Below are 111,823 nucleotides of genomic sequence, written 5' to 3' on the forward strand. Positions count from 1 at the left end.
TCCATAAATAGTTGTGCATGTGTAGGTGTGGAAACTTGCCTGTAAATCAGTAAACTTTACTGGAACCGGAGTTTTTGGATCAGAAGCTACAAACCTTAGATTCTGAAAAAAGAATGGGTTTATGAAGTCAAAGCAATTCTTACTGGACAGAATGAGTTGATCCTGTATTACCAATTAGAACAAGTCAATCAAGTTACTTAAACTCCTATGATTTCATGGAGATAATAAATTATGAAGTAATTATTATCTCCATGACAAACAACGGATTAGAAAATTGTCAACATACCAAACAAAAGGACTTAAAAATAAAACTAGTTTTAAAAAAGCTAATGATGGAAAGCCTCATTGCATTCTCATTTTGAGAATTTTGTTTGACATCCCCATAATTTTCCAAAACAACTTGAGTTAATAAGAGATGCATAAATCTGTTAAATGCAAGATGTATGCAGAAGATGAGTGGTGAATTTGTCAATGTACTAACTTACATTGTCAAATTCAACTGAGAGATGAGTAAATTCACCCATGAACCAACCTGTAAAACGTGAAAACAATCCTATCAATTTCACTTGGGCACGATGTTATCCTCTTCTTTGATCACTTCATGTTTCGTGTGTCAAAAAATGGATCAGTGTTGAGATTTTGGCAAGAATACTAAATCATGCAAGTATCAAAGTGATAAGTATTGTCACCACGAGAACTTATGCAACAATTGGGTAATTAATAATATAATTTTTAAATTATGAATATTGAGAGAATTAATGTAACTAAAATAAAAGAAACTTGCATAACAAATTAAAAAAGAAAAATAAGAGAAAATTGGTTGAGGAATTTTGTCGAACACTTGGTATATGCACAAAAATTGAAATAATTTCAATGAGAAAAATTGTCAAGGTTTAACTTCATTGGATTTCCTAACATGCAATTAGTACATATTTCTACTCAATTAAACTTATGTTATCATCCACCCAAAACTTTATCCCAATCTTAATTTCATAAGCAATAGGATCTAAATTCCTTGATTATACTATCAATCATTTGAATTAGTATAATCAAACGGTTTGTATTAAGAAAAAAGATTTATTGATGACTAATCTTCTTTACCCTACCCCTATACTTAAATAAAATTAGTTGTTTTTCTTCCGTTCACAATTCAAAAAATTTTTCCCATTATAATAGAAAGCATAAAATCTTGTAAATAAGTTGATCACACAAAAAACAAACATTAAGAGAAGAAGAACAATGATGTTTTATTAAATAGAGACAATGTACCAATTATATAAAAGTATAACCAATTACGTTAAACTCCAACAAAAGAGAAGAATTAACTACTAATCATGGAGGAAGAAACACTTGATGGAGAAATAATGGAGAATGAATCCCTCCAAAAGTGTCAAGCACGTCTTCATGTCTCTTTCTTTTTAAACGTAAAATGTTCTTTCTCTTTCCCCCAATCTATCTTTTACGTCCAATCTTTTCTGTTTTTAAAGAAGATAAGACCTACCCTAATTAAAGCTATAAGCTAGATAGAGTTTAAGATAAAACAAAACAAAAATAAAAAGGAAATTCTCTTATAGGAGTCAAATGCAGATGGTGTGAATTTTTGCATAGGGTGTGTGATTCTTGCATTTCACATTTTGGCACATTCGAACTTGCATTGGGTGTGTGATTCCTTGCATATGGTGTGCAAAGTTCTCAAGACTTCCAAAAAGCTTATTTTGTCTCTGCAAGACCTCAAAAGTTAGACTTTAATAAAGTTCCTACAATCACAAGAAAACAACTAAAGATCAAGAGTAAAAGAGTATAAACTAAAAATCCTAACTAAATAGAGCTTCTAAAAACTCAACTAAATGGATATAAACAAAGCTTAAAAACTTGAAAGGTATCTCACAATTTCTCTTGAACTACTACAAAATCTAGGATTAAAAGTTAATTATCAAGACCCCAAACTTAGAACTTTGCTTGTCCTTGAGCAACAAAACAAGAAATAAAACAATAGGTAGAACCTAATCCTAAAATAACTAAGACAGAAAATAGACCTTTAACTCAAATCCTAATGAAAATTAAACAAGACATGACTCATAGTAATCACAAACTCATAACCACTTCATGCTCCAATTTTCACAAGTTAGTTCCATCAATTCCAATTCAAAATAAGTTGTGGTGCCCACACAAAGTTTCCATGAATAGTTCATTAACAGATTAACAAGAATGACACAATTGCAATCAACAACTCAAATTCCTTGATTCTTACAAAGTATATCTTTCATGCACAAAAAGTAGGTAAGTGTATCTCTTAAATCACACAATGAAATAACACAAATTAATTTTGTTTTTCATCATTTCTCATAATTTCCACTAATAGAAAAATGACCTATGCCCACAGATACTTTTGCCTACATGCTTAACCTAGTGTAGGTAATGTTAAACAAGTGGTCTCAGTATCTTAAGAAGGGGGATTGAATTAAGATACAAAACTTTTCCCAACTAAAACTTTAACTTTCTTTTGGATTAACAATGCACCCTTAATATGAATTATTCAAAGAATAATACAAAATAAACTTCTTTAAAGTAAAAGATAAACTACAATAAATAAAATAAGTTTAAGGAAAGAGAGAATGCAAACTCAGTTTTTATATTAGTTCAGCCACGCCCTGTGCCTACGTCCAGTCCCCAAGCAACCCGCTTGAGATTTCCACTATCTTGTAAAAATCATTTTACAAAGTCTGAACCACACAGGGACACCCTTCTCTTGTGTTCATAAATCCTTACAACTTAAGAGACCCTCGGTCTCTTAAACAGATCTCTTTGAATAAGAAGAAGAAGAATTTTCTCTCTTTAAGAGAAAGATATTACAATTGAAGATCGATCAAGATTCCTTATTGAATTTGCAAATATTTTGGCCAAGGAATATTTTGAGAGTGATAAGACAATTTGGTTTTGAGAGGATAAGACAATGTTGTTCATAAAAGCTCTAAGGAATTTCGTATCCCAAGTCACCTATTTATAGACCTTTGATGGTCATTCAAAAACTTATTGAACAGTTTTGACTCTTGGAAGTTATTTTCAAAAATTCCTTACTGGTAATCAATTATATAAATGTGATAATCGATTACACAGTTAGTTTCTAAAGATTTGTGACTCTTCAAACTTGAAATTTGAATTTTTTGTGTCTGGTAATCGATTACACAAATGATGTAATCGATTTCAAGCTTTTAAAATTTAAATTCAAATTTCTAAAAGCTGTTACAAACAGTTTAAACTTTTGGTAATCGATTACATACCTTGTGTAATCGATTATAGGCTTTTAAATTCAAATTCAAAATTTTCAAATTGTTTTAGAAATCAATTTAGCCACTGGTAATCGATTACATCCTCTAGCAATCAATTTAACCAAAGAGGAAATATCATATTTTTGAAAACATAATTGTTCTTAAAAAACTTTTTGTAAAATATTTCCTTTAGCCAAATCTATGCAGCATCAATTAAGGAATTCTTTCTAAGATCCTAACTAAGCACATCATTCTTCTTGCATTTTTGAATTCTTGACTTGAATCACGCTCGTCTTTGGCATCATCAAAACTTCATATCATATATGCTTCTACAGGTAAAACTTAGGAAAAACTTTTACCAACAAATATTTATTGTAGGTAAAATCAAAGACTTGTACCTATAGTTGTTTGGTGTAGGAAAAACTCAAAAAAAAAAAATCCAACCTATACAAATAGTGAGTGTATGTAAAATCTTAAAGGCCTCACACCTAGGAAAAACCACACAAATTAATTTTGTTTTTCATCATTTCTCATAATTTTCACTTTAAGAAAAATGACATATGCCTACATGCTTAACCTAGTGTAGGTAAAACTTTGGAAAAACTTTCACCAACAAATATTTATCGTAGGCAAAATCAAAGACTTGTACCTATAGTTGTTTGGTGTAGGAAAAACTCAATAAAAAAAAATCCAACCTATACAAAGAGTGAGTGTATGTAAAATCTTAAAGGCCTCACACTTAGAGTCACTTGGTGTAGGTAAAATTCCAAAAAAAAAAAAAAAGTATACCTACAATCAATTAGTGTAAGTAAAATCATAAAGACTTCTACATACAAATGGCGAGTGTAGGTAAAATCTCAAATAGCTTATACCTACAACCACTTGGTGTAGGTAAAACTACTCTTCTTATATAAATAAAATTATTTTTTTTATAAAAATTACTTGTAAATGATTTTTAATAAAATATTATTTTTATAATAGCAAATTACTTGTAGTAATTATTCTCTAATATTCAATACTAAATATTTTAATTACTTTTTACTTTTTTATGCCAATTACTTTTTACTTTGAAGCCTCTTAAAATCAGTGAGGAAAGTGATATTTGGAAAGTTGTAGAAAGCAAGAATGAATGAATATACCTAATAAACAAAACAGAGTCTTCGGCCAAAAGCCTCTTTCCACTAACAAATAGAGTCCATCTAGTGGTAAGCAAATGACTTTTTGGTTGTCCTAGAGAGACTGAGAATGAGCAATCATAATGAGATTTTATTCAGAAATTAGAGATAAAATCTATTGGGTGTGTTTGGAATCTGAAACGTACCACGGTATATGTGGCGGAATGTCCAAACAGTGTCGTGCAAATCCCTGGCGACGAGTTCTTGAGCAGGAGGTTGCATAGAATAATCCTAGAGTAGATGGAATTAAAAGAATTAAAATAAAGAAAGAGTGAAGTGGATGGAAACATGTGACAATTGCTAAATATGAACTATTTTTGATAATAAAAATATCTTTAAAAATATTTATTTAGCAGTTATTTTTTGCTTAAATGTTAGGAATTAATATTTTTTTATTTATGGCTTGCAGATATGGAAAGGAGGGATTAGAAGTGAAAAAGATCCAGAAAACATAAAAAATATGAATAAGGAAGATTTTTGGCATCAGGCCCAAGTCCACTCCAACAACTATAAAATGAGAGTCAAGCCAAGGAGAAAATAACACCCCGAAGACTCAGAGCTATCTAATGACTACATCCTAAGCCGGAAGGGGTATCTTAATAAAATCATTCTAGACATAGAGTGATTCCATTATGCCCATACATCAAAGCAAATATCTAGAACTTCATTTATTTTATCTGTTGAGTCTTTGCAAAGGCACTTGGGAGATAGATAGATAAAATATGTTTGTTATCGTGAGACGTCAGGGGCAAGTATTCCAAATAAGGCAGACTAGGTTCCAACATTATCACATCCTGAATTTATCTTTCTTTATCTTCATCTTAATCTTTTATTTTTCTTATCTTTTACTTTTCTTATCTTATCTTTTTATCTTCTATTTTTATCTTTATCATCTTTTAATTTAAATCTTTTATCTTTTCCATCTTCTATTTTTTATCTTTAAATCTTTATCTTATCTCCTATCTTTCTTTATCTGTTATTTTAAATTCCTTATCTATTTTTTGTAGATTGGGTTTGTAGCAATCTAAGTACAAACAAAGTCTCCATGGATTCGATACTTAGACTTTCGAGTATTTTACTACTTGTGACAAATTTGGTGCACTTGCCAACGAGTTAACAACACAATGAGGGATGGAGAAACCACTGCCAGTGCTTGTATCGTTGGCGGTGAGTTGCTGGTGTTTTTATACCTTGTTGCTGGTGTTGATGATGTGTGAACGAAGATGATGTATGCCTTCAAAAATACTATTCAGTCCATTTTTAACTTCCTATAAGGTGTTTGTGAAAATGCTACAATGAGGAGGAAACTTCTAATAACTTTCTCAGTAAGACATCTTCCTTTATTTTCAACTCTATTGTTAATTACAAGTTTAATTAGTGATTATTACCGATATGTATCTTTAATCTATATCATAAAATTGAGAGAATTAGGTGTTGGTTCAACTTGGAGATATACTAAATTAAGGTTAAGATGAAATTGTTGTCTTGTCCTTGTTGCAATCATTGGATAAACAGGCAAAAACTTCTACAATTGTTATCTTGTTGGTTATGATAATGCATTCGTCTACATTGGTTCAAGTTATGGAGATTCATAGGTGGGGTAATGAATTGGAAAATTGATTTATAAATTTTCATTTTGTGAGATCATAACATGAAAGTGAATTATTTCCATATTTTTATCTCCCCAAGTTACTAGTTTTGAACTAGTATGGAGGCTTTGACTTATTTCATTATTATAATATGAAATGGAATTTGTAGCTTATGTTGGGTTGATTGCTTATTAATTGTATTGAGAACTACATATGTATTGCTAGAGGAAAATAAACCAACCAAAATAAGTTGAGAAATTTGTATTTTTTAGCATTGTTTTAGTCAAAGCTTTTGACATACTGCTTCCTTTGTCCATTTTAAAACATGTAGGGAAGAATTTTTGTTTTTGTTGTTGAAGATGGAAAACTGCAGCTAATTGCCAAAAAAGAGACAAAAGGAGTTGTTTATTGCTTGAATGCATTTAATGGTAAATTGCTTGCTGCTATTAATAAAAAATTCAGATTATGGCTATTTCGATTTTATAATTAATTAATTTACATTGATGACCATGAGTGGGGAGTTGGGATCCATGGATATGTCGTTTTGATCAAACCTACTTGAATTTTCTTCTCAACTAGCATAGGTGCCATTTGTGAAGTATAAATTGCTTTTGATAAGTTTAATAAGGAATACTTACTTGTACTATACAACATGACAACAATAAGATGTTTGGTTTGACTTCACTAGAGTATTGAGTTGCTTCCAGTGAGAGTGAATCTAAACACACTACAAGTATAATTGAACATTGCTACTATCTATTTGTAAAGGTGATGACATATGTGATGGTGACTGTAGTGGTGGCTGCATTGCAATCTGGTGTGCTTGGAAGGACAGGGCAAGCAAAATTTCAGTGGATGAAGATGTGCAACATGTATGGGAAATTTTGCAACCAAATGGGAGAAGGGATAACAAGTGATTTTGTGATTAGCCTTAGTGTTGTGGTCATCTCATTTAGAGAGAGGAGTTTAATTAGTTCATGTTTGTCAATTTTCAATGTTTACTCCAATGTTTCAAAACTACTAGAACTTTTTTTTTAAGTAAGACAATTACTTTGTTGCATAAATTAGTTCCTTGAACTTATAAAAAACTTAGACAATTAACTTAGATACAATTGATATTCATTTTATCTAGATAACAGAATAATAATATTAATAATAATTTGGAAACATGAATCATCTCAATAGATAACGAGCAATGTGAGTTTTTTATTATGTGAATTTTACCTACAATTAAAGCCTATAAGTATAAGTAAATGGTTTGTATCTACCGTCTTTCAAATGGTATGCATAGGTTAATGACTTTTACCTACAGTTGGAGGTTGTAGATATAAGTTAATGTTTTTACCTACGATTAGAGGTTGTAGATATAAGTTAATGACTTTTACCTACACACATTGTCAATTGTAGGAACCATATATAGTGACAATCAAATGTAATTATAAGTGAAAGTAAATCCGTAGGTAAAATATCAACTGATAGACTATAATTCATCATTGTACGTCCCCTCAAATGTTGACGGCCAAAATGTCCGTAGGACAAAGTTCTTATTATATTTACCTACACATTTTTACATCTAGTGATGATTTTCGTCGGTAGGCATAGGTCATTTTTGTTGTAGCATTCACAGTTAACACACATGCAAACAAGGATCATTAAGGACTTTATTGACTTGTAATGTGACTGGGCTAACAAACAACATTGATTTTTCATGAAATTCAAATTATCTAAAGAATTTGAGAGCAAAGATAGATATAAAGTCAACTTGAACTCAATAATCAATCAACAAGGTGTGTTCTAAGTTTTCGTAGCAATCCAACCACTTATTTATTTTCACCCAAGTTCTAAAATTCAAAGTAACTTTGTTTTCAAATATATTTCACAGACCCATATCATGACGACAACATTTGAAATCCAACATCTTTGTCTTCCTCGCTTGGCCAAAATAGAAGCTTTCTCTTCCTCCCTTAGCTAGAAGCTTTCACATCCTCGTATCTTCTCATTGTACTTCTATTTGGTGTATGTACAACACTCTTGCTGCATATTTTCTCGTTCTTTTATGCAGGTGTGACTGATACATCTTTTCTTTTCCTATAACTTCTTTCTATTTTTGGTTGTTTGAATAACCGGTTAAACCCGGTGAACCACCCGTCCTCATCGATTTACCCGGTTTAATTCTTGTTTTACTGGTTTTAGTCTGATTTTCTGGGAGGGTGGTTCAATGTTGCTTTTGGACTGGATGTCTGGTTCCCGATTGGACCAGTTGAACCGGTCGATCCGATCCTGTTTTGAAAACCTTGATTAAAATAGAACTAATGGGTCTGTGAAGCGTAAATATCCATATTAATGTATGATGTGTGGTGTAGGTAGGGGAAGCCAAACATGTCGTGATTCCAAGTATTAAAGATTAAATCAGTTTATTGTTTTTCAAAATTATAATAATTAGTCATGATCTATTATTAATGTCTGGATATATTTATTGCACTTTTTACATTTTCGGAAACTAAATTTTGTATTTTCATCTTTCAGGGACGCATTTGTCAGTGGAGTGGGAAGACAAAAAGTAAAAAAAATAAAATATTATATGATAAATATGTTCTTATGCTGACAATTAGAAATGGTCACATTGACAATCATTTTAATGAAAAATTCATCCTTCTGTGTCATGTAGGTTATTTTATTAAGAGTGACGGATGAAAGTTAATGGCTGGATATATTTGTTGTACTTTTTACATTTTTGGAGACTAAATTTTGTATTTTCATCTTTCAGGGATGCATTTATTAACAAATTACACATTTAAGGATAAAAGTTATTATTTATCTTTTTTTATTACTTTCTTCTTCTCTGTTTCTTTCTCTCTCCATCCGACTCACAGTCAACTACAATTCTACACCGCACCACCACCATCAAGAGCTAATGGCGGCGGTAGAACCACCGGCAACTTTGAAGGAACCCAACAATGGAGACATTGAAGGAAGTCAACGAACGTTGCTAAGACGAAACAACTTTTCAAAATTGGGAAAAATTGCAAGCTACAATCCATTTCTCAGATCTAGGAAAAAAATGCAACTATCTTAAACCACCACCAAATTTGATGCTACGATTGAAAGGAAGGAGATAGAGAACGTGAAGAAATGGGTGGCATCTTTGGTGGCAATGCGGCATGCATACGGTGGCTTGCACACACAGTGAAAGGAGCTGGTAACGATTACTTTTCTTCTCAGGGTTGTAACTTGGAGCTTGTGTTTTTATTCTCTTTTATTCTTTAGTTTATTTTTTGAAATAAAACTTCATTCTGTGATAGTTATGATGGTTCGTGGTTTGTGGGTTTGATTTATGGTGTGTGTGATGATGATGGGTTGCGCACAAAGCTTGGTGGTGTGGGTCTCTTTTGACAAAGATGAAGGTGTTAGAAGATTAAAATAAAATAAAATAAATAAATAAGAAGAAGATCTTAAATTAAATAACAAAACAACTCTAGCAAAATAACTTCAGAATATGATAGAACATGATGAATCAGTAATGCAAGTTTGTTGATGTGTTTTTGCTAGATGAAGAGAAAAATATATATAGGCATAAACCCCTTATGTAATAATAAAAAATCTTAAAATAAAATTAAGTTGAAAACCAACGTACATGACAAAACAAACATAAATTATATTGACCCATAAAAATAAAATCTTAAAAAGATATAAAATCTAATTTTAAGTAATAAATTTTAAAATAAATATTTTATTTTATAAAAATAAAATTAATATAAGTAATATATTTTTATAAATTTTAAATTATAAAACAAATATTTTCAAATTGTAGTTGGAGAAAGTGGTAGAAAAAACAGAAGTGGTACAACGTAAAAGACAAAAAAGAAGAAAAAAGAGAAAAAATCTAGTGTGGACAGTTCTACGGAAATTCCACATATATCTCAAGATCTAACGGTATAATTTCCACACTCACGATACAGTCCATTCAGAAACTGGTGTTCGCACCGTGCATACCCATTTGGGGTATCCCACGCAAGAAGCCGTCATACTCTGTGATATTGTTTTTGTTAAACATAGCACAACTGATGTTTTTGTTAGCTTTTGGGTGGGAGAATCATGTTTCCGTGAAAAGGATATATAATAATAAAAGAAATTTTAAAGCACGTGAGAGGTGTAAATGGTAAAAGGCAAGGTAAGAATAGTGTGCGCATAAACGGGTCGAGTTTCAGAGTAAACAAAAAATTAACATTCTGAAAAAGAAATGTAAAGAAGATAACTATAAAAAAAATTAACAAAAAATTTTAAGTTATGATTTTTTTTCAGTTTCTTTTTGTGAATTGTTATTTATTATATGAATTCTGAAGTTTTCATTTGGGGATTAATTGAGTATGAAATAAAAACCTCAAATACCTTATGGTTACACACACAGAAAAAAAATGAACATATCTAAAAAAAAAATTGTGATTTTTTATAAGAAATTAATTGTGATCTATCAAATAAAAAGAATGAGAAAACGAAAAAAGATTTTTTCTATTTTTTTATTTATCTTTTTACACAATGCATTAAAATTAAACTATAGTATTTCCTTTACAGGATCGCATAATTTCATGAATTAACTTATTTATACAAAAAATTAAATCATTACTCGATGCTTTTTTTTTTTTTTTTTTATCGTGGAGGCATTACTCGATGCTATTAGCTAGAAACTAATCTGTTTCATTACGTACCGAAAGGAAAATAATTTGTTTTCCCAAACTTGGAATATGCGTTCCATATCTATATATATCTCAACCTCATACTTAAAGCCATACAGAATTTGGTGCCAATTCATTTACAACAGAATATACACACATATTAAAGCATTAAAGTAAAGTTTAATTGCGGACAGACTTTAATGCATGTTTCATAACAATTGCTTTTATTCAGCAACATAAAACGCCCATTTTTTACTAGTATTTTAATGTTCTATTGGGTGCATACAGTTCATAACCATTCATAAACTGTAAAAGAATACAACTTTTAAGATTATTAGTATTTTAATGTTCTATTGCGTGTATACAGTTCATAACCATTCATAAACTGTAAAAGAATACAACTTCTTAGATTATTAGTATTTTAATTTTCTATTGCGTATACACAGTTCATAACCATTCATAAACTGTAAAAGAATACAACCTTTTAGCCTCAGCTCATATAAACTACAGAATATGAATATAGGTATTGTTTTTGGATCAATTTAAGTATCTCTTTGAGTCTAGAATCAAGCATCACGGTTTCTCTCTCTCTCTCTCTCACTGTACAAAAACTCAATACACATTAATAGAGACTTAATTAAGTACTACAAGCCAATCAGCAACAACAGCAACTCTTCAAATCTTTGCCTTCATCTTGAAGAATAATAATAAGGAGCAACAAGGCAAAGGTGCAGCCTCATATCTGAAACTCTTCAATGCTCAACTCGACCTTCTCAATTTCTTCTCTCATGGTCTAGTTTTTGGCATTGGTTTACTCATTGGTATCACACTCACTTTCTTTCTCAAGAACTTATCCTTCGTCAACTTTCAAATCCAACAATTCTCCCTCTCATCCAATAGCCTCATGAAACCACCACCTTCTTTGTCCCCCTCTCCTCCATACTCCTTCAACATCTCATTATTAACATCAAATAACCAAACAAAAAATAAATTTCAGTACTTCGAGGGATTAGTCTCTAACTCTCGGTTAAGAAACGACCAAACCAAACCTTCTTCTTCCAATTCGTCCTCGATCAACAAAAAAAGGGTTATGAACTTCACCAGAGTAGGGTTGAGGGAATTCTTGAAGCCCCCCATGGCCATGCATGATATGAGTGATGAAGAGTTGTTGTGGAGAGCCTCCATGGTTCCTATGGTTCATAAACTCCCATTCAAACAAACCCCTAAGATTGCATTTATGTTTTTGACAAAAGGTCCTGTGCTATTGGCTCCTCTATGGCAGAGATTCTTCAAAGGAAATGAAGGGCTGTATTCTATCTACGTCCATTCCTATCCTTCTTTCAATGAAACAGTGCCTGAAAGCTCTGTGTTTCATGGCCGCAATATCCCCAGCCAGGTAAGTTCACACAAACCTTTTTGTCACTTTAACAGATGAAAAACTATATTATACTTTTTTTTCACGGTCTCTTCAGATTTCCAATAAATAAAATGAAAAAGAACTGATAAAGCGGAAGATTTTATTGATGTTATGTAAATTAAGATTTAAGAGTATTTAATGTATTTTTTTAATAATTTCCGGTAACAAAAAGAGTATTTAAGAATTTTTTAGTAGTTGTATCAAATTTTAATTTATTGGGTGATTACTTTAAAAATAACCAAAGAAGATTTCTTCATCAGTGTTTAAGAATGGCATAAAATTTTATAGGGTGATTACTTTAAAAATGAGTAAAGAAGATTTTTTTCATCAATGTTTTAAGGTTGGCAAGGACTTTCCCTTTATATTTCATTTCATTATGGTATAAATCGCATTTCCAGTGTTTTCTTTTGCCAGCTATATTAGAGTTTTAAAAATAAATAATAAATTAATTTCCCCATCCTTAATTAAAGGGTTCCTAAATCACATTTACAGTCCGTGCGAGTGCGAGAACTATTAAGTCTATAACTGATTTTGCCCTCAAAGCAGAACATATATATATATATATATATATACTTTGATTGTTCCCTTTGTTAGTTAAGATGGACTTAATTACTTGCTCATTACGTAGGAACAATTCTTTAATTCTTTAGTTGACATTATTGTACTTTTTTTTAATTGCTCCGTGTTTCTTGACATTAATGGTTATCACAACGGTTTTCCTAGCTAGAGTTCATGTGTTGTTATATGAGAAGACAATGCCACTACTATCTTGGATTTAATTAGTAGTTGTAAAGACTTTTCTCATTCTATTTTAAAGTTTCAACGTCTAAAAAATAATTCAGTATCGGTATTTCTCCACATGCACAATTGTATTACTACTATCTTGGCAATATTGTTGGTAGGCAACAATATTTAAGGGTATACTTCTAGTGCACTTGTTTTCTTAAGGAATCTAAGCATATCCTGCTATAAAATATTAGCAGTACTATATTTTGCTTCGCATTCCTAATTAACACATACATATATTTTAGGAAAATTACTTGTGCAACACCTTTCTGCATGAACATTGAACCTGAACCAGTAGACACTTTGTTATGTATAATTAAGTTTCTAGCTATCATTGAAATTAAGTCGCACGCATTATTAATTATGAATTTTTTGGAATAACCTCGGTAACCTTATTCTGGGGTTATCTTCATGTCAACACATGAGGATTGCTTGTAAGAAGAGTTTTGAGGAGATCGAGGACAAATAATCAGACCCCAGCTAAAAAGGCTGCAAAAGATTACTTTCCGTACCTTTAAATAAGATCTTTTGATGTCATATATATTTTGTTCTTTTTTTAGTGAAATTATTTTTTCAAATGAACTTGCAATATTTTAGTTAATATTCTTTAACAATTCCAGTTTCTTTCTGGTTAACTGGTTATCCATTTGTCCCCTTTTTAATTTGGGCCAAATAAAAGTATTTTGTTTGTTTGTTTGTTTTTTTAATTTATTATTTTGCAGTTATATATGTATATATATATATATATACACACACACAAGTTGTAGTATTGATCAATAAACCAGAAGCTAGTAAATTTCTAAAACTGAACTATTGGGCTCACTATATCTTTTGAATGTCCATTTTTTCGGCTTCTTTTTAGATTGCTCGTGCACTTACTATTTTTTTTTATGTACCCAACAAATCTTTGTAAATTTTAAAAGTATTCCTGCTAAATATACGGATTGTAAATTCATATTTCTAATTTTTTTTAAAATAATTTTTTTTATTTTTTTTAAATAAATTTAATTATGGTTTTTTATAATTATTACATTAATAGATTTTTTATTTTGACTTTATTATAATTAATTTTGATCTGTATTTTTTTATATATATTAATTTTAAATAAAAATTATAAGTTTAGTAAAAATTTATATATGTTAAAAAATTAATTATTAGATTAAAATTAATTATCATAAAATTTACGATATAAACTTATGTACATTTAATATATATTAAAATTTTTAATTTTATATATAAAATATTAATTATTTTATAATATAATTAATAATTTAGTGGTGGTAGAATGTCGTCAATGCAAAAGATTAAAAACAAACAAAAGATTTAGTGATTTTTTTGTCTTTTTGGCCTTTCAATGCAAACTGGTCGTACTTTTCTTTGCTTCAACTCCTTTTCCACTGCCAAGAGAATTCTATTCTTCTCAATTTCCAATGCTTATGATTTTTTAACTCATCAAACTTTTCATAATTCCTTTCTTCACGTACTTTGTCCCCGGCATGCAAAAACGAATATAAAGACAAAATAAATTAATATATCTTTTGCTATTTCATTTATCTTTAGATAGCAATATATATATATATATATATATATATATATATCTGTTTGTTGATAGCAAACATATATATACTAATTTGAAAAACTTTAGAGAAATATATTTAAGTTATGCGCTATTATACTAATAAGAGTAGATATTAATTTGTTTGTTGATGTGGTATGTTTTATGTTGGGGCCAGGAGGTTCAATGGGCTTTTTAATTTTCGAACGTTTGGCTGAGATTTATGTAACGATAGCCAACTTGTTACATCTTGTGATAAGTTTGGTTTTTATATATAACATATTATTTATTTGCCTATAAAAAAAATATTAATTTGTTATTTGAATGAAACAAATGCAAAACAAATTAGCTGAGCAATAATGTCAATTAAAAAAAGTGTTCCTTCAATATTAATCAAGAGTCAAGACTCAAATTCCATACATCTCTACGAGCTTACTCATGAACCCGGCCATTCTTTATTGATGGTCCGGTACACACATCTTATGAAACATTATTTTGTCTTAGGAAAATAGAAGATAAACACGAGGATGCTTGAATCGTGAAAAAACTTTTTATTATATTTTTATTTATATCTATATAAATAGTCATTAAAATATCATCTTATTTTTTTATATTTTATTTTAATAATTATTTTTTTTATATCGGATATAATAAAAAAACAAGATTAAAATAATTATTATGATATTTATATAATTATTCATAAAAGGTATAAACAAATAATAATTTGCAAGCCAGCTTATTTTTAACACTTCCAACTAAAAAGTTGTAGATTTTACTTTTATTTATTGCTTAAAAATCCAACTAACTTTCTTGTCTCAATCTTTTTGAGATCTAAGTAGCTAAAAAATATATATTAGTAAAATTTTTTACTCCCTTTGAATTTATAATCTCTTGTGTATATACTTTTATATCTGCTTCCTAACTCATCAGGGTGTGAATAGTAGTTGGTCTCCAACAAATTTAAAATGTGTTTTAATTAAATTTCAGAGTGTCACTCACGGTCTAGTTAGAGAGTAAGGATTATTTGCTAGTAACCAGCCTTTTGATTGTATTTCTCATTGTATTTCGTTTGATACTAAGTCTGAGATGAAATGATTTTTCTCTTCTAAACAAAAAAAAAAAAAAAAAGTAAATTTCATAATCTGATTTTCTCCCTGTGACATGCATGCAGGAGGTAAGGTGGGGTGAGAATAGCATGATAGAGGCAGAGAGACGCCTACTAGCCAATGCACTTGTTGATTTCACCAACCAACGTTTTGTACTTCTCTCAGAGTCATGCATTCCTTTGTTCAATTTCTCCACCATCTACACTTATCTAATGAACTCAACCAAGACCTTTGTGGAAGCCTATGATCTGCCAGGTGAAGTGGGCCGTGGCAGGTACAGTCCCCAAATGAGGCCTCAAATTAGGCTCTCCCAATGGAGAAAAGGGTCCCAATGGTTCCAAATAGACCGTTCTCTTGCCCTTCAAATAGTCTCTGATCACCAATATTTCTCAGTGTTCAAGAAGTATTGCAAACCTAGTTGCTATAGTGATGAGCACTACTTGCCAACTTTGGTTAGTATCAAATTTTGGAAGAGAAACTCTAATAGGACCTTGACATGGGTTGATTGGTCAAGGGGTGGACCTCATCCTTCAAGGTATTTCAGAACAGATGTTACTATTGAGTTTTTTAACAAGTTGAGGTTTGGAAGGTCGTGTGAGTACAATGGACGTACCACCAATATTTGCCATTTGTTTGCAAGGAAGTTCACACCTCATGCTTTGGATAGACTGCTGCGATTTGCTCCAAAGATCATGCAATTCAATTGAATTATATATTGTTTCTGCTTATTGTCTTTAATTTTGATTGTTCATATGATCATTTTTTTATGTGCTTTATTGTTTCTTTTTGAGGTTGAACATCGATTCATATTCATTTATTTATGAATAGTAATTCAAGGGTACTAATTAGAATTTAGCCCTTTCTTTTTCTTATTGATAAAGATTATTTTGTATTTCTTTACAGGCTTGACATATTATTCTTATGGCAAAAAACTCTGTTTTGGTTACTCAATAATACAAGCAAATCTGGCCACATTTACTGTAAATTTTACTTTCACAGTACATACTTAGCTAGGTATTTATATTTAAATGAATAACTTTGGATTTTCTGATACATACCGGTCAATTAATTAACTGGACAACTAAAATGTTTGTTACTACCTAATTATACAATTCTTTATATATATTGATGATTTGACTTTTTTGCTAAGATATTATTTATATGACTAGACAAGTAGATACATCTTTCAATATAAATTTTAAGCATAATTTGCCACAATAAGAGATGAATTATTTCCTCACATTAGACTCTGCCTCTGTTAGTATTTATAATCAGGGTAATTTGACTTTGATTTTACCCCCCCCCCCCCCCCCCCCCTCCCCGTCCCCCCTTTTTTTTAATTAATTTCCTCCATAAGTTATAAACAAAATACCCATAATATAAATTGAGTTTTGGAAAGAGAGCAAAATTGAACTTTTCATATTTGAAGACTCTAGCAAGTATATATGACCTTACATCAATTAAATTAAAGTATATAATGTGTCAACACATAGACAAGCCAAAAAATTCATAAAATTAATGACTGAAGTAAATAGTTAAATGAATTGAAGTTTAAGCCTATGTAATATTTATCAAGTAGCATGAAGTATCAATTTTTTTTTTAATAAAGTCAGACAATTTTATTTCATGAAATTAAGACTCAATTAGAAAAAAAAAGATATTTTTCATGGCAATGATAATAATAAAAGTAACGTGTTATTTTTTTGGATAAATATTGTTAATTTTTGTTAAAATATTAGTGTGAATGATTCAAACTCACCATCTCTTCTCTTTTTCTTCCTATTTTTTTAACCACAAAGCCAACCTTAACTTATAACTCGTTAGTAAATGTTAATTGTAGTCTTTATTAAAATATTAGTGAGAAAAATTGAATTTATAATCTCTGTTTCTCCTCTTCTACTTTTAACCACAAAGTCAACCTTACCTTGTAATTCTATTAAGGTGTTAAATTAATAAATTATTTTTACAGAGTGTTAAATTAATTAATTGAAATATTTACATTTAGCTTTGTTATAAATTGTGCCTTGGCGAATTGACCCTTCATGATATTAATTTAGCTTTTTTATTATCAGTTTCTTTTAAAATTATCAAATTAGTGTAATGTTTGGGATAAAAACAGAAGGTAAATTATATTTAATTTATAAATATGATTTTCTAGACTTTTATTGTTTTCTTATGATAACAATTTCTAGCTACTAGTGATAAACCACCATAAACATAGAAATCGTACACTATATATATATGATTCTTAAACATATTTTTCTTTTGTAACACTTAAACATAGTTGATTTGGCATATTACTCAAATTAATTATTAATTTAATCGGTTAATCAATCAAAATGACTAGTTTGACAATACACACAATACTATAAGGTGTACTTTGAAATTCTAACTTAATTTTTTTTGAATGAATCTAACTTAATTTTTAATCACCAATACACACAATATATAAGAAAATCAATTCAATTAGCCATTAGAAACTTTTTTCTATAGACTCCTTGAAGAGGAACTAATTCCGCGTTACACATGTAGCTTTACAACATATTCAACCAGTCCAAACTCAGACACTAACACATATATTAATACATAGTTGACGGTGTTCTGTAGACCATACTAGACAACAAAAGTTTCATAACGTTACGAACAAAGTGCTTGAAAGTTTCACTTTGGCCTTTCACATCTTCAAATATTCCTTTATAGCTTTGAGCAATTTGTAATAAATCACGATCAATGCCCACCTTATTGCTCCATCTTTTCTGCGAAACCTTCTAAAGGCGCAGTTGATAGACCCAAAAGTAAAGATAACACAAGACGTGTTTAGCAACGCGTAATTACTGTTAAGTCTACGCCGTAGAATTTGGAAATTGAATTTGTTTTTTCTTTTTTTACCAGTAAAAATCAATGATAATTAATCAATAAGTGATTAGTTCAAATGATATTTAACTTGATTCCTTTATACAAGATTATGATTTTGAGATAGGTGGGAAAAACTCCACTAATAAGGTGATAAAAAATCAGACAATTGTAACTGCATAATTTGTCTCTCTTATGACAATTATAATATTTACATGTTTTAATGGCCGGCCCTAGCTTGTCGTATTCCACGTGGATTTGCTTGGGAAGTTCAAGCTAGACAGAGTGATGAAAATAGGAAGGAGCACCAAACTTCCTTTTTCAAAACTAATAATCTAATATGATCTTTTTACAATTCAATTTTGAAAAAATTACACATCTCTCTGTCGAGAAATACAAAAGTACACAATTTATTCTATTTAATTTTATACTGTTGAAATAAATTATATTTTTCTCTCCCAAGATATGTGAATATTATATTATTCTTTCCTCTCATATTAAATCATACAACTTTATTAATTAAACTTAACACTATTAAAGAATGATATTCTTTTTAAAAAATAAAATATTATTAAAATTATACATTTTTTTAATTATCAATTTACTCTTCACTCACTTCATGTCCTAACATTACTTCCTGTCTACAAATTAATTAAATTGCTTCTCTTTAAAAGAAGTTGGAGGAAAAGTAAATGCTTTGAGGATGATCCAAAATATCTAATTAGCTTGTTGATAGTGTGTTAAAAGGCTAGAAATATGATGTTAAATGGAGAAACAATGACTGAAAATATATTCTAAAAATTAAATAATTTAGTAACATATAGTTTTGCAACAAAAAAAACGCACAAACATACCAAAAGAGTGTTTTTATAGTAAAAAAAATATTCTTTAATATAAATTATTGTTATGAATATTAATAAGTGGTTGTCTATATTTATTGTAGTGCATGACTATTTATATGGTGTGTTAATGCTAACTAAATCTCACATAGAGTTTAGAAGATGTAGTTCAAGAGCATAAACTAAAATGTTAGACCCGGGCCACTTTTATTGACGGGTCTCCCCCTCTCTCTTCTACCAATCATCTCCTAATTCTTGTCTATTGACCATTAATTTCATTATTATGATTGCCTGTAAACGCTATTTTAATGATCATTAAAAGTCTCATAAAAGAGGGGGACAGGTTGTGGAAGTGATATCGGAGTTGATGATCGACCTCCGATTATTAACCATAAACTGATCATGATGAACCGGATTTGAGTTATCAAGGCTCCATTCACTGGGACGCTACAATACTATTAATCTATTTGTAATTGTTCAACTGAACAAATTTGCGTGTGATTTAGGTCTCGTATATGAAAATGGTTTATTCAGTGAGAGAAATCTGCTTTGAACCAACAATACTTATATCCACATTATGAATGAAATTAATTTTTGATTTTTGGGTTGAAGAGCATCCATAATTTCTATAGATTATAATTGTTCAGTTATATTTTGTACCTATAAATATGTTATTTCATTTTTGGAAATATCAAAATAGTTTTTTATTCTGTCTATTATCTTGTTTTTCTGTCTTCTTTCTATTTTCTTCTCTTGAGCTATTTTTGCAACGCAACACATATATTTGTCTTGTTGGCACTGTTTACCTTTGATATTGTAGAATTAATGTTGCATCAGCATCAATTTATATGTGTCCCACTGATCATATTAAATGACTCAATTTAGAAAAAAATGACTCACATTAATTCTCTAATAATAATATTTTTTTCTCTTATTTAATAATGCAGAAGGTCATGATATTAGTAATATATACATATATATATATATATATATATATATATATATATATATATATAGATAAAAATACTAAAATATAATTAACTAATACATTGTTACTTTTAGTAACCTATTAAGTTTCAAGGATATTAGTATAAATGGATACTATAATGAACTTGAAAGTTTTTGTTTTCTATTCTCTTATGTTCTTGATTTATAATTTTGAAGCGGAGGAAGTAGTGATTGAGGTGTGTTGGGCTTATAATTTTTAAAATTTTAATAAAACATGTTTAACTGCCATTATGTTTATAATTAGTTTATATGCATACTGATACATGTGAATTTTAACTGTAACTATATATGTTAAAATTAATTATTAAAAATTGAAATATTAATATTATTAATGTTAAACTGATGGAAGGATTAAAATATGTTTATTTGTAAATATAAACGATCAAATTAAGAATTTTAAAATATAAAAGGACTAAATTAAGAAAATATATATTTAACTTAAAAAGAAAGATTCATGGGAAACCGTTAATTTCATCATTAGTTATTTTTATATTAATTTCAGCATCCGTTACAAATCTTAATTATTTATGTTTTGAAAATATTTATTTTCAACTGTTTCATAATTTCACTTTTCGCTCTTTAAATTTAAGCTATATATTTTATTTACCTAAATTTTTAAAAATATTTACTCATGATACTTACTAGTTATCAAGTTAATTGACATATTAACGACCAATTGAATAGTTTCATTAATTTGTAGCAGTTTTATAAAATAATCGAGATCATTCAGTTTCAGAGATGATATATATACTAAGTAGTGACGTTTATAATTGACGTACACATATATGGGTCACCTGAATCAATCATTTTAAGTAAATGACAAGGAATTTGAATGCTAATTAAGGTCATCATCATGATTATTAATGAAGTAACAAATAATATTATCACCAATGCTTAATTTAGATGTAGATTTTTTTTTTCCACTTTTGGGGCACCAAAATCTGCATTCATTTTCCTGTTTTAAGCCTCGTATTTCTTGTTAGTTTGAGAACTAATTTGCCAACATCTCCGTTGCCCATTTCCACCAAAATATGCATTATTTCCTGCTTAATTTAAGCCTCATATTTCTTGTCAGTATGAGAACTTGCCAAGATTTCCGTTGACTGTACTTTGGATTTCAATCAGTGATAGTATGCGTATATATGGATATATACAGCATCAACTAACTAAGCAATTAATTAAACTTGGTAGAAATAAATTCATGATTGGTAATTTGAGTATCAATCATAAATTTTTTAACTTACACAAAAAAGATGTTCTAATTCTAATATTGATGCACATGTCTGCTGGCATGAATGGCTAGCAAACAAGAATGACAACGTTACATTGAATTAACAGTTCAAGCACTTCTCAAAGTTGAATAAAGATAGGACTTGAGTCTATTAAAAAGAATAGTAAAAATTTGTCTTTAAACAAACACTAAATAAGAATAATTTTTATGTTTTGCTGCGCTTGAGGTAATTACAAGTGAGTTTCTTAGTTTTCGTACATGACTTTCCACGGTGAACGCGGTACACCCCCAACACGCATTCTATCCTTCCCAGAAACATGTAGTTTGACCAAACCGGTAGTCATCAAAGTGTTCAAAATAAAAGTCAAACATAACAAGAAAGCAAACCTTATAAAATAAGATTTCAATAATTAATATATGTGATGAACAAAAAACATTCTTAATTTGAGTTTTTGTTTCAAACAGTACTTATTATATAAGTCCGAAGATCCAAGCGGTTGGAAACTGATTAAAACTTCATAATTAGTGAGATTTGAACGTTATAGCCAATAATTATTTTAAGCAATAACAAAAATCGTTATGATACAAATATATAACATTTTTTTATAGGCACCAAAGACATTTCTTAGGTGATAGTAATCGCAAATTAATTCCTTCATAGTGTAAAAATAATTAATTAGAATGAGTTCCGTCTTTTTCAATAATCTTTTACTATTTTGTTATAACTTATTATCATTACATCTAAACACACACACACACACATATATATATATATATATATATATTATTTGTAAATTTTCGTTGAAATTCTTTATATCAATATTTGTGACCCTGTCGAATATGCCATTTTTACTTTGAGCATAATAACAGGAATCTGATGGTGAGTGCTACGTGTTTAGTTTTTTTTTTTAATAATTAATACATTCACTCCATATAGAGAGGAGGTCCCATATAGCTTTTGAGAGAAGTGAAATAGATTGATTATTCACTTTTGATTGCCTTGACTCTTGACGCAAAGTGGTTACTCGTTACATCATGTGGCTACAACGTTTTGTTCTGGCCAAGTGCTACGCTATTTCCTTCGATATTCCAAGAACCTTCGGTATTGTTTTATATGATTATTATTAAAACACATAATTATATTCTACTGCCCACAATATTTTCGTGTATAAAAAGCGAAATGCTCTATTGGTTTCGCTCCTGTCCTGCTTAATTAGTGCAACCTCAAATAACACACCAAGACCAACTCGTCTAATTTCACTCTCTATCAGTTACCAGATTCTTCACCAAAAAAATGGCTGCAAAAAGGTTTTTCAATGATTCTGATCAAGACCCTGATAACCCTGGCGACAAACGGATGAGGAATACTAGACCTTCTTTTGCTTCGTATGTACTATTTATTCATTTTACATAGAGTATCTACCTAGGGTTTATTCTATTCATTCTACTTGCTCTTCGCTCTCTAATCTTTTTCTCTAGATTATTCTATTCATTTATAAAGCTTCACTATCTTACGTCTTATGCTTCAAGTTAACTTTTCACTCTTCTTATTCATCCATTTTCTTGATAGGGTTATTGGAGAAGTGGTTATGATAAAAAACATGGAAAATCTTTTCTCAGCCATGGAGCCTTTGCTGAGAAGAGTGGTAAGTCATTAACCTTCTCAATAAGATTCATATATATGTAATAATATATGTATACTTTTGGGTTGGTTTAATTAATTTGTTCTCCACATGGGCATATATATTGCTTGCCAAGCCTTAATTTGTTACTATCATTTTTGTCTTTGAACACAAATTCTTGGCATTCATTGCTTTGACGATGTAGTTTTCTAATTGAGGTTAATTTCTTTAATTCTTTTTGTTATTAGATTGGCGAAGAAGTTGACCGAGTTATGAGACAATGGCCACACTCCTTTGCTAGGTCTCCTTCATTGAGGCTCCAAGCATTGGATCAACAACAACCTTCAACTTTACAACTATGGTTCAGCAAAAGGCTTTCCCTTCCAATTTTCACAGGTAGCAGAATTCTTGAGGTTGATGGAAAACCCATCAACATAGTTCTGATGGACAAAAGCAGTGGCAAAGTGGTACCCACAAGTCTCCCACATGCCATCAAGCTAGAGATTGTGGTTCTTGATGGAGATTTTCCCCCTGATGATAATGACGAGGATTGGACTAGTGAGGAATTCAACAGGCACATAGTGAAGGAGAGAATTGGGAAGCGACCATTGCTTGCAGGAGAATTGAATGTGATCATGCGTGATGGAATTGCACCAATCGGGGACATTGAGTTCACTGATAATTCATGCTGGATTCGCTGCCGGAAGTTCCGAGTGGCGGTGAGGGTGGCACCGGGGACTAATCAAGGTGGTGTTCGGATTCGTGAAGCCATATCTGAGGCGTTTGCTGTCAAGGATCACCGTGGAGAATGTAAGTTATACGCCTATATGTGGCTTCCTTCCCCATACGCCTATATGTGTATTTTGTTTGTTGCTTTTTTGTTTTGTTGCTACTGGTTTTTTCTTCATTAGTTCCATCTCCTTCTCTTCCATTGGTCTCCCTCGTTTTGCTATTAGGGAGAGAGTAAATTTTTTTTGAACATGTAAAGATATCTTCAAGATTCTTGTACAAGAATCCATTTTTCACACTGGAGATCTCTACATCCCCTTTATTAGAAGATCTAAAAAAGATTAAATTTTGAGTTCAAGATCTAAAACTAAGATGCTCTTAGAAGATTTGATAACAAGATATTTTAGTCTTCATAGATGTGCCACCATAACTTACATTACAACATTTTAATGATAGCTTTATCAATCTATTAAGCTTAGTGCATATATGGTTGGAAATGGAAATCATATTATCAGCATATCAGAACTAGCATATCAGAACTGGTCATTAAATCACTACTCTTTGTATAAGGAATTAAGGATCATATCTAATACAATATACATGATTTTTATAAGGAACTGTAAAATTTGTAGTAACATTTACAAATATAATTATTAAAAATCTAATAAATTATTGCCGTAGAATAATGGAAACATATTGGTTGTATCTCCAACTAGAAAGGGCATATCCTTTTCATGCTTCGTGTTAGTTAGTTATGGTCAATCCAACACTTTTGTTTCTTCTGTTATGTTGGAACATTCTTTTGTGACAACTGAAAACCGACCGTTAGTCAAATACCCAAATTCTTCAAGATATGGCACCAATCCTCCTTTTCAATTCCCTATATGGCAACTCACAACCAAGGAAACAAAGAGACAAACAATAACCAAAGACAAAAAAAAATGAAATGAAAGCTAAACCAATAGAGTTTTAACAAGACAAATTTCCAAGGATTATTCAACAATTAAAGCAATGAAAAGCACAAAAAAGCAAGCTAGGACTCAAAGAGAAACCTAGAATGGCTCTAGAGTAGAGTAGAAAAACTCTAAAAAAAAAAGACTCAAGAAACCTCTAGTTTTGGCACTTGTTTTCACAATAATTTTCAATTGAAATTTCAGAACTAGGATTGGTATAAAATAGGCACCAATTATAGAACAAATTTTGAGCCAAAACAACAAGCACACTTTCCTTTCACTTTTCTTTTTTTTTTCCCTGGACACTGATTTTTTTGCCAACTTGTGAGATTTTTCTTATTTTTTCCTTTAATCCAAATCGTTTGGTTCTTTTTTTATAATTTTGTTCCAGATGTGTAGAAAATTCAGTAAAAGTTTCAGCTCAAAAAACGCAGTGACCAATTCCCAGTAATTTATACAAGTTCGTATGTTCGAGCTGCCAGCACCAGCGATTTCAACCTAGAAATCAAGAGTAGTGTTTATGTTGCTTAAGGCTTGGATAGTTACAATTTGTGTTTGCTTATGCTCAATTATCTTGAATAACACAATTAAAGAGAGCTTAAGACTTATTTTGATTCACAAATCCAGCCACAACGCAGCACCACAACTCAACTTCATCATAGGCATCATGTAGGAAACTTAGAAAGCAAAAAAAAAGTTCAAGAACAAGACTACTTCTAGGAATTGATTTAGAACATGTTATGAACTAAATAACATGCATGAATTAGACTCAAAATTCAAAAGATAGGCTAAGAATAACAAGAATACATGAACAAATGTATCTAGAATTCAATTAACAAAATAAAATTCAACACAAACTTAGAACATAATGTGACAATTACTATGACTAAACATGACTCTAAGACAACATGGATTAAGTGATTTACACTTAGATTTTTGTGTTTTTTTTTTCTAATCAATATTTTGGAACAAAATTTAGATCTAAAGGTTCAGCACAAGAATATTATGAATGAAAATTGATAGAACCTAAAATCAACACAAAAACAAGATTCAAGAGTAGATCTACAAAATTTGAACCATAGAAATGCAAGAACAAGTGTAGATCTAAGATTTAATCGGTTTATTTTTTTTTTAATCTACTCTAAACAGCACCAAACCACAAGACAATGGAGGATATACATGGAGAATAAGATGAAGAACAAGGAATTAAAGAGAATTCACCGAACAAAAAGATAGAGGAAGCAAAAGAACATCACCTAGATGAAGATGCTCTTGATACCACATGATGCAAGCTCCATTGGAGCTTGTAGGCCTAGGATCTTCTTCATCAATGGATTCCTTTGCTTCTTGGAAGATGAATGGCAGCGGAATGGAGAAAGGGAAAGAGAGAGGAGATGCCACTTCAAGGAGAAGATGAGTCTAGAAGAAGCTCACCACCATAGGAGGCCATGGATAAGAGCTTGGAGGAAGAAGGAGATGAATGAAGGGAGAGGGAGAGAAGAGCACGAAATTTTGTGCTCTAAATGAGCTTTGAAATCTGAAGTTTAATATTCAAATCATCAAAGTTGAAAAAAATGCACACACATGACCTCTATTTATAGCCTAAGTGTCACACAAAATTGGAGGGAAATTCAAATTTCACTTGAATTTGAAATTGAATTTGTGGAGCCAAACTTTGGAGCCAAAATTTCACTAATTATGATTAGTGAATTTTAGTTATGGTTCAGCCCACTAATCCAAGATCAATTCCAAGATTCTCCACTAAGTGTGCTTAGGTGTCATGAGGCATGAAAAGCATGAAGGACATGCACAAAGTGTGACTATATGATGTGGCAATGGGGTGTAGTAAGCAAATGCTCACCTCCCCCTCTAAAATTTAATTGGATTGGGCTTCTAAAGAGCCTTGTGCATCATGCAAAATAATAGCAGATAGTTGCTAAGGGTCCCACAAAAGGCAACCATGTTAGTGTGAAATCAAGAAAATTAAACCCACTTGGCTAATCCCAGCTTATATTGAGATGCCAAACTAATTCGATCTGACGTATAATATCTTTTACTTTTATTGTCTTTGTATATTATACGGACACCGATAACGATTTCTACTTTCTTTTTGGCAATTTGCTGGTTGTGGATCAATCTCAAGTCAATAGTTTAAACCTTAAAGAGAAACCAGGTCAAGCACGTGCCTAGGTGTAATTTTCATTATTAATTAGTGAGTACTTTTTTGGGGGGTCATTTTTGAGCTACTAAGAATAATCTTATATTGATATTAATTTAACTTTGAGTTCATTTTCACATATATTGTTACGTCTAACATTTTTGCCAGTTGTAAGGAATTTATTTATCATTGATATTATATACTAAATATCTACATTTTATTTCTTCCTATTTTTTTTTTATACATTTGAAGTGTACAAAAAACACTACCCTCCAATGCTTCACGACGAAGTGTGGCGCTTAGAGAAGATAGGTAAAGATGGAGCTTTCCACAGGAAATTGTCATCAGAGGGGATCAAAACAGTGCAAGACTTTCTCAAACTAGCAGTCATTGATACTCTTAAGCTAAGAAATGTATCTATCTATCTTTACATCATATTTTTTTATTGGTCACAAAAAAAGTTAAATTTTTATTTATGAAGTAAGTAGCAATATGAAATTGATAATATTTTTTGTTGAATGTTATACAACTAGATTTTAGGGATCGGGATGTCAGACAAAATGTGGGAAGTCACTATCAAGCACGCAATGACTTGTGATACTGGGAGCAAGATGCACATTTATCGTGGACCAGATTATACTATTTTTCTGGATCCAGTGTGCAAATTAATTAGAGCAGATTTTAATGGACATACATTTTCCAACAGAGATGCGATGAGCCCTTTGAATAAGGTAAAAAAATCATCTACTAATGTACTCAATATTTGTTCCCTTAATTTATATCAGTTACACCCTTATGTTAGATTTTTAATTTGTCCTCTAATTCCTTTTAGTGAATGTTATTTAATTTAATTTTCTACATTTGCAGGCCTATATAGACAAATTGGTGAAAGAAGCATATGCGAGATGGAATAACTTGGAGGAGATTGACGGAGTTCTGAATGATAACATTGCTTTGTTAACCCAAGGTATCTTCCACTAATCTACGTCTTTTGTATCTATGCCAAATTATATATAATTAGAGGAATGATAGCAACACTTTATAAGAGCATCGATCTCCAATGGAAAACTTACTCATTGATTCTTAACTTATTTTCAGTGAGCTCTAGCTACAATTAATACTATATAGAATTTAAGAACTTAAACAAATTTCCACTCTAATATAAAAACAGAATCTTTTAAGAACTTTAAATAAGTTCCATAATAAACCCTAGCTACTTTATATTTTTTTTGGATAGTTTTGACAAATAAAATAATTTTTAATGTTAAGAACTCAGTTCTTTTATAAGAACAGTTCCACACATAGTAGCGACGCCAACAAGCTCTAGTGGTAGAATTTTGTTAGAAGAAATTCTTACTGATAAGAACCCCTAGAAGAACCAGCTACTGTTGTAGATAACTTAACACACTTTTTTAAAATATATTTTAATTATCATTATCTGAAGTTTATGGGAAATAAGAAAAATAGAAGTAAATAAGTTGATTTAGTTACAAACTTAATGAATATAGTTCCATTTTATTTCATATTGTTAATACTGCAAGTTCTGTATTTCGCCAAATAACTAATTCAATTTTAAATAACACTAAAGTGATCATTATTTGGATTTAGCCACAGTAACTGATGTGTGAACATAATAACTATATATAGGTGATCAAACTGTGGAACAATTTGCAAACAATCAACCTGCAGCAGCATCAGTAGTCACATATGATCAGAATCAGTATTACAGTGACAAATCTGGCAGCTATGTAGCAAACAACAATACACAAATTGGATGCTGTGAGTGGTCACTGAATCAAGCCTATAGCCCAGCACCGTTTGCTAATGGCTTTCCTTTTAGTTTCTCAGTGACACAATCAGATGGTGAGATAACCGCTTCTGGTTCTAGCTCTGTGGATGTTGATGTGATCACAAGGCAGAATTAAGGTGTACCAAAAAATCCTATCCTGCACCATGCATGTACAGTACTATATATATGTATAATGTAGGCACGCTACTCATAAATATGTATAATTCATAAAACTTATACATGTTTGCAAGTGGTGTGCCCGTAATTGAACTAGCATAGAAGTGTAAGCAGTGTGGATGAAAGCAAGTATAGTATTTTAACTCTGCTGTATATATACTATTTAAAAGCAAGTGTAAGCAGTGTGGATGAATCAAATTTGGCTTGGCTAGCATAGAAGTGCCATGCTCATTTTAAGGATCATGAATGATGGGCATGGCTCCTGCCTCCTTGATGGGCTGTGTTGCTTTGTTACCAAAGTGTTTAGCGATCACAAAACAGTATGGTGTGTTGTAAAATAACATCTATATTAATTAATGTTATCCCCTTATCTGTTTTTAGTTTTCCACATTCTTAGTTTTCCACATCTGTTAACGGCTGTTGCAAGTGTGGTCGTAATTGGGGGATTCATGATGTGCATCGTAATTTGCTGTAGTAAATATAGGCCAACACGACAAGTAAAATTTTGGTTGACAATTAAAAGAAAGGAAGATATTGAATCAATCTTAGAAAATCATTGAGCCCTAGCTCTAAAAAGATATAAATTCTCAGATGTCAAGAAAATTACCAACTCTTTCAATATTAAATTGGGACAAGGTGATTTTGGAAGTGTATACAAAGGAAAACTACTTACTGGTTGTCCTGTGGCAGTAAAGCTACTGAATTCATCGAAAGGAAATGGGGAAGAATTTATCAATGAGGTTGTTAAAATCAGCAAAACTTCTCATGTTAATGTTGTCACTTTAATTGGATTCTGTTTTGAAGGACAGAAGAAAGGTGTCATTATGAATTTATGCCTAATGGTTCCCTTGACAAGTTTATTTACAATAAGGGACTTGAAGCCACTCCACTATTGAGTTGGGATAATTTGTGACAAATTTCCTTAGGAATAGCCCAAGGCCTAGAATACTTGCACAGAGGATGCAACACTCAAATTCTACATTTTGACATAAAGCCACATAATTAACATTTTTTTGGATGAGAAGTTCTGCCCCAAGATATGTGGTTTTGGGCTAGCAAAGCTCTATCCTAGAAATGAAAGCATTGTTTCCATGTTAGATGCCAGAGAAACAATAGGGTATATAGCTCCAGAAGTGTGGAACAAACATGTTGGTGGAATTTCACACAAATCTGATGCTTACAGCTACGAAATAATGCTGTTAGAATTGGTGGGAGTGAAGAAGCATATTAATGTGGAAGCCTGTCACAAAAGTGAGATATAATAGGCTAGAGCAAGATGGGGATTTAAGAACTAATGGGGTGACAACCATAGAAGAAAAAGAAATAGCAAGAAGAATAACTGCAGTGGGTTTATGGAATATTGAAACACTAATGCAGAAACACCATTCTACGACGATGGAAATAAGCTTTCTATGACGGTTTCCAACCGTCTTAAAGGTCACGTCGTGGAAAGTGTTGACTTTCCACGACGGTTCCCTAACAACTAACTTAGAAAAGCGTGAATTCAAAGACGAATTTTAATTAAAAACCTTAGTAGCATTCTAAGACGGTTTTTCACTAAAACCCATTGTAGAATGCTAACATTCAAAGACGATTTTTAAGGGCATTCTAAGACGGTTTTTACCTTAAAAATTGTCTTTGAATGCCAGCATTCTACGATGAGTTTTAGTTAAAAACCATCTTAGATGTTACATTTAAAGGCCAGGGCATGTTTTCACATTAGTCTCAATTTTGATCCTTATAGCTATTTATCTACCATATATGAATATAAGGGATGATTTGTAAGGATTGACCTCAAACTTAATCATTTCTTGTAACCAAGTGGAGTTAAATATTTCATATAGTCCAACTTTAGTTAAACCACAAACTCATTCGAAAATAAGAATTTTGAATTGTGGCTGAAATTAGATAAGGAAAAGGCTGAAAAAGCAATAGCTAATTCTAGCATGCATAAAAATAATAATATAAAATAGAAGTGATTAGTACAAGACAAGGACTAATACTTCCAAACATGGATTGAGATAGAAAATGTAATCTAAATGCAGTTGACATGTTATATGAACAAGACTTACAAAATAGTTGGCAGTTGCACTTAGCCATCATCAACTTGACCTAAAAAAACACAAACAAGAATGTAGGGGAGAAAGTTTAGCATATAATCCAATTCAAATGGAGAGTTGGGAATTTTGTAGTCCAAGTGGTTTAGCATCTAGACCAAAGTCACCAAGCCAATGTTTAGTACAAGCTCAAAGTAGTTTACAAGTACAAACAACGAAACAGGTCAATGAAAGACATATTGATAAGTCTCCTAGTATATATACAAACATACTTTAATTTTATGCTCATTCCCACGACTGGTGAGTGTTGAGGGACATGAGCTGAGTCAGGGGAAAAAACGAAGTTTGTGAATCACTAAGGGCACGAGGGTTAGTCATTTAATTGATAACGTATACCATGACGATGTTTCCAAAAACATCATGGATTTGTCATTTCTATGACAACCATAATAGGACCTGTCGTTGTATGATTCATTTGAAGATGAGTTTTGTTCCACTGTCATCATTTACACACATCATAATTACAAAAGTGTCACAGCCTATTCTTCTAAGACAGTTTTGAAGGACCGATGTGGAATGTGCATCGTAAAAACATGTTTTTCTAGTAGTGAAATGATTCCAAGGGATAGACCTACAATGAATAGAGTAATTGATATGCTAGAAGGAAACATGAATGTGAGACCACTGAACTTGTAAAGCTGATTTTGTGGCATGTAAGTCAAAAAAGAAGGCTGAAAAATGTTACCTCTACATGCATAGGACTGTAAAAATTGGATGGAGGAGCAGAAATTGTTGCATGGCATTTAATGCATCCGTCATAATCTTGGCCTATAAATAACAAGCAATTTTGCTCATTTGACTATCCCATCTCAATTGTAGTATTCCATTCTTAGAAAGAGTTCTTTGTGTGAAAGTTGTATTCTCCTATTATAAGAGAGTGTGTAATAGTTCTCTCCATATATTTAGAAAGGTTGTAATTTTCTTCCATTTAGTAAAACTATTTCTCTAGTCTTGCTCGTGGTTTTTCCCTTATTTGTTGAAGGTTTTTCACGTTAAAATATTTTGTTCATTCCTATTTTTTTCATCTTTTATTTTTGGTGAGTTATTATTTTGTTACTTTGGTATCCAACAATGATATTAGAGCTAATAGGTTGCTGACATTATTCCGGTACGACAAACACTGATACATTGGTATATTGTCGGAGAAAATACTTAGTATGCTCTATGGTTGTGGTTAGTCTGATCTTCCACATCAACAAAGAAATATTCTTGTTACTAGATATATAGTGAGGTAGTGTGAAAGTGCATGTCTAGGAAAGTTCTGACTAAGGAGAGACTTAGTATTTAAGTGTGTCCATTGGTGACCCACCTCTCTTTCCTGGGAACTTACCCGGTGCACTAGTTCATGATCTACACTCATTCTTTCAGTAGGCGGTACTGTACATTGTGGAAGTTGTGTGAAATAATGGTAGCAAAGTGCAAGATAGAGAAGTTCAATGGGAGTAAATACTCCATTTGGAAATTGACGATAAAAGAAATTTTGAGGAATGACAATTGCCAAGATGCAATTGAAGGCAAACCAACAAATGTCATAAATGAAAGGTGGACGAAGATGGGTGAAAATGTAGTTATCAATTTGCACATAGCAATGGCAAACTTAGTTTTGTCCAGTGTTGCGAAGAAGAAGACCGCAAAGGAAATTTGGGATACTTTCCACAAATTGTACGAGGTTGAGTCACTTCAAACCAGAATATTCTTGAAAAGGAAACTCTACACTCTTCGAATGAGTGAGTCGACTTTGGTGATATACCACATCAACAATTTGAATACTTTATTAGTCAAGTTTTCTGCATTAGATTTCAACACAGAAGAAAATGAGCATGCATAGCTTCTACTTTAGAGTCTACTAGATTCATATAGTTAACTCATCATCAACATAACGAATCATAATATTGTCGATCATCTAACCTTTGATGATGTTGTTGGAGCTATTCTTGAAGAAGAATCTAGGTGAAAGAATAAGGAAGATAGGCTGGAAAATCCCAAGCAAGCAAAGGCTTTAATAAAGATGAGTGTAACACCCTCTACCTCACACATATATGTACTAATAGTAAAAGGAATAAGAAAGCAAAATTAATTAAATTTTTTTAAAACACATTTAAATAAAAGCATTTCAAAAGAATAAAAGGCTCATATTCACTTTACTATTACCAAATAAAACTTGTTAGAAACATTTTTGGCTCACAACATCATGTAATTAAACAAAACTCATGCCCCAATGTCACATCCTATTAGAGCATTGTGTCCCAACATCCTTCAACACAATGGTTATTAAAGCAATTCATCTAGTCATTTGCTACCACGCATGCAAAGTTCGAGATCATCACGGGATCCAAACATAAACAACGCACGGGGATTGAGTTATCACATTCCTAACTAATAGACAGAAACAAGACAACATGTAGATATACATATCATATAAACAAAATACAACTTACTTAAACATAGCTCACGTCATTCTACTACTTTTTTGTGTAACATCACATCACAACACAACACACCACATTTCATTCATCTTTCATCATTCAAGTACTAAAGGATCAAAACACAATATGACTAAATCAATCAATATCGATCATTACACAAGCGTTATGCAACAGATATATTAAGACTCAATCCTATTTGCAATGTGGTACCATGCCAGTGAAAAACCTCATCGGGCGCCTAGGAGTAGAGACAAGACAAACCACACACCAGTAAGTCAGGTCACTCTCACTAAGTAAAATCATAGGGACACTAGTTAGAGTCACGCTATTTTGCGAGAATGCTCCAACCATGTGGGATCGACACATACTTAAAGTAGCACTCAAATCGGGTGTATTTACCCCCAAGGCCTACACTCCGAAGAATCCGTTAGAGTCTTTCCCTCCTGATTCAGGTCCAACCTAGAAAACATTTTAGCACACAGACTCTATCTTTGAATTGTACAAAACACATGACTCCTCAATTGTTCTCAAAATAATTTTATCTCGTCACGCTTGTGATTAAACTCGTCGGGTCCCCACAGTGATTCCCATCATAATACTTGTCGCGCATTAACTCGTCACCCTTAAAGGATTTTATAGCCGTGGATTGTATAATTCATAGCTCACAACTCAATACATACAACATCTCAATACACATGTATCTCACCATTCATCACAGGTTCAATCTGTCACTTACTCACAATTTGATTCACCATTTCATAATCTCAATATAACAATTTATACAAAATGCTTTTCACAACATGGGGAGTAAAATCTCTCAAACAATTCCACACAATCATATTAAAATCAATGAATCAAAACCATAGGTCAAAAACATGAAAACACCAAGAACACTCAAGTTTATCAACCAATTCGCATCAGGACATTAATTGGTCCGTTAAACACAACAATATCATATTTATAATTTTAATGGAAAATTATAATTCAATAAACATCCCAAAATAAATCCCAATTTAATCTTCTAAGGATCCTTACACATGTTCATTCTAACCCCAATTGCGATAAACTCATCCCTTACCTTTAAGCGGGCTCACATGTGTATTCTGGTAGCGATAGTGGTATCTCTAGTGGTTTCCTTAAACTTCTCGAGCTTTTCCTCTGGTTGCTCTGCTTTCCAAGCGTTAGAGAGAAGGAGAAGGGATTGAAGCCTTCACTCCACTGTCTGCGTGCGATGAGTATTTATCCCTCCACAGATATTAATTTCGAAATCCCAAAGGTGGAGATGTGTGGAAATGCATTTCTAACCTGGTGTCCAAATTTCAAGACGATCCAACGGCTAACAAGTTCAGGATCATGGTTTTACTAGAATAGGTTTGGCTGTATGCGGGAAAAGAGAAAGCTCAGTGTGAGGGATATTTCTTCCACTACAAACACTATCTTGAAAGTCCCAACGGTTAGTATGTGTGGAAATAGGTTTCAAACCTTGTGTTAAACTTTCACGATGATCCAACGGTTGAAAAATTTGGGATTATCATTTTACTAAGATAGGTTTGAGTGTATACGGGAAAAGAAAGGGTTATGGGAGGGGAGGAGAGAAAATTAATTTGAGAGGAAGAGAAAGCGTCAGAAAACTTACCTAATATGTCTTTATTTATAGGTAGGGTACTCTCAGCCTATTATTTACTCTATTTATTTATTTATTTGCTTTATAAAAAAAGAACTCTATTTTATTTTCTATCAAATGAATAAATAAAATATTTTTTTTTTCTTTCAAACCATTATTTAATCAATAAAGTTATTTCTCCTTATTTATTTAATTATAAAAATCTCATCATTTTTCTAAAACTCTATTTATTTTTAAATAAAAAACCCTTTTAATTTATTTTACGTAAAATGAGGTGTTACAATGAGAGATAGATCAACAAAACGTGGTTCTAGTGGGAGTCAAAATCTTGAAGAAGGAAGAACCTCAAATGCTATAATTGTGGCATGAAAAGGCACTTGAAGAAGGATATTTGGCATAAGAATGGTGAAGGAGAGAACTTTGGAGCATCAACCTCTCAAGGTTGCATTGCTAGTACCTCAAATAATGTGGATGTCTAGTGCAGTGAATCAACAATTAGTTCTAGAGGTAAAAGACAACTCCATGATTATTGGATATTGGATTTAGGTGAAACTTGGCACATGACTCCACATTGAGATTGGTTTTGCACCTATGAACCTATCTCAGAAGGATCTATGTTCATGGGGAATGATCATGTCTTGGAAATTGCTGGGGTCGGTACTGTCAAATTAAAAATATATGATGGTACTATACGTACAGTTTGAAGGGTATGGCATGTGAAGGGTTTGAAGAAGAATCTATTGTCCATTGGGCGATTGGATGACCTCGAGTGCAAGATCCATACTGAAGGTGGGATCTTGAAGGTAGTGAAGGGAAATCTTGTATTGATGAAAGCTAAGAAACTCACAGCTAATTTATACATGCTTTTGGGAGATATGTTGCAAGAACCAAATGCATCAATTGTAGCAATTAGTCAAGAAGAAGCAATGATGATATGGCATCATAGACTGGGTCACATATCATAGCGAGGCCTGAAAATTCTTGTGGAATGTAATCTTTTACATGGGCTTAAAATAGTCAATTTACCACTTTGTCAGCATTGTGTGATAAGTAAACAACATAGATTGAAGTTTGCCATAGCGATTACCAAAAACAAACACATACTAGACTTGATCCATTATGATGTGTGGGAACTGCCAGAAATATCCCTAAAAGGAGCAAAGTATTTTGTATCATTCATTGATCGTTACTTTAGGAGATTGTGGGTGTACTCCATCAAGAAGAAGTAAGATGTGTTTCCAGCATTCAAGGAACTCAAAACACAAATAAAGCTTGAAACTAGTTAAAGAATCAAGTTCTTAAGGACAAATAATGGAGGAAAATATGTAAATGGCGATTTTTTGGCATTCTTCAAGCAAGATGGTATTATGTAACAATTCTCAGTTTCACATACACCTCAATAGAATAGTGTGGTAGAGCGGATGAACAAGACTCTCCTTGATAGAACAAGAGCCATGCTAAGAACAATGAGATTGGCAAAATCTTTTTGGGCAGAAGCAGTTAAGACCACCTGTTACTTGATATATCATTCGCCATCAACAATGATTGGTTTAAAGACACCGATGGAGATGTGAAAAGACAAACCAACTGATTATTCTTCCTTACATGTGTTTGGATGTCTTGTGTACGTGATGTACAACTCCCAAGAAAGAACGACATTGGATCCAAAATTCAGAAAATGTATATTCTTGGGGTATGCTGACAATGTTAAGGGGTATCACCTGTGGGTTCCCATTGCCACAAGGTTGTTGTTAGCAGGATTGTAGTTTTTTTTTTGTGTGGAGAAAATGAATTGGAAAGTGAGCAGAAAAATGACAACATTTCCAAAGATACTACTACAAAGAAGATAGGGAAGAAATCGGGAGAAAAATACTCTTATGAAGCAGAGCAGGATCACGAAGAACAAGAACCAAGTGAGGCGAATGATGGACAAGTACTTTGACAATCAAAACGGTCGACATCTGTACCAGCTCGATACTTAGATTGTGTCATGGTAATCCATGATGCATATTGTCTCTTAATTGAAGAAGATGATCCATTAACCTTTCAAGAGGCAATGAATAGTTCAGATGCTTCTTTGTGGATGACATCAATGCATGAAGAAATGGAAACCTTGCATAGGAACAAGACTTGGGAAATTGTTAAACTTCTAGAAGGTTGGAAAGCCATAGGGTGCAAATGGGTCTATAATATCAAGTGCGACAACAATGATTAAGTAGAAAGATTTTGTGCTAGATTGGTGGTCAAGAGTTATACACAGAAAGAATGTATCAAATTCAATGAGATATTCTCTTCAGTTATTAGTTGACCACAATTAGAGTTGTTCTGGCTATGTGTGCTGCATTTGATATACATCTTGAGAAACTTGATGTAAATACTTATTTTCTCCATGGAAAATTAGAATAGGAGATATATATGCAATTTATGATGCAATTTCTTAACCTAAATTATACTTGCAGAATTTGATAGTTAGGATTAAGTTCTATATTATATATAGCAAAAATTCACTCGTCTCTTTGTTATGAATGTTAAATAGTGGAATCTGTACAAATGACTCAACACCATCATCATCGTCATCATTATCACTATCACCAAAGCCAACACCAACACAAGCATTGTAATCGCCTAGTCCTTCTTTGACAAATGTCTCATATCAATCTCATCATGCTACTAGTATGTAATCTTCCTTCTTGTGATTTAGTTTAAATTCTCTCCTTGTGTTATTGATGTCATCAAATTCACTTTGAGAAGCAATGAAAATTTTCAATGTTGATAATTAAAAAGTGATCCCAAAATATGAACCATTTAGGCTTCCATTTTATGTCTAATTGTTTAAATTATTGAGTGAAACCCAATAATGTCTCAAAACAATTCAAATTTGACAATATATAGAATGTACTAAATATATATAAAACATTAAAAAAAGTTTAATAGATATGTACTATTAGTACTAAATACTGTGAACTAGTTATTAATATAACTTTTAAGATAATTGCTATAAAAGTCAATAAATTATGGACCATGCATGAGTTTATGATTATATGTCAATATAAAACTTTTTTTTCTTTGAAAAACTAACTTTTGGCTACCATGTGTATTGGTGTAAAATATTTTTAGTTTTTTCGGTAACTAATCTTTGTCAAAAAATCTGATTGACCATCTTTAGTAAAAATTTTCCTTCTAATCCTATTTTTTTTCATCCATTAAACTTGAACCCAAAATCTTATTTGAGAAATTCAAGCCTAATTCTAATTAGATCAATGGAGTAGGTTTGAACAATTTAACTAATCCAAAATGATCTAACTATTCAACTTATGCAATGTTATCAAACTCGAGAGTTTATGTAGACTTGTGAGAGTTTCATAGACTCGACTCGTGGACTCAACTCATAGACTCGTAAGAGTCTACTTCATATAAAAATAGTAATAAAATATCTATAAATAACATACCAATTAAACATTTCAACAATATAATAAAGCAAAATAGTAAATCATAAATTTCACAATATTTAAATAAATAAATCTAGTAATGCATCAATACTAGATAATAACTTGTAGATGTTATAATAGTGACAGATCATTCCCATCGAAGATTTGATATTATTAGAGAATAAGAGTTTGATGTTATTAAAGATGAGATTTTTTGTATTTGAAAATAACACACTAAATGAAGGTATGTTGAAAACTAAATAGACAAATTTTGGTCTAATTTTTTTAACTTACTGATTCGTTGACTCGGTGGTAAACTCGAGAGTTTACCTGAGTTTACTTAGAGTTTATAGAGTTTATTCAAAGTCTACTAAAAAAAGAGTTTACTTAAGAGTCAACTCGGAGAGGATAACTAAACTCATAAACTCGTAAGAGTTAGTGAGTTAACTCGAGAGTTTGATAAACATGAGTTTATGGTTAAGTGTTACATGCTAGTCCAATATGTTGTTGTCAATATATTATTAAAGTGTTTGGATATATCTCAAAGCAATTGGATCCACGTATAAACTAACACTCTTCTTTGTAGCTTCTGTGTCCTAATTCAAATTGGACATATAAATATGTAAATACATGCGTTTTTAATGCATAAGCAAACACACTATGGGTGGGCGCTTAGAGAATTGATTTTGCATGAAATTGATTTTGGTTAAAATTGATTTTGAAGTAATATGATTTATGTTTGGATGTTTTATTAAAAAACAAGTTACGAGTAAAATTAAATAGAAAATTTTGAATACAATAAAGAATCTACTCAAAGTTGCTTCAATCCAGAATTAATTATGAATTCTTCTCCGATATGAAATCAAACATGTGAAAATGCATCCAAAATCAATTCTGAACTCGAAATCAATTCCTCAACGTCAAGCCAAACACCCACTATATTGCCTTATTCACTTTGAAAAGAAAACAAGAAACTCAATTTCTTAGTCATTGTTTGATTTTTCTATAAGAAAAATTAAAGACTTCATTTTGATTTAGTTATTGAATAAATAACATAGGTACACTACTACAATAAAGCCTTTTAACGACGGTTAAAAAATCTTTTAATGACGATTAAAAAGGAATTTTAATGACGGTTTTTGATCGTCTTTACAGCCAATGTCGTTAAAAATGAAGCATCAATGATGACGATTTTAAAAATACTGTCGTAAAAAATACAACCTTTCTATGACGGTTATTATGTAACAATTGTCTTAAAAAGCATACATTTTAAGACGATTCTAATGTAATAACCGTCTTAGAATGTCTGTTTTCTAAGATGATTTTACATAAAACCATCTTAGAAAATAGACATTCTAAGACGATTATTACATCAGAACCGTCTTAAAAAGTCTTAAAAGACAAACTTTCTAGAAAGGTTTTACGATATAACGGTCTTAGAAAGTGGAAATTATACTGAATAATTTATATATATATATATATATATATATATATATATATATATATATATATATATATATATATATATAAAGATTGAAGATTATACTAAATAAAACTATATTAAAATTAAATAATATTTTTTAATGGAAAATTTTTGTTGTTTTAAAAAATATTAAGTCTATAAAAAAAATAAAATTTATTGTTGATCAAACTTAAGATAATGATGCAATACATGTATAAATTTAAAACAAATGTAATATGTATACAAATATAATTGATCCAATACATCAACTATTTTCACTTGTTGCTGTAATTTTAATCTACATGATAATATATGAACAAGTCCATGGACAAATTAAAGTTCCACTCCAGTCATTCATATCCACAGGTTTTTCCAATTCATCTCTAGGTCCAACAATAATAGCCTGCAAATAAACTATGATTTTAATAATTTAATTTAAAATGAAAAATAATGCAGTACCATGACAACTAATACAAATTAACGCTGAGCACGTCCAAGTTAACTATATACCAGTGACTTAGTAATTGAATACTCAAGAGACTTAATAATTGCATGATATATTCATTATATACACACACGAGACTTTTCTCTTATTGACATGGTCAAGGGGTTATGGTTGACTATTGCAATATTAAATGAGGAATTAATGCATGTATTTTGAAAGAATTGATATTTATGCTAAGCTTGAAATTTGGAGTGACAGTAGTCATTGCATTGATCGAGGCTACTATCAAGCAAATAGACTTTTTGGCTTTTCGATTCTCCATGTCCTTGGTTATTAAGTGGCGGCCATGATAATGGCAAGTGGGTTAAGCCATAAATAAAAAATAAGTACATGGTATTAGAGTTTTTAGCGATTTTTTTTTTGAAAAAGTAAGTGATGAACTGATTATTCTCACATATTTAATTCTTGAAAAAAATTTATAAAATCCTCAAACTTAAAAATAGTACAAGATATTTTTGAAAACTAATTTTGCAATTAATCTTTGAATATAAAAAGATAAGTCATAAATCATAAACATATAATCAATTTAAGTAAGTCATCAATTTAAGTAATTCATTCATAACAATAAAATATAAAATTCATAATTCATTTAACAACTCACAATATTAATAAAATATAATATTATTATTTTCCAACTTAAAATACTAAAGTAAATAATAATCATTACTAGTTATAAAAATAAAGAAGGCTTAAACAATATAATGAAGAAAAGATGAATATAATTAGTATAAGTGCTTATGGTTTTTTTTTTTTTATATTAGTATGCACTCTTAATATAATTAGTATAAGCTACAACTACTATTATTCACCAAACGCGCGTAAAGCACAAAGTTTACAAAAATCAAAATCATGGCTGCTCATTCATAGCTTTAATATCATATCATGAATTAATGATCCAGAAAATTATTGCATGAAAAATTAATAAGAAATGCTTTACCTTAAGTTCTTTTACATTTAAAGCAGCAACCAATGCTACGTGTTCCAGGATATGTCTTTGCAAGGCCACGTATCTGAACAACAACATTTGCATCAACAAGACCCCACCCTCTATGAAAGGAAGACAAGGAGATGGGGAAGAAGAGTTAAGCCACAAAGAGCATGAAAGAAGAAATACAAAACACAACTTAAACCACAAAATTAATCACCTTTCACTTTTTGACCTCCTTTTCCCATCCAATAACTAGGAATTAGAAAGTACAATATTGATTTCCTCACACCTGATGCATTTGGGATTATATTGTCATAGTAAATGGCCAGAACAAACCAGAGAAAGAATGTAGCCGCAACCAAAAGGCTTCTTAAAATGAAGTGGTTTATGAAGTAGACAAATCCATGAATATTCTCACCATATTAAGTTCAAATAGGAAGAACAGAATGAACAGAACCAGTAAGCAAAGTCGTAAAGCTCCCACACTTATTAAAAGAATACATGAAAAAATTATTTTGGCAAATAATATAAAAACCAGCCCACAAAAATTCTGTATCTATACCAGGTATAAAGGGTATAGATTTAATACTTTCATGGTGTAGCAAATGCAGAGTTGCAATGGGCTCTCTCCAAGCATTTCTGGCTGATGAAAAAATTAGCATCCAAATCAAGTGCAAGGGGTAGCGATGAAGAAGTTGAGTCGCCATGCGTGAGCTCCTTCAGCACCGCGAGAGAAGAAGTCGAGGCAGCGAAGAAGCAGGAACGATAGAATGAGAGAGAGGGTCACTACACTACCCGATAAAAGAGAAGAGAGAGAAAGTGAGAGAATAAAAACAACAAAGCGGTTTTATGAAAACGTCTTTGTTTTCAAGTATTCAAACACGGTTCCATGATGATCGTCTTTAAAATATTCATCATATTTACAAAAATGTCATTAATATACAATCAAAGTCGGTTCTTTAACGACCGTCCAAGATAATGTGTCGTAGCAAATAATTTTTTTAGTAGTGGTACTATATTGTAATGATTTTGATTCTATTATCTAATAACAAACTTATAATGTATAATAAGTTTATCGACTGTAATAATAAGGTTTAATTACTGATTTGGTCCCTAAAGTTTCATCATTTGTATCTTTTAGTTCTTATAGTTTTAAAGTGATTTTTTTTAGTTTCTATACTTTACATTTTAATTCTCTTATTGTCTCGATGTAGTTTGAAAGTAGTTTTTTTTTATTCCTTATAATTTACATTTTAATTTTCTTTTAATTCCTATAGTTTGAAAGTAGTCTTTTTAGTCCCTATACTTGATATTTTAATTTTTTTCTAGTCATTAACATCAAAATATGAGTAATATATATTAATTATAATTAATGAAAAAAATATTAACAACTAATTCGTAACTAATTTATCCCAAGATAATTTATTTTTAAAAAAATAATTGATATTTATAACTAATTTATAACTAATTATTTATATATTTTTTTAATAAGAACTAAAAAATAATTAAAATATAAATGATAGAGATTAAAAAGATAACTTAACTATAAAAACTAAAAAAAATTAAAATACAAACTATAATAACCAAAAATATTACTACTCTTTAACTATAAAAACTAAAAATTACATAATGAATAATAACGTGTAGACAGACAACATAAGATCTGTCAAAAGTCTGAACATAAAAAAATTACAGAATGAAATGGAACACACTGTACAAAAATGATTGCATCCTACTTTACGAGAACTGCTGCGCACCCTATAACCACTAAAATATCCCATTTGATTCCCAACTGTTTGGAATGATAAGCGGTTTACTTATACAAACTTATAGTATATTACTTAATTTCACCGAAATTCTTTTTATTTTTCTGGACAGTAAAAAGAAAAATAGACTCCCTCCATCTCATTTTGTGTATTACTTTTAGAATGTTTCTTTATCTCAAATTATTTATCATTTTAAAACATTAAGAATCTTTTTATTACTCAGCTGGTCAGTACCAAATTTTCAATTCCATTTAATTTAATGGTGAGGGGAAATGCCCCGAGGCATAGGGAGAAAGAGGAAAGAGAGTGGTAGATTCGTGGGTGGACTCTTGCTTTAATCTATTCATATTGTGGTGAGAATCGTCCCTATCAATTTCCAAGAACCACTTTTGAAACTTCCCTTTTATGTTAATGGTTAGTTGGTTAGTTTTTATTAATAGGAACCATCCAACCCGTAATTTTTCTCTTCTTTCTTTCTTAATTACTCAACCACTCTTATATCTCAAATTTCCATTATGTTTGAGATGAGGGGAAAATTAAGACCTGATATAATCATATTCATTATAAGTGAGGCTTATAGTAAGAATGGATGAGCATAATCACATCCATATGCATATTCCCATGCTTCTTACATCCATAGTTATATTGTTAACCACTTTGCCACAGTCCTACTGTGATTTCGATTATTCTGTTTGTAAGGAGAGGCCATACAACTGCGGGAACCTGTCCGACATCTTCTATCCTTTCTGGGGACAGAACCGACCTCTTCAATGTGGCGGCGGTGGCCAAACATTCGAACTCAAATGCCATGATGACGATAATACTACAATTCTAATTGGCTCACAAAATTTCACAGTGAAGGAGATTAACACCAACGCTCAAACCATGAGAGTGGTACAAACAGACCTTGTCCTCAATTTTTGTTCTCCGCAATTTGAGGACACTTACGTAAACTCCACTCAGTTCCGGTACTCCCCTTCAGTGTACAACATCACCATATTCTACGATTGTCTGCGCATGACAGATTTCCCTCATGGTTTTGGACAGAACTTTACGTGCGGGGATGTTTTGTCTTATTTTGTAGTGGAATATGATGAGGTGCTGTCAAATGAATTTCCGCGTTGCAAGCGACGTTCACACGTGCCGGCTGAGGCTCCTCTGGATTATACTGCTCCTGGTGCCGGATATAATAATTTGATACAAGTTATTGATAGAGGGTTTGAGTTCAGGTATGATGTTTCTCAAGATTGCACAAGATGCCTGGGAAGTGAAGGAGAATGCTGGAGCGATTGTAATGATATTGATCAAAATGTACTTTCATGTTATTATTGTCCAGATGGATCTCATGCCCTGCACTGTTCTCCTTCCAAAAGTATGCCTTCTATCCTCCTCTCTTCTTTTTCACTTTGTTAGGTTTTCTTCGTCCAGCAATTCATTTCTCTTTTTTACCTTTTAAGGTTTTTCAAATGTGTGGCTTAATATTACATATTACACATCACCTATATGGATTTTTTTATTATAAATTAAACTACTTTTTTTATTTTATTTTGATATTTACTAAATAATCTCTTAGAGGTTTCCAGTAACGCGTTTTTGCTGACCTCACTTTGACAAATTAAAGCTAGGGTGGTTAACTGCACATTTTTCCAAGTCGATCTTGCTGTGTCCTTCTCTAGTGGTCCCCTACATGTATTATAGGTGGTTCCTTCTTTCCAGCTTCACTTCAATTAGACCCAATGTATGCCTTGATTTGAATGTGTCAATAAGCACGTTGATTATGGATAATGATATATGAACACTCATATTATAAACACTTGTTAGACTCTTATTCCTTTTTTGTCCCTATCTTCCTATCAAATCATATCATCTATTATACTTACACTTCTCTCTCTCAAGTTGTCAAATAATATTGAGTGTCCATGCACCTCTATCCATCAATTATCAGTTTCCCTGACTTTTCTCCAGCTAACTGTGTGATTTGGCTTTATTACCCTTCATATGAAGTATTGTTATATGAATGAGTGTTTCTTTTGCTTAACTATATTAGTTAATTATGCCCAATTCTGTTTCTAACCATAATTCTTTTTATCATGTTCATGGGTTTTCAATAGCTATAAGTTATAATTTTTATGTTCAATTGGTATAATGTATGCATTTTCATAATTTAACCCCTTTCAGTGTCATGTGATTACTTCGGGTAGAATATTCTCAGCTCTTTGAATCTAAATGATCTTCCAAAAAGACTCAAGTTACAATACTCTTACGATTCCTCTTTGCTCCCACTGCTTATTGTTGCAGGTGAACATAATATATCAAGGAAAATCATCATCTTATTAGGTAATAAATCAAATTTCCTTTTGTATCTCGTGTTTCATCATTAACTTGTTTCGTGTATACTTGTTTGACAAATCTTTTATTTATCCAAAATGAAAGATCAATCAGATAGGTGTCTGGATTAATTAATTTAATGTGTGTTAAAAAAGAACTTTCTATAAAAAATTTAAGAAAGCTTTTGAAAAGAATATTCTAATTTCAATTTTTTGAAAAAACAATTACACCCAACATAATATTTTTTTCTTCTGATGAAGAATCAAGACATCCATTTTCATTTCTTCAATAACACTTTTTTTTGGAAATAACCTGATATCCGTTGAAAAAAAGCTACTCTTTAAAATCAACAACAAAAATATTGACTACTGTGCTCTTATATTTAGCATATCAATAGTTCAATTTTCAAGTCTGGTAATTAAGCATTACGTAGAGTTTGAAAAGGGACACTTGATCATTAAAAAGCCTAAAATTAACTTTCGCACGAAAGTTTACAATAAGGCTTTTATTTATGTTTGTTTCTCGTGCGCATTTTATACTAATAAATATTAGTTTCTAGAAATTAAAAGGAATTCAAATGTTTAATAACCCCTAATTCTCTTAATATATCTGTTAACAGGTGTTGCAAGTGTGGTAATTGGGGGCTTCATGATATGCATCATTATTTGCTGTAGTAAATATTGGCCAACAGATCAAGTAAAATTTTGGTTGACGATAAAAAGAAATCGGGATATTGAATCATTCTTAGAAAACCATGGAGCCTTAACTCTAAAAAGATATAAATTCTCAGATGTTAAGAAAATGACTAACTCTTTCAATATTAAATTGGGACAAGGTGGCTTTGGTAGTGTGTACAAAGGAGAACTTACTGGTTGTCCAGTGGCAGTGAAGTTATTGAATTCATCCAAAGGACATGGAGAAGAATTTATCAATGAGGTTGCTAGCATCAGCAAAACTTCTCATGTTAATGTTGTTACACTTCTTGGATTCTGTTTGGAAGGCAGCAAGAAAGCTCTCATCTATGAATTTATGCATAATGGTTCCCTTGACAAGTTTATTTACAGCAAGGGACTTGAAGCCACTCCATCGTTGAGTTGGGATAATTTGTGGCAAATTGTCTTAGGGATAGCCAGAGGACTAGAGTACTTGCATAGGGGTTGCAACACTCGAATTTTACATTTTGACATAAAACCACATAACATTCTATTGGATGAGAATCTATGTCCCAAGATATCAGATTTTGGGTTTGCAAAGCTTTGTCCCAGGAAAAAGAGCACTATTTCCATGTCAGATGCTAGAGGAACAATTGGGTATGTAGCTCCTGAAGTGTGGAATAGACATTTTGGTGGAATTTCACACAAATCTGATGTTTATAGTTATGGAATGATGTTGCTAGAAATGGTAGGAGGGAGGAAAAATATTAATGCTGAAGCAAGTCACACAAGTGAGATATTCTTCCCACACTGGGTATATAACAGGCTAGAGCATGACAGTGACTTGAGGCCTGATGGGGTGATGGCCATAGAAGAAAATGAGGTAGCAAGGAGAATGACTCTAGTCGGTTTATGGTGCGTTCAAACGATTCCAAAAGATAGACCTACAATGAGCAAAGTAATAGATATGCTAGAAGGCAACATAAATTCCCTTGAAATGCCCCCAAAGCCTATGCTTTCTTCTCCCACTAGATCAGTGCCAAAATCTCCCATTAGTTAAAGTTATTTTCTTTGCAATTTATATAGATCTTGCAAGTTATTTTGTACTTTTCATCCATTTTGAAACTAAGTAAATCTCATGTGACTGCTAACAAATAGAATGCAAATGCCAGACCAAACTGTACTATGCATGTTGCAAAGTGTTCCCAAAAAAATCATAACTCTCTTTCAATCACAAAACTGGTTTCTCTCTAGATACAATTGCGATGCCCTCTCTCGTATTTATTTCTTTCTTTCTCTTCACCTCTCTGCCAGCCAACATGGGGTTCGAAGCTCTTTTCTTTCTCTCAAAATGATCTTTCTCCCTGCAACATCTCCCCAGGTGCAGATTGAGTGCTTTGCCATACAATGGTGTAAATTGAGTCCTCTGCCTCTTCGCCGGTGCAGATCGAGTCCCCTCTGCATCTTTCTCACAAAATGATCTCTCTTTGCCCCAATGGTAGCCCACTAGATGTTTTTTTCTTCCTATTTTGTTGTGGTCTTGTGTTAAAGTCATTTTTCGATTTTTAAATTATTTTCCTTTTTTTGTTGTGCGGAATGGTTTCTTCAAGTGCTTTTGATTCTGCGAAGTGTGAACAATGTTTTTATGCTTTATTCACAAAGGTGAATCTCATTAAGTAACTCATTTAAGAAACAATGTTGGAGGTGTTGTAATAATAGAAATTTATTATAAATTATTATACATTGTATTATACCATTGGCCATTAAAGAAAAAACAAAAAAAAGTAATAAAGACTTTGGATTATCTGGAAAAATTTATTTATTATTTGGACTTTATATTTCACTAAAAATTAATTTAATTCTTATTTTATATTTTAAAATCTTTATTATTATTATTATTATTATTATATACTATTTAAATTAATCGTAGTTTATAACATTATATAAACTATTTTAAGAAATACAAGTAAATTAAATATTAAGAAAATTGAGATAGATTCTCCACAAATTCCTCCAAATCAGACAAAACTCGAGTGAAGATGAGTTTAAATTTTTTTAAATCCACCTTATCTAAATTCTCCATAAATTTACCGGTACAATTATCATGCCTATTTGTCTTCAACCGTAGGAAGTATGTATAGCTTGTTTGGAAACATGTTGAGAGTAGAGGAACCATGTTTGAAATGTGAAAGTTAATTAATACTATTAGTTTCGGAAAATGACTTCCGAAACGTGAAAAATCATAATCGAAATGTGGAACCAAACATGCTAATGGTACTTTTTGGTATGATAACCCATCTATTGGCTACACAAGAACATACAGGAAAACATCGAAGAAGCAGAGAGGTAGTTTCCAAGGGTGGACTTTTTCTTTATTGATATTAAATATTAAATGGTGGTGAATTGTGAGAATCATGGTCATCATTTAATTTCCAAAGAACTTCTTGTAAAACTCCATTATGTATCAGGTGAGAGGAGTGGATGTCAATACTCAATAATCATATCCCCATGCTCCTTACGTCCCTACGCACCATCTCTTGGTTATTGTTAACCACTTTGCCTCAGTCTCAGTCTCAAACACCCGCTGATCACAGTTTTTCTGTTTGTAATGAGCAGTCATACAACTGCGGAACATTGTCCAACATCTCCTATCCTTTCTGGGGACTCAACCGATCCCGTCAATGTGGCCGCGGTGGTGACGCATTCAAGCTCACATGCCATGATGATAAGACTACTTCAATCCGAATTGCCACTCAAAATTTCACAGTGAAGGACATCAACATCACCGCTCAAACCATGATATTGGTGCGAGCAGACCTTGCCCTCAACGTTTGTTCTCCACAATTTGGGGACACTTATTTGAGTCCTAGTCTGTTCCAGTATGGTTCATCCGTGTACAACATCACCATATTCTACAATTGCTCCTCCACATCCAATATAGATACCAGTCTTGCGGCATTCAAGTGCGGATATGAGAATACTCTCTTTACTGATGGTGTAGAATATGAGCTGTTGAGAACATTTCCATGGCTTGAGAGATGCGGGCGACAAGTCCAAGTGCCGCTAGATGTTGTTTATGATAGTAACGGTGGGCGTGATTTTCTGAAACAAGCTTTCACTAGCGGCTTTCTGGTCAACTATACTGTTCTCAACACTGTTACTGTTGACAATAGTATGTCTCCTATCTTTTCTCTGTCTCTCTCTTTTTTATTTCTCTTCTAGTTTCTCTTGTCCTTGGTTAATTTCTCTCGTCTCAAAGGTCTCTTATACATGTATGTCAATGTTCTCTATTTCATCTATCATTTTAAAAAAAAAAATCAGTTTAATGTCTATTAACTGATAGTGTAAAATAGTTTTACATTGTCATCAAATCACAAATTACCGTTTGAATTATTATGAGATAATTATTTTAAAAGTCAACAAACTTATCATACATAGTCGTTATGATTGGATGACGGTGTGAAATTTTTACACTAATAGTGTATAACTCTTTTTCTCAAAAAGAATACATCTATTCGGAAGATTACCAATTGAAAGATAATGCATCTCTTTGGTCTTGGATATCGGTTGCCATTAGCAATCCCTCAATTCAACAAATCAGAGTCAGAAAATGAAAAAATAGCAGAACAAATTAATTGCAGTTTGAAAATAGCTGGTCGTTAACTGCATATTTTTCAAAGTTTCTCACTGTTTGCTTCTCTAATGGTCCCTATCTATAAATTTAATTATTAGGTGGTTCTTTTCTTCCCATCTTGACTTCCATTAGACCCACTTACTCTTTGTCTACCTCTGAACGTGTCAATAAGTAACTCCCTATTTTCTGTCCAGCTATTCATTATTTTGTTTTCCATTTGAAATTTTTTTGGTGGACAATTGAATTAAGGTCCTGGACTGGTTTTCTGACATCCATCCAAACAGTACAAATTGATATCCTTTATTTGTTTTTATCTCACCTTTATCATATCAATCACATTACCAATGATATTAACAGCTTATTTCTCCTCTCTCTGTGGGTGTTTATTCCCCTTGAGTGTGTAAGGATTTTTTTTTCCCATTGAATTAGTGTCCAGTTATAATGCCATAAGAAAAAAAAAATAAAGATCGATTAAGGGTATTGATTTGGTATTGTGTTTTGTTAGCATATAAATAATATTACTCTTGTACCAAAAAAATAGTAGTATTCTTTTCCATGTTATTTGGGAGAAAAGAAGTGGCAGTTTTATTCTTATACCAGTAGCCATAGCCTCTACACGACTATTTCAGAATTTACTAGCAATTGTGCCTGTTGAGGAGTGTTCTCGATTCAACACACCAGCTTGTGTTCTACAGTAGGAAATATCTGTCTGCAATATCCATCTAAAATACTTTGCAAATAGCTGCATTCTGTTGAGTTTTTCCTTTTCCAAGCTATACTCAACCAGATAGTCAGTCTCAAATAACTCCCTGGAATGGCAAGTCAACTGATAGCTGTATAGCCCACCTGAAGCAGCATGCTTCTGCTATTTTAATCTCCATAGTTGATTCCTATACCATTACTCTCCAACAATTCATTGATCCATTTAGATGTATTAATATCCTGATCGGGGTCAATTTGCTATCCTGACCTGCGGTTCCTCACTTCATGTTATCAATGAATGTGTAATTGTCTCTTCCTCTTCACCACACATTGGACAAATTGGGTCGGATGATTTTTCTCTTTACCAATGAAGTCTTCACATGTAATATGTTTTTACAAGCACACCACACCGGGTTTGTACATTTTGGTAGTGCCTTTTCCTTCCACAATTGTTTCCAAAAATTAGCACTCTCATTTGACTTGTAGACACAAAGGAGCTTCTTGTTGATGACAGCGCCACTTGGTATCCAGACTGAACTGTGTAATTTCCAGTATTTGTGTGTTTTCAAATCAATATATCTGGTTCCTGTATGATTCTGAGTGGACTTCTTGAGATAGCTTCACCTTTAGAGTGAGAAAAAAACTGATCTAGTTTATTTTGGTCTATCCACATCACTAGGGACAGGGTCATGAATTTCTCTATCAAACAGGTTTGGAACCAACTATCGTACCAAATTTGCACACGGTTTCTATTTCCAATTTACCACATGGTTCCCTCCTCTGGTATCCAGCTCGCAGCCAACATGCTAGTCCAAGGAAAACATGGATTGTATATTTTAGCATGTAAAGCAGAAGATCTCGGATAGTATTTTGCTTTAAAAACTTGAGCCATAAGAGATTCTTCATTGCTTATCAATCTCCGCCATATGTTTGAATTGATACATGATAAAAATGGACTATTGATATTGGTTCACTTTGACTGGATTATAGCTGAAAGAAAAGAGAAATAAGAATAAAAAAATAAAAGGTAGAAAAAGTGACAAATATGAATCATAAGATAGGTAATGTAATAAAAAAATAAGAGATAGAAGATAAGTATTTTCCCTAATAACTAATGTACCAACTCTAAATTTTATAATATATTTGGATGGAAGGAAAGAAAGTAAAGAAAATGCAAACAAGGATGTATTAGCTAAGTTTGCATTTACTTATGCTGAAATGTATTAGATGGAAGAATTTCTCTACCAGGTACTTCTTTTGTTCTTTAAGATGTACAGGTTTTGGCCAATGCTTATTATTATTATTATTATTATTATTATTATTATTATTATTATTATTATTATTATTTTTCTTAAGAGCAAAAGAGAATATATTTATAATAACGTGTAGTAGACAGACAACACATAAGATCTGTCAAAAGTCTGAACATCAAAAAATTACAGAATGAAATGGAACACACTGTACAAAATGATTGCATCCTACTTTACGGGAACTGCTGCGCACCCTATTACCACTAAAATATCCCATTTGATTCCCAACCTCAAGACATGGACACGATGAGTACAATATGCTTGCCAGCTACCCCTCCAAAGATAACTACTTATTTATAGAGATTTTGGCTAATGCTTATTAATAAAATCATCCAATTTATTCCTAGAAAGAACAAATATAGATGCTCATGTCATACTTACTACTTACGTATAATATTCTCTTTGACAACTCGTCTTTGTTTCGCTGCTTTCTGTTGCAGGTAAAGTTAATTTGACAAGGAAAATCATCGTAGGTAATGTATCAAATTTCCTTTCATATTTCCTGTTTCATCATGTCAATTTTTGTCCCAAATAGCTTTTAATAAAAATTATTATAAGAAAGCATTTGAAAATAGAAATGTATTTACCATTTTCTGATGAAAAAGAAAAAAGGTTACCAAACGTGCTATCTTTTGATGAATCAAGACTTGAATTTTGCATTCCTTCGAGAACATTTGCTTTAAAATGACCACATATCCGCTGAAACTACAAAAAGTCTTTAAAATCAACACACTGTTTTTTTTTCTAACATAATGGTTGAATCGTAATTTTCTCAGTTCAGCATTTCTGTGCATTTGTAATTACGCATTAGGTAGAGTTTGAAAATGGACTTTATCATTAACAAGCCTAAAATTAATTAACTTCCGTAGGAAAGTTCACTATAATGTTCCTATTTATTTAAGTTTCGCTTTTGTGAACATTTTAAACAAATAAATATTAACTTTTAGAAATAAAGGGAATTCAAATGTTTCTTAACCTCTAATTCTCCTAATAAATATGTGTTAACAGCTGTTGGTGTGGTAATGGGAGGATTCATAACATGCATCGTAATAATTTACTGTTGTAGCTGTAAATATATGTCATCAACACAAGTAAAATTTTGGTTGACGGGAAAGAATGACCTAGATATCGAAGCATTCTTAAAAGATCGTGGAACTCTAGCACAAAAGAGATATAAATTTTCAGAAGTCAAGAAAATGACCAACTCCTTCAAAGTTAAACTGGGTGAAGGTGGCTTTGGTGCTGTATACAAAGGAGAGCTACTCAGTGGTTGCCCTGTGGCCGTAAAAATATTAAATTCATCTAAAGGAAATGGTGAAGGCTTTATCAATGAGGTTTCTAGCATTAGTAGAACTGCTCATGTTAATGTTGTCACACTTTTTGGATTCTGCTTGGAAGGCAGCAAGAAAGCTCTCATCTATGAATTTATGCATAATGGTTCCCTTGACAAGTTTATTTACAACAAGGGACTTGAAGCTACTGCATCATTGAGTTGGGATAATTTGTGGCAAATTTCCTTAGGGATAGCCCGAGGACTAGAGTATTTGCATAGGGGATGCAACACTCGTATCTTACATTTTGATATAAAACCACATAACATTCTTCTGGACGAGAACTTTTGCCCCAAGATATCAGATTTTGGGCTTGCAAAGCTTTGTCCTAGGAAAGAGAGCATTATTTCCATGTCATATGCTAGAGGGACAGTAGGATATGTTGCTCCAGAAGTGTGCAACAAACACTTTGGTGGAATTTCACACAAATCTGATGTCTACAGCTATGGAATGATGCTGCTTGAAATGGTGGGAGTGAAGAAGAATATTAATGCAGAAGTCAGTCAGACAAGTGAGTACTTCCCAGATTGGATATATAGCAGGCTAGAGCAGGGTGGAGATTTGACAACTGATGGGGAGATAGCCACAGAAGAAAAAGAGATGGCAAGGAGAATGACTATAGTGGGCTTATGGTGTGTTCAAACAATTCCACAAGATAGACCTACAATGAGTAGAGTAATAGATATGCTAGAAGGCAGCATGAATTCCCTAGAAATGCCTCCAAAACCTGTTCTTTCTTCTCCAGCTAGATCGGTGCCAGAATTTACCACTAGTTCTTTGCAATCTGGGTAGATCTTTCAAGTTATTTTGTAAAACAGACCACTCAACATGATTATGTTGTACTTTTAATTCATTTTGAAACAAAGTGGACGCCGTACATGTGCAAACAAATTGAATTCAAATGCTAGACCAAACTGTGTGTTATGCATACTGCTATGTAAGTAAGAGTCAGGGTCAAATATAATTGTTGCTGTAAGTGAGACGAAAGTTGTTGACTCTCATGAAATCAATTACAAAGGATGGACAAGTGGCAAATGTGTCTTCCTTTTTCTTGATAGTCTCTCGTCTTGAAGTTCTTTTCTTTTTCTTATAATAATTGTATTTTTAGTATCTTTTATAGTTCATTGCTATCTTCTGGGTAACAATATACTGTAACTTCCTGCATTTTCCAGTTCTTTGCTATATTCCGGGTAGATCTTGAGAAGTGTCAAAACCTGTTCTTTCTTCTCCCACTAAATCCATGTCCGAATTTACTAGCAATTGTGCCTGTTGAGGAGTGTTCTCGATCCAACACACCAGCTTGTGTTCTACAGTAGGAAATATCTGTCTGCAATATCCATCTAAAATACTTTGCAAATAGCTGCATTCTGTTGAGTTTTTCCTTTTCCAAGCTATACTCAACCAGATAGTCAGTCTCAAATAACTCCCTGGAATAGCAAGTCAACTGATAGCTGTATAGCCCACCTGAAGCACCATGCTTCTGCTATTTTAATCTCCATAGTTGATCCCTATACCATTACTCTCCAACAATTCATTGATCCATTTAGATGTATTAATATCCTGATCGGGGTCAATTTGCTATCCTGACCTGTGGTTCCTCACTTCATGTTATCAATGAATGTGTAATTGTCTCTTCCTCTTCACCACACATTGGACAAATTGGGTCGGATGATTTTTCTCTTTACCAATGAAGTCTTCACATGTAATATGTTTTTACAAGCACACCACACCGGGTTTGTACATTTTGGTAGTGCCTTTTCCTTCCACAATTGTTTCCAAAAATTAGCACTCTCATTTGACTTGTAGACACAAAGGAGCTTCTTGTTGATGACAGCGCCACTTGGTATCCAGACTGAACTGTGTAATTTCCAGTATTTGTGTGTTTTCAAATCAATATATCTGGTTCCTATATGATTCTGAGTGGACTTCTTGAGATAGCTTCACCTTTAGAGTGAGAAAACAACTGATCTAGTTTATTTTGGAATTCAAATCCATTTGTGAAGAGTCACAACTTTTCATAAAATGCATTGTGTAATCGATTATATGATTATGGTAATCGATTACCAGTGAATAGTTTTGAAGAAAATGTTAAGAGTTATAACTCTTAACATGTTTTTCTCAAAAGTCATAACTCTTCCAATGGTTTTTATGACCAGACATGAAGAGTCTATAAAAGTAAGACCTTGACACGCTTTTTTACAAGAAGTAGCATCCAAAAAAACACATCTCTTTCAAATCCTTTCTGACCATTGCCCATTGTTTTTTCTGTGCAAAAACTCTTGCCAAAAATCTTTCTAAACCTTGGTTTCAAACTTTGTTTTTCTGCAACTGAAAATTCTGCAGAAAACAGAAGTGTGCTATCTTTTCTTCTCTTCTCCCTTTGGCAAAAGAATAGAAGGACTAACCGCCTGAATTCTTTTGTGTCTCCCTTCTCCCTTCCAAGAGAATTCAAAGGACTAACTGCCTGAGAATTCTTTTGATTCTTCCCTTCCCTTTATACAAAAGATTTCAAAGGACTAATTGTCTGGGATATCTTTTATATCCCTTTCACAGAGAATTCAAAGGACTAATCGCCTGAGAATTCTTTGTCTTAACACATTGGAAGGTACATCCTTTGTGGTGAAAGTAGAGGGTACATCTACTTGGGTTATAATACTGAGAACAAGAGAGGATACATCTCTTGTGGATCAGTTCAAGTGGAGGGTACATCCACTTGGTTCTTGTAAAGGATTTTACAAGGTTAAAGGAAATCTCAAGGACCGATGTGGTTGCTTGGGGACTGGATGTAGGCACGGGTTGTTGTCGAACAAGTATAAAAACTTGTGTTTGTTTTCTTCTTCCCTACGCTCTTTAATTTCCGCTGTGCACTTTTCATTTACGCTTTACTTTTGTCTAAGTTATTGTTTCGATTCTTTACTTTCTCATAACTTAGTAGTAAAGCCTAATCGAATCTAGTAATATTAAGAAGGATAATTTTTTAATTAGTCAAGACACGATTATAATTAATTCAACCCCCCCTTCTTAATTATTTCGAGGCCACTTGATCCAACATGGAGGGGGAAAGCGAATTCAAAAGCCAGGAGATGATGACAGTGTTGCATCTCTCCCAAACAGAGTAAAGAGGTTCTTTGACTGAAGGGACCAGGATTGTGCCGAGGAGAAATGCCATCTTGTTTTTGGAGATGAGGGTCATACGGATAGTACGAGACCAGGACTGGTAGTTGGTTCCGTCAAGGACAGGGGTAATAGATACAGATGAAAGACCATCACTAGGATGGATGAAATAAGGACTTGAAGGGTTGAGCAATGGATCATTCAAATCAGAACCAAAAGGATTGTCTTCCTTTGGATTTGAGGGAGGTATTGAGGACATGATTGGGCGACAGGCAGAGCTCTCGTACCATAAAATAAAAGAGGACAAGAGAGAAGATATTGAGGGCACTTAGTAATAAATGCTATGTATGTATTGATTTCAGCAATACAATTTATATACACGTATTACCCTAAAGGGATAAGGCCAACAAATCACAGCTCGTCCTATTCTAGAACCTACTGTAGGATCATAATAAAAAGATATTCACATAAAGAGATATTGACAAGAATAAAAGCTATTGGGTTGTACGGGTTTTGGGCCATTGTTCTGTTAGTAGGTGAAAAAACTGCCATAAGGGTGGTTTCCTCTTCCACATGATCTGGAAGATGGGCAGGCCAAAAATCTTGACAAAATTAGGTCCTTCTTTGATGCTTTCCACATGTTTGGTGTAATGCCCCGCCCTGATACTTTCTTGTTTTTGTATATATTATAATTCCTTTTAATATATTTTCTCTAAATTGTCATTTTCCTCCATTTTAAACACTAAAGGTTATATTTGATTTCAAACATTAAAAACTAGATTCTATTGCATTATTTCTAATGATAGTTTGTTTTTAATTAGTTTCAAGGGTGTGTGACAAAGAACAAGTTGTGCCATCTATTGATGTAATTTACATGTAGAAAAGGTTGTTCCATCTATAGTAAACAGATTTCGACATCTAGCGCCAGAAGTGTAGTAGGAAAGAGAGCATTATTTTCGTGTCAGATGCTAGAGGAACAATAGGGTATGTAGCTCCAGAAGTATGAAATATAAATTTTGGTGGAGTTTCACATAAATCTGATGTTTACAGCTACGAAATGATGCTACTAGAAAGGGTGGCAGGGAGAAAAGAATATTAATGCGGAAGCAAGTCACACAAGTGAGATATACTTCCCACATTGGGTCTGCAACAGGCTAGAGCAGGGTGGAGATTTAAGACCTAACGGGGTGATAGTGACAGAAGAAAACAAGATAGTAAAAAGAATGACTGTAGTGGGTTTATGGTGTGTTCAAACCTTTCCAAAGGATAGACCTACTATGACTAGAGTAGTAGATATGCTAGAAGGCAAAATAAATTCCCGAGAAATTCCCCAAAACCTGCCCTTTCTTCTCCCACTAGGTCAATGCTAGAATCTACCACAAGATGAGCTAAATTTCTTTGCACTTTGGGTAGATAATCTTGGAGTACAACTATGGAAAGAAACTAACATGTGAAAGAGACTCACATTTGAGGGAGGAAGAGATGTATTAGAGTACAAGTATGAGGTGAAGTCTCACATCAGGTAGAAGTGAAAAGGTTGAGTGAGTAATTCAATTGAAAGTAATTAAATTTCAGTCCATTATAAATGTTTCATAATATTCTTTGTAGCTTCTCTAATATTAGTTTTCTTAGTTATATTGTAGTTTAGTATTAGCTTTCTAACACATTTAGACTTCCAATTTGTGTCTAACTGTTTAAACTGATTAGTGAACAAAATGAAGCCGCAAAACAGTTCAACTGTAATATTAAATGTAGTAAATATATATTAAACATTGAAAAGAAAAAATAAGTTTTTCTTTGAAAAATTTAACTAATACAAAATGATCTGACTAAAATTTTATTATTAGACTACACCATAGCCACCTGATTCAGTTCTTGGTTAGGCTGTACAATTCAATCCAGTGGTGTTATTGCTTTTTATTCACTTTGGCAGGAAAACGAGGAACTCCTGTCATAAATTTTACGAGTGCACGTCTGCACTGTTGAAGTACCGTGGAAAAATATATTGTTTAGATGAAGAAATTTAATAAGATAATTTAATTTTTTAAAGAATTTTAATTAACTTAAATATTAAGATTTTAAATTCTTTCAAAAATAAAAAAATTTAAAATTCTTCTGTAAACTTAAAGATCCGACAGGTTATGGCTCCCTCCTTCATTCTCTCACTCTTCTCTCTCGCAATAGTTTTACATGCCCATTCAAAGTATAGAGCTGATCGTACGTCTTACGCGTTGGACGGTAGGCGTAATCTGAGGAAATATATAAAAAAAATATTTATTTTACTTTTTAATCTTTCTTTTTATTTAACTGTAAAGTGATTTGACACTATAAGTGGGTGTCAAAAGAATACCATAGATATGAAAGTTATTTAATAGTGTTAAGTAACTCTCGTAAATGTCCAGTGCGGAAACGAGAATGTTGAAAATATTTCCTTGGCTTGAGAATTGCGGGTGGCGTGTCCAAGTGTCGGTAGACGTTATTCCTTTTAAAAATGGTCGTCATTTTCTGAGGAAGCTTTCGGTCGCGGGTTTCTCGTCCACTATTTGGTTCTCAACAGAAGTATGTGTTATATCTTTTCTATGTTAGTCTTTCGTTCAATTTCACCTGTGTCAAACGTGATGGACTACAAGTAAGTTGAACTCATAAAAAACGGAAAAGTTAACCACCCAAAGACTCATATATTCGAGTTTAAGATTTTGAATTAAAATAATATTAAATTTTACTTATATTTTTTAGTGTTTACTCCCATTATTGCACAACAAAGTACCCAAGTGATTGTAAATATATATATACAAATCAATGTTCTGTCCTTTTTCCTATCATCATTACAAAAAATTAACTTGGAGGTTTCCTAATGCCAAGAGTTGAAGATGATTGATGATGCATCTCTTTAAATTCTCCTTGCCATTCGGAATCTTCCAATTCATGTCATTGACCTTGTCAAAACTCAATTCCTTCTCGATATATATAGTTATTAATTGCACAGCAAATTAGTTGAGAAGTATTTATATACATAACTTGAAATTAAAGAAGAAAAATCTTTTACAAAGTTAACTATTACTAAATGATCTGACTGTAAAATTTGATTGAGACTAAACCATAACAACCTAGCTAACTGTTTGGTTCATGGTTAGACCATATAGTATGGTGCTGCTAATCTATTACCTTATTCACTTTGGTAGGTAATTAAACTAGGAAATCTATTTCTTAGACATGGTTTGATTTTTCTTTAAAAATAAAATACTCAATAGGACTTCAAATTAGACCATTTTATTTTATTCCATTTTTTCCTATCTTTCTCGCACGTACATAAAATAAGGGCAACTCCAACTCCAACGATGCATTGCTCACTGGCAGCGCATAGTTAAGAAACCGAAAAAAGCATTTTTAACCCGTTGGAGAAAAACATTGCATTAGCTCTGATGGCTTTGAAGTGTTATGCAGAGAACTCATTTCTCTTCCCTTTTTTCATGGGTCAATGCACAAAATGTTTCATATTAAAAATATTGTTTTGTTATATTCTAGGGTCAATTTGAGAAACTTTTGTGAATTGCTTTTTTTGGATCTATTCTAACTTCTTAATATAAATAACTGATAAGATTAAATTTGTGAACCATCTTGAGCTCACTGTTGGATTGAGTTATTTAAAATTAGGAAAGAGATGTGACATTATAAAAAAAATGTGAAATATTATTAAAAAATATATATTTTTTGAATAAATTTATAGGTTGGGAATACTTTAAATATGTATAGTGTGGAGGATACTAACTCCAATTAAATATCCTCTTCGAAAATCACTCGTAAAAAAAGAGAAACACATATAATATGTATAAACTTATATTCACATGTGTATATGGCTCACATAATATATGTGTTTTCTCTTTCCTACTAATAATTTCCCATAAATGAAGGAGAGCCCCAATCCCGCTAACCCATTGAGCCTTAGGTTTCATAGACAAATGAGCAACTCTCAAGCTAAAACTTAAAAAGACCAACTTAATTACTCTCCAATGCTAAAGACTTGGACCTGGCCACTATTGACAATATCTATCACTTTCTCTCTATTTTATTTTATTTTTCTATCTTTTTTTCTACCTCATCATGGACTGGACATTTATTATTTTCTCTGGACTGGAAATTTATTATTTTCCTTAATTTTGAGAGGTGTGTATTTAAAATAATAAAAAGATAAAAAAAATACCATGTGACATTTGATTTTTATATGCTAAAAAATGGAACTAAATTAGCAAAACACTAGATTATAAGTAACAAACCGGCCATGGTTAAAAAAATGTTTAATTTAACTAAAATATATTGATAGTATAAACATTTTTTTACATTTTCATTCAATAAAAAATGATCATATATAATTTTTTTTTATTTTTATAGTAATTATTATAAAACTCGTCCTAAAATTATTTTTTTATTAATTAATAATGTAAAAATTCTTAGACCGATAATACGTATCTTAAATTAAAAAAGTGTTTACATAGTTTTAAATTTTAATATTTATTATTCCAATAGAGAATTGGTATATGGGAGAAACTGTTATACTAAATTTATTAAATGAGTTCGATTTGAGCTGAAAATTCTGACTCTAAACTTTTTTTTTCACATTTGTCTAATGGACATTATTAGGAATTAATTATGAAAGTTAATTTTTTAAAATATGAAAAATAATTAATTGCATAACTGAATGATAGCATCTAAAAACTTTAACTGAATAAAACTAGTTAATTTGATTAATAAATTGGGTGATGAATTATTTTTAAATATTTTTTTATCAATAATATTTAACTATTTTTCAAATTTATTTTTATATGTATGTAATAAGGTGCACCTGGTTGGGTATGTGGGTCGGGAATGGGTACTGGGTTTGGGCTTGGGCTTAGGAGGTGAGTTACAGGACTGCTGGTTGCCCATGGCCGTAGTTGAAACTTGCTATGTACAACGATATATAATAAGTGTTTATTTATTTATTTATATAGTTTTATTAGTCAGAGGATAACTGGCATGGGGAAAATAAGGACAACCATGTCTGTTGAATGAGAACCATTAGTCTGCAGATTATGTTTCTTTCGCTGAAATAGTAATAAAAATGGGGAAAAGTAGTAGGGCACTTGAAATCATTCCCTATGGCCTTATCTCAAACGTAGTAGTAGTAAATGATTTTCTTTTAATAAAAGGGAAAGGTTAAAAATAATAAAAAGTAGTAGATGGAGGGTTTAAGTTTAATTAATTAATATAGGTGGAGGGTTTTAGCTTAATTAATTACTAGACATACACCTTTATAAATAATTAAAAAAATATTTAAATAAATAATTTGTTTGATAAATAAAATTTAAAAATATAATTATTAATAATATTTTATATCATTAATGGTTAAAGGAGATAAAAAAAATTATGGATAAATTAAGATAATTTTTATTTATTCATATATTTATAAGGAAATATTTTAAAACTAAAGTCTAACCACTCAACAAAAGTTGAATAATGTAAAGATAAAAATAAGTATTATACATAAATTTTATAAGAGTACGAGGATAAAGTAAAATTGACATAACAAAGCAGACAAACAAAATATATATAATGAAAGGAAAATAGTCACCTATAATATTAAAACACAAATTATATGAATAAAACACCAAAAATTATTCATTTAAATAGAATTTTTGTATTTTTTTTGTCTGTTGTTGAATTTTGTTTTTTTTTCGTGTGCTCCTTTTTAAAATTTGAAGTAAGATTGACTGTTCATAAGAGAATGTCAGAACATTGTTTATTCGCCTTTCTCCTTAATGAAGTTTTTGAAATATGATGATAAAGATGCATCTTTTGACTTCTTGGATGTTTGTAGCTTGGAGCTTTTGTTTTTGATAGATTTTATAATCTCATATTTTTCTTTAATGGATTTTCTTCATCTTTTGATAATGAAGATGTATCTTTTGGTATTGGGTATGATAATCGATTTATGGGCTAGACAAAATTGTATGTATAGCTTGTACCTTGTCACGCGGAAATGAATTAAAAATAGTAAAAATAGATAGTATTCCGTCTAATAAAGTAAAGTTGGGTGAGGTGAGATATGATGTATGTTGTTTTAATCGGGTGTTGTTGATTAAAAAAACATTTAGTATGAGAAATAGTACAAGAGGACTAGTAGTAGACCGGGTCCGAATTTTGAATAGTATTTTGTTTTGGTGTGGCGAAATCAGAAGAAGGCACAGGGTCATGGAGAAAGAGGAAAGTGGGTGGTAGTTTCGTAGGAGGAGTTTTGCTTTATGTGTGAATCGTGGCCATCATTTTCAAAGAACATGCATTAATGTGTGGAAACGGCATGATTTATGTGTGAAGGGTGATGCGCGCAAGAGAAACAATGGATTGCAAAGAGCATATCCCCATGCTCCGTACGGTGGTACTCACCGTCTCTTGGTTGTTGTTAATCACTCTGCTATACTGTGAAGCCGCATACAATTATTCGGAATGCAAAGAGCAAACATACAAATGCGGAAGTCTGATCAACATATCGTATCCTTTCTGGGGACACGACCAGCGAGACTCTGAATGTGGTGGCGGTGACCTATTCGAGCTCAAATGCTATGATGATGATACTACACTTCTAATTGGCTCTCAAAATTACACGGTGAAGGAGATCAACATCGCCACTTACACCATGAGACTGGTCCGAACAGACCTTGCCCGTGATGTTTGCTCTCCGCAATTTGGTGACACTTATCTGAACCCTACTCTGTTCTCGTATCCCCCTGAAGTGCACAACGTCACCATATTCTACGATTGTACCCCCATCACAAATCCACAGTTTCCAAACAGCATTACGTGCGGGTATGCTGTCCCTAATATTGGGGAGGGATTTCAGTATTCACTTATAGAGCAGTGCAAGCGACGTTTGCACGTGCCGACTGACGATCCTGAAGTAGATTATGGTGGTGGTAAAAATTCTGCTGTCGAAAAGGCTCTTGATAAAGGGTTTGAGGTCAAGTATACTGTTTCTCAAGATTGCACAACATGCCTGGGAAGTGAAGGAAATTGCTCGAGACATGATGCTCATTTTTACCAAAATTTATGCCATTATTGCCCTGATGGATCTCACGCCCTACACTGTTCTAAAAGTATGTCTTCTATCCTATCCTCGCTCCTCTTTTCTCCTACCAACTTACTGTTGTAGCAAAATCCTCTTCATACTTTGCCATCTCTATGCTCTTAAATCTGCATCTGGTTCCCGTTAGGAAGTACGAATCCTCCAATTCAACAAAATCATCACGTCAATAATTACTTTTTTTTTAAAGCAAATTATCATTTTTTTTCTTACAATAATGAAATCAGTGTCTCAATTTCCCTATCCTAGCTGCCTTCCTAGTCCCCACTTAATAGTTCTCTCACTTTTTTTTTCTCCCCTCGGCAAGTCGTATAAATTATAGGTATAAGCATGGGTATTAATTGTTCTAACTTCTGGACAGACATACATTCACTACATCACCCAAAAACAAGAACAGAGTGGAATGAGATTAATTTCTAATATTATATTACGTTGAAGTGTATCTCTCCTCGATAAATAAATAGTAGTAAAAAGTCGAAAAGTGGTACTTATAATTATAATAAAAATAATTATTAAAAATTCATATTTTTAACACAAATTTATTCAATAATCTCTGGGAAGTTTCAGTTACAGTTACACTTACGTTTGTTGACTTGACATTGAGAAAAACTAGATAATTGACTGCATATTTTTCCTAGTCTTGCTGTGTCCATCTCAGATGGTCCCCTACAATACAAGTATTAGGTGGTTCCTTCTTTACAGCTTCATGATTTGGTTTTTCCGTTCTCAGTTTTTCCTCCTTTTCTTGTAAGTGTGAATTCAACTTTGACTTTTAGTAACGTTTCCTGATATTTTCCTTTATAACCCTTGAATAACATTATCAAGTATTTTCCTATGAATTAGTGTCCCCGTTGTTTCGCTGTATTGGCTATCTCTAAATTTGTTTTAACCATTATTCCTTTTTACTTCTGTTAATGGATTTTTAATTGCTACTAACCTATTATTTTTATTTTCATGGTTCGTATAGTTCTTGTATTTAAAAATTGTTTGCCGAATAAATTCAACATATTATACTGTCATGCATATAGTGCATATATTATTATTAACAGTATACATGAGCATGGCTCAAGACAAAATTTCAAGCAAACTCTTCTAAGAGGGAAAACTGTTATATATGGTTTGAAATTATTATTCATATATAATTTACAGTCTGAGGATAAATATTTATATTAATTTTTATTGTATATCACTTGTCTGATATAAGCTATATTTTGTAGTCACACTTTTTTATTCTCTTTTATGTGGTTGTGGTCTTGGATACCCTTTATCAGATACATATATGTATTAATAATAAAAGAAAAAGAAATTATAGTTAATTAAAAGTTCTTAAACACACATTTAAATAAAATCCTTTTAAAAGAGTAAAAGATTCGCATTCACTTTTCTCGCATCATAATAAAATTTATTCAAATAAATTATAAAATCATCTCGACTCAAACAAGGTCGTCCAAAAATTCATGCAATTAATATAAAAATCTATACCCCAATGTCACATCCTATTAGAGCATTATGTTCCCGCATCCTCTAGCATGAGATTTTCCATAGCCATGCACCTAACGATTTGCTCCCACGAACACAAAGTTCAAGATCATCACAGGATCCAAACACAAATAGCATATGGGGAGTGAGTTATCACATTCCTAACTAATAGAGAGAAACGAGAAAACTAGATATACATATCATGTAAATGAGATACAACTTACTTAAACATAACTCACGTAATTCCACCACTTTGTCGTGTAACATCACATTAAACCACAACACATCTCATTCATTTTCACATGATTCACGTACTCAAAGATCAAAACACAATATCACTAAATAAATCAATATCAATAAATACACAAGAGTTATGCAACAGATACACTAAGACTCAAGCCTATATGCAATGTGATACCCTGTCAATGAAAAATCACCCTGGGGTACTTAGGAGTACATAACAATTCACACCACACAATGAGTATGTCAGATCACTCTCACTAAGTAAAATCATAAGGTGACCAGTCAGGGTCATTCTATTTTACGAGAATACTCTAACCATATGGGATCAACATAGGCTTAAAGGAGCACTCAAATCGAGTGTCTTTACCCTCAAGGCCTAGATTCCGAAGAATCCGTTAGGGCCTCACCTTCCAGATTTAGGTCCAACCCCTAAAACAATTTATTTAACACACAGACACTGTTAATGAATTATAAAATATCCATGACCTCACACTCGTGTTTCAAACGCGATTAACACATTGCGCTACAATTTAACACCAGTTCCTAACAAGGAAACCTACATTTTCCCTTTAACATTGCGCATAAACACTTTTCTCAAGATAAACATTGGTCGGGTGATTGTATAATTCACAGCTTACAAACAAGTATTGTCACATTAAGTGTTAAACACACACTTATTCACAACCAGATCTCATGTCCACAGTTTAACATCTCATAATGTCACAATCCACCATCACATGTTTATGTGTATCTCACAAATTAACACATGTTCAACTTTGCACTTATACTCAATCTCAATAACAATATTATAATTTCAAAGCAACATGTTATCCCGCAATTCATCACATATTTAATTTATCACTTATACACAATTTCAATCATAATTTCATGATCCCAATATAACTATTTATCATGTTAATCCTATCAAAAACACAAAAAATATACAAAAATGTTTCTCAATCCATGGGCAGTAAAACCCCTCAAACAATTTCACATAATCATACAACAAGAATTTTAATACAATAAACATCCCAAAATAAACCTCAATTTGATCTCTTAGGGATTCCTACACATGTTCATTCTAACCTCAATTGCGATAAACTCATCCCTTACCTCTAAGCGGGCTCACGTGTGTTCCAGCAATCATAGTGACATCTCTAATGGTTCCCTGACATTCCTCAAGCTTTTCCTTTGGTTGCTCGAATAAGGTTTCCAAACGTTAGAGAGAATGAGAAGAGATTGAAGCCTTCATTTCACTGTATGCGTGCAATGAGTATTTCTCCCTCCCCAAACATTACTTTACAAATCCCAACGGTGAAGATGTGAAAAAATGAATTGCAAACCTATTTTCCAAATTTCACAATGATCCAACGGTTAACAAATCTGAGATTGTAGGTTGACTGAGACAGGTTTTGGGTCTCTACGAGAAAGGAGAAGGTTACGCAAAGGGAATTTCTATCACCTCCAACATTTTCTCGAATTTCCAAAGGTGAGAATATTCAGAAATGAGTTCCGAACCTAATGCTCAAGTTTCACGATGATCCAACGGTTAACGAGTCAGAGATTGTCATTTTACAAACAAGTTTAAGTGTATGCTGGAAAAAGAAAGGGTTTTGGGGGGAGGAGAAGGGAAAACGAAATTAAAAGGAAGAGAAAGCGCATAGACTATCGTCAGTTTAAAAATTGACCTAACATATCTCTATTTATAGCTAGGTACTCTCAGCTTATTATTTACTCTATTTTTCTTTATTTTGTTATTTTATAAACAAATACTCTATTTTATTTCCTATCAAATGAATAAATCAAATATCCTTTTTATTTTCCTTCAAACCATTATTTTGTTAGAAGTAATTCTAACTTATAGATAGGATTAGTCAAATAAAGATTACCATTCCTAGCTATCAGATTATCAATGACATGTGTAGATGAAGGCGATTCTTGGTTATCAAGAAGTCGCAAAAATTGTAGAAGAAGGGTTCTCGGTGCACACAACCGATGCCACAGATGTGCAGAAGGCACTTTGCAAAGAATATGAGAAGAAAGATTATAAAGCGACCATTTTACTGCAACAATGTGTTGATGTGGCACACTTTGAAAAGATTACAGGTGCTGCAACTTCGCGAGAAGTGTGGCAGATTCTGGAAAAATGCAACAAAGGTGCAGAGCAACTGAAGAAGGTGAGACTCCAGACGATGCGATGACAATATGAATTAATGAAAATGGAGAACAACGAGAAGATAGCTGAGTTCCTCAACATAATCATCTCTCACACGAATGTGATGAAAAATTGTGGTGAGAAAATCACAAATCAAACAATTGTTGAAAAGATTTTGAGAACTCTCAATCCCAAATTCGACCACATTGTTGAGCCATTGAAGAATCCAAGTAGCTTGAAGATTTGAAGGTAGAAGAACTTCAAGGTTCTATTGAGGCGCATGAGCTAAGACTTATTGAAAGAGGTTCAGAGAGGTCTAGTGATCATCAAGCATTGGAGGCTTATACCTCAAAAAGAGGAGGCCACAACTTCAAAGGACATTTCAGAGGTTGAGGTTGTGGAAAAGATATCAAAGGTGGATTTGGAAGAAATAGTCAAAACCAAGATCAAGGAAAGATTGATCAAGATCAACCAGAAAGCTGCAATAAAAGAGGGAACTTCAATAATTAGCGAGGAGGAAAGAAAAAGGTTGATAGCAAGAGGCTGAAATGCTCCAATTGTAATCGAATTGGGCACCTTTAATTTCTACAGAATGTACAACCCTAACAAGTCACACAAATCATCAAGGGAGTCAGTCACACGGAGATCATCAGGCACACATGGCTAAAGAAGAGAATGAAGCAAGCTCCGAGGAGCAACCTTTGATGCTAATGATGATCACCAATCCAAAATCTTACAACAATGAAGTGTGGTACATAGATTCTGGGTGTTCTGATCATATGACAGGGCATCGAGATTGGATTGTCAATTTTAATCCAAAGAAGAAGAGTACTATGAAATTTGAAGACAATAGAACCACTCAGGCTGAAGGTTCTGGAAATGTACTAGTCAAAAGAGAAGATGGAAAACAAGCAGTGATTACAAAAGTATTGTATGTTCCTTGAATGACCTCTAATTTGATTAGTTTGGGTCAGCTCTTGGAGAAAGGATGTTTAGTGAATTCAGTTAAAGGTTCTCTAGAAATCCATGAAAAAGCAAAGAGACTGGTGATGAAAGCCCCATTGGCCAAGAATAGAACCTTCAAGGTAAGCCTAAACACCATTGAATCTCAGGGTCTTTCCACTGCAACTTTGTCAGATGAATCATAGTTATGGCACCTTAGACTAGGCCACTTAAATTTTAGAGATATGATCCTCTTGAGATCCAAAGAAATGTTAACTGGTCTCCCTCCAATTAAAATTCCTAAGAAGATATGTGACAATTTCTTAATCAACAAACAAACCAGGAATTCCTTCAGCAATTTTACTACTTCTAAGGCTAGTGAAATATTGCATGTTTACTTAGATATTTGTGGACCTCTTGACACTCCATCATTAGGAGGAAATAGATATTTTGTCTCTTTTGTTGATGATATGAGCAGGAAGGTGTGGCTTTACCCAATCAAAGTCAAGAGTGATGTGTTCAACATCTTTAAAGATTTCAAAGCTCTTATGGAGAAGCAATTTGGAAAGTGCATTAAAATTCTAAGAATAGATGGTGGAGGTGAATTCACATCTGGAGAACTTAAAGGTTTCTGTAAGGAGCATGGTATAGTTCATGAAGTAACTTCTCCTTACACTCCCCAACATAATGGCATTGCAGAAAGAAGGAATATGACAATCTTGAACATGGTCAGAAGCATGCTTAAAGAGAAGAATCTTCCTCACATTTTTTGGGGTGAAGTAGCCATGACAGTTGTGCATGTTCTGAATAGGTGTCCAACCAAGAGGCTTGACTCCATGGTTCCAGAAGAAGCTTGGTCAAGAAGCAAACCTTTAGTTAAGCATTTCAGGATTTTTGGATCCTTTTGCTATAGGCACGTTCCTGATCAAAGGAGAAAGAAGTTGGATGACAATGGTGAGCCAATGATTTTTTTTGGATACAACTCTACTGGTTCATACAAACTATACAATCCAAAGAATCAACAAGTTCTATTTAGTAGAGATGTTTACTTTGATGAAGTAAGCTCATGGGAAGAGTTTCAGCCTACTTCTGAGACAATACCGAAGATTCAACTAGAATTGAAAGATGATGATCCGGTACAAGAGATACATCAAGAAGTAGTCAATAATGAACCTCAGATGGTGGTTGATAGACCTACAAGAGCCAGAAGTTTTCCCTTAAGACTCAGAGATTATCAGGTTTACCCTGGTAATGCAATTACTGAGGATGGTGATTTGGTTCAGCATATGGCACTTATGGCAGACATGCAACCTATTACTTTTGAGGAAGCTATCTCTAAGGAAGTATGGAGATCAACAATGGAGGAAGAATTGAAGAGCATCGGGAAGAATGATACCTGGGAAATGGTAAATTTACCTCAGAACAAAAAGCCTATTACTGTTAAATGGGTTTTCAAACTAAACTCAAGCCTGATGGGTCGATTGCAAAACATATAGCTAGGCTGGTGGCTAAAGGATTCATGCAACATGAAGGTTTAGACTATACTGAAGTATTTGTTCCAATATCAAGATTGGTGATTGTAAGATTGATTGTTTCCCTAACTAGCTGGAGAAATTGGAAACTGTGGCAACTAGATGTCAAGTCAGTCTTTCTAAATGGGCCACTTGATGAAGAAGTTTTTGTGGTACAACCTCGATCCTGGCTTCATATGTAAAGGTAAAGAACAAAAGGTTTTGAGACTAAGAAGGCCTTGTATGGCTTGAAACAATCACCTAGGGCATGGAACAAAAGGATTGACTCCTTTCTAACTGGTTTTGCCTTTCAGAAATGCTCAGTTGAGCATGGTGTGTATATCAAAACAGTAACTGAAACTGAGATTGTGGTGATGTGCTTGCATGTTGATGATTTACTCATCACTGGTAGTAGTTTGACTGTTATTAAATCACTCAAGCAAGGATTGAAAAGTGAATTTGAGATGACTGATCTAGGCATTTTCTTGGATCAAAGGAAATACATCTATGAAGTCTTGAAGAAATTTAAAATGATGGGCTGTAAACCAGCAGAGACTCCAGCTGAATTGAATGTGAAGCTTGTGAAAAGTGAAGATGAGGGCTCTGTTGATGGAGCTATGTTCAAGTAGATTGTTGGTAGCCTGAGGTTTATTTGTCACAGCAAGCTAGAAGTGGCTTTTAGTGTTGGTTTGGTCAGCAAGTTTATGAGTGATCCTAGACAACCACACTTGATTACAGCTAAAAGAATCATGAGGTATCTAAAAGGAACACTCGGATATGGCATTTTGTTTCCTCATCACACTAAGGGAGATGATAGCCTACACCTTGTAGCCTACTTTGATTTTGGCTAGTGTGGTGATTTGGTTGACAAAAGGAGCACCATGGGACAAGTTTTCCTACTGTCAGGGTCTCCCATATCCTGGAGTTCTAAGAAGCAGACAGTAGTAGCATTGTCCACTTGTGAAGATGAATAGATTGCAGCCTGTGCAACTGCCTGTCAAGCTTTGTGGCTATCCTCTCTACTTGAAGAATTGAAGGTGTTTACTGGTGAGGCAGTGGATTTGTTGGTAGACAATAAATCAGCAATTGATTTGGCTAAGAACCCTGTGTCACACGGCAGAAGCAAGCATATAGACACCAAATTTCATTTCCTCAGAGATCAAGTGAGCAAGGGGAAGATCAGACTTCAACACTGTAGAATTGAGAAACAGCTTGGTGACATTATGACTAAGTCCTTGAAGAGTGAAAGGTTTAAGGAGTTGAGAGAGTTTTTGAATGTTGTTAGTTTGTAATTGGTTTGAATCAAGGGGAGGTGTTAGAAGTGATTCTAACCAATAGATAAGATTAGTTAAATAAAGTCAATTTGACAGATTTCCAATCCTAGCTATCACATTGATTTTAGTTTTTTGATATGCTATAAATATCAACCTTGTGCTAGAGTGTAATATAATAGAAAAAATAAGAATATTTTTTCTCTCACTTTTCTATCCTCTGTTACTGTAATCCGTGTGTGTTTGAGTTCCATTCTTGTTCTAGTATATTTTAATAAAGTTATTTCTCTTTATTTATTTAATTACAAAAATCTTATTATTTTTTTCTAAAACTTTATTTATTTTAAATAAAAAAATATTTTTAATTTATTTCACGAAAAAATAGAATGTTAGATGGTCTAAAGTTATAAAAATGTCCTTTTAGATAAAAATGGTGGTACACGACGGAAAAGTAGTGATCCATCCTTTTTCCACTTTTCCTTCATTTACTTTTATCAATTCATTAAGTGTATCTCTCAATAAATAAATAGTAGTAAAAAGTCGAAAAGTGGTACTTATATTTATAATGAAAATAATTATTAAAAATTCATATTCCTAACATTGGGTGTGATGTCAGTGCTGTATACAGTTATTGGTAATTCCCATTGTGTCTCTCTTCGGATATCATGCCATAGCCATTAGCGTGTACTTTCTACATGAGGCCTTCGGTGAAAGTACATAAATATACATGTTTATGTTTGTTATAGTCAACTACAATATCTTCCTTGAATTGGCACAATGCTAACCCATCTCTGCTATCACTGCTGACTGTTGCAGGAAAAATTCATTGGACGATGAAACTCATTTTAGGTAATAGATCGGGTTTTCCTTCAACTTTTTTTCCTATTATGCATATTTATTTCTCTTAACGAGGAGTACTCTCAAATTAACACTCTCTATTATTAAAATTCATTATAAATTATAAATTTAAGAGAGCGGCTCATTAAATATGAGACTAACAAAAAGAAACACAAAAATACAAAGAAAAAAATTTAAAATGAGATGAAAAAAATTGACAAATTTTTTTATTTATACACAATGAATGAACAGTGAGATAAAAAAAACTTACAGAAAGAGCGGAGAGATACATAGGCAATCTTAAAAATGTACATTTTTGGATTAATTTATTTATTTTATGTTCACAAAAGATTTTAATAATGAAAATATTTAGAAAATCTTTTGAATCATTGACTTACATGATGCATTCGGTCAGGAACACTTGTTTGGAAATAACCTCATATCCATTGAAAAACTAAAAATTGTCTTTAAAATAACAAAAAAAAAAAAAACACATAATTATTAACTGCCGTCTTCTTATTCTTACCATATCTATGGTTCAATTTACAAGCATTGGTAATTCACCGTCGTGTTCTTGTATATTCTTATTTATTTGGGTCTTGTTTGTTGTGTACATTTTAAACTGATAAATATTAACTTCTAGATACAAGAGGAATTCAAGTATTTCTTAACCCCTGATTCTCCTATATATCTTTTAACACACAGGTATTACAGCTGGAGTAATGGGAGGATTCATGATATGCATCATAATTTGCTCTACTAAATGTATGTCATCAACAAAAGTAAAACTATGGTTTACGTTAAAGAATGACCAAGGTATAGAATCATTCTTAAAACATCATGGAGCACTAGCTCAGAAGAGATATAAATTTTCCGAAGTTAAGAAAATGACCAACTCCTTCAAAGTTAAACTGGGTGAAGGTGGCTTTGGTGCTGTATACAAAGGAGAGCTACTCAGTGGCTGCCCTGTGGCTGTAAAGATATTGAATGCATCCAAAGGAAATGGCGAAGACTTCATCAATGAGGTTGCTAGCATCAGTAGAACTTCTCATGTTAATGTTGTCACACTTCTTGGATTCAGTTCGGAAGGACGCAAAAAAGCTCTCATTTATGAGTTTTTGCCCAATGGTTCTCTTGACAAGTTTATTTACAATAAGGGTCTGGAAACAACTGCATCCTTGTGTTGGGATAATTTCTGGCAAATTGCCATAGGTACAGCCCGAGGACTAGAGTACTTGCATAGGGGTTGCAACACTCGAATTTTACATTTTGACATAAAGCCACATAACATTCTTTTGGATGAGAATTTTTGCCCCAAGATATCAGATTTCGGGCTTGCAAAGCTTTGCCCTATGAAAGAGAGCATTATTTCTATGTCAGATGCTAGAGGAACAATAGGGTATGTAGCTCCAGAAGTATGGAATAGAAATTTTGGCGGAATTTCGCAGAAATCTGATGTTTACAGCTATGGAATGATGCTACTAGAAATGGTGGGAGTGAAGAAGAATATTAATGGAAAAGCCAGTCAGACAAGTGAGTACTTCCCAGATTGGATATACAACAGGCTAGAGCAGGGCATAGATTTGACAACTGATGGGGTGATAGCCACACAAGAAAAAGAGATAGCAAGGAGAATGACTATAGTGGGTTTATGGTGTGTTCAAACAATTCCACAAGATAGACCAACAATGAGCAAAGTAATAGATATGCTAGAAGGCAACATGGATTCCCTAGAAATGCCCCCAAAACCTGTTCTTTCTTCTCCAGCTAGATCGCTTCCAGAATTTACCACTAGTTCATTGCAATCTGGGTAGATCTTTCAAATTATTTTGTAAAACAGATCACTCAACATGATTATGTTGTACTTTTAATTCATTTTGAAACAAAGTGGATGCCATACATGTGCAAACAAGTTGAATTCAAATGCTAGACCAAACTGTGTGCTGTGCTTAGCTCTATGTAAGAGTCAGGGCCAAATATTATTGTTGCTGTAGGTGAGATCAAAGTTGTTGACTCTGATAAAATCAGCTACAAAGGATGGACAAGTGGCAGCAAATGTGTCTTCCTCTTTCTTGATAGTCTCTCGTCTTGAAGTTCTTTTCTTTTTCTTATAATAATTGTATTTTTAGTATCTTTTAGAGTTAATCGCTATCTTCCGGGTAACTTTATACTGTAACTTCCAGAATTTACTAGTTCTTAGCTATCTTCCGGGTAGATCTTGAGAAGTGGCAAAACCTGTTCTTTCTTCTCCCACTAGATCGATGCCAGAATTTACCACTAGCTCTTTGCTATCTTCCGGGTAGATCTTGCAAGTTATTTTGTAAAACAGTTCACTCAGACATAATTATGCTATAATCTATTTATCTATTTGTAATATATAAATCCTGAGGTTCAAATCAATACCATGTCACATCATTACCCCATTTCATCTCTTTGTATATATCCCATGTCTATTTTGTTTGTCTATTTCCTTCTACGATTTCATTTTCATGTGAGAAAGAGAAGTGATTGAAGTACGTGAAAAAACTGTCATAAGGGTGGTTTCCTCTTCCACATGATCTGCAAGATGGGCAGACCAAAATTTCTACGCAAAATTGGGTCCTTCTTTGATTCTTTCCACATGTTTGGTGTAATGTCCCTCCCTGACATTCTTTTGTTTTTGTATATATTATAATTCCTTTAATATCTTTTCTCTAAATTTTCATTTTCCTCCATTTTAAACTCTAAAGGTTATCTTTGATTTCAAACATAAAAGACTAATTCTATTGCGTTATTTCTAATGCTAGTTTTTTTTTTTTTTTGATCAGTTTCAGGGGTGTGTGACAAAGAACAGGTTGTGCCATCTATTGATTTAGTTTACATGTAGAAGAGGTTGTTCCATCTTTAGTAAGCAGATTTCGACATCTAGCTTTGCTTTTATCTCAATTTTTTTAAGGTTCTGGTCTGTTTTATATTGAAATTAATCAAGAAAATAATAATTTTTACAGGGTATTTCTAAATTGTTATGTCATTGGTTATTGGAACTCCATATATTGCCAATTGCCACACACACTGTTCATTTCATTGAGATGGCTTCCTTCACTTTTGTCTGCTCTGTCTAAATTGTCGAGTTCAACATGCATAAAACATATTGTCCAACTGATCGAAGCATCTAAATAATTGACTATTCTACGGTTAGTGCTCATCCTTCAAGTGATTTCAAGAGTCTTTATATTTAACTTAAAAGCCTTTTTTTTTTTTTGTATATAATCTGACAATTTTTAGCTATGATCGAGAGCTGAGTAAAAATAATAATAATTGAAAATAACAATGTTGTTTGTATTCTAGATGGAAATGCTAAACTTTGGGTGTATCTTTTGTGGTGCAAGTAACTTGGGTTGTAATACTGAAAACAAGAGATGGTACATCGCTTGTGGATCAGTTCAAGTGGAGGGTACATCCACTTGTAAAGGATTTTACAAGATTAAAGAAAATCTCAAGGATCGGTGTGGTTGCTTAGAGACTGAATGTAAGCACGGGCTATTGTCGAACCAATATAAAAATATTGGTTAATTACGTGTTTTTCTTCCAATAATGCAATCAGTGTCTCAAGTTCCCTATCCTAGCTGCCTTCCTAGTCCCCACTTAATAGTTCTCTCACTTTTTTTTTTCTCTCCTTCGGGACAGACATACATACACTACATCACCCAAAAACAAGAACAGAGTGGAATAAGATTAATTTCTAATATTACATTACGTTGAAGTGTATCTCTCCTCAATAAATAAATAATTATTAAAAATTCATATTTTTAACACAAATTTACTCAATAATCTCTTGGAAGTTTCAGTTACAGTTACGTTTGTTGACTTGACATTGAGAAAAACTAGATAATTGACTGCACATTTTTCCTAGTCTTGCTGTGTCCGTCTCAGATGGTCCCCTACAATACAAGTATTAGGTGGTTCCTTCTTTACAGCTTCATGATTTGGTTTTTCCGTTCTCAGTTTTTCCTGCTTTTCTTACAAGTGTGAATTCATTGGATTGAAATTTTGCACATGTTTTGTGGGGACAAAACAATCAATTGGTTGAAGCTTATATCTGATTTTGTTTTTCCGTTCTCAGATTTTCATGCTTTTCTTTATCAACTATTTTTTTATTATTACAAATGATCTTGTGATAAATTAATTAAAAGTTATTTGTTACTAATTTTATAATTAATTATAATTAATAATATTACTTGTATTTTGATGATAAGAATTAAAAAGAAATTAAAATATAAAATATAAAGACTAAAAATAATGCTTTCAAATTATAAGAATTAATATATAATTAAAATACAAATTATAAGATATAATAAAATTATTTTCAAATGAACTAAAAGAGAAAAATATAAACTATAGAAACTTAAAAAAATTATTTTAAAAATATAAGTACTAAAAGATAAAATGGAAATCAAATAAGTAAATAAACGTTAATGTATTAATGTTACATGCATGCTTTGATTTCTCCACTTTCCATTAGAAAATCGTTTGCACCAATCAAATCATCCACTTATTCTGGTTTTCTCCTTCATAGTCACAAAATATGACTCTTAACTTCTACTCATAACTGTGCAAAATCTGTATAAATAACTTTATATAAATTTAATTTAGTGCAACCTATTCAAATGAAACTGGATACATGCGGTTGAATTCAGATATAACACCAACATCTATGTGGATAAAGCATCAACAGTATTGTTCATTCCATAATTGCTTCTTTGATTTGTTATGTAGGGAAAGAAGTCACATGCCAATTCTAAATTCTTTTTCAATATGATATTAAACATATCAAAATGTATCTAAAATTGATTCTGGACTTAGAATCAATTCCTTCACACCAAATCAAACACATATTATATTGCGTTATTCACTTTGAAAAGAAAACAAGAAACTCAATTTCTTAGTAATTGTTTGATTTTTCTATAAAGAAAAATGAAAGGCTTCATTTTGATTTAGTTTTTGAATAAATAACATAGGTATAAATTATAGCTATAAGCTTGGTTATTAATTGTGCTAACTTCGGGACAGACTACATCACCCAAAAACAAGAACAGGGTGGAATAAGATTAATTTCTAATATTATATTACATTGAAGTGTATCTCTCCTCAATAAATAAATTGTAGTAAAAAGTCGAAAAGTGGTACTTATAATAATTATAATGAAAATAATTATTAAAAATTCATATTTTTAACATTGGGTGTGATGTTAGTGCAGTATACAGTTACTGGTAATTCGATTGTGCCTCTCTTCAGATATCATGCCATAGCCATTAGCGTGTGCTTTCTTCATGGGGCCTTCGGTGAAAGTACATAAATATACATGTTTATGTTTGTTATAGTCAACTACAATATCTTCCTTGAATTGGCACAATGCTAACCCATCTCTGCTTTCCCTGCGGACTGTTTCAGGAAAAATTAATTGGAAGGTGAAACTCCTTATAGGTAATAGATCGAGTTTTCCTTCAACTTTTTTTGCTATTTTATGCATATTTATTTCTCTTAACGAGGAGTACTCTCAAATTAACACTCTCTATTATTAAAATTCATTAAAAATTATAAATTTAAGAGAGCGACTCATTAAATATGGGACTAACATAAAAGAAACACAAAAATACAAAGAAAAAAATAGAAATGAGATGAAAAACAATTGACAAATCTTTTTTTTTTATCAACAATGAAAGAACAGTGAGATAAAAAAAATTGACAGAAAGAACGGAGAGATACATAGGCAATCTTAAAAATCCACATGTTTTCGATTAATTGATTTATTTTATGTTCGCAAAAGTTTTTAATAATGAAAATATTTAAAAAATCTTTTGAAAAATATATTTTCAATTTTCGAAAAAAAAGTCACCAAACATACCATCATCTTTTACTTTGCATATCATGACTTACATGATGCATTCGGTCAGGAACACTTGTTTGGAAATAACCTCATATCCATTGAAAATCTAAGAATGATCTTTAAAATAACAAAAAAAACACATAATTAACTAAGCCCGTGATGTAATATTAGAAATTAATCTTATTCCACTCTGTTCTTGTTTTTGGGTGATGTAGTGTATGTATGTCTGTCCCGAAGGAGAGAAAAAAAAAAGTGAGAGAACTATTAAGTGGGGACTAGGAAGGCAGCTAGGATAGGGAACTTGAGACACTGATTGCATTATTGGAAGAAAAACACATAATTAACCAATATTTTTATATTGGTTCTCGTCTTGATACACTTCAACGTAATATTAGAAATTAATCTTATTCCACTTTCAACGTTATTAAGTGGGGACAATAATATAGTAATTGTATTTTTAGTATCTCTTAGAGTTCATCACTATCTTCCGGGTAACAATAATATATTGTAACTTCCAATATTTACCAGTTATTTGCTATCATCCGGGTAGATCTTGAGGAGTGGCAAAACCTGTTCTTTCTTCTCTCACTGGATCGATTCCAGAATTTACCACTAGTTCTTTGCTATCTTCCGGGTAGATCTTGCAAGTTATTTTGTAAAATAGATCACTCAAACATAATTATGCTGTAATCTACTTATCTATTTGTAATATATAAATCCTGAGGTACAAATCAATACCATGCCACATCATTACCCCATTTCATCTCTTTGTGCATCTCTTTTTATATATCCGATGTCTATTTGTTTGTCTATTTCCTTCTACCATTTCATTTTCATGTGAGAAAGAGAAGTGCTGAAGTAGGTGAAAAAACTGCCATAAGGATGGTTGCCTCTTCCACATGATCTGCAAGATGGGCAGACCAAAATTTCTATGCAAATTGGGTCCTTCTTTGATGCTTTCCACATGTATCGTGTAATGCCCCGCCCTGTCATTCTCTTGATTTTGTATATATTATAATTCCTTTAATATCTTTTCTCTAAATTTTCATTTTCCTCCATTTTAAACTCTAAGGTTATCTTTGATTTCAAACATCAAAAACTTGATACTATTGCATTATTTCTAATGCTAGTTTTTTTTATCAGTTTCAGGGATGTGTGACAAAGAACAGGTTGTGCCATCTATTGATTTAGTTTAAATGTAGAAGAGGTTGTTCCATCTATAGTAAACAGATTCCGACATCTAGCTTTGCTTTTATCTCAATATTTTTAAGGTTCTGGTCTGTTTTGATATTGAAATTAATCAAGAAATAATAATTTTTACAGGGTGTTTCTGAATTGTTATTATTGGAACTCCATATATTGCCAATTGCCACACACACTGTAAAACTTCATTTCATTGAGATGGCTTCCTTCACTTTTGCCTGCTCTGTCTAAATTGTCGAGTTCAACATGCATAAAACATATTGCCCAAAGCATCGAAGCATCTAAATAATTGACTATTCTACGGTTAGTGCTCATCCTTCAAGTGATTTCAAGAGTCTTTATATTTAACCCAAAAGCCTTTTTTTAAAACATAATCTGACAATTTTTAGCTTTGCTCGAGAACAGAGTAAAAATAATAATAATTGAAAATAACAACGTTGCTTGTATGCTAGATGGAAATGCTAAACTTTGGGGGTTTAATGTGAATATGTTCTTTGGCAAATCATCGTTTCCATTTTCTTTTAATCAATGTTTTCATTTTTCTCTTCATGTTGATTAATTTCTAAAGAGACCATTTGTATATGTATATGGGCATTGGTTACTCTTACTTCAACTTTAAAATTTGCTCTCAGATTGGTTTTATATGGTAGTGTTGACTGTTGTTGCTCATGTAATTCATATAGTCTCCATAGCATTTATTTTATCGGTCTCGTAGAAAACCACACTAGTTTGAAGAATGGTTTATTGATTTTGGTTTGTTCATGTCTCACATTCTTCATAGATGATATCCATAGCATTTTCATTCCAATTTGTGTGAGAATAACTGTATATACTATTTTTACTTGAGATTGATGTGTGATGCATGTGTATTTATTATAATTAAACAAATTTTTGTCCCCAAAAGTATGATGCAGTAACATTGATGTCTGAAAGATGAAAAATATAAGTTTAATTTCTAAATGTGTAAAAAGTGCAACAAATTAATCTTACTGTTAAATTTGTGAGACCATTTTATCATTAAATTGTAATATAGAAGAATCAATTTGACAATAAATCATATTTTTTGAAGACTAATTTATCATTAAATTATCTACAAAACTGATTAGTGATATCATGGAGCTCTAGCACAAAAGAGATAAATTTTTTGAAGTCAAGAAAATGACCAACTCCTTCAAAGTTAAATTGGGTGAAGGTGGTTTTGGTGTTGTATACTAAGGAGAGCTACACAGTGGTTGCCCAGTGGCTGTAAAGATATTGAATGCATCCAAAGGAAATGACAAACACTTTGTCAATGAGGTTGCTAGTATGAGTATAACTTCTGATGTTAATGTTGCCATACTTCTTTGATTCTGTTTGGAAGGACGCAAGAAAGCTCTCATCTATGAATTCATGTATAATGGTTCCCTTGACAAGTTTATTTTCAGTAAGGAGCTTTAGGCAACTTCATCGTTGAGTTGGGATAATTTGTGGCAAACTGCCTTAGGGATAGCCAGAGGACTAGAATACTTGCATAACCGATGCAACATTCGAATGTTACATTTTGACATAAAGCGACAACATTCTTTTGGATGAGAAGTTCTGTCCCAAGATATCTGATTTTGGGCTAGCAAAGCTTTGTCCTAGAAATGAAAGTATTATTTCCAGGTCTGATGCCAGAGGAACATTAGGGTATGTAGCTCCAGAAATTTTGGCAGAATTTTACACAAATATGATGTAATCTTTCACTTTAAATTTAAACCACCTAAACGTTAATGGTAAAAAATCAATTTCATTATGCATTAAATACATCTTATCTTTTAACTTAGAATTCTACAATTTGAAAGGTCTGGGGTGCAAGAATAGAATCAATGTTTCTGTTCCAAGAGAGGCTATGAAGGATGCTTTGCATGTTTCTAAGAAGAAAGCAGAAAACATAGCACCTTTCTATTCAACTATTTTTTGTATTGTATGTTTGGCAAATCATAATGGTACTTTCCTCTGTTTCGGGTGTAACTTAGGAATTTCCAATTCCCAAAAGGGTGACTCATCTATCACTTCCATCTACATATGATTTTGGCATGTGGTTTCAGTTTTAGCCATTTTGTGGTTGCTGTGGCGCGCCAATAATTTGACTTCAATGATAAATTTTGTTTCTTACTCAACATTAATTCATTGGAAATTACTACCTTCCTTAACTCAGTTCTATTTGCAAGAACTAGAGAATACTATACAACGCGTTTTCTGCATGATTAGTATTTTTGTTTGGTGCGGGGAAGTAAGAAGGCACAGGGTCATGGAGAAAGAGGAAAGAGGGTGGTGGTTTCGTAGGAGGAGTTTTGCTTTTATTGATTCATATGGTGGTGAGAATCGTGGCCATCATTTTCAAAGAACATGCATTTATGTGTGGAAACGGCATGATTTATGTGTGAAGGGTGTTGCGCGCAAGAGTACTTACATAGGGGTTGCAACACTCGAATTTTACATTTTGACATAAAGCCACATAACATTCTTTTGGATGAGAAATTTTGCCCCAAGATATCAGATTTCGGGCTTGCAAAGCTTTGTCCTATGAAAGAGAGCATTATTTCCATGTCAGATGCTAGAGGGACAATAGGTATGTAGCTCCAAGTATGGAATAGAAATTTTGGTGAAATTTCACACAAATCTAATGTTTACTCGTGAGAGTTTCATAGACTCAACTTGTTAACTCGTAAAAATCTATTTTATGTAAAAATAATAATAAAATATTTATAAATAACATACTAATTAAACATTTTAACAATATAATATAGTAAAATAATAAATCATATGGTTCAGAATATTTAAATAATCAAGTCTAGTAATAATATATCACTATTAGATAATAACTTACAAACGTTATAATAGTGGTAGATCATTCTCATCAAGAGTTTGATGCTATTAGAAAACAAGGATTTAATATTATTAAAGGTGGAAATTTTGTATTTGAGAATAACACACTAAATGAAAGTATGTCGAATGCTAAACAGACAAAAAAACAATAAAAAATGACTTATGTTTTGGTCTAATTTTTTTAACTTCTTAATTCATTGATTCCGTGGTAAACTTGAGTCTACCGAGTTTATTTAAAGTTTGTCCACAGTCTATTACAAGAAGAATTTATTCAAGAGTCAACTCGCAGAGGACAAGTGGACTCGTAAACTCGTAAGAATTAATGAATTTACTCAAAAATTTGATAACCATATTTATAGCTATGGAATGATGCTACTAGAAATGGTGGGGGGGGGAGAAAGAATATTGACGCGGAAGCGATTCACACAAGTGAGATATACTTCCCATATTGGGTCTATAACAGGCTAGAGAAGGGAGCAGATTTGAGACCTGACGGGTTGATAACCATGAAAAAAAAAATGAGATAGTAAAGAGAATGACTGTAGTGGGTAATGGTGTGTTCAAACCTTTCCAAAGGATAGATAGACCTACTATGAGTAGAGTAGTAGATATGCTAGAAGGCAGCGTGAATTCACAAATTCCCCCAAAACCTATTCTTTCTTCTCCCACTAGATCAGTACCAGAATCTCCCACTATATGAAGTTAATTTCTTTGCAATTTGGGTAGATATTCCATGTTATATACTTTGTAAAATGAATTGTTCAACATAATTATTCTGTACTTCTGAAACCAAGTGGATTTCATACATGTGACAACATAATGTGACTCCCTCTCTTTCTTGAAAGCCTTTCTAGCTCTTAATTAAATTTTACAGTCAATTATAAAATAACTTGTTTGAATTATAAAATTTTACAAATATTTTCATTGAAATTCAGAATAATCCGTAAATTCCTATTCAAGGTATTTTAATTGCTATTCAGTAAATTGTTCCAGTTGGACGTTTAATCTGGAATTTTTATCCTTCATTAAAATTAGGAATTTAGAATTCCACCAAAATAGGTGGGATTTTAAAAATTCCTCACTCTTCATTTTCATTGATCAAAACACGTTTTAGCAACATCATCCATTGCAAAGTTTCATCCCTTCCATTTTTTAGTCACTCGGTGGGTGCGTGACTGACATGGCAGACACAGCGGCTGCGGAGAAGCCAGTTTGCATCTGTTTGGAAGGCCGCATGAGAGCTCTCATATATGAATTTATGCCCAATGGTTCCCTTGACAAGCTCATTTATAGAAAAGGACCAGAAACCATTACACCCTTGAGTTGGGACATTATGTATGAAACTGCAATAGGTATAGCTAGAGGCTTAGAATACTTGCATATAGGATGCAACACTCGAATTTTGCATTTTGACATAAAACCACGTAACATTCTTTTGGATTTGAAGTTCTGCCCAAGATATCAGATTTTGGGCTAGCTAAACTCTCTGCTAGAAATGAAAGCATAATTTCTATGTCAGATGCTAGAGGAACAATAGGTGACATTTTTCAGGGGTTTCACTCAAGTCTGATGTTTATAGATTTGGAATGATGTTGCTGGAAATGGTGGGAAGGAGTAAGAACACTATAGATGAAGCAAGTCACAGAAGTGAAATATACTTTCCGCATTAGGTATATAAAAGGCTTCTGTTGGGCAATGATTTGAGACTGGATGAGGTGATGACACCAGAAGAAAATGAGATAGCTAAGAGATTGACCATAGTTTTATGGTGATAGGGCTACAATGAGATCCCAGTACTATTTCTCACTTATTTCTCTCATTTCTCTTCTCTGTATTTCTCAACCAAACACCTTTAATTTACACTTTATTATCGTCTATTTTAACTTTTCATTTTTATATTTTTTCATTCTATTTATCTTCTCTCTACCATGAACATTAGTGCAAGGTCTTTTTATATCATGCATAGAAGCATATTTCGGTGATTGAATATTATTTCCTTGCTTCTATAGAATTATTTGATAGCTGTGAAAAAAATCTTAAGCAAAAATATCAGAAGAATTTCAACTGTGCAGATTTGGCCAAGAAATTATTAAGAATCGTAATTCAACCTCTCCTTGTAACTTTCTAATGCACTTCGATCAGGTTAATCTCATAACCTTTTTTTTGTAAGTCTTTTCATTCAAAGACCAAAAAATATTCAGCAAAGTAAATATTATATATTTTATGTTTTCTATTGAATAATATTTTTATTTACTTTTTTTCTTTAAGAGCATTAGTTATTAGTATTTGTTTTACTAATAATGAATATTAAACTAAATTAAATTAAATTTCAAAGTTAAAACAACAACAATAATACAAATTTAAGGCACTACTTTTTCTAACGCAAATTTTACACAACTCTTCGAGGTTTAACTGTTTAAGTGACAATTACATGACTGTTGACCTCAGCTTTGACGAGAGCAAGCTAGAGTACGTTGTTGAATAATGCGTGTTTTTCAAACTTCAAAATATTTGTGAGTATTATTCTACTTGTCCCAGCGAGTAATGAGAGGTTCCTTCTTCATAGCTTCACTTTGAACATTAGTCATTAGTGATTAATAGACGTCTCTGAATTTCCCTGAAATTTCTCTGGCGGCTATATTCATGATTAGTTTTTTTTTTTTGTCTTTCTCGGTTCTCTCCCCTTTTGCTATTTTTTTCTAATTTTTTAAAATCATTTTATGATATGTAAAAACACATATTTACAATTTATTGGTCCAATTAATAGATAATAAAAATAATAATTAATAGATGAAGTTAAATAAATTTATAAAAAATTAATTATTTTAAATATGAAAAATAAGAGTTAAATTGACAAATAAATTGAGTGACGGAAAAAGAAAAGTCAGTGTAGGTAATAGATCTAGTTTAGTAAAAGGGTGGAGAGAGATGGAAAAGGTTGACGTTTGAGTATATTTATTATTATTAATTCACTAGCCCATAAGCCTAATTAACCCAATCCCATATTAGTTCAATGACAAACCTCCAAACTCAAATTGATTCAGGTTAGCTATCACATTATTAAATTTCGAACTCATCCAGTTTGACTATATTAAATTGAATTTTTCATTAATTAAAAATGAATATTAAATAAATTTATTACATTAAAGTGTAAAAAGTATATTGTAAATAAGAACACAATAATTTCAATAAATTATGTTAATTAATTTAAAAATCATCTTAAAATTTACTTCATGTTTAATTAATTTTATATATAGCTTTGAGTTATTGTTGGTTTACCAAAACAAGTTGAAAAGCTAGCTTAAAACTCAAAAACTAGCATTAACTTATAAATATTCAATAAAATTAATTATTAGAGTAATTGAAAAGTATAAATTAAAATGACAGAAAAATAATAAATCATAATTTATTTAAAAAAAATAAAAAATAGATAAATATATTAAAAATAAAAAATAGAAAAAAATAAAATCTAATATTTTAAAAATACTACTTCAAAATAATATTTCAAAAAAAAAATACTAGAACCTAATAAAAAAATTTATTTAGTAACTAATCAAATAAGTTTTTTAACTAATAAAAAAATTAAAAACTAATTAAAATATTTTATCGAGCATAATATATATATATATATATATATATATATACATGTTTTCCTAAAGTTTATGTAAACAATAAAATAAAATTCACTGAACTTTTTTATCTTACTTTATTAATTATTAGGCAATATGTGATTCTCACTAAACATATGAGTTTCATCTTTTTTATTAAATGATAGTATCATAAAAAAAAAATCACATGAATTTTAAGTAATAAACAATTGCATTTTACAAAAAAAAAAAAATGTTAGTGTTCCTGACCCTCTCTTCATTGTGAATCAAACAGAGGTGCTTTCGACTTTTCTTCCTTTTGTCCTACTTTGCATCGACTTTCCTTCGGGAAAAAATCAAATTAGATGGCGTGGTTGTAGAATATTTTATATTTAATTAACGAGATATATATGCACCTCATATTTTAAGATTGCTATCTTTCTCACGTCAATTTGTTTTACACCTCTATTATACTTTTTATTTTTTTATTCTTTTATGTGTTGGATAAGATATTATATATTCACATATAATGCTTTTCTATTTTCCATTTTGCTTTTAATTGGTTGTGTCTATCATTTTCCACGAACATGGTTAACTTAAGACAGTCTCATCATCCTCAAACACTCAGAAATCTGACACAAAATAGATACATGCGAAGCATCAATTAACCATATAATAATCCATCCACATCCATATCACCATGCACCCCACGTTCATATTCCCCATCTTTATGTTGTTGTTAACCACTTTGCGACAATCCCACTGTCAACCCAATGATCCAGTTTGTAGACAAGAGTCATACAATTGTGGATCATTGTCCAACATCTCTTACCCTTTCTGGGGTCTCAACCGATCCCGTTCTTGTGGCGGGGGTGACCCATTCGAGCTAAAATGCCACGATAACGATGATACTACTTCAATTCAAATTGACTCTCAAAATTTCACTGTGATGGAGATCAGCATCACCACTCAAACCATGAGATTGGCGCGAACAGACCTTGCCGGAAATGTTTGTTCTCCGCAACTTAACAATACTTATTTAGACCCCAGTTTGTTCAAGTATGGTTCATTCGTGTACAACATCACCATATTCTACAATTGTTCCAAGGCTATAGATACCTCTTTTGGATTCTTCACGTGCGTAGACGAGAATGCTATCTTTCGTGATGGTTCAGAAGATGAGCTGCTGAAAAAATTTCCAGGGCTTGAGAGTTGCAGAAGACATGTCCAAGCTCCGGTCGATGGTCCTTATTCTAATAATGGTGGACAAGATTTTCTGAAACAAGCTTTCAGTCGCGGGTTTTCAATCAACTATACGGTTCTCAACAATAGAAAAAGTATGTTTTCTATCTTCTCTAGTCTTTGGTTCAATTTCTGTGGTGTCAAAGGTCCCCAAGTTATTGTACGCGCATACCAATGTTATGTACTTTCTCTATCGTTATAAAAAGTGAGTAAATTAAATTATATAGATATCCATGATTATACAAATATTTTTTGTTTTTTTTTAATATTTACACTAACCTCCTTTCAGAGGAACTCGGTGTAATGTTTTTAAAAAATTTAAGGTGTTTGTATATTTTTAAATAACTAAGAGATTTCTTTTTAACTAAGGGAGGTTAATGTAATAATATGTAAGAGAGTATTAATGTATGTTTTTTAATAACAAAGGAGGACTAGTGTAGGAGGTTAATGTATATTTTTTTAAATAACTAAGAGAAGAGAATGTTTGTTTAATTTTACAAAACTTCAAGCAATATTAGTGTAATTTACTATAAAAAATCTATTTTGAGGGATCCAAAGGGCATGAATTGAAGGTTAATTGGTATCCCTTAATTTATCACTTGCCATTACTCAGCGCCTCATTGACCCAGTCAAAGCTCAATTCCTTGATAATTATTAGTTGAGTGACAAATCCACCGGCTTTAGTACTAACACGTCTGATTTTTTTGTACCAAGTGAAAAAATAGTACACATTCATAGAAGGAAGGAAAATATATATTTGACCACTCTGGAAGAATACACCTTGAGAGAGATACCATAAATAATTAATGTAATTGATTATTGTTCAATTTGTGTAAATTTATAAAAAGTAATTGTGAAATAGATGCTTTTTAAAATAAGTATTTCTTTAAGAAGTAAATAGAATTTTTTTTAAATAAGTAAAAAAAATATTTTTTAAAAATAAAAACAGTTTAAATAAATATAATAAAAAATAGATAATTTTTTTTATTTTGACAAATAATTTTAAACAAATGAACCTATGTAATGTGAAAAAAAAAAGAGAAGAAGACAAAGCAATGAAGATTGTCTACGGGGTGTTTTCATATGGTTGGGATATCCAAATATCAATACTCTCAATATAATTGTTTTGTATTTTAAAGTCCAATACGCAAGTTATAAAATATAATATAACAACGAGTAAATTAAACACTAATGTTGAAATTTCTTTTAGATTACACAATTCCTCTTTCATAAATTTTACGACAGCACTGTTGAAATTATGTGGAAAATGATCTGATGAATGAAATATCATCATGCCAACAAGATATATGCACCAATACTGCAACAGTCTAACGGATTCGTCTTTGCTCTCACCATGTGTGCTGTTGCAGGCAATAACAAAAGGAGGAAACTCATTATAGGTAATTAATCTAATTTCTTCGTTCCATCCACACCGCCTCCTTTAATTAATATTTATAACATTTTTAATAAATCTGATATTAAGTAAGAATCATTGCCCTTCACTGTATAGATATTGCTTCTTTTTTTTTTTCTCTTTTTTTATTTTACCCAGATGCTTACTTACATTACTTTCACCTATTATAGTTTGGAAATAGGAAAAATATCAATGCCCACTCCATGTTAGGGTGAAGGGAAGAGAGAGATAAGAAGAAAAAAAAAAGCTGAAGAGAGAAAGCAATAGATATAAGAAGTGATGGAAAAAAAAAAAGAAACACAAAAATAGAAAGGAAAAAAAAAAAAGAAATGAGACGAAAAAAGTTGACAAATATTTTATTTGTCCACAATGAAAGAACAGTGATATAAAAGAAATTGACAGAAATAACGGTGAGATAGATAGGTAATCTTAAAAATGTACATGCTTTGGATTATTTGATTTATTTTATGTACACAAAAGCTTTTAATAATGAAAATATTTAAGAAATCATTGGAAAAATATATTTTCAATTTTCGAAAAAGAAAAGTCACCAAACATATACCATCTTTTACTTTGAATCATGACTTAGATGAAGCATTCGGTCAGGAACACTTGTTTGGTAATAACCTCTAATCCATTGAAAAACTAAAAATGGTCTTTAAAATAACAGAAAAACACATAATTAACTACCGTCTTCTTATTCTTACCATATCTATGGTTTAATTTACTAGCATTGGTAATTCACCGTCGTGTTCTTATATATTCTTATTTATTTGGGTCTTGTCTGTTGCGTACAATTTAAACTGATAAATATTAACCTCCAGAAATAAAAGGAATTCAAATATTTGTTAACCTCTAATTCTCCTATATGTATTTTAACACAGGTATCACAGCTGGAGTAATGGGAGGATTCATGATATGCATCATAATTTGCTCTACTAAACGTAAGTCATCAACAAAAGTAAAACATTGGTTTACGATAAAGAATGAAAAAGTTATAGAATCATTCTTAAAACATCATGGAGCACTGGCACAGAAGAGGTATAAATTTTCCGAAGTTAAGAAAATGACCAACTCCTTCAAAGTTAAACTGGGTGAAGGCGGTTTTGGTGCCGTATACAAAGGAGAGATACACAGTGGTTGCCCTGTGGCTGTAAAGATATTGAATGCATCCAAAGGAAATGGCGAAGACTTCATCAATGAGGTTGCTAGCATCAGTAGAACTTCTCATGTTAATGTTGTCACACTTCTTGGATTCAGTTTGGAAGGACGCAAAAAAGCTCTCATTTATGAGTTTATGCCCAATGGTTCCCTAGACAAGTTTATTTACAATAAGGGTCTTGAAACCACTGCATCCTTGAGTTGGGATAATTTGTGGCAAATTGCAATAGGTATAGCCCGAGGATTAGAGTACTTGCATAGTGGTTGCAATACTCGAATTTTACATCTTGACATAAAACCACAAAACATTCTTTTGGATGAGAATCTATGTCCCAAGATATCAGATTTCGGGCTTGCAAAGCTTTTTCCCAGGAAAGATAGCATTGTTTCCCTGTCATATGCTAGGGGAACAATAGGATATGTAGCTCCAGAAGTGTGCAACAAACACTTTGGTGGAATTTCACACAAATCTGATGTCTACAGCTATGGAATGATGCTGCTAGAAATGGTGGGAGTGAAGAAGAATATTAATGCAGAAACCAGTCAAACAAGTGAGTACTTCCCAGATTGGATATACAAAAGGCTAGAGCAGGGCAGAGATTTGACAACTGATGGGGTGATAGCCACACAAGAAACAGAGATAGCAAGGAAAATGACTATAGTGGGTTTATGGTGTGTTCAAACAATTCCACAAGATAGACCAACAATGAGCAAAGTAATAGATATGCTAGAAGGCAACATGAATTCCCTAGAAATGCCCCCAAAACCTATTCTTTCTTCTCCAGCTAGATTGGTTCCAGAATTTACCACTAGTTCATTGCAATCTGGGTAGATCTTTCAAATTCTTTTGTAAAACAGATCACTCAACATGATTATGTTGTACTTTTAATTCATTTTGAAACAAAGTGGATGTCATACATGTGCAAACATGAATTCAAATGCTAGACCAAACTGTGTGCTATGTGTACTGTGATACCCTCTATCCCACACATATATGTACTAATAATAAAAGGAATAAGAAATTAGATTAATTAAAAGTTTTTAAATACATTTAAATAAAAGCATTTCAAAAGGGTAAAAGACTCACATTCACTTCAGTATTACCAAATAAAACTTGTTATAAACATTTTTTTGCTCAAAACATCATGTAATTAAACAAACTCATACCCCAATGTCACCTCCTATCTAAACATTGTGTCTTGACATCCTAGCCTTCAGCACAAGGTTTCTTAAAACAATTTACCTAGTCATATGTTCTCACGAACACAAAGTTTGAGATCATCACATGATCGAAATACAAACAACACACGAAGAGTGAGATATTACAAACTTAACTAATAGAGAGAAACAATACAACATGTAGATATACATATCATATAAATGTTAACCGATTGGCAAGTGTACCAATTCGCACAAGTAGTAATTAAAACGGTAAGTCTGAGTTTCGTGTCCACAGGGAATTTGTTATACTTAGATGCCGCATATTCAATTTGTAAACATTTACAACTGCAATAAAATAAAGTAGAGGAACTCATTCATGTTTCAAATTCTTTAATTAATTTTTCTAGACTTAAAAACGCATAACAAAAATGAGTCCTGCCTCCAATAACTTGAGAACTTCCTTTCGTACCTATTCCTTCATCGAAGGATTGAGTCTTCGTTGTGGTTATCTTACTGGCTTGTACTCAACTTCCATCATGATCTTGTGCATACAATATGAGGGGTTGATTCCCTTGAGGTCTGATATATGTCATCTAATAGCAGCCCTATGTTTCTTCAGGAGTTCCACCAATCTAGATTCCTCCTTAGGAGACAGTGAGATGCTGATCACTACTGGTTTTGCCTCATTGCCCTCCAAAAATACATATTTCAAATGCTCTGGAAGGACCTTCAAATCCACCTTAGCTTTCTCTGCAGGAGGGTCTTTCTTCAGCTCTTCAAATGGACAATCCTGTGATGGGCTTACTTTTAAACCATCCAACTCTTCTAGACACTTTCTCAGATCTTTCTCTTCCTTTTTTGTGAGACAGTCAATGACATTTATTAGTGATTTCTCCAATAGGGATTGAGATGTCATACCTTGAACTACCATGGCAACTTCATGCTCAACTGCTTCCACTTTGAAACATGCCCTGTGGTCATTAGGATGCTTGATTGCATAGAATAGGTTAAAGGTAACCTTCTGATCGTCAACACTCATTTCCAAGTTATCATTGCCCATATCAACTACACACTTGGCTGTCAACATGAAGGGACGACCTAAAATCAATGGAATGTTTGCATCCTCTTCAATGTCCATTATGACAAAATCTACACAAAATGTGAATTGGTGGACTTTGACTAACACATCCTCCACCACACCATACAGTCGGGTAATTGAGCGGTTTGCAAGCTGAAGTGTCATTCTTGTGGGTGCAATTTCCAAATTCCCAATTCTTCTGCACATAGAATGTGACATCAAATTGATGCTAGCTCCCAAATCAATAAGTGTTTTTCCCACTAACACAACCCTTATTGAACATGGAATAGTTACACTGCCTGGATCCTTGAACTTTGGTGGTAGGATTCTTTGAATAACAACACTGCAATTCCCTTTCACCACTATACTTTCATTGTTTATATATTTGCCTCTTTTTTTTTGTCAAGAGATCCTTCAAGAATTTAGTATAAAGTGACATTTTCTGCAAGGCTTCTCCAAAAGGAATTGTAATCTCCAACTTCTTGAAAATATCAAGGAAGCGAGCAAAGTATCGCTCTTTGTCCTTCTTAGATGGCACTAAAGGGTATGGGGCCTCCTTACCTGAGTTGGGGACTAACTCTCTCTTTCTTTCCCTGACCAACTCACTTTTAGCCTTCCTTTCTCCAATCTCTTTTTTCTCCACTCCTTCAATCTTTTTTTTGTTTTATTTTTTCTTCATTTTCTGTTTCCTCATTCTCACTTATTTCTTTTTCTCTCATTTGCTCTCCTTTTCCCTCTTGTTTTTCCTCTGCTCCTAGCCCTCCTTCACTGCTTTTACGCTCATCACCCACTAGCACTCTTCCTTGACTTCTAATGATCACAACCTTACAGTCCTCCTTTGGATTTTTCTCAGTATTTGCTCCAAAACTTCCTAAGGAATTTTCTACTAACTGCTTAGCCAATTGTCCCACTTGAATTTCCAGATTTTTGATTGCTGACTTTGTGCTCTTATGTTTGGACATTGAAACCTGCATAAATTGAGTCAGTGTATCTTCTAATTTGGTGGTCCGCTCATACAAATTAGGCCCTTGATTGGGAGGCCGATTAGAAGGTCTTCCTTGGTCTTTGTTAAACTGATTTCCAGGATGTGACCGCCAACCTTGACCTTGATTATGAGAAAAGTTTCCTCCCTACTGATATCCTGCAAAACCACCTAGATGAAATCCTTGCCTATTCTGATTTTCCATATAGTTAACTTCTTTGGATGCATAATCTTGAGTCATACAACCACCAGATTCATGAGTCCCTCCACATATACTGCAAACTCTAATTTGCATAACTGCAGAATGAATAGGTTGAGTTGCTGGCAACTGTGTTGGCAATTTGCTTAAAATCTCTGTGAATGATTCAAGTTGTTTAGCTAATAGCTTATTCTACGCCAGCAAAGCATCCTATGATGTGAGCTCCAATAAACTTCTCTTTGTGGGAATGTGTGTTCTATCATGCAAGATAGCATGGTCAATGACTGCCATGTTCTCAATCAGTTCCATTGCTTCCTCAGGAGTCTTCAATTTTGTCTTCCTTCCAGCAGAAGCATCAAACAATTGCTTAGATTGGGGCCGCCGACCATCAATGAATATGTTAAGCTGAATAGGCTCAGTGAATCCATGAGTTGGAGTCTTTGGAAGCAAACCACGGAAGCGCTCCAAGGCTTCACTCAAGGATTTATCAAGGAACTGATGAAATGAGGAAATCGCTACCTTTTCTTCAACTGTCTTTGATTCAGGAAAAGACTTCTTCAAGAATTTCTAAACCACCTCTTCCCAAGTCTTCAAATTGTTTCCTTTAAATGACTGCAGCCACCTTTTGGCTTCACCAACTAGAGAAAATGAAAATAGATTAAGTCTGATAGCATCTTTTGGAACTCCCACTATCTTGACGGTGTTGCATATCTCAATGTATGTGGCTAAGTGAGCATAAGGGTCTTCATTTGACAAACCATGAAAGAGATTTAATTGAATGAGCTGAATCAAGGAATGCGGATATGAAATATTTGTTGCCTGAACTTCTGGCCGTGCTATACTAGTGAAAAACTATGGCATAGTAGAGCTTGAGTAATCTTCAAGAGTCACCCTTTGTTGTTGATCCTCTGCCATTATGTTTGCCTTAGATGCATGAACGTCGATTTCTCTCAACTTAGTAGGGAATGATGAAGAAGATTCAGATGAATAAATTCTCTCGCTATTGAGGTTAGCTGTCCTATCTTGTAGCTCTCTTCTTTTCTTTGCTGCGTTGTTTCTTCTACAAGTAGCTTCAATCTCCAAGCCCAATGGAGCTAAGTCCCCTGCTGGAGTTTTACCTTACATACAAGAAGCAAGCTACTACAGAGCAGATAACTAAGACAAGAGATTAAATCAAATTGAAAAGAGTTGACAATATAAAAATAATCAATGAATAAAGAATAAATGTTTCCAAACTATAATATACAATCTAAGTAAAAAGAAATTTCCCGGCAACAGTGCCAAAATCTTGTTAACCGATTGGCAAGTGAACCAATTCGCACAAGTAGTAATTAAAATGGTAAGTCCAAGTATCATGTCCATAGGGAATTTGTTATACTTAGGTGCCGCATATTCAGTTTGTAAACATTTTCAATTGCAACAAAATAAAGTAGAGGAACTCATTCATGTTTCAAATTCTTTAATTAATTTTTCTGGACTTAAAAGCGCATAACAAAACAAACGCAAAACTGTATAACAGAACAAATATCAAGATATAAATGTTGGGGAGTATTCTACTGAACTTTCTCATGACGTAACTAAATAGGTTTTTCTCTATTTAATATTACTCTAATGTTCTTGTTGTTGGACCTTGTGGCCTCAATAATCTTAAGAGTGATAGGCTTAGAATGCAGAAGAAGCAGCAACAATCAATTTAATAATGTTCTTTAAACATGCAAGGCAAAATTGATTGCAATAACATAAATGAGATAAGGGAAGAGAGAATGCAAACACGGTTTTATACTGGTTCGACCACTTCCCGTGCCTACATCCAGTACTCAAGTAACCCATTTGAGATTTCCACTATCTTTGTAAAATCCTTTACAAAGTTTAAACCACACAGGGACAACCCATCCCTTGTGTTCAAAAACTTTACAACAAGAGACTCACAGTCTCTTAGCCAATCTCATTGAATAAGAAGAATGGAAGAAGAATTCTCTCTTCAAGAGAAGAATATTACAATGAAGATCCATGGATGAACTCTTAATGGATTTGCAAGTGTTTGCCCAAGAGTTCTTGAGAGAGCATTTGACAATAAAGTTCTCTTGGAATCTCTCTCATTTTATTTTAAGAGGATAAGAAATTTTGGATCAGCAAAACTCTCTCTTCAAAATTTGTGCCCAAGTCACCTATTTATAGGCCTTTGATGGCCATTCATAAATCCAATGAAAAGATGTGACTGTTGGCAGATTTTCTGAAAATTCTCCACTAGTAATCGATTACAATGTTTGTGTAATCGATTACACAATTATAATTTGAAGGATCATGACTTTTGAATTTGAATTTTAGGAGTTTCGTTGCTGGTAATTGATTATAGACATATGGTAATCGATTACATGTTAAAAATTCAAATTCAAAACCTTTTTCAACAGCTATTTCTCAACCCTGTCTTCTGGTAATCGATTACACTTCCTGGTAATTGATTACCAGAGCCTTGCATGTCTTGAAAGCACTTTGTTTTAAGGCAAGGCTTGGTCTTTAGTGAATCTTGAAACAAGGCTTTGTTTGTTGAAGTAATCTTGAATTATTCTTGAAGCAAATGCTTATCATTTGAAGCAGCGTTGTCTGATTCTTCTTTGACATCATCAAAATCATGTATACATACATTCACATTCTCCCCCTTTTTGACGATGACAAACATGTGATTCATGTGATTTCTTCTCAACACCATCAAAGCTTGCATGATTTACATTCTCCCCCTTTCTTAAGCAAATTCTTCTTGACATTATCAAAATCTTCATGATTTACACTTGCACCATCAAATTACTCTAACCGTAATTCCTCACATGAAAGAGCCTAACCCTCCTATTTTTATTCTTGATTCCTAACCAAACTCATTCTAAGTGAGCTGCACTATGCACAAAATACAACATTTACTAGATAACTGCACATTATTCCTAGAAATGCAAACTTCTAGCTGCTCTACCAAGTACTAAGGACTTCAAGCATTTTCCAATACTCAAAACCTAACAAAGCATATAAATGGGTGATCAAGTCACAAATATGTAAAATGAACACAGATAGAAGTAGAGAACACTAGCAATAACATTAAATAGATAGTTAGAAGTTTTACATCAAGAGTGCTCAATAGAAAAACTCCCCAACAATGAAGCGTTGAGCCCTCTATTAGCAAGGAAGGCTTAATAAAAAAGGTGAAATGATGTTGGAAGAAAATGTCTTCTCTTCAGCCTTGTTGCCTTCTTCCTTCCTTCTCATGCTGTTTTCTCTTCACTTCCCTTTCTTCTTAGTGTTTTAAAGATTTTTGGGCTTCTCAGCTTACGAAGGCGCGCTCAGCGAGCATGTCTCGCTGAGAAAGAGTAAGTGGTTGTGCGCTAAGTAGGCTTGGACGTGCTAAGCGCGAGAAGAGAAAATGTCCTCACTGGGCGGGCTCGTTACGTGCTAAGCGTGATGCTCTCTGGCTCAACATTCTCTAGGGTTTTGTTCTCGCTTAGTGAGTCTAGCTTCCTCGCTAAGCAGATAAGCCTCGCTTAGCCAATCTAGTTCGCTGAGCGAGCCCTTTAGCAGTATTTCAAAATCTTCCCTTTTTTAGCCTAAAAACCTAATTAAATTCTACATTAGTCAACACAAAAATGGAGTTTCCACTGTATACATCCACACAAGAATAAACTATTTACGAATCTTGCAAAAGAAACCATAAACTAGAGGTACATTGCTACTTTTTCTTCTATTTTTAATGCATTAATTTAAAGCTCATGAATAAAAATTAACAATAAATGAAATACAACTTACTTAAACATAGTTCACGTCATTATACCACTTTGTCGTGTAACATCACATCACAATACAACACGTCTCATTCATTTTCACATCATTCACGTACTTGAGGATCAAAACACAATATCACTAAGTCAATCAATATCGATCAATACACATGCATTATGCAACAGATACACTAAGACTCAATCCTATATGCAATGTGGTACCATGTCAGTGAAAAACCTCGTCAGGCGCCTAGGAGTACATGACAAGACAAACCATACATTAGAAAGTCAGGTCACTCTCACTAGGTAAAATCATAGGGAGACCAGTCAGGGTCACGCTATTTTGCGAGAATTCTCCAACCATGTGGGATGGCACAAGCTTAAAGGAGCACTCAAACCGGGTGTATTTACCCCGAAGGCCTAGACTCCAAAGAGTCCGTTAGGGCTTCTCCCTCTTGATTTAAGTCCAACCCAAAAAACATTTTAGCACACAAACTCTATCTATGAACTCTACAAAACACAACTCCTTAATTGTTCTCAAAATAATTTTATCTGGTTGTGTTTGTCATGAAACTTTTCGGGCCTCCTATTCACGTGTCGGCAAGTGTACCGATTCGCACAAGTAGTATAAAATGGTAAGACCGAGTATCGTATCCTCAAGTAATTTGTTTCACCTACACCATGTACATTCAGTATGTAAACACTTATAAGGATTAAAAACAAGGCAAATGTGAATTATGTACTACAAAGTCTATTTGAGCATAAACAAAGTATCTAAGGTTATAAAAGGTGAAAAGTATCAAGTTAAAAACGTTGGGGAGTGTCTTACTGAATTTCTCTTGATGTATAAAATGTGTTTTTCTCTATTTAACGTTATCCTAGTGTTCTTATGCCGAGAAACGAATAAAGCCATGATTCCTCACATGAATGAGCCTAACTCTCTTTAGACTTTGTCATTGATCCCTCAACAAACTTGTTCTAAAAGAGTTGCACTAAGCCTACAATATAAAATGGGCTAGATCACTGCACTCCATTTCTAGACATACAAATTTCTAGCTTGCTCTATCAAGTTCTAAGGTTTTAAAGCATTTTCCAATACTAAACAGCCTAGCAACACATACAAATGGGTGATAAGCCACAAGCATGTAAAATAAGCATAGATAGAAACAATGAACATAGAAAAATAACATTAAATAGATAGTGAGAATATTACATCAAGATGTTCAGTAGTAACTCCCCAACAAAGAGGCTTAGCCTTCCATTACAAGCAAAGCTTCAAAAATACAAGAAAGAAACTATTTTTGGTGAAAGAAATTGGAAGAAGATGATGAAGGATGTCTCCTCCAGCCTCTAAACCCTAAATCTTTCTGTTTTCCTGAACTAAGTTCTCCTTGTTGCTCAAAACTTGTCTCTCTTTTTAAACTCTGCCAACTTCAGTGTTTTAAAGGCTCTTGGACTCTTCAGCTTCCAAAGGCTCGCTCAGCGAGAGTTAGTGAATTTCCGCTTAGCGAGAGTGGGCATGTTGAGCGCGTGAAGAGACAGCATCCTCGCTGGACTGGCTGGCTGTGCGCTGGGAGTGCAGATCTTTGACTTGTCCTCTTCTAGAGTTTCCCATCCGCTAAGCGAGCTGGATGCCTCGTTAAGCGGATGCATCTCGCTGAGCGAATTTACCTCGCTAAGCGAGTCATCAGCTTCTTTAACCTTCTCTTCTTTGGCCTGAAATTGAGTTGGATTCAACATTAAGTCACAAAAATGGAGTTTCTACTCTATAAAATCACACAATAAAGAAAATTATGTACAATTCCTACAAAAGAACCATAAATTGGATGTACAGTGCTAATTCCTTGCAATTTTTCAATGCCAAACTAACTTATGAATATCAACTAACAAACTCTCCCAAATTTACAGTTTTACTTGTCCTCAAGCAAAGAAATAATAATTTACTTGTCCGCAAGTGATAGAAATCAACAGTGGTTAGCCAAAATCGTGTTTGTTTCAAAAGTTTCAATCACATGAATAGAGACAACTAGCAATATTTCAACCAACAACCTTTCACAAAGATATGCAGTATTTCAAAGATATGAACATGTCCATTAAGCAACACAAATGAAATAAGCTAGCAAGCATGACAGGTATCAAGGAAGGTTAACTAAGCTTAATCCTCACGGTCACTATTTCTCTCATAAGCACAAGTGTTTAAGGTAATTCTTCAAATCAACAACCAGCACAAGTCTCAAATTTTGCATTTCATCTCATTCCATACAATCACAAACACACAAAATGAATTTGAAGGACTTTCTTGGCTTGTAATGAGGCCGGGCTGCAAACAATTCATGGTTTTTCTAGGATGCAAAACTTAGGTTCTAGGAGAGCATTCATCCTTAGATCACCTTCTTCTTTAATTCCCAGCTTTTATTGATATGCCACAAGCATAAAAGACATTCAGCTCAAGCAACAACACACAACTTCACTTATTTTAGAAATTTTCATCTTTTTTATTTATTTTAGTAGTTTATGCTTACTGCTTCTTTATATGATTTTCTGTGGCTGTTGTTTTCCTTCCTGCAATCAAAATTACCCAAACACACTCCCCCAAATTTGGAACAAATTTGTCTTAAACCATAATGCTCTCCTATAACCTAAGGAAAGGTCAACGGAGATTATAATTTCAATCAGGATTAGGGTTCAAAGACTCATTCAATCATATGCAAGCTCAAAATGGGTGCAAGGGTTTAATCATTCATGAACAAGGTAAGGCTATTTGGCTAAGTGGCTAAATCAATCAATCATGGTCTTCATCATTTCCAAATCATGCATTCATTCAGTATTCAGAGATTCATGCAAAAATCGATACTTGATGCTAGTCGTTCTCTCACAATGATTACCTTCGCTATTTACCTGTAAAAAAAACTAACATTTTCACTCACACCCGTGATTTCATGTTCTTTCTCTTCTAACTACCACATACTTATTCAAGGCATGTGATCTAGTATCACAAATCACTCAGTTCAAGATATCAATCCAATTCAACCAATCAACAAACACCAAAGATTTAAAACCAAAACATGTTTCAAAAACCATTGTGCATAGTTTAAAAAAACATAAACTGTTCAAAAAGCTGAAAATTTATGCTAAGTAAATAAATAAAACTAAACTAAAAACTGAAATTAAAAATTGTATCTAAATAGCAAAAAATAAATAAAATCCTGTCTTCACTCCTCTTGAGTCGGTGCTGGGTCGTCCTTAGGTGATGTGGGGGCATCCTGGGCTGGCAAAGGTGCATCCTATTGTTATAGTCGTTATTCATGAGTTAGTTTTATGTTGAATATTTGCAAGGAAATAACACCTTACCTCCAATTTATGGTTCTTTTTGTAGGAATTGTACATATTTTTATGTTTAGTGTGATTTTATAGAGTAGATACTCCCATTCTGTGAATTAATGTTGAATCCGACTTAGTTTCAGGCCAAAGAAGAGAAGGTTCCAATAGTTGATGACTCGCTCAACGAGGCAAATCTGCTAAACAAGTGACATCCGCTTAGCGAGGCACACATCTCGCTTAGCGGATGGGGAAACCCTAGAAGAGGATAAGCCAGAGATGTGCTCGCTGTTAGTCGTCATTCACGATTAACTTTTGTATAGAAAAGTGTTTTAAAATGTTTGTCTTTTCCCCCAATTTATGGTTCTTTTTATAGGTTTGTACATATTTTTAGGTTTAGTTTAGTTTTGTTAAGTAGAAATGCCCAACATTGTGAATTTAATGTGTTTCAACTTCAATTTCAGGTAAAAAGGATGAAATTTGTGAAGGCTAGCAGCTGGTGTCTCGCTAAGCGAGGCTTGTGCGCTTAGTGAGAATCATGCGCTAAGCAAGGCACTCAGCCCGATTAGCGAGTTGGGAGAATCTGAGAAGTATCCGTGTGCTTAGTGCATCATCAGGTCGCTCAACGAGACGTTTGTCTCTTCCTACGTTAAGTGCACCCAGTTCGCCCAACGGATGTTCACTTACTCACGCTAAGCATGCCTTTGAGGTCAGAAAGCCCTTTTTAATCCTGAAATGAAGAGAAAAGAGAAAGCTTGGCGGAGAATAGTGAAAAATATAGAATAGAGGTGCAGAATAGAGCAAGGGAGCAAAAACCTTAGCTTTTAGGTAGATTCTAGGTTTTTGAGTGATTTTTTGGTCCTTAGAGGTGGAGGAGACATCCTCCCCACTGTGTATCTGTGAGTTGCTCTCAAACCCTTTCTCCTGCTTGTAAAAGGTGCTTCCTTGTGATGGAAGGCTAAACCCATTGTTGGGGATTTCTGCTGAGTACTTGATGTAAACTCTTATCCTATGTATTTAAAGTTGTTTTATGTGTTCATTGTTTCTATTTGTACTTTATTATCGCATGCTTGTGGCTTGATCACCCATTTGTATGTGTTGTTAAGAGTTTTAGCATTGGAAAATGTATTGCATCCTTAGAACTGGATAACACAAGGCTAAGTTATCATATGTCTGGACATGAAGTGCGGTAATTTGGTTTTTATTATGCTGTAGTCGTAACGCTGTTTGGTTAGGCTAAGTTCAGCAAGATACATTTGAGAATGAAGGTTGATTTGAATTAGTCCAAACTCACGAGACATCGGTGTTTTGTATTTTAGCCCTCAGCATAGAACACAGAAATAACCTTAAATAGAGAAATACTTTTAATTGCATCAAGTATCTTAATAGGAGGACCCAACACTTTTACATATCTATTTTCACATCCACTTACTCATATTTATTGTTTTCAATTAGAATAAAAATCACTTTTGTTTTTTTTTTTAATTCATGATAATCAATTCTTTGCACAAATGTCTGCCTATTGAATGATGCTTTGTCAAATAAAACAAGTTCCTTGAGTTCGATACTCGGTTCTTACTATTTTATTATTACTTGCATGACTCGGTACACTTGCCAGTTAGATTTCGCATCACCAATTTTAACAAGTAGTACGGGGGCGAAACACTCGCCCAATGCCCAGCCAGCCCGCCCAGCGAGGACGTTGTCTCTTCTCGTGCTCAGTGTGCCCAGTCTCGCTAAGCAAAAATTCACTTACTCTCGCTTAGCTAGCCAATCTCGCTAAACGAGCCTTCAAAAGCTGAAAGGTCCAAGAGCCTTTATAACACTGAGGTTGGCAAAATTTCAAAGGAGCACATTTTTTGAAGAAGAGAAGACAGAAAGAGAGCAGTAAAGAGAGCTTAGATTAGAAGGAGTGAAGTTTAGGGTTTAGAGGTTGTAGGAGACATCCTCAATTTTTTTCTCTTGACTTGGTTAACTACTGCTCTGTTTAGTGCTTCTTGTATGCGAGGTAATTCTTCAGCAGGGGATTTAGCTCCACTAGATTTGGAGATTGAAGCTACTTGTAGGAGAAACAATGCAGAAAGGAGGAGAAAAGCTTTGCAAGAGAGGACAACACAGCCAAGTTCTGAGGGAGCTCATTCATCCGAATCATCTTCAACATTTCTAGCAAACTTGAGGGAATCCGAAGTTGGTGCGTCTGAAGCACACATTATGGCGGAAGATCAACCATAGAGGGTTACTCTTGAGGACTATTCTAGCTCTATCGTGCCATAATTTTTCACAAGCATTACGCGGCCAGAAGTTCAAGCTCATAACATCACATATCCTTATTCCTTGATCCAGCTGATTCAAGGAAATTTGTTTCATGGTTTGCCTAACGAAGACCCTTACGCACACCTTGCAACATATATAGAAATCTGCAATACAATGAAAATTGCAGGGGTGCCAGAAGATGCAGTGAGGCTCAGTTTGTTTTCATTCTCTTTGGTTGGAGAAGCAAAGAGGTGGCTGCATTCTTTCAAAGGGAACAACTCAAAGACATGGGAAGAAGTAGTAGAGAAATTTCTGAAGAAATACTTCCTTGAATCAAAGACAGCTGAAAGCAAGGCAACTATTTCCTCATTTCATCAGTTTCCATATGAGTCCTTGAGTGAAGCGCTTGAAAGATTTCGTGGCTTGTTGTGAAAAACACCTACTCACGGATTCTCCGAGCCTATTCAGCTAAACATTTTCATTGATGGTTTGAGACCGCAGTCCAAAGAATTGTTGGATGCTTCTGCTAGGGGAAAGATTAAGTTAAAGACCCCTGAAGAAGCAATGGAACTTATTGAGAATATGGCTGCTAGTGATCATGCTATTTTGCGTGATAAAACTCATGTTCCCACCAAAAGAAGCCTGCTAGAGCTTTCTTCACAAGATGCACTGTTGGCATAAAACAAGCTACTAGCTAAGTAGTTGGAAACACTCACAGAGACACTTAGCAAGCTGCCAACATAGTTATAAGCGACTCAACATTCCCATTTAGTAGTTATGCAGGTTGGAGGTTGCAGTATATGTGGAGGAGCGCATGAATCTAGTTGTTGCCTACCCCTAGATGATGCTGCAAAGGAAGTGAATTATATGGGGAATCAAAATAGACAAGGATTCCATGCAGGCAGTTTTTCAGGTTACCAGCAAGGAGGAAATTTCAATCAAAATCAGGGGCAAGGATGGAGGTCACATCCAGGGAATTAGTTCAATAAAGACCAATGAGGACCATCCAACAGACCTCAGAATCAGGGGCCTAGCTTGTACGAGAGGACCACTAAGCTGGAAGAGACTTTGGCTCAGTTCATGCAAGTTTCAATGTCCAACCATAAGAGCACTGAGTCAGCCATCAAGAACCTGGAGATCCAAGTGGGACAGCTAGCTAAGCAAATAGCTAAGAATTCTTCTGGAGGTTTTGGAGCTAATACAGAGAAAAATCCCAAAGAAGAATACAAGGCTGTCATAACGAGAAGCAAGAGGGAGACCATGGTGGAGGATGAAAGTAGGACTAGTGATGATAAGAAGTTAGAAGCTGAGGGAGAAAAAGAAAATGAGGAAGGTTAGATGAGGGAGAAAAAATATGTGAAGAGGAGGAAGAAAAAAATGAAAAAATTGAGAAAAAGAGAGAAAGGACAAAGAGTGAGTTGACCAGAGAAAAGAAGAAGGAGGTTGTTCCATGTATAAGGAAGGAAACACCATATCCTTTGGTGTCGTCTAAGAAGGACAAGGAATGACACTTTGCTTGTTTCCTTGATATCTTCAAGAAATTGGAGATAACTATCTCATTTGGAGAAGCTTTGCAACAGATGCCACTCTACTCCAAATTTCTCAAAGATTTGCTGACTAAGAAGGGCAAATATATCCACAGTGATAATATTGTGGTGGAGGGAAATTGTAGTGTTGTTATTCAGAGGATCCTTCCACCAAAATGCAAGGATCCAGGGAGTGTCACAATCCCTTGCTAAATTGGTGCTGTGTCAGTTGGAAAAGCCCTTATTGACTTAGGGGCTAGCATTAATTTGATGCCTCTATCCATGTGCAGAAGGATTGGAGAGCTGGACATCATGCCAACAAGAACGACATTGCAGTTGGCAGATCACTCAATTACAAGGCCATATGGCGTAGTGGAAGACGTGTTGGTCAAACTGTGTCAATTCACTTTCCCTGTAGATTTCGTGATAATGGACATTGAGAAGGATGCTAAAATTCTGCTGATTTTAGGTCGTCCCTTCATGTTAACAGCCAACTATGTATGGGGAAAGGTAATCTGGAAATGAGTGTGGATGACCAAAAGGTCACATTTGATTTGTTTGATACAACAAAACATTCAATTGACCGTAGTGTCTATTCCAACAGGGATAAGATTGAGAATAAGATAACTCAGATTGCCAGAGCTAAGATTTCATAGGACCCTTAGAGGTAGCATATGTCAAGTTAGTGACGTTAAAGAAGCGCTTACTAGGAGGCAACCTAGCTTTTTCTTTATTTTCTCAATCATTATTTTCTGTTTATCATTGCATGTAGCTAAGTTTTAGCTTATTTGAGATTGCTAGAGTCAGAATTTAGTCTATTTTGTATGATAGAGGGGTTGGCAAAAGCTTCTCTGAAGCATTTGATGAGGAAAGAACTTAGAAAAATTTTCAGTCATCCACTCGCTCAATGCGTCCTGTGTGCTAAGTGAGACATATCCCATGCGCTGAGCGAGTAGTGTCTCTCGCTAAGCATGCCAACCCCCACCCATTGGCTGAAGGGGTCTCCCTAAGTGAGACAGTTGCGCTAAGCCCAAAAACCTCTCTGGATTTGCATTTAATGGAATAGGGCTAAGCGAGTCAGCTCACTGAGCGCAACATAGTCTCTTACTAAGCGCGTCTGTGTGCTAAGTGCAAAAGGCCCTTTGCCTGGACCCTCATGTCAATTGGGCTAAGCGGGTCATACTCGCTAAGCCCAAAACACTCTCTAGAATGGCATGGCACTAAGTGAGACCATCTCGCTAAGCGCGACCCCACTACTGTATCTTGAGGCATTTAATCCGCTAAGCCGACCATGTCCTGCTTAGCGAAAGTTGCAGACCAATAAGAGCTGCATAACTCGTTAAGCGCACATCTATGCACTAAGCCCAAAGCCTTCTCGGGTTTTCTAATTTTTGAATTGGGCTAAGCGAGCCTGTCTCGCTAAGTGCATGAGTTCAAATCCTAAAAATTCAAACGTCACTGAGTGCTCGCTTAGTGAGTCACTCGCACTTAGCGAGCAGATCGAAACTGCAAAAAATAATACATAACTTCCTTAGGTAGTTACTTTTGCACAATCATATAACCTCCTTCCTCTCACTTCTGGTAATCATTGGCAATTCCTGCATTATCCTCACACTTCCTTTTTGCATCTTGCCTTCATTTTTCTCACTAATCTCTGCAATCCAAGTAAGTACTTCAGTCCCTTGTCATTTTGAATTTCAATTTTGAACCCTAGGGTAGAAGACAACTTTACTTTCTCTGTGAATTTGATTCTGTGTTGCTGTTGCTGTTGAGTAGTTAGTTGTTTGATTATATGTTGTTAGGGCTTTAGTTTAGCGTATAATGTAGGTTCATTTGAAGGCTTTTGCTTATATTTCCTATGCCTGAAAGTGTCTAGGGAGTTAAGGCTTCAAAGCCCCAATTTTTTTCAAGAAATTTCAATGTACTTGCTAAGTGAGTTCATCCGTTTTGGATGAATTTCTGGGTTTTCAGATGAACACGCTTAGTGGGCCCTATCCCGCTAAGCACATTCATCAGTTTTGTTTAAATTTATGCATATATGTCTGAACTCGCTAAGCCACTACACTACGGCTAAGCGAGCATTTAAATTTTAAGTTTTAATTTCTGAGTTCGTATGAACTCGCTAAGCCGACATGCTGCGCTTAGCGAGTCAGTTTAGTTAAGTCTGATTCATAGAGGTTGTTGGTATTCTGGTTGTGGCTAAGCGAGCCACGCTCGCTAAGCCACCATGCCTTTGAAGTCTGGCTAAGCCTAGGCTAAGTGAGTCTGTCTCGCTAAGCCTACGACAATTTAGTTTTGCAGAATTTTGTTCATGCGCTAAGTGAGTCATGCTCGCTAAGCGCAATTTCTTCTCTATTTTAGAATAAGGCTTAGTGTGCCTGCTCACTAAGCTATTTATGTTCCAGTGGTCAAGTCAGGCTAAGTGGCCACTGGCGCTAAGCCTATTTAATGTGTCGCGCTTAGCAAGCCATGCTTGCTAAATGCAATTAGCTCTCTGTTCGAGAATAAGGCTTAGCGAGCCATGCTCGCTTAGCCATTGTGTTTTTTTAGCTAAGTGAGGGTGTCTCGCTTAGCTAGAGTTTTTATTTTTTAGTAGTCGCGCTAAGCGTGCCCTTCGCACTAAGCGTATCATGTTATTTTCTAAAGGGGCACTAAGAGAGTCTATCTCGCTAAGCGCCCAGTCCTTTTTTCTGTTTTATTTTTCTATTTGTAGTCTTCAATAAAATTTGTCTAATTTTCTTTCCTATGATTCTTTTGATGCAGATGGCCTCTAGGAAGAGAAAATCATCCACCTCCTTACCTCAAGAACCTTACGATACTACAAGATTCGTTTTCGAGGTCGCCTGGGAACGTTATGAGCAAAATGTACATGCCAGAAATATCCTCCTAGAAAGGAATGTTGATTTATACATGACCCAGTACAACGAGTTCCGAAAGGAGCTCGAGATGAGGAGGTGGCACAAGGCCTTGACCAGGCAGCTTGATGGTTGCATTGATGTGGCCCTGGTCAAGGAATTCTATGCTTATTTGTTCGATCCAGAAGATAAGTCCCTGAGGCAGGTCAGAGTGAGGGGCAAATTGATTAAGTTTGATGATGAGACCTTCAACACATTCCTGGAGACCCCTGTGGTTTTGGAGCCAGGGGAGAGGTACTCCATATATTCCAGGTTCTGCCATTCACATATGAATCCACAGGAGCTTGCATCCAAGCTCTGCATTCCAGGGTAAGGATTTGTTCTGAACGCTGAGAGAGTGCCTTGGAAGCTTCTAAGGAAGGACCTCACCACTCTTGCCCAGACCTAGAGTGTTTTATCATACTCCAACCTCGCCCCCACCTCTCATACTTCTGATCTGAACATGGATAGGGCGAGGTTGGTATACGGGCTTGTCATGAAGATGGACATGGATGTGGGCTCGATCATCTGTAGTCAGATCTCGCAGATGGCCCAATCCAACTCTTCCAGGTTCAAATTTCATGCACTCATCATTGCTCTATGCATCGCCCAGGGAGCTGTTCCTAATTCATTGACTTTTGAATCTCTGAGCCTTGCCATTAATTTGGCATATATCTGAAAGAACTACTGGAACCCGGATGATCCCACGATCACCTTTCTGGGGACCTGCAAGACTAAGGCTCGGGGACCTTCTGATGCCACCACTTCTGCTCTAGCTTCTACCTCAACACCAATACCACCACTAGCTCCTGCTCCTACCCCTCCAATACTCACAGCACCCTCCGGCCCCTCTGCTCAAAGCACAGACGTTTTGGTGCCGATGCTATAGAGCTTTCACCACAGCTTATGCCTGGTGATGTAGAGCATTCATGATTTGGCTCAGCATCGACCCATCATCAACATGGAGGATTTCATGGCCTAGGTGGCCTGGCCAGGAGTCCAGCCTTATCTTGCGGGGGGAGGTGAGGCTCCTACCGCAGCCAGGGCCAGAGGTGACACCAGAGGACACGCTTGTCGCCACGCCTTTGGAGGCCACTGACGAGGGAGATACCACTGTAGATGTTGATTATGTTGCAGACATGACAACAACACAGATTACCTGGGACCCCTGGCCCACATCAGCACAGGATTCCATTCCTACACCAGCCCAGGATGCCCCATCCACACCTCAGGATGATCCAGCACCGGCATAGGATGATTGAAGACAGGACTCATTTATTTTTCTGCTATTTAGATACAGTTTTTTAATTTTAGTTTTAGTTTAGTTTTATTTACTTACAAAGCATAATTTTATAGTTTTTGGAATAGTTTACAGTTTTTAAACTATGCACAGTGGTTGATTTTTTTTTTTTTTAAACATGTTTTGGTTTAAACCTTTGGTGTTTGTTGATTGGTTTGAATGTGATTGATTGCGTGAACTGAGTGAATTGTGATAGTAGATCACATGCTTTGAATGAGTATGTAGTAGTTAGAAGAGAAAGAACATGAATTAGGGGTGTGAGTTAAAATGTTAGTTTGTTTGATAGGTAAATAGTGAAGGTAATAATTGGCTATAACCTGGTGAGTTGTCTGAACTTAAATTGTGAGAGAACGACTAGCATCAAGTATCGATTTTTGCATGAATCTATGAATACTAAATGGATGCATGATTTGGAAATGATGAAGGCCATGATTGATTGATTTAACCACTTAGCCAAATAGCCTTACCCTGTTCATGAATGATGAAACCCTTGCACCCATGTTGAGCTTGAATTTGATTGAATGAGTTGAACCTTGAGCTTGATTGAAATTATAATCTCCATTTACCTTTCCTTAGGTTATAAGAGAGCATTTTGATTCAAGACAAATTTGGGGGAGTGTATTGGGTGATGTTGATTGCAAGTAAGGTAAGCAACAGCCACAAAAAATTGTATAAAGAAGCAGTAATCATAAACTACTAAAATAAAATAAAAAAGAGAACAAAATGAAAATTTTAAGAATAAGTTAAAATTTATTATCTCATCCCCGTACCCATTGGGTATCGGGTATCCCTGATCCCGTTTCGTATCCGATTCAAATTAAAAAAAACATTTTTTTTGTAAAGAAAATATTAAAAATTTGATTTTAGAAAAATAAATTGATTGTTAAACATTTGTTTAACTACTTATATATTAATAAATTTATTATAGTGCATGTGTCTACAAAAATTGTTAAGAAAAGAATATTAAATTATGTAAAAATTTAAAATAAAATTAACTAGTAATAAAAATTTTAGATCTTTTGATTAAATTATGCAAAAATTCTAAAAATTTTAAGTGGCGGGACGGGTTCAGGTTTGGGGTTGGGGCGGATGTAGTAATCCCATACCCGTACCTGACTTTTGGTTATCGGAAAAAACCCGAACCCGAATCCATATCCGGTTAACTCGAGTATTACCCGTCAAAGTCGGGACGGATTCAGATGGGTACCCACAAGTACGGATTTTCTTGCCATGTCTAGCAACAATATATGACAACAGAGCATTATTTCCCTTCTCTTATTTTTCTTGTATATATATTACATTTATGAGTTGTCCATAAATAATACAAGAATATGTTTTGATTCTATCTTATCCTCCTAGGTTTTAGGTCCTTCTTTCCCACTGTACAAACTATAAATAATGTAATCATTGCTATTATTAATATATAGAATTTCATACCAATACTTTTTTGCCTCCTTTCCTTATTTTCTGTCAATTTTTGCCTCCTTTCCTTATTTTCTGTCAATTTTTGTATATATTATAATTCCTTTAATATCTTTTCGCGAAATTTTTATTTTCCTCCATTTTAAACTCTAAAGGTTATCTTTGATGTCAAACATAAAAAAAAACTATATTCTATTGCATTATATCTAATGCTAGTGTTTTTTTTTATCAGTTTGAGGGGTGTGTGACAAAGAACAGGTTGTGCCATCTATTGATTTAGTTTACATGTAAAAGAGGTTGTTCCGTCTATAGTAAACAGATTCCAACATCTAGCTTTGCTTTTATCTCATTTTTTTTAAGGTTCTGGCCTGTTCTGATATTGAAATTAATCAAGAAAATAAGAATTTTTACAGGGTGTTTCTAAATTGTTATGTCATTGGTTATTGGAACTCCATATATTGCCAATTGCCACACACACTGTAAAACTTCATTTCATTGAGATGGCTTCCTTCACTTTTGCCTGCTCTGTCTAAATTGTCGAGTTCGACATGCATAAAACATATTGTCCAAATCATCGAAGCATCTAAATAATTGACTATTCTACGGTTAGTGCTCATCCTTCAAGTGATTTCAAGAGTCTTTATATTTAACCCAAAAGCCTTTTTTTTTCTACATAATCTGACAATTTTTAGCTTTGCTCAAGACCAGAGTAAAAAAGATAATAATTGAAAATAACAGTGTTGCTTGTATGCTAGATGGGAATGCTAAACTTTGGGGGTTTAATGTGAATATGTTCTTTGGCAAATCAACGTTTCCATTTTCTTTTAATCAATGTTTCTATTTCTCTCAGATTGGTTTTATATGGTAGTGTTGACTGTTGTTGCTCATGTGTTCATATAGTCTCCATATCATTAATTTTATTGGTCACGTAGAAAACCACACTAGTTTTGAAGAATGGTTTATTGATTTTGGTTTGTTCATGTCTCCCATTCTTCATAGATAATATCCATAGCATTTTCATTCCAATTTGTCTGAGAATAATTGTATATAGCATTTTTACTTGATCGAGGTTGATGTGTGATGCATGTGTACTTATTATAATTAAACAAATTTTTGTCCCGAAATGTATAATGTGATGATAAATTAATTTTTGAGAGATGAAAAATATAAATTTTATTTTTAAATGTGAAAATAGTATGACAAGTTAGTGTTGTTATTAAATTTGTGAGATCATTTTGTCATTAAATTGTAATGTACAAGAATCAATTTGACAATAAATTATATTTTTCAGGACTAATTTATCATTAAATTGCTTACAAAACTAATTAGTTATCATGGAGCTCTAGCACAAAAGAGACAAATTTTTCGAAGTCAAGAAAATGACCAACTCCTTCAAAGTAAAATTGGGTTAAGGTGGTTTTGGGGTTGTATACTAAGGAGAGCTACACAGCGGTTGCCCTGTGGCTGTAATGATAGAATGCATCCAAAGGAAATGGCAAACACTTTGTCAATGAGGTTGCTAGTATCAGTAGAATTTCTCATGTTAATGTAGTCATACTTCTTTGATTCTGTTTGGAAGGACACAAGAAAGCTCTCATCTATGAATTCATGCATAATTGTTCCCTTGACAAGCTTATTTACAGTAAGGAGCTTTAGGCATCTTTGTTGTTGAGTTGAGATAATTTGTGGCAAATTGCCTAAGGGATAGCCCGAGGACTAGAGTACTTGCATAAGGGATGCAACACTCGAATTTTACATTTTGACATAAAGCCACAACATTCTTTTGGATGAGAAGTTCTGCCTCAAGATATCTGATTTTGGGCTAGCAAAGCCTTGTCCTAGAAATGAAAGTATTATTTCCAGGTCTGATGCCAGAGGAACATTAGGGTATGTAGCTCCAGAAAATTTGGCAGAATTTCACACAAATCTGATGTAATCTTCCACTTTAAATTTAAACCACCTAAACCTTAATGGTAAAAATTTAATTTTCATTATGCATTAAATGCATCTTATCTTTGACTTGAAACTCTACAATTTGAAGGGTCTGGGGGTGCAAGAATAGAATCAATGTTTTGTTCTAAGAGAGGCTATGAAGGATGCTTTGCATGTTTCTAAGAAGAAAGCAGAAAACATAGCACCTCTCTATTCAACTATCTTTTGTATTGTATGTTTGGAAAATCATAATGGTACTTTCCTCTGTTTGGGGTGGAACTTAGGAATTTTCATTTACCAAAAGGGTGACTCATCTGTCACTTCCATCTTCATATGATTTTGGTATGTGGTTTCAGTTTTAGCTATTTTGTGGTTGCTGTGGCGCGCCAATAATTTGACTTCAATGATAAATCTTGTTTCTTACTCAACATTAATTCATTGGAAATTACTGCCTTCCTTAACTTAGTTCTCTTTGCAAGAACTAGAGAATACTATACAACGTGTTTTCTGCGTGAATAGTATTTTGGTTTGGTGTGGGGAAGTCAGAAGAAGGCACAAGGTCATGGAGAAAGAGGAAAGAGGGTGGTAGTTTGGTAGGAGGAGTTTTGCTTTTATTGATTCATACGGTGGTGAGAATCGCGGCCATCATTTTCAAAGAACATGCATTTATGTGTGGAAACGGCATGATTTATGTGTGAAGGGTGTTGCGCGCAAGAGTAACAATGGATTGCAAAGAGCATATCCCCATGCTCCGTACGATGGTACTCACCGTCTCTTGGTTGTTGTTAACCACTCTGCCATAGTTTGAAGCCGCATACAATTATTCGGAATGCAAAGAGCAATCATACAAATGCGGAAATCTGAC

General features: G+C 33.3%; 6 protein-coding genes, 1 long non-coding RNA gene and 2 pseudogenes across 16 annotated transcripts; 8 read left to right on the forward strand and 1 right to left on the reverse strand.

The window, feature by feature from the left end:
- The first annotated feature begins 11,160 nt into the window (after positions 1 to 11,160).
- Positions 11,161 to 16,337, forward strand: LOC114419369 (glycosyltransferase BC10-like). The gene is made up of 2 exons (XM_028385021.1): positions 11,161 to 12,102; positions 15,636 to 16,337. The coding sequence occupies exons 1-2, from the start codon at positions 11,611 to 11,613 to the stop codon at positions 16,275 to 16,277; spliced, it is 1,134 nt and encodes a 377-aa protein (XP_028240822.1). The 5' UTR covers positions 11,161 to 11,610; the 3' UTR covers positions 16,278 to 16,337.
- Positions 16,338 to 22,687: 6,350 nt separating this feature from the next.
- LOC114418623 (protein SAR DEFICIENT 1-like) lies at positions 22,688 to 29,317 on the forward strand. 2 transcript variants are annotated; one of them, XM_028384062.1, is made up of 7 exons: positions 22,688 to 22,887; positions 23,072 to 23,147; positions 23,372 to 23,933; positions 27,216 to 27,376; positions 27,497 to 27,694; positions 27,831 to 27,930; positions 28,611 to 29,317. In XM_028384062.1, the coding sequence occupies exons 1-7, from the start codon at positions 22,796 to 22,798 to the stop codon at positions 28,886 to 28,888; spliced, it is 1,467 nt and encodes a 488-aa protein (XP_028239863.1). In that variant the 5' UTR covers positions 22,688 to 22,795; the 3' UTR covers positions 28,889 to 29,317. The 2 variants fall into 2 exon arrangements, with proteins under 2 accessions (XP_028239863.1, XP_028239864.1); XM_028384063.1 differs by lacking the exon at positions 23,072 to 23,147 and having other exon boundaries at positions 22,792 to 22,887.
- LOC114419807 lies at positions 29,179 to 30,416 on the forward strand (annotated as a pseudogene).
- Positions 30,417 to 40,180: 9,764 nt separating this feature from the next.
- On the reverse strand, positions 40,181 to 42,244 carry LOC114419027. 4 transcript variants are annotated; one of them, XR_003668157.1, is made up of 5 exons: positions 42,009 to 42,244; positions 41,838 to 41,904; positions 41,637 to 41,708; positions 41,429 to 41,538; positions 40,181 to 40,389 (listed from the first exon to the last, which is right to left on the reverse strand). XR_003668157.1 is itself a non-coding variant. In XM_028384604.1 (4 exons), exons 1-4 carry the CDS (start codon positions 42,124 to 42,126, stop codon positions 40,285 to 40,287), a joined length of 405 nt encoding a protein of 134 aa, XP_028240405.1. In that variant the 5' UTR covers positions 42,127 to 42,238; the 3' UTR covers positions 40,181 to 40,284. The 4 variants fall into 4 exon arrangements, 1 of the variants encoding a protein (XP_028240405.1); XR_003668155.1 differs by having other exon boundaries at positions 41,637 to 41,904; XR_003668156.1 differs by having other exon boundaries at positions 41,838 to 42,238.
- A 1,333-nt stretch (positions 42,245 to 43,577) lies between these two features.
- On the forward strand, positions 43,578 to 47,272 carry LOC114418626 (LEAF RUST 10 DISEASE-RESISTANCE LOCUS RECEPTOR-LIKE PROTEIN KINASE-like 2.3). The gene is made up of 3 exons (XM_028384070.1): positions 43,578 to 44,557; positions 45,484 to 45,522; positions 46,133 to 47,272. The coding sequence occupies exons 1-3, from the start codon at positions 43,771 to 43,773 to the stop codon at positions 47,224 to 47,226; spliced, it is 1,920 nt and encodes a 639-aa protein (XP_028239871.1). The 5' UTR covers positions 43,578 to 43,770; the 3' UTR covers positions 47,227 to 47,272.
- A 1,324-nt stretch (positions 47,273 to 48,596) lies between these two features.
- LOC114418628 (LEAF RUST 10 DISEASE-RESISTANCE LOCUS RECEPTOR-LIKE PROTEIN KINASE-like 2.8) lies at positions 48,597 to 54,200 on the forward strand. The gene is made up of 3 exons (XM_028384074.1): positions 48,597 to 49,338; positions 52,253 to 52,285; positions 52,821 to 54,200. The coding sequence occupies exons 1-3, from the start codon at positions 48,648 to 48,650 to the stop codon at positions 53,933 to 53,935; spliced, it is 1,839 nt and encodes a 612-aa protein (XP_028239875.1). The 5' UTR covers positions 48,597 to 48,647; the 3' UTR covers positions 53,936 to 54,200.
- An 8,022-nt stretch (positions 54,201 to 62,222) lies between these two features.
- LOC114418624 (LEAF RUST 10 DISEASE-RESISTANCE LOCUS RECEPTOR-LIKE PROTEIN KINASE-like 2.8) lies at positions 62,223 to 90,076 on the forward strand. 6 transcript variants are annotated; one of them, XM_028384064.1, is made up of 4 exons: positions 62,223 to 63,384; positions 77,041 to 77,136; positions 77,240 to 77,272; positions 88,856 to 90,076. In XM_028384064.1, the coding sequence occupies exons 1-4, from the start codon at positions 62,613 to 62,615 to the stop codon at positions 89,962 to 89,964; spliced, it is 2,010 nt and encodes a 669-aa protein (XP_028239865.1). In that variant the 5' UTR covers positions 62,223 to 62,612; the 3' UTR covers positions 89,965 to 90,076. The 6 variants fall into 6 exon arrangements, with proteins under 6 accessions (XP_028239865.1, XP_028239867.1, XP_028239866.1 ...); XM_028384066.1 differs by lacking the exon at positions 77,041 to 77,136 and having other exon boundaries at positions 62,224 to 63,384; XM_028384065.1 differs by lacking the exons at positions 77,041 to 77,136; positions 77,240 to 77,272; positions 88,856 to 90,076 and adding exons at positions 71,789 to 71,821; positions 72,515 to 74,232 and having other exon boundaries at positions 62,225 to 63,384.
- On the forward strand, positions 77,867 to 80,609 carry LOC114418629. The gene is made up of 3 exons (XR_003668068.1): positions 77,867 to 78,648; positions 78,819 to 79,181; positions 79,985 to 80,609. It is a non-coding gene; the product is annotated as an uncharacterized LOC114418629 (long non-coding RNA).
- Positions 90,077 to 110,405: 20,329 nt separating the features above from the next.
- On the forward strand, positions 110,406 to 110,962 carry LOC114419864 (annotated as a pseudogene).
- Positions 110,963 to 111,823: the final 861 nt, after the last annotated feature.

Source organism: Glycine soja, chromosome 7 (genome assembly GCF_004193775.1).
Source record: "Glycine soja cultivar W05 chromosome 7, ASM419377v2, whole genome shotgun sequence".
NCBI lineage: Eukaryota > Viridiplantae > Streptophyta > Magnoliopsida > Fabales > Fabaceae > Glycine > Glycine soja.

Bases quoted from the DNA above. Each gene is read 5' to 3' on its own strand.
- LOC114419369 (XM_028385021.1), top strand. From the start codon at position 11,611: ATGAAACCACCACCTTCTTTGTCCCCCTCTCCTCCATACTCCTTCAAC. The intron at 12,103-15,635 runs GTAAGTTCACAC...ACATGCATGCAG, and splicing joins GCCGCAATATCCCCAGCCAG to GAGGTAAGGTGGGGTGAGAA.
- LOC114418623 (XM_028384062.1), top strand. From the start codon at position 22,796: ATGGCTGCAAAAAGGTTTTTCAATGATTCTGATCAAGACCCTGATAAC. The intron at 23,934-27,215 runs GTAAGTTATACG...ATACATTTGAAG, and splicing joins CAAGGATCACCGTGGAGAAT to TGTACAAAAAACACTACCCT. The intron at 27,377-27,496 runs GTATCTATCTAT...TTATACAACTAG, and splicing joins ATACTCTTAAGCTAAGAAAT to ATTTTAGGGATCGGGATGTC.
- LOC114419027 (XM_028384604.1), bottom strand. From the start codon at position 42,126: ATGGCGACTCAACTTCTTCATCGCTACCCCTTGCACTTGATTTGGATG. The intron at 41,709-42,008 runs GTATTAAATCTA...CAAATGCATCAG, and splicing joins GCATTTGCTACACCATGAAA to GTGTGAGGAAATCAATATTG. The intron at 40,390-41,428 runs GTAAAGCATTTC...GTTTATTTGCAG, and splicing joins TAAATGTAAAAGAACTTAAG to GCTATTATTGTTGGACCTAG.
- LOC114418626 (XM_028384070.1), top strand. From the start codon at position 43,771: ATGGATGAGCATAATCACATCCATATGCATATTCCCATGCTTCTTACA. The intron at 44,558-45,483 runs GTATGCCTTCTA...TTATTGTTGCAG, and splicing joins GCACTGTTCTCCTTCCAAAA to GTGAACATAATATATCAAGG. The intron at 45,523-46,132 runs GTAATAAATCAA...ATCTGTTAACAG, and splicing joins GAAAATCATCATCTTATTAG to GTGTTGCAAGTGTGGTAATT.
- LOC114418628 (XM_028384074.1), top strand. From the start codon at position 48,648: ATGTCAATACTCAATAATCATATCCCCATGCTCCTTACGTCCCTACGC. The intron at 49,339-52,252 runs GTATGTCTCCTA...TTTCTGTTGCAG, and splicing joins CACTGTTACTGTTGACAATA to GTAAAGTTAATTTGACAAGG. The intron at 52,286-52,820 runs GTAATGTATCAA...ATGTGTTAACAG, and splicing joins GACAAGGAAAATCATCGTAG to CTGTTGGTGTGGTAATGGGA.
- LOC114418624 (XM_028384064.1), top strand. From the start codon at position 62,613: ATGCGCGCAAGAGAAACAATGGATTGCAAAGAGCATATCCCCATGCTC. The intron at 63,385-77,040 runs GTATGTCTTCTA...GTGTGATGTTAG, and splicing joins CGCCCTACACTGTTCTAAAA to TGCAGTATACAGTTACTGGT. The intron at 77,273-88,855 runs GTAATAGATCGA...ATTTTAACACAG, and splicing joins GAAGGTGAAACTCCTTATAG to GTATCACAGCTGGAGTAATG.